This window comes from Paramisgurnus dabryanus, chromosome 3 (assembly GCF_030506205.2).
Source record: "Paramisgurnus dabryanus chromosome 3, PD_genome_1.1, whole genome shotgun sequence".
NCBI lineage: Eukaryota > Metazoa > Chordata > Actinopteri > Cypriniformes > Cobitidae > Paramisgurnus > Paramisgurnus dabryanus.
In genome coordinates this window covers 8145856-8290034 of record NC_133339.1, presented here as the reverse complement: position 1 = coordinate 8290034, position 144179 = coordinate 8145856, and the positions used below count along the sequence as shown (strand labels likewise).

Genomic DNA, 144179 nt, shown 5'->3' with positions numbered 1-144179 from the left:
GACGTCACGGTCACGTGTCGGAGCTGCGCTAAATTTGGCGCGGGCGTCGCGGGCGGACGTATTGAAACGGTTGAACGTCCGGATAACGTACGTGCGGTTGAACGTCCGGATATTAAATACCATCATCATCTTTACTTATTGAGTTCTTAATTCGAGATATAAAACCAAGTTTGAAAAGATGCAAAGAAACAAGTGCTTAATAAAACATTCATGCATTAAGAATGAATATCAAACTATGTAGGCCTACTATTTAAAAGGTTTAGTTTTCATTCACTTTTGAGGGCTGTAAAACCACTAGTAGACACTAGCAAATAATGAAAAATGTGTTTGTTTGTTTGTTTGTTTGTTTATATAGACTATAGATAAACTCTTCACTTTAATATGTTGCCTAATGTTGTGAAAACAAAATAGTGTGACAATAGTCAGTGAAAGCCAAAATCATAAACACATTTAGGACAGGAATTACAGAATTACTCCTGATGGCACATGGTGTATCTCCTCCTAGACCTGGATCAGCCCATAAGTGAGCTCCTGTCTATATGGTGCTACTTGATGGCTTCAGATACATGAGATCCATGTACATCAGAACAAGAGTTCTCAGTTGGATTAGGGTCTGGAGAATGTGAAGGCCAGTCAATGGCGTCAATGCCTTCATCGTCTAGAAACTGCCTACAGACTCTGGCCAAATGAGGTTGTGCATCAGGTATCAGGAGGTCTCTGCACTGCACCAGCATAACATCTGACAATAGATCTGACAGTAGATCTGAAGATTTAATCTCGATGTTTCATAGCACATAGAGGTCGTGAGACCCTCTGAGAATGGTCCTCCCTAAACCACTCTTGGTGTTGCCTGTCCAATGTATCTGTTTTCAATTGTATTTGCACCAAAATATGTATAAAATTTTACAATCACTTGTGCTTCCGTACCGGGGTTGATTGATATTCCTGAAGGTTATCTGACTTGGTGTAAAGCTGTGATGATTTTCTTAATTTTTTGAGCAGTATATGTATATATATAGAGGGTAGTACATGTAATCAGATCCCAAAAATCAAGAACTTGTATTTAAATTACATTACATTTTAAAATATATGTGTATTCTATTAATCTTCACATACTGTATATAAAGCATTGTAAAGTTTCATTGAGTCATTCCCATCATTGATGTTTTCTAACAAAATGTGCTTGCAACGTGGTGTTAACTGTGGTGAAATCTGATCTAAATACATATTTTATGGCTGATATAATGTTTGTTTATTTTTGCATACATGTCAAATGCACTTACAAACATGTCTTGTTTAAAATTGGCATATATTTTCTTGCTCTTTGTGCTGTGTCAAAATAGTACAATACTATCTTACTTAAATATGTGATATCAAATATACATAGGTCAAATGTAGATGTAATCAAATAGTACTCATATTACATAACACAAAATGTGTAATCTAACAGATTAGGTTACTGACTACAAATTTTGGCATGTAGTTTGTAATCAGTAACTGATTACAATTCTTATGTAATCTAACCAAAGCTGGATATATACAATATTTCTATATAAAGTGGAAGATGGTTAAGGTGGTAGTGAAATAGGTAGGTCTAAAACAGAAGAAACCTAAAAAGAAAAAAGGTTGTTTCGTATTTAATATTATTTAATATTGTGTAAATGTATTTAATATTATTCTGAAGATGTGATGAGTTGATTGGGATGAGGTTAGAAGTGCTTGAAAAGATGTAGTGTTTGGTGTGCCTTCAGGAACATATTTGGGGAACATTGACTGTGCCTTTTTGTTTTGTAAAATACAGTAAAAATGTGTACAAATAAGTATGACAATCATGATTTAAAAGGAGTGCAAAGTGAGTTTAACGTATAGTACAGTAATCAAATTTCTGTTGTGTAGGTCTACTGTAAAATGTTTGGGTAAGATTTGGTAGGCCTACTTTAAAGTATTTGTATGTCTGTTTATGACCCTTAAACCACAAAAGCTATAAACAAAATGATATTTCCCCTGAATCATTGAACCAAGTTAATAGGGGCCAAGCACCGAGGTGCAAGGACCCTGCTGTTCTTCAATGAGTAAGTACATCTTTGATGTCTTTCAGGTATGAAGTTTTTCCTCTATTTGGTAAATACACTTTAAATCTAGATATCTTATTGTTTTTAAATGATGATGATGTATGGTTTCAATTATTCTTTTTACTGTTTTTATTTTTATATTAATTTTATTGTGTAAGCCGAACAGCACATTGGTGAACATTGTTGTGTTTAATGGTGCTACAGAAATAAATTGACTTTGAATAGCCACAAGGTGGCGCTGTGATCCACCTTGTTTCGTCAGTGCCAAACAATGGATTATGTAAAGAAATTGGACAATAAATACTTTATAGACAACACATAACAGAGGCCATACACTGATTTTATGCAAGGCATTTTTTCATTTACATCATGTGACTTAATACGTGAAGAGAATCTGTAAGATTGTACTGTTTATGCCATGTGTTGCTATACTATTAAATAAATGTGCCTTTGGGTAAGATTTCTCAACTGATTATTTTAACTTATTTGTCATTAAAAGTGTAACAGCTTTTAACATATAATTATAATAAAAAAAATGACCCGGACGTACGTATCTTCACACGTACGTAGTATCACACGTTCATTGATCACGACGTCTGCTCACGGAAAAGTATGCGACCATCGGCACGACTGATTGCTTAGTTTGCAAAGCAGATGCATATATGAGGTGTGATTTGTGCAAGTTTTGCAACTCACTAAGCAAACAGACAAGCGAACAAACGTGTATACGCTCGCCTGCCGTCTGGCCAAAATCCCATAGTATTCAGGCGTCAGACGTAAGATATGAGACGTCAGACGTCACGGTCACGTGTCGGAGCTGCGCTAAATTTGGCGCGGGCGTCGCGGGCGGACGTATTGAAATTGATAATTTTTTACTTTGCGTCCGGATAACGTACGTGCGGTTGAACGTCCGGATAACGTACGTGCGGTTGAACGTCCGGATAACGTACGTGCGGTTGAACGTCCGGATAACGTACGTGCGGTTGAACGTCCGGATATTAAATACCATCATCATCTTTACTTATTGAGTTCTTAATTCGAGATATAAAACCAAGTTTGAAAAGATGCAAAGAAACAAGTGCTTAATAAAACATTCATGCATTAAGAATGAATATCAAACTATGTAGGCCTACTATTTAAAAGGTTTAGTTTTCATTCACTTTTGAGGGCTGTAAAACCACTAGACACTAGCAAATAATGAAAAATGTGTTTGTTTGTTTGTTTGTTTGTTTGTTTGTTTGTTTATATAGACTATAGATAAACTCTTCACTTTAATATGTTGCCTAATGTTGTGAAAACAAAATAGTGTGACAATAGTCAATGAAAGCCAAAATCATAAACACATTTAGGACAGGAATTACAGAATTAGTCCTGATGGCACATGGTGTATCTCCTCCTAGACCTGGATCAGCCCATAAGTGAGCTCCTGTCTATATGGTGCTACTTGATGGCTTCAGATACATGAGATCCCAGAGGTTCTCAGTTGGATTAGGGTCTGGAGAATGTGAAGGCCAGTCAATGGCATCAATGCCTTCATCGTCTAGAAACTGCCTACAGACTCTGGCCAAATGAGGTTGTGCATCATGTATCAGGAGGTCTCTGCACTGCACCAGCATAACATCTGACAATAGATCTGAAGATTTAATCTCGATGTTTCATAGCACGTAGAGGTCGTGAGACCCTCTGAGAATGGTCCTCCCTAAACCACTCTTGCTGTTGCCTGTCCAATGTATCTGTTTTCAATTGTATTTGCACCAAAATATGTATACAGTTACACTCACTCAGTTTTACAATCACTTGTGCTTCCGTACTGGGTTGATTGATATTCCTGAAGGTTATCTGACTTGGTGTAAAGCTGTGATGATTTTCTTAATTTTTTGAGCAGTATATGTATATATAGAGGGTAGTACATGTAATCAGATCCCAAAAATCAAGAACTTGTATTTAAATTACATTACATTTTAAAATATATGTGCATTCTATTAATCTTCACATACTGTATATAAAGCATTGTAAAGTTTCATTGAGTCATTCCCATCATTGATGTTTTCTAACAAAATGTGCTTGCAACGTGGTGTTAACTGTGGTGAAATCTGATCTAAATACATATTTTATGGCTGATATAATGTTTGTTTATTTTTGCATACATGTCAAATGCACTTACAAACATGTCTTGTTTAAAATTGGCATATATTTTCTTGCTCTTTGTGCTGTGTCAAAATAGTACAATACTATCTTACTTAAATATGTGATATCAAATATACATAGGTCAAATGTAGATGTAATCAAATAGTACTCATATTACATAACACAAAATGTGTAATCTAACAGATTAGGTTACTGACTACAAATTTTGGCATGTAGTTTGTAATCAGTAACTGATTACAATTCTTATGTAATCTACCCAAAGCTGGATATATACAATATTTCTATATAAAGTGGAAGATTGTTAAGGTGGTAGTGAAATAGGTAGGTCTAAAACAGAAGAAACCTAAAAAGAAAAAAGGTTGTTTCGTATTTAATATTATTTCATATTGTGTAAATGTATTTAATATTATTCTGAAGATGTGATGAGTTGATTGGGATGAGGTTAGAAGTGCTGGAAAATATGTAGTGTTTGGTGTGCCTTCAGGAACATATTTGGGGAACATTGACTGTGCCTTTTTGTTTTGTAAAATACAGTAAAAATGTGTACAAATAAGTATGACAATCATGATTTAAAAGGAGTGCAAAGTAGTGATGGGAAGTCCGACTCTTTTTTGTGAATCAGTTCTTTCGGACAGTTCGTTTCAAAGAACTGGTTCAAAAAACCGATTCACCAGTTCTTTAACGTACTTTACGTAATGACGTCATTCGCATCTAATTCTATCATCCAGGAGGGTAAAATACATAAAAAATGTTCAAGTAAAGTCGTGTATGGTTGATTTATTATTATTTAGTTGTCCAACTAAAGCACATTCAAAAACTTTAAACAGAAACAGGTTTTATGGTAAAATTAAATAAACTTAGTTTATGTCTGTCAATCATCTTAGTTCATGTAGGCTATAGTATTAGCACAGCAACTCACTGATGTCCGTACTGTTTGGCTCACGCATGCTCAGTATCCACAGTTCTTTTATTAGTTCTTCAGACGCGTCCGACAGAAACTGTTCTCAAATCAGTGAACTGGTGACTCCATAAATGCAGAAACCTGTTCCTGACTCGAGAGTCGCTGTATCGTGCTTTTCAGTAACACATGCGCAGTATTAACAGCTCATCAAGTCAGACGCGTCCGATAGAAACCGTTCTTGATTCAGTTATTCAGTTTATCGGTGACTCTGGAATACCAGTATGTTTGCTGCGCATGCTCAGTATCAACAAAATTCACCATGTCTCGGTTCAGTCAGTAATACTGTTGGGGAGAGCTTCTACGAGTTAAGATACGGATTACTCTCTCTTAATTAGAATCGGAATGACTGTCGGGCACATCTGAAAGTAAGTAAATTGTGGATCATTGCTGTCTCGAGACACAAACTTTTTAAACGATTCAGTCCGATTAGGTGTACTGATTCAAGTCGTTCACTGAAAAGAACCAGTTCAAAAGAACGATTCGTTCACGAACTGGACATCACTAGTGCAAAGTGAGTTTAACGTATAGTACAGTAATCAAATTTCTGTTGTGTAGGTCTACTGTAAAATGTTTGGGTAAGATTTGGTAGGCCTACTTTAAAGTATTTGTATGTCTGTTTATGACCCTTAAACCACAAAAGCTATAAACAAAATGATATTTCCCCTGAATCATTGAACCAAGTTAATAGGGGCCAAGCACCGAGGTGCAAGGACCCTGCTGTTCTTCAATGAGTAAGTACATCTTTGATGTCTTTCAGGTATGAAGTTTTTCCTCTATTTGGTAAATACACTTTAAATCTAGATATCTTATTGTTTTTAAATGATGATGATGTATGGTTTCAATTATTCTTTTTACTGTTTTTATTTTTATATTAATTTTATTGTGTAAGCCGAACAGCACATTGGTGAACATTGTTGTGTTTAATGGTGCTACAGAAATAAATTGACTTTGAATAGCCACAAGGTGGCGCTGTGATCCACCTTGTTTCGTCAGTGCCAAACAATGGATTATGTAAAGAAATTGGACAATAAATACTTTATAGACAACACATAACAGAGGCCATACACTGATTTTATGCAAGGCATTTTTTCATTTACATCATGTGACTTAATACGTGAAGAGAATCTGTAAGATTGTACTGTTTATGCCATGTGTTGCTATACTATTAAATAAATGTGCCTTTGGGTAAGATTTCTCAACTGATTATTTTAACTTATTTGTCATTAAAAGTGTAACAGCTTTTAACATATAATTATAATAAAAAAAATGACCCGGACGTACGTATCTTCACACGTACGTAGTATCACACGTTCATTGATCACGACGTCTGCTCACGGAAAAGTATGCGACCATCGGCACGACTGATTGCTTAGTTTGCAAAGCAGATGCATATATGAGGTGTGATTTGTGCAAGTTTTGCAACTCACTAAGCAAACAGACAAGCGAACAAACGTGTATACGCTCGCCTGCCGTCTGGCCAAAATCCCATAGTATTCAGGCGTCAGACGTAAGATATGAGACGTCAGACGTCACGGTCACGTGTCGGAGCTGCGCTAAATTTGGCGCGGGCGTCGCGGGCGGACGTATTGAAATTGATAATTTTTTACTTTGCGTCCGGATAACGTACGTGCGGTTGAACGTCCGGATAACGTACGTGCGGTTGAACGTCCGGATAACGTACGTGCGGTTGAACGTCCGGATAACGTACGTGCGGTTGAACGTCCGGATAACGTACGTGCGGTTGAACGTCCGGATATTAAATACCATCATCATCTTTACTTATTGAGTTCTTAATTCGAGATATAAAACCAAGTTTGAAAAGATGCAAAGAAACAAGTGCTTAATAAAACATTCATGCATTAAGAATGAATATCAAACTATGTAGGCCTACTATTTAAAAGGTTTAGTTTTCATTCACTTTTGAGGGCTGTAAAACCACTAGACACTAGCAAATAATGAAAAATGTGTTTGTTTGTTTGTTTGTTTGTTTGTTTGTTTGTTTGTTTGTTTGTTTGTTTGTTTATATAGACTATAGATAAACTCTTCACTTTAATATGTTGCCTAATGTTGTGAAAACAAAATAGTGTGACAATAGTCAATGAAAGCCAAAATCATAAACACATTTAGGACAGGAATTACAGAATTAGTCCTGATGGCACATGGTGTATCTCCTCCTAGACCTGGATCAGCCCATAAGTGAGCTCCTGTCTATATGGTGCTACTTGATGGCTTCAGATACATGAGATCCCAGAGGTTCTCAGTTGGATTAGGGTCTGGAGAATGTGAAGGCCAGTCAATGGCATCAATGCCTTCATCGTCTAGAAACTGCCTACAGACTCTGGCCAAATGAGGTTGTGCATCATGTATCAGGAGGTCTCTGCACTGCACCAGCATAACATCTGACAATAGATCTGAAGATTTAATCTCGATGTTTCATAGCACGTAGAGGTCGTGAGACCCTCTGAGAATGGTCCTCCCTAAACCACTCTTGCTGTTGCCTGTCCAATGTATCTGTTTTCAATTGTATTTGCACCAAAATATGTATACAGTTACACTCACTCAGTTTTACAATCACTTGTGCTTCCGTACTGGGTTGATTGATATTCCTGAAGGTTATCTGACTTGGTGTAAAGCTGTGATGATTTTCTTAATTTTTTGAGCAGTATATGTATATATAGAGGGTAGTACATGTAATCAGATCCCAAAAATCAAGAACTTGTATTTAAATTACATTACATTTTAAAATATATGTGCATTCTATTAATCTTCACATACTGTATATAAAGCATTGTAAAGTTTCATTGAGTCATTCCCATCATTGATGTTTTCTAACAAAATGTGCTTGCAACGTGGTGTTAACTGTGGTGAAATCTGATCTAAATACATATTTTATGGCTGATATAATGTTTGTTTATTTTTGCATACATGTCAAATGCACTTACAAACATGTCTTGTTTAAAATTGGCATATATTTTCTTGCTCTTTGTGCTGTGTCAAAATAGTACAATACTATCTTACTTAAATATGTGATATCAAATATACATAGGTCAAATGTAGATGTAATCAAATAGTACTCATATTACATAACACAAAATGTGTAATCTAACAGATTAGGTTACTGACTACAAATTTTGGCATGTAGTTTGTAATCAGTAACTGATTACAATTCTTATGTAATCTACCCAAAGCTGGATATATACAATATTTCTATATAAAGTGGAAGATGGTTAAGGTGGTAGTGAAATAGGTAGGTCTAAAACAGAAGAAACCTAAAAAGAAAAAAGGTTGTTTCGTATTTAATATTATTTCATATTGTGTAAATGTATTTAATATTATTCTGAAGATGTGATGAGTTGATTGGGATGAGGTTAGAAGTGCTGGAAAATATGTAGTGTTTGGTGTGCCTTCAGGAACATATTTGGGGAACATTGACTGTGCCTTTTTGTTTTGTAAAATACAGTAAAAATGTGTACAAATAAGTATGACAATCATGATTTAAAAGGAGTGCAAAGTGAGTTTAACGTATAGTACAGTAATCAAATTTCTGTTGTGTAGGTCTACTGTAAAATGTTTGGGTAAGATTTGGAAGGCCTACTTTAAAGTATTTGTATGTCTGTTTATGACCCTTAAACCACAAAAGCTATAAACAAAATGATATTTCCCCTGAATCATTGAACCAAGTTAATAAGGGCCAAGCACCGAGGTGCAAGGACCCTGTTGTTCTTCAATGAGTAAGTACATCTTTGATGTCTTTCAGGTATGAAGTTTTTCCTCTATTTGGTAAATACACTTTAAATCTAGATATCTTATTGTTTTTAAATGATGATGATGTATGGTTTCAATTATTCTTTTTACTGTTTTTATTTTTATATTAATTTTATTGTGTAAGCCGAACAGCACATTGGTGAACATTGTTGTGTTTAATGGTGCTACAGAAATAAATTGACTTTGAATAGCCACAAGGTGGCGCTGTGATCCACCTTGTTTCGTCAGTGCCAAACAATGGATTATGTAAAGAAATTGGACAATAAATTCTTTATAGACAACACATAACAGAGGCCATACACTGATTTTATGCAAGGCATTTTTTCATTTACATCATGTGACTTAATACGTGAAGAGAATCTGTACTGTTTATGCCATGTGTTGCTATACTATTAAATAAATGTGCCTTTGGGTAAGATATTTCTCAACTGATTATTTTAACTTATTTGTCATTAAAAGTGTAACAGCTTTTAACATATAATTATAATAAAAAAATTGGCCCGGACGTACGTATCTTCACACGTACGTAGTATCACACGTTCATAGATCACGACGTCTTCTCACGGAAAAGTACGCGACCATCGGCACGACTGATTGCTTAGTTTGCAAAGCAGATGCATAAGCCACACCTCATATGCATAAGCCACACCTCATAGAGGTTAACCACTTTTACCTCACGCCTGCATCCTGCCCTTACGATCGGGTGGGGGGGATGGGTTGAGGGGTTTAAACTTTTTCACATAGAATTGATAACCAGCGTGTCGAGACAAATAAACTAAGATTAACCCATGTATGATTCGTCAGGTTTTGTCAAATCAAACCTTACACTGCAACTTTTACTGTGTTCAACTCGCAAAAAAAGTCAGTTCACTGACTGACTAAATATTTACATTGATGAACAAGTGAAATGAAAAAGTTTTTTGAGCAATATAGAAAAATATTGCTACTTCAATTTAATAATTATTTTCTATTATATATTTAACTGCGTTTATAACTGAGCAAATTAAGTTTATAGATATTAATGACTCAGGAAGGTCCATATATAAAAAGAAAGGGAAAAACAAAAACAGAGAGAAAAACAGCATACAACATAAATAACAACAGCAACAGAATAACTGACATCTAAAATCCATATAAGCACTTTATCCAATGCCTGCAAAGTACAGAGGCTTCTCACAGAAAATACAAAAATTAAAATAAATTCCATAAAATAATAATATAACACATACCGTCATGTATCACGAAGATAAGCATCAAAATACAATGCAGGAAATTCATCTTCACGTGTATTTAGACAAAACATGCGTGTCAAAAGAACGATTTGAAATCCGTCAATACGACACAAGAAGTTGACTAACTTACTGTAAGCGGAAATGTCCCGAGTAGGTCATCACGTGTGATGCATTTTGTTGTTGTTTTACGTGCGAGTCACATGTCTTACAAGAATCAGGAACGGAGGTAATTAGAGAGATATTCAGACTGAACTTAGAAGACACACGGAAAGAACACACCGACTCAAATGATGGATGCAAAGCGGTTTGCTGAAAAATTTAATGAAACATCCGCTCAGTTACGCTGCAGAACACCGTGCATTCCTCATGGTAACCGCTTTAATACTTCATCTTCCGTCACACACCATGCATTTTTGTCTGCACAACTAAACCACATGAGGGCGCCATTACAACATAGAACAGTTGTTAAACCAATTTCTATCTGTTACATTTCTTCTGAATCATTCACATGAACAAGAAGCAATAGGTTTTTTTTTTTTTTTAAGTTGAAGAACTTAAAGTAAACTTTAAACTTTTTCAGGAAATCAGGAAAAATCTAAAGTGCTCAGAAAAAGCAGAAGAAATGTTAGAAAAATTGAAGGTGCTCTTATACAAAACGTCAAAAAAAGGGGGGGGGGGTGGATCCAAGCAACCTGCTGCCCAGTTTAATGTTTTTTTTTTATGTAATATAGCCATGTTTAACTAAAGGCTTTTTATAACACTTTTTTAATACGAAGAGTGCCTTGGGTCCCCTTTTTTAAAGTTTAAACTTTTCAGTTCAGTACGTAAAAAAAAACTTACGAGAGATTAAGTCACTTAAAAGCAATGTAAAAAACTAAGAACATGCCAAGACACAGGATGTGATTAAAGATTATGGTTATGCCACCAAAATTCAACTTTGAATTGTTCCTAAAATACATGTAGAAACATCAGGATTGTGCTTTGAAAAATTAATATAAACATGTTTTCTTTGCAGCATTCAAAATGTGAAAACTGGATCTTTTGGTTAGTTTGTTGTAATTATCTTCAGTTAGTTTTACATTAAACTAATTATTATTAATAAACTACATAAATGTTATGTATGTTATTACATTGATAAAGTAAAAAAAGAAACTGATTAACAATAACCCAGTCTTGATTTAAACTCTTAATTAATTTTACAGACCGAAAAACAAAAAATAACAGAAAATAAACTTTTTCTGGTCCTTTTACGCCATCTAGTGGCTTCCGCGAGAAACACCCTAAAAGAGTTAATTCAAGAGCCCAGATCCGATGGGTTTGAATTGACAAATGATTTGACTTTATTGATAAAAATAAGAACGTTCATTAAAATATAAAGTGCCAACCCTGAGCATTCAGTGTTTCTTATGAATGCATAGGCATAAAAATATTTTGGAATGTTTTTGAAATTATTTTAAAGGGGACATATACTGAAAATCTATCTTTTTCCCCCAGTGCTTCTATCAACCTAGAAAATGTAAAAAGATCAACCCAGTAACTTAGTTTGAAAAAATAGCTCATTGAAATTTGGCTCCCCTTGTGATGTCAGAAGAGGATAATACCGCCCCTTAATCTGCATTGTCCAACCACTGCACTGCCATTTAGTGCAGAGGTCAGCTCATCTGCATTCGGCACATTTTTGCTCACACCTCAAAAGTGGCAATTTTAACATGCTATAATAAATTATTTATATGGTATTTTGAGCTAAAACTGCACATATACTGTATACTCCAAGGACACCAAGATTTATTTGACATCTTAAAAAAGTCTTGTGAAATGTCCCCTTTAAGAGTTTAAATAGACACTATTTTCTGTAGAAATTAACTTCTGAAGTTATATGAAATAAGAAAAAAATGGCTTTGATTTAAAATATGAGACAACTACTTTAATAATAAATGTGTGCTTGTAAGCATGGTGCACCGTACACAAGTTAGACTACTGAGCTTTATGCTCTTATCTAAAGAAGTAAATAACCCACTAAGCGTCTTATAAAATTAAGGATGGTAACATTTTTGCCATTGAATTTTGCATGTTAAAATGTAAAAGCATATTTTAAAACCAGGAAACTGAAAACCTACTGCTTTTGACATGAAAAAGAGAGTCGTCATGTGCCATGGCCACAAAAAAAAACTATTTTGGGAAATTTGTGCAAGTGACACGAAAAAGCAATTCATGCTCAAGGTATGAAATAAAAGTTGATTTTTCCTATATTTTTAAATAATCTACGACTACTAGAAACCAACTAATGCAGCAACTGTAATGTTTCAATACACAGCAAGTTTATGTTTTGCTTTTTTGGTTCTTGAGAAAAGGATGCTATTCATGTTATTTCTTCTTAAAAAAATAAAAACCAAAATTAAAAACAACAAATATTTTAGTATAACAAAATTTATTTTTACATATTTACTGTATGTTTAGTGTTTATAAAATTAAAAATGGGTGCTGCTATTAACACAGCACCATGATTTCAATACCATAATAAAGTGTTAGTAAAATAAGCACAAAGCAACAAACTTCAAACAACAGAAAATGACACTGTACACAGTGCAGGCTTTTGGTTCATTTACATATAAAAAAATATTAAATTAAAAGAAAATACATTGAGAAGTGTTTGAAGGGAAAATAAAACAATGTGCAAATCATGAATTAATACTGATCTGATCTCACTTTGCAGGGACACCTGTCAGATCAGAATCGGTTGGTATATTTTATATGATTTGGAAGAAAATTGCATTTATAAAGAAAACAAGAGAAATTTATGAGGAAGTGAGATTTCAAGAAAGATCTGTTTTTAAAAGTCTCCTCCTTAACACAGACCTTACCAAAATCTGATGGGACTCCTGCTGAACCTGGGAACAATGATGAGGAAGAGGAGGAGACCTCCTGACCTGAATCACAAAGCATAATCAGTATTGTTAAATAAAATTTAGATATAATAAAACATTTTTTATATTTACTGGAAGTTGTTTAAATATTTGTTGTTTAAGGAGACATGCAAGCATATTGTAATGACACTAGCATACATGCTGTATATTTTAAAAATCTGACACCAAGCAAAAAACTCTATACTCCACAAACATTCACAGATAATGCTTCCTAAACAGATCCCATAGTGCATTACAATGGGATAAAATGTATAAAAAATGCTCCACTTGTGTGTGGATACATAGCTGCCTGAATTCATCTCTAAGAACAAAAAAAGGGGCTATAGTTAAATTTCATATTAAACAAAAATATGTCAACCTGTTGTAAATGTGTAGTGATAGTCATCATGGCTCCCTCTGGTGGCCTTCAGAGGCTTCATCCAGGACTCCATTAGCCTACTCATCCTCCCTTGCACTAGTTTGATCATCACCACACCTGTTTTCTGCCATTATCTGGACTATTTATACCATGCTCACAATAAATGCAGTGCGAAGTATTGTTATCATGGTCTGCGTTACCGAACGCAATCCTGTCTCTCTGTTCTTGACTCGTGCCTGTTTTTGTAAATTTTTTAAGTTCTGTAGGGCAGAATAAAACGTTTTTAATAAACAATTAAACTGTATTGCATGTATTAAACTATTGAACAATCCACCAAAAACAAAGACCTCAGAAGCATGACAAAAAAGTTTTAAGAGTAATTTGCTTTATTTCTTTTTATATTTTTAACATTTTATAGAAGTAAGGTGAGCAAGCTAAAAGTCACAAATACCATGCAATCTAAATGCACGCTAAATAGCACTTAAGAAGCTTAATTTTATAGCACCTATATATAGCACCATGCAGAACCATAAGCGGTGATATAGCATCACTTGGTTCTACACAGGTGGTACATAGTGTATGTGCTTTAGCTACTTTATAGCACAAAAAATGGTTTCGAGCCAGTGAACCACTTATAAAACAGTTTTTTTAGAGTGTATAGATCAATGTGACATAATAAAAGTAGCGAAAAACATTTTCACATTATCAAACTTCCTTCTACATATTTCTCCAGAGATGGACAGCAACTTCACATGGCACACTTCTATTACAGAAAAATTAAAAGAAAACAAATATACTGTACTGTATTAAGCATAGAAGTAATAAAGAAAACTTATTGGAGTGAAAAAAATTGAAAACAAATATTTTGTTTAGAAATCACAGATGTGGTGTTTAGCGCTACCTATATACAATACTGTGCAAAAGTCTTAGGCCACCATGCCAGAATTAGATTAGTTGTTTTTGCAATGTTATAGTGATCATATATAATTGTTTCAATTATATTTCACAGGAAATGTGTATATAGTATTTATAACTAGCCTGGTTAGCCAGACCTACATCAAGATGTAAGGTCTGGCAACTCTTCACACAAACGGCTCAATGCAAGGGGCGGGATATAAGGTTGTCCCTCAAAATGCCTCTGCACGCAAAAGGATAGCGCTATGACCAATCAGAGCAACGAAGAAGGTGACGTAGTTACCGTAACCAGTCGGCAAAACTCCAAACACATCTTTCTTGCTTAAAAAGGACTTCAGTAGGGTTATTTGCTCTTCTCTCAAAGAAAAACATAAGTCTAAGTCCTCCAGAGTCGCGGCCAAAGCCGCTTCAAAAGAAAGCTGTTCGCCAGCAGCAGCAGCATTCTTTGTTTTCAAGTAGGAACCGTTGCAGCTCTGTCGTCATCATGTTAAGCCCGCCCCACAGACGCTACACACGATGTGATTGGCCTGACCAAATTTTGGTTTTTGGAGCTGTTAAGTGTATTGTGAGTGCCTAGACTAAACCCTGGTAGCAAATATATTTTGCGGCCGCTAGGGTGCGTCTAGATTTCTAGGCTAATTAATAACTGTAAAAAATGTAAACTTAAGTGTCAAGTTTTTAGGGTAAACTTCCCTTCCACTTGAGCAATAACAGGAAACTGCAGAATCTCTTAAACCTAAATAAATTAAATCCTAATTGCTCATTTTAAAGAAATTAGTCATTTTACTTCATTCTGCTCAAAAACACATAGGGCTCTATCTTACACCCGGCGCAATGCAGCGCAATGCGCGACGCAAGTGTCTTTCGCTAGTTTCCACCCTAATTTTCACGTTTAGCGCCGCGTTGTTTAAATAGCAAATGCATTTGCGCCCCCTTTTGCGCCCATGGGCGTTCTGGTTTGAAAACGAGGTGTGTTCAGGCGCATTGTTGGCGCGTTGCTATTTTGAGGCAACTAAAATAGACTATGGGCTCTATCTTGCACCCAGCGCAATTGACTTTGTCCGTGACGCATGTATCATTCGTATTTTGCCCCGGCGCACAGCAGGTTTTTCCCGTCACAGAAGCACGTCGGCAAACTAAGGAATGAACTTGCGCTCCCTGGGTGGTTCAGCGCAAAAAAAGAGGCGTGTTCCGGGCAAACCATCCCTGATGCTATTTTGCAGTTTCAAAAAACAATTGCGCCACTGACCAGAAAAAAAAGTTTAAAGTCAGTGGCGCGTTGTTCATTATGCTATTTTAAGGGCGCATGCTTGACCATAATGTATAGCGTGCACAACGCACATACATTTTGCTTATCTAATCTACACAGATGCAACAGTTATTTTTGCAAATCATAAATTGTTACACTTAAAAATATTAATACACGAGATAAGGGGAATCATAGTGGTGAGCATTGTGGTGATAGTTTTTATTTATTGTGTGGCTGCGTAAAAAAATTCTCATGCAAATAACGATTAAAATATTTTCATAACTTTGTTGTGTGGCTGTATTACGTTTATTTTATGTAAATAATAATTAAAATGTTTTCATAAGAAACCTTAATGCAGAGACGTGCACAGGGGGGTTGCTCAAGTTCCCCTTCCGAGGTTGAAAAAAATAAATTGTATTTTTACTTCGTTTACACTATGCAGCGTTCCTTTGTTACTGTATTTTAATTAATTAGGAAATTTGTATTTTATTTTTAAATTGCTATCTTGTGATTCTGGCGTATTCGCGAATTAATGACTCGTTTGAGTCGATTCCTTACAAAGTGTTGCAAATAAACGAGTCTTTTGAGTCGATTCTTTACAAAGCGAATGGGCCAAACGTTTTAAATTGTTCGCGAATCAGTTTGAATGAATTGTTCAGATCGCTGCAAAAACGGAATCGTCCGAAGCTGTTTTACTCGTAACCTATGAAGAAATACGCATAATATAACCAGTGTTGGGTGACGTGGAAATGAATTTACCAATCTTTTAACTAAAAGCAAAACTTCACACATGTACCCGCCATTACATACACGCGACCTGTCCGTCGTCAGACACCGTTAAACGCGTGCAACCTCCAGAAGCATTGCAGCACAGATTGAAGAAAATCCATCGATGATTGACGTCTGATTCGCTGTATACTGTACTGTATATGATGTAAGTGATTCTCACAAAACACACGTGACATGACAACGTAAGAAAACATGAGTTTTGTCTAAAATCATATTTATGTAAGTGTAAACTGTCAATGTCCTCAGACCATCTGAGGAGATTTCTAACTTTATACATATGCAAAACTGTTGTAAGTTTACTTGTCTGATATTTCAGCTATAAGCTACATCAACATTGAGAATAGAGTTAATTTGTTAATTTGAAATGCTTGTCTATTCTGTGTTTGTATTCTTTTTTCTGTACTGTTTGTGTATGCTGCAGATTTACACATACTGTATAAGTGCCCTTCATAAGTATTCTTCTGTTTGTTGTGGAGTCAAGAAATGTCTAAACATTAAAAGATGAACATGAGACAAAAGTACAGAATCTGTCACATTATTTTTTTTTATGGTCACTGAGCTGTGTCCTGATTGTTTACAGATGAAAAGCATAAAATGTGTAGGATCAGTTTGATTCACTTATGTGCATTTGTGTACAACACACATAAGTCAGCATTTAATGCTGTTGTTCTTTGTTGTTAAAGCATGTATTGAAACATAAACAAAGGTTAATAAAATGTGACATTCTAAACTTCTGACATACTGATATTTATCTTACCAATTTCTGGTCTCCATTAGGCCTGGCAAACTCGATTCCTTTTAAGGATCCGGGTTATTGTGAGTCACTCACTAAAGTGATCCGGGTTGTGTGATTCACTTGAGTCATTTGAGTCAGTATTGCTTAATTGCCAAGGAAACTCAGTACAGACCCACTTGTAACCAGCTGATCCACGCGACTCGAGATTCTCAGAGCCGGAAACATTGCAGACTCGCAGACCATGGACATGAGACTCGCTCTACAGATCCACTAACCGGCTGATTCGCGTGGATCAGCCGGAGCCGGTTAGTGGATCTATAGAGCGACTGAAGTATCCTCAAAAGCAAATCCATAACAAAAGCCTTTCACTTCTGAAATAACATGCTTATAGGTTTTAGGTTTGGTGTGTATGGTCAACCATTTAAAAAAGAAGCCTAATAACAATAGCATAATAATATAGAGAAAATATAGAATAAAACTGTCCTGCTATTGTAGCCCTCAGAGCCGGAGAGACAGTTCGCGCAGATCAGCCGGTTACGGATCAGCCGGCGGATCAGCTGGTTACGGATCAGTCGGTTACGGATCAGCCGGTTATGAGTTGAGAGACTCTCGAGTCAGAGCAGATTCGCATGTCTCTCGAGTCCGCATGGTTTCCGGCTCTGGGTGAGAATCTCGGGTCAGTTCGCGGCTCGCGCGGATCCATGGGTCTCTCGAGTTTGCAATGTTTCCGGCTCTGAGTGAGAATCTCGGGTCAGTTCTCACGCAGATCAGCCGGTTACGAGTGGATTTGTAGTGCGAGCGAAGTCTCATCAATAATGTTGAAAGAGGTTTGTGTGTGTGGTGGCGCTGTTTATGGTTTTACATTGAATTGTAGAAGGACTCAACTGATCCGGGTTAATGACACTAGAGACTCGCGACTCATGAGTTAATTTAAAGATCCGGGTTAAAGATCCGAGTGAGTCACGACTCGAACAGGTCTAGTCTCCATAGCAAACAGAAAAATCTTGTCTTTACAGTTCTGATACTTATGGAGGGCACTGTATTGTGTGTGTGTGTGTGTGTTTGCGCTTGTATATCTAGATTTATTTTTTCATAAGTAACTAGTAACTCGCTACTTGAGTATTATTTTCATTGCATACTTTTTACTTCTACTTGAGTAATTATTTATTTAGTTACTTGTATTTTTACTTGAGTAAAGTTTTTGGCTACTCTTTCCACCTCTGTTAAAATCTTCATGAATCTAGGCTGAGTTTGCCACGTTTAAGCCTAAATAATCAGACAGATAGCAGCTAGCTACAGCTTGCAGACTAGTGTTGTTTTTGGCAGCCTGTTTTCATTTTAGTTTTAGTCTAGTCATTGTGTCAAGCTGTCATTTTAGTTTTTATTAGTTTTAGTCACGTCATACTCTTTTTAGTCTAGTCAAGTTTTAGTCGACTAAAATTCTTGCCATTTTAGTCTTATTTTAGTCAGACTTATCCATTACTATTTTAGTCTAGTTTTAGTCGACGAAAACTGATGACATTTTAGTCTAGTTTTAGTCAGTGAAATTGTATTTAGTCTCTTTTTAGTAATGCATTCTATTTAACCCATATAGTATAATGACCTAATAGTATTATAGACAAAACAATATTTTCTTTTAGCCAAATCCCATTTCAAACAAAAGTTATATTATTGTTACCTTATAGACCCAAGAATACATCCATTCCAGACATGGAAGATGCTCTGATTTGAATAGATATTTATTTTACTATCCTCTGAGTGAGTGACTTGACTGTTCGTAAGAGTCTACATAAAAGTCTACATAATCAAAACAAAAGTAGTCTAAGCAACACACACACACACACACACACACACACACACACACACACACACACACACACACACACACACACACACACACACAAGGTCAAATGGGTCACACACAACTATAGTATGTGTGAGAATAGAAATATGCTATTGTTAACATTTATAATTGTATTTTGAAAGCAGCACAAACTACAATCATACATATGTAATTATATATTATTATAGTTTATATTTCTGCATCTGTACGTTACCACCAGTGTACCTATTGGACTTTGGCTTAATCTAATGTGACAAAGCTGATCTTAAATGTCAGTATAAATCCAAGCAATTTTGGAGAATTACTAAATGTTTTTCTTGTAAGTAAATTAAAAGTCAGCTTTAAGAAAACATCAGATGTCTATTAAGAAAAGCAAAGTTGGTATGTATGGTTATGTTCTCAACAGTACGGGTGTTTGATTGATTTAATACTCAAGTATTCAGCGAAGTATGTTTTGTTTATTTAACCCTCATGTGTTGTTGGGGATGTTTTCATCCACTACATAGTTTTTTTTACTCTTAATTTGGCCGTAACTTTCTCTCTGTTTTAGCAAATTGAATGATTTTTGGTGACAAATCTTATATTTACATATATTTTAAGAAAATGCTTTGAAATTTTTTAAAAACTCAACGATATACCGTGGGCAAATTTACTACCCTTTCGTGTTGTTAGTGGATGAAAACATCCACTAAATTCAACGGCTGTAAAAATTTATCAGATGAATATTTTTTCCAAATTTTTTTTCATAAATCTGTTAATCAACCTCAGTACTGATCAAAACTACCAAATCTTCACAAAAATTCCATGATTTTAACCCTTTAATTGCCAAGTTTATAATAGTGTGTTACTGATTTGGGGAAAAAACACACACAAAATGACAGATTTTCAATATAAAAAGTGATTGTAAACTGGATTTTTGTTGACCTTTTTCAGAGTCTTGAACATGTCTAAGATTGGTAAAAACATTGGCTTTGAAAATTTTTTAGTTTTTGTTTAGCATCAGTTTTAATTTTTTTCTCCCTCATTTATTGTTATTGGCTGTTTTTGCCCCATTGACTTCCATTATAACCACATTTTTTGATTGCAGATCTATGACATCTTATTATCATGCATTTTTGAATGTTGTTGTTTTTTCCTTTTGCTAAGAGGTCAAATTTGTAATTTTTACAGTTTATCACCATGTGGCACTATTAACCCTTTAGTAGCCCTGTGCAAAAACAAAGCTTAATTTCTGACTTGTACATTGAGTTATATGGAGTATAACTCCATAATAAAAGCATATTATTGTGTGTGTGCGTGTGTGTGTGTGTGTGTGTGCGTGCGTGCGTGTGTGTGCGTGCGTGCGTGTGTGTGCGTGTGCGTGCATGTGTGTGCGCGTGTGTGTGTGTGTGTGTGTACCTGGTAATTATCACGTTGTGGGGACCAATTGTCCTCACAAAGATAGGAATACCAGTGTCTTTGTGACCTTGTGGGGACATTTTGATGTCCCCATGAGGAAACAAGTTTATAAATCAAACAAAATGATGTTTCCTGAAAATGTGAAGTAGGAGAAGGGTTTTTGTGATGGTTGGGGTTAGGGAAATTTTCTGTAAAAATCTTCTCTGCATCAGATTTATGAACATCATTTATTATGAACACAAAAACAACTTCAAATAAATTGAACAATGAAGCAAGAGTAGAGGATGGATGGAGAACTAAACAATCAAACTAACTTTTAGTGTGTATGTGTGTATGTGTGTGTGTGTGTTCAGTATTTCCAGCAGGACTTGCAGCATATCACTTGGTGCTCTCTGCAAGTGTGTCCACCACAACAGATGCAAGTGCTGACATGTTTGTTCTTTGCACCAATTGCATGTTCCCCTCTTCACTCCTGAGCTGCTGGTGTCTGTGGATTTGTGTCTGGAGAGACAGCTGCAGGAGACTGAATCTCTCTCACCAGTGCAGTAGCAACTGGTGTGCGAGGGTGATGCTCTCTCCTCAATATTGCTGCAGAGATTTTCCCAGGTCTTCTAGGAAAGACTTCTCCTAAACAGCTTTTCACCTCCCTCGTGCATGAGTTGCTGTCCCTCCAGACAAACTTGCAGAGAGCACCAAGTGATATGCTGCAAGTCCTGTTGGAATGACTAAACACTTATGTGTTCGTAATAATGATGTTCATAAATCTAATGTCTAATGCAGAGAAGATTTTTACAGAATATCTTTTTTTCATGCACATACACACACACATACGCACACACACGCACGCACACACACACACACACACACACACACACACACACACACACACACACACACATGCACACATACGCACACACACACACACACACACACACACACACACACACACACACACACACACAATATGCTTTTATTATGTAGTTATACTCCATAAAACACAATGTACAAGCCAGAAATTAAGCTTTGTTTTTGCACAGGGCTACTAAAGGGTTAATAGTGCCACATGGTGATCAACAGTAAAAATGACTAATTTGACCTCTTAGCAAAAGGAAAAAACAACAACATTCAAAAATGCATGATAAAAAGGTGTCATAGCTCTGCAATCAAAAAATGTGGTTATAATGGAAGTCAATGGGGCAAAAACAGCCAATAACAATAAATGAGGGAGAAATTTTTTTTAACTGATGCTGCACAAAAACTAAAAATGCTTCAAAGCCAATGTTTTTACCAATCTTTGGCATGCCCAAGACTGTGAAAAAGGTTTTAAAAAATCCAGTTTACAATCACATTTTATATTGAAAATCGGTCATTTTGTGTGTGTTTTTTCCCCAAATCAGTGACACCACTTATAAACTTGGCAATTAAAGAGTTAAAATCATTGAATTTTTGTGAAGATTTGGTAGTTTTGATCAGTACTGAGGTTGATTAACAGATTTATGTAAAAAAATTTGGAAAAAATATTCATCCGATACATTTTTATAGCCGTTGAATTTAGTGGATGTTTTCATCCACTAACAACACGAAAGGGTAGTAAATTTGAACAATGCACAAGGGTTAAATAATAAATAAGTGTAGTTATTAAGCATATACAAAACAACGAATGTCTTTAGCATAGATATATTTACAATGTTTCAAAACGCAACGCAGCACAATGTCATTTAAACAACTGTTACATGATATAAATTTGTACATTGTTATACTGGTGGTGTCAGCAATCAAAGCTATAGATTTCAACAGGCTTGTTGAACTGACCTGAAAGTGATGCACGGGATTTATTTTGGACTTTTCTTTTACATTTAGGGCCAGAATGCTGCATCTTTCCGGTCGGAATCGCCGCGTGGCTACAGCTTCTCTCATGCAGTGGAAGCATTTTGTGCAGCATTTAGTGGAAATGTGTTTATCTTCAACAGCGACTGCCATGAAGAGTCGTGTCCGTAAAAGGGAGAGGATCTTAGGTGCACGAGCAAGGCTTGTGGACCAACTCCGCTTCACCTCTGTAACCGCCCCCGTTTCTCCGCTTTCCGCATGTCTCGCGGTTGCCGCGTACACTGTTTGAAATGCCCATTAACGTGCAAATGGAGGCGTATGATATCAAAGCATCGCGAGAGCAGACTGCTCCGCATGTTTTCTACTCACTCTCGCGGTACTTTCATGTTTTGACTGATCTACGCAGCGCCAACAACACAGGCGATCACCTGCAGTCAGGTGGTGGGGGCGCGGAGATGCTGAGATGGGTAAAAGACGAAATAACGTTATAACATTTCGTCTCGTCTCGTTTTGGTAAACGAAAATGAAGAGACATTTTAGCTTAGTTTTTATTTTGTAAACCACTTTTAGTCTCGTTTTTATTCGTCAACAATATTGCATTATACATTTAATTATAGTCATCGTCACATGACCAGCATTTTCGTTACGTCTCGTCTCGTTTTCGTCACGTGAAAAAGGTTCGTTGACGACTATATTTCGTCATACTTTTCGTTGACGAAAGCAACACTATTGCAGACAAGCAGCCTAGGCTACAATTTTTTTGGTAGGCATTAGGCAAACATGTTTGCTGATTTTAAGACCATGTTATTCTCAGTCCTTCATATAGGCCTTGAGTTAAAAAAAATTTTTTAGGGGGGGGTGCCCTTTATATAGGTCAGAGCAACTGCCCCTAAAAATTCCTGTGCACGTCCCTGCCTTAATGTATATGAACTTGATTTGTAAGAGTACTTTGGGGTTGGACCTTGCTTGCGTTTCTTGGGTCCGATTTCAAAGCCCCCAAACCCTTTCAGCGGTGAGGGTGGACGCAGCGATGTCGGCCCTGTCCCAAATGGCGCACTTCATGTGGACTTTCGGTCTTGTGGCCTTAAATTGCGCGTGCTCGATTAGTCCACGAGTCGGTAGGGTGTCCCATCTGTCATTTTTACGCTTTGAAGTGTGCTCATCAGCGCCTCCTTTGCCCCCTTGATGCGGTCTTCGCGCACTTTGCCAACCCAGAAGTCCTTGCGAAAGGGCAATCAGACCAATCAGACGACGGAAGGGAGGAGTTCACGCTGACGGGCAACTTCTCTACCTATTTCCGGTGTGATGCTCGAGTCTGTCCCAAAATACGACTCCGGTGCACCCACGTGGACTCGCATCAAGGGTCCCTAAAGTCTGGACTACGTGATGTCATCAAAGTGTGGACTCCGAGGAGGACCACAAGTCCGGAGTGTGCCATTTGGGACAGGGCGGTCCTCTGCTGGCATCAAGTCCTGAGGCAGATCCACCTCCCGTTACACGGCGTGCCCGATTTATGCTGGCAAGCGTGGGATTCCCCCGTACAAGGACGTCGGTCTCCTCGGCTGTGAACCGCTCCTGGCGTGCGCCTGGTAAATCCGTCATAATAATAGCAACCCGCCATGGAACTTGCGCCCTTGCGTTTAAAGGGAATGTTGGCTAGCGTTCTGATTGGTTTATTTGACGTTACGCCCAAACCACACCTATGAATAATGAACCTACTTCAGACCAACCCCTTATTGATTTGCGCCCGGCGCAAGAGTTATTTCTCACGCCGGGAAAATAGCAACAGCGCCCAAGATCCGCCCACAAACTCACTTGCGCGTTGCGCTTCGCACTTGCGTTTCAGATCGTTAAAATATACACGGGAGGACAACGCGGGTTTGCTTATCACAAGGTACATGAATGCGCAGCAGCACAAAAATGCTTTTAAATATGAAAGATTAAAGGAGTGAATGTAAAAGATTATTATTGAGTCTCTTTGACATAAATGAGGACTAATTATGAGACGTTAGAAGGCACAAAGAGCTGCTTCACCTGTAGCCTGGTAAGTAAATAAATGCTTTGCTTTAAACAAATGCGTCTGTTTTTAAATGTTTTTTTTATGCTACCTCACGGATTTATTGTATATGATTACTCTGTACCTGTGGATATGGTGAGATGAGAAACATTTTTAAGTAATGCTTAAAAAAACCTCTTTGCTAAAAAAAACTCTGTCCAAAGTGCTGAAACGTGCGGAGAGCCGTTTGTAAATTCTTTATCTCCTGTTTGTTACAAATAAAGTATTTTTAGAGTACAAACCTTTTCTTACATACTTGTAAATAATTTTTTGATGATATTGGATAGCCATACATTTAAAGCAGTTACAAGCCTGCTTTTTACTTCCATGACTAAAAGAAAACGGGTTTTAAAGGTTTTAATAAAAAATAACAATTTCAATACAAGTGAAAAACAACACAATTATTTGACATTAATCTTAAACTGGGGATCTTCTTCCTCCGCTTAGTTTCTCAGTTTACAAAGTCCGTCATCTAAATAGGGATTAGACATAGCGCCAGAGCAACTGGCTTTTAAAGGGGATGAGAGCTGTGACTCTCATTGGTTTACTGCACGTTACGCCCAAAATACTCCCATTACAATAGGACCAACCCTTTTCGACCATGCGCTCGGCGCACAAACCATTTTTCCCGTCGTTAAATTAGCAAAAGTGGATTCGGACATGCCCATTTAGACGTTGCGCTGTGCGCTTTAGACAATGCGCTTAGATCGTTAAAATAGGGCCCATAGTGTTTAGTGCCAAGAGAGGTCAACACTTGTACATATTTCCTGTATTTTCTGTTTGTATCTTAATAAAATAGATGGAAAAATAAATATGGATGGACATTAAAACTTATAAAACAACAAGTCTGGTGGTGGTGGCCTAAGACTTTTGCAAAGTAATGTATATGAGGACATTCTAGTAAAGCTTGTGTTTATGTAAAAATATACTATCTGTTAAGTTTTCATTGTTCTCTTTAGCCAGTAAATTATAGATTTAATATAATAAATGGGCAGTCTTAAATAAATGCGCTGTCTTAAACACTTCTTGTCTCACTTTGTCTCATCTATCTTTTTCAGACTGCCATCAGGCCAAAACTATCAGTCAGACTAAACTTGATTTAGTTGAAGAAAGATGTCATCATCTTGACATCATTAATCAATGAGTAATTGTTCCTTTTTAAAACCAAATACTGTAAATAATGAAGGCTGTGTATAAAAATATGTATTTGAAATGTATTGTTTTGGCGTCTGTTTAAACCAACTTAATTTAGTTGAAAAGTTGAAAAAATATTTTTGGGGATGTTACCAATTGAACAAGTCTAGTGTACTGATCCAACTGTTTACTTTTTACATCATACTTAAAGTGTACTAAGCATACCAAAAATTGTTCCACTTTAGCACATGCTGTAGAAGTACACTAACAAGTGTACACTTTAAATTGTGTTCACTTATAAAAATACACTTAAAAACTTAAAATATACTGCCAAATTAGTATTCCCAAAAAAGCACTCTTCAAGTTACTACTTATTAGTCTAGCTGGCAGTATGTTAAAATATACCAAATCATTTGCGTATTCAAAAATGATACATCACTTTCATATTTTTGTACATTGTACACTTATAACTAATGAAGGTTAGTTCCAATCCTTGATTCTGATTGGTCAATAGCTGTGCTTTATTCACAATAAAACACGGTTATGACCGCTTTACCCAACAGTTCTATCACTGCCCCCTTAGCAACACCTTTCAAACAAAGGTTTGATGTTTTTATTTGAGCTTTTATGCATATTACACATTGGAACGTTGTTGTTTACGGTCAGGGACAATTTTTTTCTAATGGAAGGAATGCTTTTTTTTTACTTCATGAAAGTTGCACTAATACATTTTTTATTTTAATACTGTGTGGTAACTGTTTTATAAAAGCAATAAGGTACTCGTAACACAGTCTCACCCCATGTCGTCAATATTTGACGACACTTGACCATTTGTCAATATGTGACGCGGAGGGTATACCTTTCGCGTCATTTTTTGACGAACTGGGGACTTCAATACTATTACGTCCGTTGCATTCTCTTCTCCTATTTTCTTACCATTTTCGCGTCGGTTTAGGGTTAGATTACGCAAAATTAAACAGTGTACGCGAAATTAAACAGTTGTCACCTGGCGTTGGGGTTAGAAACAGTTGTCACCTGGCGTTGGGGTTAGAGTTAGGTTTGGGTAGGGATGTCATTATGTAAATCTAACCCTAAACCGACGCGAAAATGGTAAGAAAATAGGAGAAGAGAATGCAACGGACGTAATAGTATTGAAGTCCCCAGTTCGTCAAAAAATGACGCGAAAGGTATACCCTCCGCGTCACATATTGACGAATGGTCAAGTGTCGTCAAATATTGACGACATGGGGGTACTCGAGGCAAGTGCTGTATCGTAAAATAAGTAATGGCAGAAGGGGTTGTGGGAAACGCCCTTCAGCCGTTACTTATTTTACAAAACAGCACAGCCTTTTGTACCTTATTGCTTACATAATTAATCTTATGTAACAATATTGTACATGAAATATGTATTAAGGTGGCACTTAAATGGTTCAAAACACACACAAAAAATTACCATATTGCATTTAATCTAAAATAAAAGTGTGATATATTTGACAGTAATTACATTTAATATACATTTAGTTGTTTGAAAACATTACATTGAAATCATATTTAAATGTATTTCCAACAGACATTAAAGTGTATTTTGTTTCACATAAATTGCATGTTAGTACATTGAAAAGTACACTTTAAACGTATTGCACAATTATATATGTATATGATATTTGACTATATTTTAATAACCATATTATTAGTTCAGAACACTTAAATGCAAGTTAACCATAGTTCTAAGATCTCAGTAAAGCAAATTAAAACATACCAAAAAAATTTACACAAACAGATTCTGAATTTCTTATTTAACCATTGTTCACAAATTCTATATATATACGTTGGCAAAGTCGCAATCAATGGTTAGGTGTCTAATTGAGAATCATGTAGTTGATCGATAGAAATGCCAGCACTTCAGATCTAACCATTTTTTTTTTAAGTTTGGAATGTCATTAGACATGTTTGCAACCACGTCAAATGGCTTAATTCTTCACTTATCTTATTCTCAAATAGGTCTTATTTACAAGTAGAGTACTACCTTTAATTTATTCAATCCGAGACTAAAACCTTAATTTATGACTACCATGCATATATCCTACATACACTGTAACGTTTTACGTAGTTTAAAAGAAAAATGCAAACATAGATCTTATATTAAAAGTAGATTAGCATTATGAGGAGTTTTGTGATTTCCTATGTGTGAGATGCTAAATGGTTTTGCATGTATGACAAACTCTAGAGTTTGGATTATAAGCCATTAATCATACATATGTGTGATGTTTTAAGCCTGGATAGTTTTTAAACTTATACCAGGTAACAGTGTTATGTTGTTGCAATGGTGAAAATATGTGCATTAAATGTTCGTGCCTGGGAGTGGATGGATTTTAAGCTAAAGTAATCTGTGTTGCACAATTTTAGTTCCAAGGAGGTCATATAATGAATAAAGTAGTTTATTACTGTGAGATATGACCCCTTTAAGCATTATCATTTTATTTTTGCAAATTAATTTCAGAGGCCAGATTAAATTGGGAATTTTCTGTTATATTTGACTATGTTGTTTTAGTATAGTCTGAGTGTATAGCACTTGCATTTAAACTGTGAGCATAAGAAGTCCCAGTTTTGCTGGAGAAATTTCTGGATAAAGTATACGTTTTGTGTGATAAGTGCACTTTATAAAAATATATCAAAGTGAACTTTTTTCACAAGGGCATACATGGGCCTTTAGTTTGGCAAAATATACACTTTGATTTAACTACAGTTCTGAATGTTTATTTTAAAATACCCAGACGTCACAGGCGCACATTGAATCTTGAGATAGCCAAGGCGGAAAAGGATCCATCTATAACTTCGGTGGCACGAAGGCAGCTCCGGGAGAAAAATTTTTTGGACAGCCTTCATAGGCAGTGTTACGAAATTCAGTTAATACAGATTATGCTGAGAGACCTACGGTCAGGTCAGGTCAGGTGATATCCTACTTTTCCTCATTCCTGCGCAAAGGCACTTTTACAACATCCATTTCTAAAGATCTTCCTGTGCCTAGTTCTGGTTAAAAGGGGTCCACTTTTCAGCAAAATCCGCTGAGTTCTGTGTTAGAGAGAAGACATTTGAAACAAATCTTCTGCTTTTGCCGACATGTATTTATTTGGTCTCTCAGTGATTCTTTAATTAATGTAGCTTAGAAATCGTATTAAATATACCAACCAGAGATTCCGCTTGAGATTCTGATGTGACAGCTGTCCCTGAGGTGTGAAAGCAGACACAAATACCAAAGTCTCAGTCTCAGCACAAATACCAAAGACAGTATAATAAATGATAACTACTATTTAAAAGCTATTTTAAAAGTACTTTGAATTTATGACAACTTTATTCTCTCTAACAGGATTTTTAAATTACAAATGCAATAAAAGATTAAAGGGATAATTCAGCCAAAAATCATTTTCTCATCCTCATGTTGTTGTAAATCTGTATGAATTTATTTTTTCTGATGAACACAAAATAAGATATTTTGAGAAATTATGGTAAGTACACTGCTGATGGTACCCATTGAATTCCACAGTAAAAAACAAAATGAGTTAAAAATGTGTACCATCAATTGAGTGCTTACCGTCATATAACAAAATATCTTCTTCATCATTTATCACATTTCTTATATAATATTTGTTTTCCTACTATGGAAGTCAATGGTAACAATCAGCTGTGTGCTTACCATCATTTATCAAAATATCTTGACTTGTGTTCATCAAAATAAAAAGTAATTCATACAGGTTTAGAACAACATAAGGATGAGTAAATATAGAATTTTAATTTTTTGGTGAACTATGCCTTTTAAGAGCTGGTTCCACAGACCAGGGCTTAACTAAAGTCAGGTCTACTGTAAGCCTTAGTTAAATTAAAATGTTTAAAGCGTCATGAAACACTAACCAACACCTTTTTTAGATATTATCAGAGAGAGTTGTGTTTCACATCATAGAAGACAATGTTAGTATCTGTTAATTTGACATTAGGAGGAAACTAGTTACTGTAATTTTTAGCTTTTTTGTGATATTTGTATGGGCTGTAATGTGGCAAAGCACTGTACAGTAGTACATCATCATGTGTTGGTGTTTCATTATTATTTATGAGCAGTGATGGGAATAACGGCGTTATAAATAAACAGCAAACAGCGTTATTTTTTTCAGTAACAAGTAATCAAATAAATTTCTGTGTCCCGTTATAACACTGTTACCGTTACTGACATTAAAATGCTGTTCGTTACTAAAATTTATCTCACTGAAGTGATTTTCACCTGTGTAGGCTCACTCTCTCAGCCCATGGCCGGATTACCATACGGGCAACTGGGGCAGTTGCCACCAGGGGGCCCCCGACGACATGTCACGTAACATGCATTTTTTTTTTTTTTGCACAACGACATCAAATACAAAAAACACATTTTGTACATAAAACATATTTTGATGAAATGTGCATTTATGCCACTAAAATAAATTAAAACGTGCATGTCAACAGTCTAATGTTTACACACTCACTGTATAAGCGTGACAAATTGACCAATTAAATAGTGTGAATATTTTCTACCAGAAGACATGCCCTTTACGATTGGTACAATCGTAAGGGAGGGCGGGTTTAATGTCAATTCTTGACTAAATTAAGAAAAAAACGTAGCTAGACCACAAAACCAGAAAAAATGGATTGACGCACTCCTAGCGGATATATTAAGCGAAAACAAAAAAAGGAGAAAGACGCGAGAGGAGCAGCTCTTTTACAAAGTGCGCCTTATATCGACAGCTTTTTTAAAAAGGAGGTTGCTAGTTGCTCGTTAGACAAGGCACCTGTTGCTGATGTTAGCAATGAGGCTGATTGTGAGACCACCAGTCCCGCTTGCGAGCCCGAGCCGCCGGAGACGCTCTCGCCACCACCTGGAGCAAGCAGTGCTACACGCGACACGGTCCCAGAGGTTAGTGCAACCAGCTCAAGCACAACCCGTGGAAATATAAATGACCCGTCTTTGTGGGGCACGATGGACGAGCGACTTCGAACAGCGTTAATTGAAAGCGGGGTGTCTGCCTTTCAAAACCGAGCGGCCAAATATCCAGCGTCAACACGGGACGTTGCTGGCGGTAGGAAACGTTCACTAACTAATGATTTATTTTCTTGCCGCTTACAAAATGGAGAAATCGTTTCAAGGGATTGGCTAATTTACTCACCTAGTACTGGACATGTGTTCTGCTTTGCCTGCAAGGTTTTGTCTACAAAAACAAATGTATTTATAACAGGATTTAGCGATTGGAAACACTCTGATCGTATAACTGAACATGAGAAGAGCTTACAGCATAGAACCAACATGATTGCATTAGCACAGCGATGTAATGCAACTGGTACTGTTGATGCATCACTTGTGCGGCAAGTGGAGGGAGAGAGCAAGTATTGGAAAGAGGTGCTGGCTGAGGCGCGTTGTTGCCGTGATAAAGTTTTTAAGTGAGAGAGGCCTACCATTCCGTGGCGACGATGAGCTTCTAGGGTCAGCGCACAATGGAAACTATTTTGGGATTTTAGAGCTGATTTCTCAGTTTAATCCCTTTTTGGCTGATCACATAAAGAAATATGGTCAGAAGGGTAGAGGCAGTACCTCTTATTTGTCTTCTACAATATGCAAGGAATTCATTGTGCTAATGGGGGAGAAAATAAAGCGGGTCATTGCAGCCGAGCTGCAGCATGCCAAATATTTTTCAGTGATTGTTGATTCAACCCCAGACTTAGATCAGTTTGTCAGGTGACATGCATGAATCTTTTGATAGACGGCGTGAGGCAACTTCGTTGTGTGACAAAATGGAACGCTTGGAAACAGCCTTCATGGCCCATTTCTGGAATGCCATCCTACACAGGTTTAAGATGACAAGTGAGCTGTTGCAGTGACATTGATTTAAAGACTGCTGTGCAACTACTGGATTCTTTGCTGTCAATTGTGGCATCACTTCGGGATCAGTTTTCAGACTTTGAAAAGACTGCCATGGGTGTAAGAGATGTGTGCCAGACCTATCAGCACGACCTTCATAGGTTAAGGAAATGGAAAGCATTTGCAGATGAAACCAGGGAGCATGAAGTCACAATTGAGGGGAGCCACAAATTTCAAGTTGAGACTTTCAACGTGATTATTGATCAGTTACTCAGCTGTCTCAATCAACGACTGGATGCATACAGGCCTCTAAATGATTGCTTTGGAGTTCTGTTTGATGGCACCAGTGATATTCGTAAGCGTGCCAATACACTTTCCTCTGCTTACCCAAATGATTTGGATCAGAGCTTTGCAGACGAGCTCATTCAATTTAAATTCTTTGTAAGAGATGAGCAGGATAATTCACCCTCAAAACTTTTGCAGATTGTGTTAAGAAATGGCCTACAATCAACCTTTCCAAACGTGTTTGTTGCCCTAAGACTTTTTTTTGACTCTACCTGTAACTAAATGTGAGGGTGAACAATCGTTTTCGCAAATGGCAAGAATAAAAAATGAACTCAGAACAAGTATGTGTCAGAAACGCCTTAGTGTGCTTTTATTGATGGCTATTGAGTCTGAACTTGTCAGAGAACTGGACTTTGATGACATGGGGACTGAATTGTCAAGGAAGAAATCAAGAAAGAGGCCAATCTTCTAAGGTTAGAGGCATGTTTTGGGCATGTGTGTTGGGAGAAACATAACTGATGATGATTGGCTTAATTTCCATCGTAAGCCAACCAGAGGCAGAGTTCACAAACAAGCATGCACAGTCTGACTCCGAGTAGTGTAAAAAAGTCTGAGCAACTTGGTTACTTTGTTGCTAGATTTAGCAACTTTAGCGACTTTGTTTAAAAAAGCGACTAGGACAAATCTAGCTATCTTTTCTGGCGTGGTTGGAGACTTTTGCAGACTGACATGAAAGCAGTAGGTGCTGCTGCTGTTTCCCATCTCAAAGTTCGGGTTCTAGGTTCCAGACAATTGCACTTGGATGCGGTTCGCTTTCAGTCTTTCACTACGACGTCATGTCGTGACCGTCGAATTGTGAACTCGCTTAGAGAGACCAATTTACTTCGAGAAACTACTAAAACGCCAATGAACATGGCATGCAGGTATTTGCATCTACCGGCGGCACCCCACCGCGTGGGGATGAGCAGCAGGTGCCCATTACCAAATTAGCTTTTCTCATTTCGAAAGCCAGCAGTATCTGCTACTGAGAAGCTACCTGCTCTTATGGAGTACACCATTTGCCGAAGTTGGTTGGACAAGCAGTACCACAGTGGACACTCGCGGTTTCCACTTCTTTCACTTTTTTTTAGCATAAACAACACATTTAATGCAATCATTTTGTTTATACACTAATACAACAAAATTACACTTTTACTCACAGGGTGTAAAAATGGGTAAAATCAGAAGTGGTACGGTAAAGAGACATTCAGAGGGGAAGACAACCATTCTCTGATCTTCAACCAGACGTTTACCGTTAACTGAGGATGAAAACACATTTTTAACAGTGTAATGCACAGTAGAGTATCTTATAATGTAGATCTGCTTATGAGATGCACCCAGCACATGCTCTTTATCATGACCTTAAGAATATCAATATAAAGTCTCATTAACTCACCAGCTTTAAATATCAAGTCTGTCATCAGTGCCACAGAGTTCACGAGAACAAGACCGACTGATCCAAACAAGAACAAAACATTTTTGTTCCAAAATGCTGTAGAGCAGAGTGAAGCGTTTTTGTTAAAAAATATTATTGCCCTTATTTACTTTACAATACCAGTTTTCTATTGAAAACAGCAGAAATCTCAGAAATATGACAATAACTTCTTGTGATTTAAAGTTTAATTGTTGGTATAATTGTTTTATTAGCTTTTATAACATGTCCTATTTGGCACATAAAAAAAGTGACATTTGTGCTGGTTTTAGGCAAAGTTAGTAAAACTATGCTGAAGAATGTAAAGCTTTCTGCAAATGTCTGTAAAGTGATGCTGGTCTGATTATGGTAATCTTGTAAGTAGCTGTAAACAAATCTACATTTACATTTTACTTTGAAATGTGTAATGCTAATAGAAAAATATTAAAAGTATGTTCTGTAAAAAAATTACTTCTATAGACTGCCTGAAGCTTCATTTCACACAGGCACGTGACTGCTTCGTACTTTGATTCAAGGGTTTAAACTGCTTGAAACAGGATGTGCCTCTGTGGGTTGTTAATGTGTATTATTTTGCGTTGTTCCTTTTCTGTTGCATTGCAAAAGTTTATAGGTTGATAGAAATTGATAATTTATTTGGCTTTTGGGGTGAAGCGAGCCGAGCCTAATATATGATCCTAGATTTAGATTGCTAAAATGAATTATGACCGATAGCAACTTTTTTGTTATTTCACATCTTTCATATCATATCATGAAGTAGCCTATACTGGGATATCCCATTCGTGTCAGCATAGTGTAACATATTTTATTTGTTATGCCTAATTGTATCATTAATCAAGCATATATCGGTTCATATATCGGCAATGTGCACCCAGGCCCACCAATCAGCAGTCATTTCATATTTTATATATTGTTTTGAATAGTAGTGTAATAAGCTGGAATGTGTATGACTTTGTGTGCATGCACCTGCATTTCATCCTTTATTATTGTTTTTGTAATTTCAACACCCATAATAAATCGTTATTGTTTTGAGTTAGTATGAGTATGTAATGGATTGTTGTCATGTATTTAATATATGGATTAATTCATTTATTTATCTTTCCATAAATTCATAATTTTTTGCTTTTGAAATGGTTGGAAAACATTTTGGGACATCGAGCTCGTCGAGCTTTGATTTGAATCTTTTTCCAAAAAAAAAAATGTGCTAAAAGCTTTGGTGGTTTAAGAAAGCTTCGCTACGCCAACACTAGTATTCATTATAAAGTTAAAATTTTATTAGGCTGGAATAGAAATACTGAAACTTTGCTGTGATCACAGAACTAATGCAGATCTTATGCTTGAAAAACAACAAAAGAAGTATAAAAAAGAAAACTGATACTTTACTTGGATAATTGACTGGGACTTCAGAAAATATGTTCACCCACAACGCTTGAAGAAATCCAGCCATACAAACCAGTCCTACATAACCTGTCGACACAACCACAGCCTTATTTATTATTGAAAACAAAAGTAGGTATTTTATAATTGATGCACAATTAAAAAATGTTAAATAGAGATTTAATCAAATCAAGTTTTAATACAGTTAATAAAAATATTCATACCTTCTTTATTTCTCAGGAATTCAATGTAAGAGTAAACCATCCACACACTCAACAAACACATCAGTATCCATATCACTTTTTCTAGATAGAAAAACCCTAAAAAAGATAAGAAGCAAAGAGAGTCAAAACACTACCAAAAAAATCACACATAATATCACCTACATTATATTCAAAAAAGCATGCTGATAAATGCAGTTTAAATAGAGCAGATAGAATATAAACATACTGCGCCTTTTTGTGTTAGTCCAACACCCTTGTAAAAAAAACGAACCAGCGAACACTGGCAACACTGGAACAATAATCAATCCTAAAAAAAAGAGACAGTTACCCAGCCAACATTTGTATATAGGGCCCATATGGGTATGAATTGGGCTGAAAAATGGGCCCTATATAGGATTGTCCGCGGGTTCCATAATGGCCTCATGCTAATTGCCCACATGGATTTCATGCAGGACTGCACTTGCCACTAGGTGGGCCCCACCTGGGCAATATGCACAACACCCATATTGGGCCCAGATTTTAGTTTTATGTGGGTACTACATAGGGACAACACGGTCATGAAATATGGGTTGTAAGTGGGATTGTCCGCGGGTTCCATGTTTGCCCCTTGTCAATTACCCATGTAGGTTATCTGCAGGATTCCACTAGGTGTTTGGTGGGCCCCAATTGGGCAATTTGCATAATGCCTATGTTGGGCCCAGATTTGAGTTTTATGTGGGTACTACATAGGGACAACATGGTCATGAAATATGGGTTGTAAGTGGGATTGTCCGCGGGCTCCATGTTTGCCCCTTGTCAATCACCCATGTAGGTTATCTGCAGGATTCCACTGGGTGTTTGGTGGGCCCCAATTGGGCAATATGCATAATGCCCATGTTGGGCCCAGATATGATTTTTATGTGGGTACTACATAGGGACAACATGGTCATGAAATATGGGTTGTAAGTGGGATTGTCCGCGGGTTCCATGTTTGCCCCTTGTCAATTACCCATGTAGGTTATCTGCAGGATTCCACTAGGTGTTTGGTGGGCCCCAATTGGGCAATATGCATAATGCCTATGTTGGGCCCAGATTTGAGTTTTATGTGGGTACTACATAGGGACAACATGGTCATGAAATATGGGTTGTAAGTGGGATTGTCCGCGGGCTCCATGTTTGCCCCTTGTCAATCACCCATGTAGGTTATCTGCAGGATTCCACTGGGTGTTTGGTGGGCCCCAATTGGGCAATATGCATAATGCCCATGTTGGGCCCAGATATGATTTTTATGTGGGTACTACATAGGGACAACATGGTCATGAAATATGGGTTGTAAGTGGGATTGTCCGCGGGTTCCATATTTGCCCCTTGTCAATCACCCATGTAGGTTATCTGCAGGATTCCACTGGGTGTTTGGTGGGCCCCAATTGGGCAATATGCATAATGCCCATGTTGGGCCCAGATTTGAGTTTTATGTGGGTACTACATAGGGACAACATGGTCATGAAATATGGGTTGTAAGTGGGATTGTCCGCGGGTTCCATGTTTGCCCCTTTTCAATTACCCATGTAGGTTATCTGTAGGATTCCACTGGGTGTTTGGTGGGCCCCAATTGGGCAATATGCATAATGCCCATGTTGGGCCCAGATTTGAGTTTTATGTGGGTACTACATAGGGACAACATGGTCATGAAATATGGGTTGTAAGTGGGATTGTCCACGGGCTCCATGTTTGCCCCTTGTCAATTACCCATGTAGGTTACCTGCAAGATTTCACTGGGTGTTTGGTGGGCCCCAATTGGGCAACATGCATAATGCCCATGTTGAGCCCAGATTTGAGTTTTATGTGGGTACTACATAAGGACAACATGGTCATGAAATATGGGTTGTAAGTGGGATTGTCCGTGGGTTCCATGTTTGCCCCTTGTCAATTGCCCATGTAGGTTATATGCAGGATTTTAATGGGTTTTAAGGTAGTTCCCAAATGTACAACATAAGCAAAACCCATCTGGGACCCATATTACAGCTCTAAATGGGTGCTACATGAAGACTACCTGATCTAAAATCTGGGTTGCTGTTGGGATTGTATGTGTTTCTGCTACATCTACTTGAGTTTCAGCTTTGAAAAGCTGTGGGAGAGGTTGAACCAAAAATTTTAAATGTTAGTCTGAACTTGCATTAAACTACACAAGAAAAACTATTTGAGTCTGTCACCATATATACATTTGTTGCAAAATTGATCAAGCTTTCAGAATAGGAAGTTGTAAACCAAAGAATCATACAACCCCCTTGACAATATCTATGCAAAAAATACCCCAAAAGACACAATTCCCAACAAAAGGTACAAAAAAATTATAAATCTTAGGTCAGCAGCTAGTAAATACAATAACTAGTTAGGCTGTAATCAATTTGTTGCAGGTAAATACATTATTTTAGTAAACTGCATATTTAATAAGACATATCCAGTGTTATCCAGTTAACATATTGTAATGAGATGAGTGTGATGAAGCCCTGGATTAGCAGGGCAGAAGAAGCACACAGTGACACTGAAATCCTTTCAAATTCCATTTTTATTTAACTAACCATCATGCCACATTTGTTACAATGGCACAAAACTATTTTAGAACCTTTTAGGGTCTTGAGTGTTTTGAAAAGTATATCCTTCAATAAATACAGTAACAAGATAAAGTCTATTAACCTTTTGGAATTTCATAGCTTTCTAAATAAATTTCAAGTCAAGAATATTGAACAAACATAATGGTTCTAAAAGAATTTAGCAATAAAGAAATGAAAGAACAGAATTATTTAAGAACAGCCAAAAAACTCATAGTGCTTGTGAAAAAAGTATGTGAACTTTTAAGCCAACAAGACCTCGAAAAAGCAAATTGGAGTCAGGTTTTATCACACCTGGAGTCTCTTTAAGATAATGCATTTGGAGGTGTGGACTACAGCTACTTTGAAGTTTACTTTTGGAGTTTATTTTTTTATATGGGCCATGCCTCACCAAAAAGAGCTTTCAGAAAAGCTACAATCAAGAATTGTTGATTTACATGAAGCTGGAAAGGTTTAAGAGTTATGTCAAAGACTTTAGAAATTCACCAGTCTACAGACATACAATCTAAAAATGGAGATGCTTTTGGGACTGTTGCTACTCTACCAAGAGATGGACGCCCAGTCAAAATGACACCAAGAGCACCACGAAGAATGAGGTAAAGAAACAACCCAGAATGACATGCAAAGATTTGAAGGAATTATTGGAACTCTCTGTATGATTGTCTACAACACGTAAAACACTGAACAAGCAGTGTATCCATGGCAGGACACCAAAGAAAGTCACTACTTACAGTACTAAAAGGAACATTGCTATTCCCCTGAAATTTGCAAAATAACAAATTGACATTCCAACAGTGGTATTTATAATTAGTTACATTTATATAGCGCTTTTCCAGTGCTCAAAGCGCTTTACATATGAATGGGGGAATCTCCTCAACCACCACCAATGTGCAGCATCCACCTGGATGATGCGACGGCAGCCATATTGCGCCAGAACGCTCACCACACACCAGCTTATTAGTGGAGAGGAGACCGAGTGATATAGCCAATTAGTATGAGGGATGATTAGTAGGCCAATGGGCAAGTTTGGCCAGGATGCCGGGGCACACCCCTACTCTTTTTCGAAGGACATCCTGGGATTTTTAATGACCACAGAGAGTCAGGACCTCGGTTTAACGTCTCATCCGAAGGACGGTGCTTTTTTTGACAGTATAGTGTCCCCGTCACTATACTGGGGTGTTAGGACCTACACAGACCACAGGGTGAGCACCCCCTGCTGGTCTCACTAACACCTCTACCAGCAGCAACCTGGTTTTCCCAGGTGGTCTCCCATCCAAGTACTAACCAGGCTCAGCCCTGCTTAGCTTCAGTGGGCAAGCTGTCTTGGGCTACAGAGTGATATGGCTATTTGGCAAAATGTTTTGTGGACTAATGAAACAAAGATTGAACTATTTGGAAAAAACACACAGCACTACATCTGGCATAGAAAGGGCACGCGATATAATTGTGAAAACATCATCCCAACTGTAAAGTATGGTGGAGAAAACATGTTGATTTGGGCTTTTTTTGCTGCATCAGGGCCTAGCCAGCTTGCAATCATTGAGGGGAAGATAAATTCCCAAGTTTATCAGACAATTCTTCAGGATAATTCTGTAGAAGGATTGTCTGGGTGATGCAACAGGACAAAGATCCAAAACACCAGAGCAAGTCCACAAGAGAATGGCTTCAGAAAAACAAAATCCGCCTTTGGGAGTGGCCAAGTATAAGCCCAGACCTCAACCCAATAGAGATTTTATGGATTAACTTGAAGAAGGCCATACACATGATAAGTCCAAATATTGAAGCGTGAGCGCTCTTTTGCTGTTAACTGTCATATTAGCAGAAACTTTAAAAAGAGAGCGTTTACTCCGACCTTGTTTGAGGGTGAAAGGTGCACAAAGACGCAGGAGAGAGTGAGAGAGTGGAGTCCGGTTCTTCAAAGCAACTGTAAACTTCCCTCACCACAACGTAAGGCCTGCCTCTCCCCTCATTCGATTGGACAATGGAAAGATGGGAATGACGTCGGGCGCTTTTCCGCCCTCAGCGCTCCTTCAAAAGCTCGTGCTGCGACTGGCGGCAAAAACCACAAGGCGTTCGGCACCCATAAACAGTGTGCAAACACTCCCTGCCTAAAGAATATCATTCAAAAAAGGTGCCTGCAACTGCCATAAACACGTTTGATGTGGTTGGCCTCCAAGTGTGTTCAATATAGACATGAAAGATCAGAAGTTGTGTTATTTTTTAGACACATTATGTTAGATGGAGATCAGATCACATTTTATGAAAAATGTATTTTAAAAAAAAGTATGAAATTCCAAAAGATTTACATTCCTTTTCTAGCCTCCGTATATAGTATAAGGAGGTATGTACTTTGATAAGTTTATTGCAAATAAAATTTGAAAACAATTATATTTAAAGGGGCCATATCATGAAAACCTGGTAAACCATTCTCTGCAAGCATGTGAAAAAATAGGTAATTGAAATTTGGCTCCCCTTGTGATATCAGAAGAGGATCTTATTATAATAATAACACTCCTAAATCTGCACTATCCAAACATGGCACTGCCATTTAGTGCAGAGAGTGAGAAAAAATAATTGACAGCACAACTGAGTTTCAATCTCAACAAATCACCATCATTGTGATCTGTGTTTGCATTTTAAAGGACACGTTTAAAGGACGCAGTTTTGCCCGGACCTGCAAAGTGTCAATTTTAACATGCTATAACAAATTATCTATATGATATTTTGAGCTAGAGCTTCATATATGTACTCTGGAGACACAAAAGATTTATTTTACATCTTAAAAAACTCTTGTGAAATGGCGCCTTTAAAAGTAAATGAAAGTAAGATAATTACAAACACAGTTTTTCAATATTTTACTATGTTCTTCCCTCAACTTAGCCGAATAAATACATATCTCTCTTTTCTCAATGTGTACACTTAAACTTAACTTGCTATTTCGCAGAGTCTGCTCAATCTACTACGTTAGTACAGGCGTGTTGGTTATATTGACCGTAGTTTAAGCAAGAGGGGGAGTAGTCAGGAGTGATGATGTTACTGTGCCCAAGGTCGAAGTGCTACAAACTAAGTGCAATATAGTTATATTTTTTACCATACTTCCTCGTGTAACTACTCATGTAACAGTCTTTGAATAGGGAAAACATTAGGGGTGTGCAAAAAAATCGATTCACATTTGATTAATAGAATTCCAAAAATCGATTCATAAATTTTTTTGTAATGCTGTGTTACTAATGTCCTGAAATTAGTTTATCTCAGTATTCCCATAGATGACGCTGCGTCGTATTCACTCTGACGCCCGCACACTCTTGTCACAGTGTTTCCCACATATTGACTTTACTTGGGTGCGCTGCCCAGTTATATTAACAAGTGCCCAAGTATATCTGGCATCAAATTTAGTCTTTTATGTTTTTCTGTGATGATGACACTCTTTAATAATGACATTTTGTGTGCGTTCACGTGCTCTCTGTTTCTCAATGAATTGGGATGCGACGTGAACAAGCTCGTGTCACATTGTATCCTTCATGTTTCTGAACTTGAGCAGAGTTTTACCATTAGAGGACTTCACGGAGCACCCGCGGCCCGTATGGTTCCGGGTTTGTATTTGAAATGGTCAGCCCGGTCCGGGTCAGTCATAGTTAAATTACTTCGGGTCCCAAGTCTGATTAATATTGTGTGTAAAACCTAAGTCGATCGGAGAATGGCCGTGAGCGCTACCGCGCTAAAGCTTGCGTGCAGTTTCAGCGTGCCGACGGTTTCTATGGCGATAACAACTGGCTCTTTTCTATTATTATTAATAAACCATATCTTTTCCAAAATCTATTGCACTGAATGAGCAAAACTCAAGCTGACTCAAGATTTACAAAACCCAAAGCTGTAATGTAAAGTCCCCTGTCACTAACAGCAAGTAGACTTTTCAATCTGAAATAATGAGTGGATTTAGCTTTTTTAAATCTGCAAGAGAGAAATAGATAGAAAGAGCAGAAGCAGGAAAAGTGCCTATCTAATAGAAATAATAACCATTATAACACCAGTCACATTTATAATCTATAGACCTGCACTGTCTATCATTAATGTACTATATTATTGTATTTAATAGAGTTTGATAAAAAGGGGTCATCTAATTGCTTCATAACAGTTTTTATTTTTGCATAAAGACATAAAGTAACATCAAACTACATTTAGCTTGTTGTGTTTCTTTTCTTTAAAATTGTATATCTACTTCAATCAGTCACATAGGAAAAAGTAAACTACATTTACATAATGTGAATCGTTTGTTAAAATCAAGAATCGTTTTTAAATCGAAAATCGTTTGTTTTTAATCGAATCTTGAGCCCAAAAAAATCGGAATCGAATCGTGAAATTTTCTGAATCGTGCACCCCTAGAAAACATGGACGTGTTTGGTGGCTTTTAAATTCTTCCCTGTTTGGATCTTAATGAATGAATGGTGCTAGGCTAAATGCTAACATATTCACGCCACAATTCACAACAAATAAAGGCAGGGTGCATGAAAGCCAATGTTTACATTTGAAATCATCTAAACAAACACACGCTTACACTAATAGAATCTGGACCTTTTTTTGATAGACCCGCCCCACAAATACGCAACGCAGGAAACGATGTCAGTTAGTAGACATGCTGCTAATTGGCTACAAGTGTGTTTTGGTAGTCGGCCCGACTCCCTTTTCCAAAACTTTATTTTTCAGAAATTGTGCACCCCACCTTTAAGTGCACGCATTGAGAAAATAGAGGTATGTATTAATTCATCTAAGTTGAGGGAAGAACATGGTAAAATATTGAAAAAGGTTTTCCTTTAAGAAAAATAAAAGAACTATGACAGTTCAAATCAGCAACTGTAGTTATAACCTTTCTCAAACAGACATCCTTTTCTGCATTCTTGATGCTCTCTGTCCTCCTCTGTCCCTTGCCCCAGTGAACCAATTTGACAGTGCCTTCTCAGCTTCTTGCTGATTGACCTTGGACATCAGGGCGTTGTCCTTAAGAGCATCTGCAAAACCAAATACATTTTTAAGATAAAAATATTAAAAATGACACATTTGTTCTTTTTACAATGACAGTGTTTGGCATACAGTAGGTATTAAAGGATGGATACTCAAACCGAGCCCACGGGACCCGGTGGTACCCAACGGCCGGGTTCGAATAGACATTTAGAAATTATGTTCGGGTAAGGCATTGAAGATTTGAAATTTAAAACAGCTTATTATAATATGTAGGTAGCCAATGGGCCTGTTTAAAGCGATAGTTCATCTTAAAATGAAACACGCGCATTCACACATCATCTTCTTATTCATCTAATGTTTAATAGCGGGTTGCGAAACAACTTCATAGGTGCATACTGCTACCTACTGTTTCAGGTGCACGTGAGGGCGTATAACACTATACGGGGCTCTCGTTTCTCTGGGGATAGTGTTGTATTAGAGGTAAAAAATGATATAAATACTGTTCGGTTTCTCGCACAAACCGATCGTTTCGTGTCTTAGGACATGGATATGTCGTGTAGCAGGGTTTTATTTGGATTTGTCTGTGCATGTTTTTTTTCTCTTTCGGATTTTGTTACCATCCACTTATACAACTGACAGACTGAAACTGTTGGAGTTAAAAATCTACATTTGTGTTCTACTGAAGAAATAAAGTCACCTACCTCTTGGATGGCTTGGGGGTAAGCTGATATTAGGTGTGTTCATCTTGAAGTGGCATTGTATACACTGATTGATGTATGAAATCAAAGTACTGTAAGAAAAATTAGAGAGCCGATCAAACTAGGCATGCACCGATACCACTATTTCCGCTTCCGACACCAGGGGCCGGATTCACGAAAACATTCTTAAGACAAAAAATAAGAAAGTTCTTAAGATAAATTATAAGAAGTGCGTAAGAATGTTCCTAAGTGCAATTCTCAAACATTTCTTAAGAAGTTCTCAATTTTTTTCTTAAGAATATCTTAAATGTGTGTCTTAAGAATAAAATGACAAGCTTTAAATGAATTATACCCTGCTAATGAGGTAACAATAAATTTATCCATTAATCTTTTGACTACCTTGCGATCATTAACGCGATACAAACGAGTGATGCATTAAGACTACCACAGGATGTTATTCGCTGTTGTAACAGAGGTCAGCTAGTATTAAGGCGGTGCGGTGCGTAAATATAAATCGATAATGTCCCAATCGGTCCGTCATGCGGGCCGAGCGCTCTGAGTGTGCGTGCTTCACTCTCCGTGCCCAAGGCTTTCGTCTCCCGCGACCCGCGCGTCAAGAGACGGACGCGGAGGGTCAAGCGTGCGTGCCCGCAGTTTCGGAGCCCTCGACTCACATGACGGAGCGATTACCGGTCCGCCTCCCGCTTAGAGCGACTTTAAGCTGTTAAGTAATTTCATAATGAATAGGCTATTATGGAGGAAGTTACATGTTTGGTAATATTATCACTAATACTTATTTGTGTTGTATGACATATTACTGAGTAAGCTATTAAACTTCATTATATTCCTCTTTAAACTAATCTATGTGAAGTAAACTGATAAAATTGCCATTTCAGACTACAAAATACAACATGTCACATTTAAAACAATCACATTAACTTATAAACATCTTACATTTTGAGATTTAAGACTACTGTAAGGTTATCCTAACTTTAAGATGTTATTTAAGACAGTTTATTTTTCGAGAATTGGAATTCTTCTTAAGTTTTTTCTTAAGAACATACTTAAGGAAAAAAATAAGAACTTTCTTAAGAAGCTTTTTTGAGAATACAAAATATTCTTAACTTTTTTCTTAAGCTTGAATTTAAGATAAAAATGGCAGTTAAGAAGATTTTTCTTCTTAAGAATGTTTTGTGAATCCGGCCCCAGAATTCTGTTACAACACTGCTTATTCAATGTACAATAAACAGTTAATAATAATAATAATAATAATAACAATGTTACTAAATTCTGAACAAAAATGTAATTCAAAATAGTCTTGCATCGTGATGTGCATCGTACCGTGACCTTGTATCGGGATACGTATCGTATCAGGAAATTGTTGGCAATACACAGCCCTAATAAATACAATGCAATTTTTTATCTTCCACTTTTTATGGAGCAGCAAATCCCTAAAGAAGTGCTGCTTGGCACACTTGACTGCAACTACATATCTAGTGAGGTAAGAAAGCAGGCCATGATGCATTCTATTGCAGTAGGGAAACTTTATATTCAAGAAACGTTAGCAAAATATTAAATTCTAAATACTTACATGGTATTGAATAACAGCTACTACGGATCTGAAATAAAAATGACAAAATTATATGAGTTAACAGCTGGCAAATACTCTTAAAGTTCACTAACCAAGTCCATACTATACAGTATGTAGGCTACTATCTTTTTTTCATGTAAAGTTAAGCATAGAAGTGCAACAACAGTCTTGTTATAACGCTGCACCTAATTGCTTCCCTATATCCAAAATGACATTAAAACTTGTAACTTAATAGATATCAGTGATCAAACTGAGCAAACAAAATAGTGCTCTTTACAACAAAACATGCAGCCAAACGAAAACGTGATTTCCATAGGAGGGGACAGCCGTCAATATTATACTTGAGTTAAAATACAGTAATTCGTGTTATCTAATATTATCAAACTAATGTGTCACAAAAAGCACTCACATCTGAACAAACATTACTTTTTAGAGCGAATCAGACGCCAATCGTCGATGGATTTTCTTCCTGCTGTAATCATGGCTGTGATTCAAGTGAACATTTTAACTTACTTTGTCAGCTCGCGTGCGTTTATCCGGGTCTGACGCACAGGTCGCGCGAGCATTTTCTTCTTCGAATACATTTACCGCTTTTGTTTCAGTAGATTGATAGTTCACTTGCATCCACTTCATCTAACACTCCTATTGGCGTGTTTTTAAGTTTCACGACGTTACGAGAGAGAAGTGCTGCAGATGTTCAGATGATTCAGATTCAGATTCAAATTGATTCAAACCGTTCAATCAATACCTATTTTAGAATCGACCCGGTACAAAACAGTAATTCCTTTTGTGAAGAATCGACTCGTTCAAAAGAGTCATTCATTCCCAAATCAAATGCTTCGGCAAATTGTGAAAAAATAACAATAATCTGACGTTCGCATTTCGTACTGCATTAAAATAAAGTGCGTCGTGCAAAACTGAGTGCATGTCATTTTCATTAGAAGTATCATCGAGTTAGGAGTAAAAGTAAAAATACCCACTTTAACTGTTAAATATATCCTAAAGTGCTTCTTAAGTACATGTAACGTTAACAGAGTAAATGTAGTGTGTTAATACTCTGACAATTTAAAAACGCGACCGTACGCATTCACCTAACGTTAACGAGCTTCGCCACTGAATAACATCCAAGAAAATTTTAATGTTTGACTAACGTTACTTGAATATACTTTTTATCAACAGTTTAATGTCATATAATGTAATAAAACAGACCTACTCACCACACTTCGAGCTTGCAGCACTGCACTCCAGTGAAGACAGCAAGTAATTAAAATGTACCAGCTCCAACTGGCTCAGCAGAGCAATGCGCATGTCCTTTTTTCTTGGCGCCGTTTTTTTTTTAAATGAATACAACATATGTTGTATTCATTTAATACAACGTTTCTGAATAAATATACCCCAAAACACAATGTGCATATAGCTCTTACGAAAATTAAACATGGTTTTATTGTGGTAAAAGTGTAGTAACATATTTTTTTTGTGTATTGGTTACTATCAGCAAAACCATGGTTGTACTACACTTACCATGGTTTTACTATGGTTTTTTGGTTTTAACTATAGTAAAACCATGGTTAATTTTCTACATGAAAGTATAATAGCTCATTGAAAAAAGAGACAATAGCCTACCTAACGAAAATTAAGCATGTTTTTTGTGGTACAGTAAAATCCCTGCTGAAAAAAACAGCATCAAACCAGCATGGGAAATATGCTGGTCTATGCTGGTTTGATGCTGGTTTAGCTGGTGGTCACCAGCATACCAGCACCAAAACACAACATAAGCATATGGTTTTACTACAGTAACCATGTTTTGTTGTTGTTGTTTAAACTGTAGTAAACCATGTATTTAATTTTCATAAGAAACTGTAGAAACTGTAGCCCATAGATCCCAAATAAATAAAATCCAGTAGCCCTGTTCACATGACCTTAGCAAACTGAAGGTAGGAGCATCTGTTTGGAGAGCAGTGGCATCCTGCTTGCAATTCTGCCATTCACGTAGTGACGGCAGCGTGGTGACTTCTTTTTCGAGGGCGCACGATGCAAATCTCATCACAACGTATGTAGCCTAGTTCCTAGTGGCATGAGTTCAGTGTTAAGTTAGTGTCTTGCAAGTATTTTGTGAGCGCCTCTTTTATTACAAATCCTTTCGATGTGTGTCCAGCAGGCAGGGGTGTCGGACTGGGGGTAAAACCAGTACTGATTACCAGGGCCCCAAAGGAAGAGAGGGCCCTTGAAAGTCTGGAATATATTATGGGGGTGGGGCATGGGGGCCCATCAGGATTGCATAGGGCCCGAGATCTTGTGCAATGCCCCTGCCGGCGAGCAAGGTGCATGATGCACATGGTTCACATGACGCAACAAACACATATTTTGACATGATGAGCAACACATGACACCCCAAACACAAATTTTTGAATCCCTCACAAGAAAAGTCACCAGCCACCCCTGCACACCACACCATAGTTGGTCAATGCTCTTCTCATGGACTTAAACTCATGGACTCAGCATGATAGTAGTGTCAGCTTCAACTGTCATGCCCACAGAATGTTGGCTAAACATTGTAAACAACTTCAGTATTGAAGGTCTGGCCAGACTAGCACGATAGAGGCCTTTGGTGTATGGTGATAATTCACTTAGTATCTATCAAAACATAAAATGAGTTTTACATATGTACAAATCCTCTCAGTATAGCAAATATTGGAGACAATGTAAATAAAAGATTTTTGTGCAGTTTTGACTGTTTAATTTATTAAAATTACACTCAGACATCCCACCCTACAAAAACTGATTGGGAAGGAAGCTCACCAACAAGCCCCCACAAAAAACATACATTTAAAATAATTTTATCATCAATGTAAATTATATTTTATTTTGTGTTATGTTGTTTATTACTTTAATACGGTTGCTCTTTTAACAGCTTTAAAATATATGTACAATTATGAAGGACACCTTAAACTCCTTTGACCCTATAGCCTATTTATAAAAAAAGACACATATTTAAAAAAGATAAAAAGGAACAAATAAAGATAGGTTAAATGTTTTTGTTTTGTTCAAAAGCAGAGGGTTTACACAGAGATAAACTTTGATATACTTAAAAAATAAAGTAATTATTGTATTATTTTCCTGGGGTTTTTTTGGACACTCTGTCATTTACTGTACATTGTAAATAAACTACTACTGTACAGTGGTTTACTGAGCTGAAGAGAGAGGTTGATTGTAAGCCTGCCCACAGTGAAAACTGATTGGTCTAGATATCAGAATACAGTGAATACGGTCTGTCACTTTCTCACTTTTGCTAATTATGTCAGATCGCTTTAGACTTGCAGGAAAATTTTAACCTGAGCCTGAGCCTGAACCTAACTAATTTTTGTAATGTTTTATCATCATATTACAAATAACATTTTAAATGCACTAATACCCATGCAAGCTTTGGGTAAAAAATGCAAGGCTTCTGTTACATTGATGCCGCCGCCTTTACTTAGAAGTTACCCTGCAGTCCTTTGGGACTTCATAAACTATTAGGCTACATGTCTTGCTTTTAGCGTCACCATGGTTTGCGAAGTAAGACAGTCTGAAAACATAGGCATAAACCTTTCAGGATCCCTGTTTAAAAAAGGGCATGAAATGACAATTACATATGTGGGGAGTCTGTATGGGACTGATTTTGGTCCGATATGATTTGACAGAAAGGGTCCCATAAGTGTTTCCTTATTTAGAATCCATATACGGGAATGATTGTGTTTGCCCATGTTGTACCCATATGGTTTGGCCAAAAGGGCCCCATATGTGTTTCCTAATTCAAAACACATATGCATTTGACCTATGTGGGTCCCACTTCGGACCCATATAAGGAAATTATATGGGGATAATTGTGTTTGCCCATGTTGTACCCATATGGTTTGGCCAAAGGGGCCCCATATGTGTTTCCTTATTCAAAACACATATACAGGTGACCTATGTGGGTCCCACTTTGGACCCATATAAGGAACTTATATGGGGATAATTGTGTTTGCCCATGTTGGACCCATATGGTTTGGCCCAAAGGGTCCCATATGTGTTTCTTTATTCAAAACATATATACAGGTGACCTATGTGGGACCCACTTCTGACCCATATAAGGAGCCTATATGGGAATATTTGTGTTTGCCCATGTTGTACCCATATGGTTTGGCCAATAGGGTCCCATATGTGTTTCCTTATTCAAAACACATATACAGGTGACCTATGTGGGACCCACTTCGGGCCCATATAAGGAGCCTATATGGGAATAATTGTGTTTGCCCATGTTGTACCCATATGGTTTGTCCAAAAGGGTCCCATATGTGTTTTCTAATTCAAAACACATATGCAGGTGACCTATGTGGGTCCCACTTCGGACCCATATAAGGAACTTATATGGGGATAATTGTGTTTGCCCATGTTGTACCCATATGGTTTGGCCAATATGGTCCCATATGTGTTTCCTTATTCAAAACACATATACAGGTGACCTATGTGGGACCCACTTCTGACCCATATAAGGAACTTAAATGGGGATAATTGTGTTTGCCCATGTTGTACCCATATGGTTTGGCCAATATGGTCCCATATGTGTTTCCTTATTCAAAACACATATACAGGTGACCTATGTGGGACCCACTTCTGACCCATATAAGAAGCCTATATGGGGATAATTGTGTTTGCCCATGTTGTACCCATATGGTTTGGCCAAAAGGGCCCCATATGTGTTTCCTTATTCAAAACACATATAAGGTGACTTTTGTGGGTCCCACTTCGGGCCCATATAAGGAGCCTATATGGGAATAATTGTGTTTGCCCATGTTGTACCCATATGGTTTGGCCCAAAGGGTCCCATATCTGTTTCCTTATTCAAAACACATACACAGGTGACCTATGTGGGACCCACTTCTGACCCATATAAGGAACCTATATGGGAATAATTGTGTTTGACCATGTTGTACCCATATGGTTTGTCCAAAAGGGTCCCATATGTGTTTTCTAATTCAAAACACATATGCAGGTGACCTATGTGGGTCCCACTTCGGACCCATATAAGGAACTTATATGGGGATAATTGTGTTTGCCCATGTTGTACCCATATGGTTTGGCCAATATGGTCCCATATGTGTTTCCTTATTCAAAACACATATACAGGTGACCTATGTGGGACCCACTTCTGACCCATATAAGGAACTTATATGGGGATAATTGTGTTTGCCCATGTTGTACCCATATGGTTTGGCCAATATGGTCCCATATGTGTTTCCTTATTCAAAACACATATGCAGGTGACCTATGTGGTTCCCACTTCTGACCCATATAAGGAGCCTATATGGGGATAATTGTGTTTGCCCATGTTGTACCCATATGGTTTGGCCAAAAGGGCCCCATATGTGTTTCCTTATTCAAAACACATATACAGGTGACCTTTGTGGGTCCCACTTCGGGCCCATATAAGGAGCCTATATGGGAATAATTGTGGTTGCCCATGTTGTACCCATATGGTTTGGCCCAAAGGGTCCCATATCTGTTTCCTTATTCAAAACACATATACAGGTGACCTATGTGGGACCCACTTCTGACCCATATAAGGAACTTATATGGGGATAATTGTGTTTGCCCATGTTGTACCCATATGGTTTGTCCAAAAGGGTCCCATATGTGTTTTCTAATTCAAAACACATATGCAGGTGACCTATGTGGGTCCCACTTCGGACCCATATAAGGAACTTATATGGGGATAATTGTGTTTGCCCATGTTGTACCCATATGGTTTGGCCAATATGGTCCCATATGTGTTTCCTTATTCAAAACACATATACAGGTGACCTATGTGGGACCCACTTCTGACCCATATAAGGAACTTATATGGGGATAATTGTGTTTGCCCATGTTGTACCCATATGGTTTGGCCAATATGGTCCCATATGTGTTTCCTTATTCAAAACACATATACAGGTGACCTATGTGGGTCCCACTTCTGACCCATATAAGGAGCCTATATGGGGATAATTGTGTTTGCCCATGTTGTACCCATATGGTTTGGCCAAAAGGGCCCCATATGTGTTTCCTTATTCAAAACACATATACAGGTGACCTTTGTGGGTCCCACTTCGGGCCCATATAAGGAGCCTATGTGGGAATAATTGTGTTTGCCCATGTTGTACCCATATGGTTTTGCCCAAAGGGTCCCATATCTGTTTCCTTATTCAAAACACATACACAGGTGACCTATGTGGGACCCACTTCTGACCCATATAAGGAACCTATATGGGAATAATTGTGTTTGACCATGTTGTACCCATATGGTTTGGCCCAAAGGGCCCCATATCTGTTTCCTTATTCAAAACACATACACAGGTGACCTATGTGGGACCCACTTCTGACCCATATAAGGAACCTATATGGGAATAATTGTGTTTGACCATGTTGAAAATATATGGTTTGGCCAAAAGGGTCCCATATGTGTTTCCTTATTCGAAACACATATACAGGTGACCTATGTGGGTCCAACTTTGGACCCATATAAGGAACCTATATGGGAAAAATTGTGTTTGCCCATGTTGGACCCATATGGTTTGGCCCAAAGGGTCCCATATGTGTTTCCTTATTCAAAACACATAAACAGGTGACCTATGTGGGACCCACTTCTGACCCATATAAGGAGCCTATATGGGAAAATTTGTGTTTGCCCATGTTGTACCCATATGGTTTGGCCAATAGGGTCCCATATGTGTTTCCTTATTCAAAACACATATACAGGTGACCTATGTGGGACCCACTTCTGACCCATATAAGGAGCCTATATGGGGATAATTGTGTTTGCCCATGTTGTACGCATATGGTTTGGCCAAAAGGGTCCCATATGTGTTTCCTTATTCAAAACACATATACAGGTGACCTATGTGGGTCCCACTTTGGACCCATATAAGGAACCTATATGGGAAAAATTGTGTTTGCCCATGTTGGACCCATATGGTTTGGCCCAAAGGGTCCCATATGTGTTTCCTTATTCAAAACAGATATACAGGTGACCTATGTGGGACCCACTTTCAGCCCATATAAGGAGCCTATATGGGAATAATTGTGTTTGCCCATGTTGTACCCATATGGTTTGGCCAATAGGGTCCCATATGTGTTTCCTTATTCAAAGCACATATACAGGTGACCTATGTGGGACCCACTTCTGACCCATATAAGGAGCCTATATTGGAATATTTGTGTTTGCCCATGTTGCACCCATATGGTTTGGCCAAAAGGGTCCCATATGTGTTTCCTTATTCAAAACACATACAGAGGGACATATATGGGTCCCACTTCGGACCCATATAAGGAACTTATATGGGGATAATTGTGTTTGCCCAAGTTGTACCCATATGGTTTGGCCAGTATGGTCCCATATGTGTTTCCTTATTCAAAACACATATACAGGTGACCTATGTGGGACCCACTTCTGACCCATATAAGGAGCCTATATGGGGATAATTGTGTTTGCCCATGTTGTACCCATATGGTTTGTCCAAAAGGGTCCCATATGTGTTTCCTAATTCAAAACACATATGCAGGTGACCTATGTGGGTCCCACTTCGGGCCCATATAAGGAGCCTATATGGGAATAATTGTGTTTGCCCATGTTGGACCCATATGGTTTGGCCAAAAGGGTCCCATATGTGTTTTCTTATGCAAAACACATATACTTATGACTTATGTGGGTCCGACCTTGGACCTATATAAGAAACCTATATGGGAATAATTGTGTTTGCCCATGTTGGACCCATATGGTTTGACCAAAAGGGTCCCATTTGTGTTTCCTTATTCAAATCACATATACTTATAACCTATTTGGGTCCCACTTTGGACCCATATAAGGAGCCTATATGGGAATGATTGTGTTAGCCCATTTAAGACCCATATTGGTTGGCCAAGAGTGCCCCATATGTGTTTCCTATTATGAGCATGCCCTCATTTCCCATTAACATCCCAACTGGGACCCATATAGGGAGCCTATGTTTTTTAACCCATGTGGGGCCTACTACACTCACCCAAGTGAGTCCCATATAAGATGCCCATAATAGGACCATGCCCACTTGGTACCCATGTAGCCCAAGTAAAACCCATGTGGGGCCCACATATACATGTTGGCTGGGTATATAAGGGGACAACTAATTCACCATCCGCTAGAGCCTGAAATGTTATTGCTTACTTGTCCTGAAGTCAACACGGTAGATAAAAAGACAGAGTTGTGCTGAAGGCAGCGAATAAAAACACAACCAGGCAGCAAATCTCTTAATAGTTTCATTGCTCTTTAGTTGACACGATTCTCCAAAGGCTGCTGAGAGCAACTTCACACAACATTTAGCCAAATCTATCACAAAAATTAAAAACAAATATAAGAATTTCTTACATTAAAGTGTTAAGTTTTCTTGTGGTCAAACATAACATTATTATACTGGATAACAATTGCTCTTCTCAATAAATGTGATAGATGCTATTCAAGTTTTACAATCTAAAAGTTTTTGATTAGGTGAGAGAAACACAAGCAGAATATGAACACAACATATTCTGGGAAACAAAACATAAAAAACATGTTTAACTTTGTTATATTTTTTGGAGGCTACAGCTACATTTTAAGAAAGTGTATCAAAACTAAGTCTGACATTCACATTGTCCTACATTGTATTATTGAGGTCAGTTGAAAAGTTGGAAAGTGATTAACATCTTAAATAAGCATAATTAACATTCTGGCTGTTTTAAGGTTTTATAATGTTTGTGCATTTAAAAAAGATACACATTGAGGTGAGTTCACTCACGTATGACAAAGCTCAGACACAGCAGGATTAATGACACACAGATAAACACCACAGTGATTGTGTCGAAGTCTTTGAAATGTTCTGCTAACAGAGCTAGCACAAAATATCTCATTTAAAAAAACTAAATAACAAAGCACTACATCAACTTTAACAATGACACGTAAAGAGAAACAAATAATAAATGAATAGATTTTTAAAAGGTTGTTACTTTAAAATTATTTCAATTATGTAGACTAAATTGAATTTGTAACCAATAGTTTTGTTCTAATACAAAATGTCAACATAACAATATTTATAATTATGGATTTACAGTACCAACCTGAATACATCACTACCAAAACAGCAGGAAAATACTGATCAGCATGTGAAGACTCAATACGGTTAATAATTGTGTCTGTAAGAGAAGATCAAATCTTGTAAGTGCGAATAAAAGTACTGTAACGGTTATGACATATTATAGAATGAATTTACTGTAAAATAAATGAACATCTATTAGAAAATAACATTATGAGAAATCTAAAGATCCGAGTATTAATTTGTAAAAAAGACAAACCTGGAAAATCACTGATATGAGGTGTAACCCAAAACAACCTCAGAGGCCTCAAAATATAGAGCGTACAGCAAGAGACTGTCTCAAGCAAAGATCCTGATAAAATGTTAGAAATATTTAATATAACTTAATAATAAATGTCTGGCTGTCCTTTTAAGACAATAAGGCCTACATTTTAAGAAAAAAATGAATTAATTGTCAAATAGATTTAGAAAAATAAGTTTAAATTAACATTGAAATACCTTCAGCAGCATACCAGAGGACCGAAGCCAGTAACATCATAACATTTGGGCAAAAGTGAAGACAAACATGAAGCAGCAGCTTTATGCCTTGAGTAAAAACGAAAAGTATTTGCAAAACATTGTTTCAATAAACATTATGAAGCTTGGTCCCGGCTAAAAAGCATACCTTTATTCTTTAATGTACAGTATGTGAGAGGGCAGAACAGAAGAGCCGATTCACATGCAGCAATACAGAGAATCAACACCATTATATGTAGAGCTGAGAAACTTGCAACACACACGCACGCACGCACGCACGCACGCACACACACACACACAGTTTATCAGTTAATGGGGACTTTCCATAGACGCAATGCATTTTATACTGTCCAAACTGTTATATTCTATTCCCCTCACCTACCCCAATCCTTAACCCCAATGTCACAAAAACCTGTTGCCAGTCTTTAATCCATGAAAAACTACCATTTAGTATGTTTTTTTAGCGTTTAAGTTTATGAGGACACTTCCTGTGTCCTCATAAACCATGGTAATAGCATAGTTAACATGTCATTATACACTATTAATGTCCTCGTAAACCACATTTGCAAACCCCCCCACACACACAGTTACAACCAGTTTTAAAAAATATAAGTTTGATTACAGCTCTATTTAAAAGCTGCCAATTCTTAACCACTTATATAAGAAAATAATATATAAAAAGACAAACTGCAATATTGCACTGATCTAATTGTAAAGCAATGCAGGATACACATTTGTTTTTATTTTGCAAATTTAAATTAAATGCCCTTCATCAAGAAATTCAATCTATTTATTCAAATGTAGTTGTAAATGTAATTGTAAATGTAATAAATGCACTGTCAGTTTTCTGGGTTCTGTGAAATTTAGTTTATGTTGATGTCTTCATGATTTAAAAGCATGTCACACAGCAGGATACTTGATGATGCGTCTAATTTAAATAGCTTAAGTGAAAAAAATCCATAAAATGTTGTTATCAATTTTGAACTTCTAAAAAGTTGTCTAAAAAGACTGGCCTGAAAGAGTGTTTTTTCCGACTAAAACATTTTAAATGATTCTGTAGCTGTGTGCCAAATTGAAGGCTGCATAAAATGCCCCCTTAAAATGCATACTTCTTCCCCAAGTGGCAAGGATAGAATGAATGGATCATTATATACTGTAAATTTAGGTTGATTAAACTTACAATTGCAATTCATTTAAACAAAAGTTGCTATACATTATAAATATAAAGTTGAAATAATTTAAAAGGGGTGGTTTAATGGTATTTCATGCATTTTGACTTATTAACAAAGTTTTTGTTACCGAGTATTTCTGTGCCAAATGCACTTTGCCAGGGGTCGTAAAAGTTTCAGGGGTAGCAGGGGAGTTTTGCGTGTGTGTTAGTTTAACACTTGAAAGTCTCAAGAGTTGCATGTGGTAAGTAAGACTTCTGTGTTATGTTGGAAATCGGCGCATAAATGCATACAATGTAAATGTCCCGCACATGTAGTGAATCATAAGTTATCCAGGGTTGTATAAAGTGTTGCTTGCCTCGTGACTCACTTCTCCCGCAGCTCGTAACTTCCAAAGTTTTTTCATATGTTATCGGAAAGAATCGCTAGAGCTGATCTGTCTTAGAAATCTGATCAAACTAAAGACTATATGAAGATATGAAGGATGAAATACTACTCTATAGGTGCTCCAGATTGACATTAGATATGCAGAAACAGTGTGTGTTATGGGAGCTTTACTGTAAATAGCCATTTCTTCTACTATTGGAAAAAATCAATACAGCATATGTTTGTCTGGATTGTTTTCTATAACTCACCCAGTGTCTCCAGTATAACAGTTGTGTTTGCTGAAAGTTCTCCAGTAAACACTTGACAGATGTAAACTCCTTTATCTTCAGTTCTGACTCTCTTCAGTCTGAGAGAGAAGTTTCCTCTGTGGATTTCATCAGTGAAGAACTCAACTCTGTCTCTGTATCGATCATCTGATGATTCTGATAAAGTTTCATTGTATTGATAGAGAAGAACTGTGATGGGTTCACCTTTATCTGTTTTCTTCCATGAAACCTCTTCAATCTCTTCAGGTTTGATGGGAGACTTCACTGAGCAGCTCAGAGTGACGTCACCACCAACATATGCAGATATGGACTGATTAGATCCTGACACTATCAAATATTCTTAAAAAAAAAAACAGGTAAAGTATGACAACAGGTAAGTACTGATTCAATAGTACAAGCATTGTTTTATGAAATTCTATTTCAAATTAAACGCCATTCTAAAAAAATATCATCACTTACCAACATCTTTTATTTTAACCAAAGTTTTGTCAGCACCCTTGTTACTGTAAACTTTACATCTATAAACCCCCTTATCTTCTTCTCTTACATTCTTCAACAGGAGTGAGAAGTTTCCATGTTTAATGTCTTCAGTGAAGAAATGAGCTCTATCATGATAATCCTGATGTTGATCCTCTGGTCTAATATCTCCATTCAGAAACAGATGAACCAGAATGTCTGAATCTGTTCTTGTCCATTCCACCCTCACACTTTCCATTACTAAGAGTGTTTCAACATAGCAGGGCAGAACCACTGAACCTCCCAGAGGAACAACCAGAGGACCTGAACCACGAACATGAAACTCCAGAGTATCTGCACGTTTAAAATAATTAAATATAATTATTACTCATAAATAATTAATAAAAAGATTCAAACCCATTAGGATTAATAGTAGAAGTATTTATTCCTTCCCAAGGGACTTTTTAAAGAGACGTTGAGAAAGTTTTAATAAACAGTTACCATGTGAACCAGTTAGAATAAATTGTAATCTGTTACAAATATCTATTTGTTATGGATTAGATGGCGGACAGAAGTAGTGGAAGATAAAATTAAGTTTTACTCTTGAACAACAATGTCCAAAAAAGTGCAGATGGTAGTGGTAATACATAAATTTTGCGTCTGAAAAGGAAACTCCTACAAATGCATATGCAAAAAAGGTCAGTCGCTAATTGTCCACTGCGTGTCTTTAGTAAACTCCGACCAGGGACGTGCTTGGTGGGAGGGCGTAGGGTGCCCGTACACCTGCCCTTTTACCCCTGGATGACCAAAATGCCCTTTTTATCAAGGCATTTTTTGTGCTGACGCGCTCTTACTACAACACAGTGCATACGGAGGATCCCCCTCAAGCTGGCATTGAACCAAAACGGTATGCTTGTTAACGTTACTTATTATTATTTTACAAGATCGACGTGAGGAGAGCATGCACAGCTTTTGTTTATATTGCTGTGTGTATTAACCTCTAGAACGTTAGATGCAAGATCAGGGCTCTCAAACGAATTTCAGCCAGTTAACTAGTGTTGGCATAGTAAACCTTTCTTGAACCACCAAAGCTTTTAGCACATTTGTTTTGGAAAAAGATTCATTACTCTAGGCTTTTCAAAGCTCGATGAAGAACTTTGCTGGAGAAAGTGGGGGAAAGCGCTGTGTCCCAAAATGTTTTCCAACCATTTCCAAGGCAAAGAAATTGAATTAGTGGAAAGATGAATAAATTAATTCATCCATATATTAAATACATGACAACAATCCATTACATACTTATAGTTATACAGATACAACCTACAAGGACACATCCTGTTTCAAGCAGTTTAAACCATGAATCAAAGTACAAAGCAGTCACATGGGCGTGTGTGAAATGAAGCTTCGGATGTCATTGGTCACGTGATTTTGATAGAACAAATCAAGCATCGATACAACGCATCATTAAAAATCGTTTCATTTTTTTGACATACGTTTCCGAGCTTTGGTGTCACGGCTAACATCACTACAGTTCACACGCCACCTTGTATCTCTTACATTATAGGAAGCTGTCGATGGCAGTGTGAGTGCATGTACGCTCCGGAGCTGTTCACCTTCAGACTTGCATATTAGTGATTCATAGTAACTTAAAGTATATTTTTGGAGATACCTTAGTGCAGAGTTAAGTGCACCATGTCATCTTATTGTTAAGCGTGTTTTGTATAAAATCCTCACCTTTTAATGACACACGTGGAAAAAACTTGGCTAACAGCATTGCTAACTACAGTAGCATCACTACGGCAGCATGCAGAAATCAACGGATAATCTGCTTGTGAGCAACCTGCACGACTGGGGCATGACAGATGTTCCTGTGATTTCCCTCAGGGACACAGATTTTCCCGCTCTCCCTATAACTCCTTCCACAACTCCCTCCAAACCTCCTGCACCAAATAAATGAAACTGGAATGAGCTGGAAAACTATTCGAGACGGTGGAATCTGCAACTCTACGGTGTGGCTGAAAACAAAGACCAAAATGTCCGTCAAGAGGTTATACACATCTGCCAGTCCGGAACTCAAGTCCAAATTTCCTGATGTTATTGACTCAGTGCATCGTCTTGGCCAACTAAAGAAAGGTGCCACCAAGCCCAGAGGCGGTCTTACCATAGAGGCATAGGTAGGCGGCCGCCTGGGGCCCCCCACCAGCGGTCAAATTAGGGGGGCCCCAAACCAACCTAATAAATAGCCTACATAAATAAATAAAACCCTTATCATCATGAACACTTCAAAAGCATTGTAAATTGAATTAATATTCTTAAGAAATACGTTGAAACTTTGAAATAGTAGTTAAAATGTCCAGTTCATGTTCTTTCACTAAACACTTACACCCCCTTCTTTCACAATGAAATGGACTAGTCCATAACGGTGCGTGCTGCGGCGCGAAAGATAAACACAAAGTGACACGGGGACTGGGAAAGTACACGAACAGAGACTTAAAGACAAATATAAACGCGAAAATGGGGCTTTGGTAAGTCAACCGGCTAGTAATAGCCCTAAATTGATAAAAATTATTTTGTGGTGAAGTAAATAATGTTACTACAGCAAAAAACTAATGTAACCCTACAGGGCTCCAGACTGCGAGTAAATAGTCTCATTTTGCGAGTATTTTCCCTGCCTATGCGACTATTGTTTATTAAATGTCGCACTGGCTGGACTGTGAAATTTAAATACAATTATATTAATATAATGCGCAGGCGATTACGTCTGCGACGCATTCAGTCACTCTTCCTGTTGTTGCCCGCTCCCCCGCCTTTCTATCAGCTCAGGTGCATATCACCTCTCTAAATCCGTCTCTTTTGTCCACTTTCGACCGCGTCTGCCCTGATTGTTTTGAGGGGTGGTCTATGGAGACTGCGGGCGAGAGCCTCTGCTTTCGTTTTCGGGAGAAATGACGGGTTTAAAATGACGCAAACTAATATTATGTGATGTCAGAGTCCGGGGTTGTAATTAACGATGCTGCACAGTGTTTTTTTATGTGTATGTAAGAGCTGTCTCTGATATTTCAGCGCAGTTGATGAAATAATCTCCCCACAACCTCCACACGCTCGCAAAATGACACTAATAAAAGAGGCGGAGATCAGCTGCTTTCGTTTAATCAATGAAAGTCTAAAAATAGCGCGGTACACTGCGTATTCACGCTAGAAGTCAGAAAAAACGCAATACATTGTGCTCAGTAACTCAGATTACAAGTCCTGGCCAAATGATATCTTCAGAGTGCATGGAGACATTTTGTAGTGATTACAGCACAAGAATGTGATTTTACTCAAGCCTGTGTTAAAGTAACCTAAAGCTTTCACAACAAAGTAATAAAAAGTTGATTGTAAGTTTAATAGTTTACAGTAAGGCAAATATATGTTAAAATTAATAAGTATGGTAAAGTAAAAAAAATTAATGTATATAAAGAATACAATTATTTGTATTTGTAATTAATTTGTTAATGCATTAAACTTGTTTGGACGTTTCTCTCAAATGTTAGTCTGGAGCCCTGCTGATGTTATGTTGGGGATGTTTTCGTCCACTATGGGGTGCTGTTGAGTCTTAATTTGGCCACAACTTTTAGCATATGGAATGATTTTTGGTGAAAAATCTTATGTTGACACATATTTTGGGAAAATGCTTTGAACATTTTTCAAAAACTCAACAATACACTGTGGTAAAATTCACAACCCTTTTGTTATGTTTGTGAAGAAAACATCAAAGAAAACATAATTTTAAAATAAAGTGATTGTAGACTGTATTTTTTAAACCTTTTATCACAGTCTTGGGTATGTGAAAGATTAGTAACAACATTGGCTTTGATGCTTTGCTAGTTTTTGTGCAGCATCAGATTTCAATTATTTCTTCCTCATTTACTGTTCGTGGCTGTTTTTGCCCCATTGACTTATTCTCTATTGGTTTGTGTAGTGCTGCACTTTGTGTGACCTCTGCTTTCCATCTTCATTTTGGAGTAAAAATACCTTCGCCTAGGGCCCCCAATTTGCTAAATCCGCCACTGACCAAGCCTCAAGGGATAATTATACAGTTCGGTGCTCATATTTATCGTGACGCTGTCTGGAATGCTGCAAAGAGGTCTACTTTCCTGCATACTAACAAGCTACGTTTTGCCGAAGACCTGTCCCCTGCAGTCAGAGAGCGAAGGTTGCAGCTGTGGCCACTGGTGGCTAAAGCACGAGAACAAGGGAAAGCTGCTTACTTCGTTGGAAGTCGAGCCTTTGCCAACGGGACTGAACTGTTTCCAGATACATGAATGTGGTAAATGTCACACTTGCCAATATGTGCCTTAAGTCGAGTTAAGCTATAATTTCCGGAATGCTTTATTCACTGTGTGTATTTTTTCTATCTGTTCTGAGAAACTTTATATTTTTTTTAAACTTTTATAAAGGTTGTTGAGCTCTTTTATGATGCTCAACTGAATATGTTTACAAGACAACGATTATTACATCCTGTTCAACTATTCAATGCTAACGTTATAAAGGCTAGCATTTTATTCCATTAGTTGCTAATATCCAGTATGTGTTAAATTGTCAACTTGAGATCCTAGGTATCTCATTAGTTATTAGTGTTTCACTAAGATTTGCTATGTGCACCTTTTATTTAAGTAATCTGCAGCTCCTCACAATAGGATTAAAGTCTAATTTCTTCCAAACTTTACCTCTTATATTGTCCTATCAGTTGTTGTTAATACATCTTTATCCATCATTACCAGGGGAATAAGGAATAATCTGATTTCTGTTTCATTCAAGAGTCACACTCAGTTCCGGATGATGGTAGATTATGAAGATCCCAAATAGGGGGAATGATCTGTGGCAGGCTCGGGTTTGAAAACTGTGCTGGTTTTGCGACTCTAAAATATAATTTTCCAGGGACAATTCTTTTATCTGTTAGTGATAAATGGGTCATTTTATTTTTCAGGTACTAACCATTGAAAATTTTACTTTGATTGTTATTAATATATATGGCTATAATTCTAACCATGAGAACGACATAATGCTTGAAACCTTAGAGAAGCATACTAAATACTCAGAATAACTTTCCAAATTCAGGTATAATAATGGGGGGGGGGGGGTAAACATGAGTCACAATATTGACTGTTGGCCTCCACGTGTTTCCACTGCAGTAAATGATAATTTAATATTATTTATAAAAAAAATTCTACTTGATTGATGAATGGAGATTTGAATCATTTGAGTATTGATAAAATATCAGTTAATATAATCACAACCCCATTAATAGATCATAATGCAGTCTCCATCTTTATCCCTTTGCACTCTGCCCCCTCCACAAGAAGTACGAATTCTTACTGGAAACTGAACAGTTCGCTTCTACAATATGATAAAGTAAAGTCAGACATAAATAATCTAATAGTGAAATTCTGGAATAAAGCAAAGTCTGAGGATGCTTTTGGTAGCAATTGGGAACTATTACAATTTAAAACTGGCCAATATTTGAGGAATTATGGAAGTATCTTATCCAAAAATCGTAAATCGGAGGAAGAAAGAGTGGTCTTTAAAATAATTTCCTCGCACCGGAAGGACCCTGCGGATATATCAGAAGAGGAACGATTAATTTTAATTTCAGAACAACTTAAACTAAATGAGATCTTCTCCAATAAAGCAAAAGGTGCCTTCATAAGGTCAAGGAAAAGGTGGATTGAGGAAGGGGAGCAGAACTCTGCCTATTTTTTTTGGCTTAGAAAGATATCATGGGAAACTCAATTTAATACAGCAACTTAATATTAACGATACTGTTACTGATAATCCAAAGAGCATAGCTGTTTTCTGTGCAGACTTCTATAGAAATTTATATAAATCCAAATATTGCCATCAATCATCCACTACATTCCTGAACTCTCTTCACGTCATTCCAATCTCTCAAGATGATATGAAACTCTGCGATGACCCTATAACATTGCAATTGAACATTGTAAAACTAACAAATCTCCTGGTGTTGATGGACTCTCTGCAGAGTTTTACCAGTGTTTTACAGAAGATTTAGCTCCCTTCTTACTTGAAGTAATATTAGAAAGTGTTGAGAGAGGTTCTTTACCTTCTTGCTGACCCAAGGCTTAATTACGTTAATCCCCAAACCCAATAAGGATCCACTTTTTATAGATAATTGGCGACCTATTTCATTACAAAACACTGACTACAAAATGTTTGCCTCAATTATTACAAAAAGATTAAAAAATGTTTTAGACCCTATTATTGATGAAGTCCAATCAGGAATCATGAGAAAAAGACACATCTCAAACAATATTCAGCTTGTCTTAGATATAATTGATTATTCATCTTTATGTCCTGATGATAGTTATATCTATTTCCTGGACTTCTATAAAGCCTTCGACACTATAGAGCAGTGTTCTTCACTCCCAATCCTGGAGAGCCGGTGTCCTGCAGAGTTTAGCTCCAACCTTAATAAAACACACCTACCTGTGATCTTCTAGGCTGCGTCGGAAACCGCATACTGTATAGTAGGTACTGAATTAGATGAAGTACCTACTTACTTGGCGTTAAAACAGTAGGTACTGTATAGTATGAATCTTGGTAGTATGAATGAGATTCGGACGTACTACATCCGCCATGTTGTTACATCACGTGACATACGTCGTCATCACGTCGAGTCATTTCAGCGCGAAAACAGCCGCGTGCCTCTTCTTCTTCGTTGGATAACTCCTCGTCCGGGGCATCATGGGATAGTGAAGCGTCCATCGTATGCACACTGCAAAATCTAACCGGAAGTAGTAGGTCATCCGGGTACTTTTCGCATACTGTTTTTCGAATACTATGTTTTCGGACATACTACTCGCCTCGCCTACTGCTTTTCGCGTACTATATAGTATGTAGTAGGCGGTTTCGGACGCAGCACTAGTGATCATGAAGACATTGATTAGCTTGCTCAGGTGTGTTTGATTAAGGTTGGAGCTAAACTCTGCAGGACACCGGCTCTCCAGGGCTGGGAGTGAAGAACACTGCTATAGAGCATAATTTCATATTTCAAACTATTGAGAAATTTTTGTTTTGGTAATTTTTTTCTGCAAAGCTGTTAAAACAATGTACTGCAAAAGCAATAGCTCTATTACGCAAAAAAATGGGACATCACCTATATTTGAGCTGCCAAGAGGAATCCGACAGGGCTGCCCTGTCTCCCCCTACCTATTCATTTTATGTTCTCAACTTCTTTCCACCTATATTAAAAGTAGTACTTTAAAAGGAATTTCTATTGCAGAAAGAGAAGTTATCCTCACCCAACTAGCAGATGATACTACATTATTTTTAAAAGATGCCAGCCAAGTGCCAATCGCTATCAAAACAATATATATTATTTTCAGCAGCTTCTGGACTCTTTTTTTTCTCTTAAAGAAAACGACACCTTCTAGATCTGTGGCATATCAAACATATCACTTATCTAGGGATTACTATAATGAAAGATCAGGAGGAGAGATGCTCTGTAAATTTTAATTTGATTAGTGAGAAGACAAAGAAAAAGCTAAATCAATGGCTAAAGAGGAATTTGTCCTTGAGAGGACGACTATTGTTGACAAAGGCAGAAGATTTATCCCGTCTTACATATGCAGCTACCTACTTGTTTGTCAACAAAAAGCTCTGTAATTCTATTGATAAATCACTTTTCAATTTTATTTGGAAAAACAAGACGCATTGTGTAAAAAAATCTGTTATTATAGAGGGTTTTCACGGCGCGTCATCAGAGCGGAAGACGCCATATTGGAGGCACTCCGCATTACAACAGAGCAGACACTGATGTATATGCCGAACGTCGTCAAGGAAAATAGTTAATTATTGCCGTGTTTGAGATGGTACCAACAGTACATATTGAGAAAAACATTTGGATTATTATCGACTTCCAAAAGTTATTAAAAACCAGGGAAAGGAATGCAAGAAATTATCAGAGGAGCGGCGCTTGTGGTTGGTAAAGCTCAGGAAAAAGAGTAGTATTGTATTAGAAATATGATTGAAGTACATAAAGTATAAAACAATTATGCTTCTACTTGTTGTGCTTTATTTAAAGAGTATTTAATATGTACTTTAGTGTATGCACAAAATACTTAAACACAAATAAAATTTGCGCTGCAATGCTAATGCCAGTGTGCTTAATTGCTCATAGCAAATTTTCTATTGTAATGATAATTATATTTATAATAGTAAATGGTAAAAACAATTATTGCTTTTATTTTTTACTGTGCTTATTTTACAGTAAAGCACTTTGGTAGGACACTGGCTATTTTAAATTTGCTATATAAATAAAGCTTACATTGACATATGGGCTCTGCATGAAAACTAGGTAGTTCACTAACTTATATCGGGATATGCAACTGAAGGAAGAATCGCCGGGTCGTCACGGATCCTAGAAGAGGGAGCTCGTAGGGATCTGCACCGCTTATAAATTTTAATTTCTCGAAATATCGTGCCTTTTCTTGTGGTCCAAGTCCTTCCCTATATGCCTTTGCATCTTGGATGCGTTTTCTGTTGTTTAGACATGTCTACATTCACTTAAAGTATCCAAAGCGCATAATATTCCATTGTACTCCGTTCAGTTCTTTACACCGAGTGCCTCCACCATGGCCGCGCATCGGGGTTACCGCCCAGAACGTGACGTCGGTGAAAACCCTCTATGAACACATTTGAATGTGGTGGTTTTACAACCCTTAATTATACTTTTAAAATTAATTGGATAAAGCATTTACTAAAAAATCCCATCTACATGGAATTTTATACCTAACTACATCTTCTCTAAGGTTGGCGGTCTAGAATTCTTACTTTTATGTGATTATAAAATAGAAAAAATTCCCTTAATTTTATCTAAATTCCCTAAACAAATGCTCTTAGCATGGTCATTAATTTACAAGCATAATTTCTCCCCGCATAGGTGCTTCAGAGGTGGAAAGTAACGAATTACATGTACTCACGTTACTGTAATTGAGTAGTTTTTTTGTGTATTTTTACTTTTTTGAGTCGTTTTTAAAATCTGTACTTTTACTTTTACTTAAGTATGTTTTATTTAAAGTATTGTACTTCGCTACATTTTAAATCATATCCGTTACTGAGTAAAAAAATATTTTAAAAAGCAAAGTGATAAAGACGCGAAACGGATGTAAATGGGCGGGGCCCGGGGAACGCGCAAAAAGAACCATGGAGACGGACGAGACAGGCGCGCGCTAATGCAGACCCGCCTCAGTTCAAATCTTATGAAAGAAACCCCTGGTCATATTTAAGCGACCACTTTCCACTGACGCGAAGCGAGTGTTTCATTTCTATGAAAGGTAGGATTCATGCTCTTAAGTACGAAATTGCACGACGCGTTTTTAATACCATGCGCATTATCTTCCGAGGTCTAGCAGCTTCGCGTCAAGTCAAACACAACTTCAAAACGTCCTTGAGAATGCGCAGGTCATTAGACGTAGGAGAGAGAGAGAGCGAGAGAGAGAGCGAGAGAGAGAGAGAGAGAGAGAGAGAGAGAGAGAGAGAGAGAGGAATAAAGGTCATTAGGTCTCCAGGTCTATGGAAGGTTTTTTTGGTCTTTTTTAAATTAATTAATTAAATTATAAAATAATTAATTAAATTATAAAATAAAAAATAAAATCGCAAAATATGTCCCAAATTTGAAAATTAAATGCTAAAATAAAAATTAAAACATTATATTAAATGATTTCATTTTCATTTTTAACGTGATGAAGCATCATTCCGGCCAAATTAAAAAAGAAAATTAAATTGATGATTTGACATTTCATTTTCAATATAATCTTGAGTCAAGACTGACAATATTAAAATAAAAAGTCAAGCTGCACGTGCCTGTTTAGAAGGGTAACTTTGCAGTATCACATTTTATATTTCCTACTATTAGATTTCTATTAGATTTCCATATTAATAGATGAGAGTATTCAACTGAAACATATAAATATCCTCACAACATTATTATTTCTCAAAACTTTGACAAAAATTATTTTCAAATGAATCTGTAATCTAGGTCCACACATTATTCCGGATATGATTTGAATATTAGACGAGATAATATAACGGCAATGAACGTCTCATGTGCCATTAAATATCCAGATATAAATTAACATTACAGCATAATGAAATTAATAAAAAGACAAGGAAGCAGGATTGGCATGTAATTGTATTATTATTAGCGGAAAAAAAGCAATATTACTGAAATAATCACTGAGGTAATGCGCCAAACACGTTAAAATAAATAAGCAATAACAGTGGAAAAAACATTATTATCTCTCAAAACTTTATATGACAAAAATTATATTTAAAGGAAATATTCTTACAGTTATTCAAAGATGCACAACTTATTCCATATTACTCCCGTTTATGAGCACATTCATCTCTCTCGCTCTGTTATGTAATAGCTGATTGACAGGTGCGCAACTCCGTCTTTCAAACAGGTATAATTTCACTCATTTTGGAAAATTAGCCATGATTTAATGATTTTATTAATATTATGAAAAAAATTTTTTGTTGGGCAAATTTATTACGATTTGTATTACCCTAGTTTTACTACAAATAGGCTACGAGACATTTTTTTTTACCACGGAGGGCCGGTGGTATACGAAATTTCCCAGTAGATTTTTTGGTCCCACTCCGCCCCTGGCATAGGCTATATAAAACTTACCAACAGATATCACCAAGATGATCAAAAAACAATGCAGAAACTTAATCTTCACGAATTTTGACAACATCTTTTTGCTGTCACGTCAAAATTCTCAAAATGGCGACTGCAGTACTTGATAGCTTCCTTGAAGCAGCGTATGCTTGCGGTGAAGGCACATGACTGTGGTATCAAAGTTGCATGAAATAGCATTTTGAATTCGAATGACAACATTCATGCTCTTCATGTTTAATTCAACCTTCAGTTCCACTAATAAACATTATAAATTAATTATTTTATAGCAGGTAAAACTCACTAATATACCTGAATATGTAATATTGTGCCATGTAAAAAAATATAAATGTAAAGAAGTGAAAAGTGAGACTCTATTGGTATTTTAATAATCTAGGCTTATGTTTCCTGTTATTTTCACATACAGTATAAACAGCAACAGGTCTACAAAGACTTACCTTTGTGGTATTCGTACATTTTCATCAGGGTACCCCACCTGTGATAATGTAGACTGTTGTCAAATCAAGATCACTCCTCAGAGGCATCTCCCAACTCTTCCAGTAGACACGGTTGAAACAAGCATCCATGGGTACTGCATTGGTCAGTGTAAACGTTGCCTTATGGCCGTCATTGCATTAGAAGCTGTTGAGGTTCAGGTGTCCACGATCATATCCAGTGTTGCTGCTCATGGTATGAAATTGTTTGATAGCTTCAAGAGTGTTGACATCAATCTCTTTTTCATGGCCCATATAGTCAGTTTGGGATGAAAGATTGGAAATCTACAAAAGAAATACCGTGTTTGTTAGATGGGTGTTTTGATGATGAGTAAAAAACACAAAAAACACAAAAAACACAGGGGGAAATGGTTATGTTCTTACTTTCTACAATGTTTTGAATGTTTATTGTACAATTACTGTATAAAATGTTTGTCAAGTAGCATCCAATGTCATTTTACATGAAAAACAGAATGAAGATCACAAAGTTAACCTTACTGTGAAATACAGAACTTCAACTCTTAATGAAAAGATTCTTTTTTCTTTAGTTCAAAGTCAGCTACCTGTGCCTCAGTGTGCCAGATGGGTGTCCTTTCTGCGGTGGTTGAACATTCAGGATCAAATGTGTGAGTAGTCTACAGCGTAGCATAATAAAAAAAACATCATACAACTAACACTCTCTTAGTGATCCTCCTGGTTCTGCTTCTGTCTTTGGAGAAAAACTCAAAGTACAGAAAGTAGAGCTTCTAACAACTTTTGGTCAGCACTTAATGCTCTTACTGTAGCACAAGTGGTAAAAAAATAAGGAACATGATGTGAAACGTAATTTGAGCTGTTGGTCAGTAAATGCAGTGTTTGCTATTTTACTTGATAATGTCAGGATCCTGACATTATGGGGCGGTTTCCCGGACAGGGATTAGCTTAATCCAGGACTAGGCCTTAGTTTAATTAGGAAATATAACTAGTTTTAACAAACATGCCTTACTAAAAACATTACCTGTGTGCATTTTGTGGCAAAACAAAGGGCCCTGTTGTATTTTAAGATATGTCAGTGCAAGTTGTTTTCAGTTTGGACAGCTCTTAAAAATGTTTTAGTCTAGGACTAGTCTAATCCCTGTCCGGGAAACCGCCCCTTTGTGTTTAGTTTTGTTTCTAGTCCCAGGATCCTGACACCCTCATATAAGGTGTGTTCGACATCGCCTGTGGCTGGATGTAACCGATCGGCGAGATTAGCCGCTTGCAGGCGGGGAGGAGCTGAAAACGGAGACGTGAAGTCGGACGCGCTGTGCTTCCCGTAGTTTGCAGCATTTACGTCAGGCATGGCTGATCACGTGCCGTTTGCTTGCATAATCGCAATAAACATGATTTGTAAGATGTAAACTACATTAAAAGTGAATTATACTGTTTTGAATGTCCGTGTATGAGCATGAGTGGAACTGAAGAGGCTTACAGCATCTGTTTTTACAGGAATAAAGTTTAACATAAGCATATATTATTTAAATACCAATGTTATGGGGTCTACGTTTTTTCATTTCTATTTCCATTTTATTTTGATGAAGATGACACAATATAACATCGCGACTACATGAAAAGAGCTTTAACTGTTATAAAAATACAGATTTGTGAGCATTTGTGGAACTGAGGGCGTAAAAATATACACGAAACACACGTGATTGTTGTCATGTGGTGAATCCGACCAATGGTAAAACAGCTGTGTCGTCATTACAGCCCATGCAGCTCCTCTTCGCGAACTGCGCCGGCTAACTCAGGCGGCTGATCTCGAATCGCTCTCGCGGTACTTAAAAACCATATGACACAGTCACGTGCCTGCAGCGCCAGCTTAAGTCGGACAAAATTACTAACCGGAATGCACTGCTTCAAGTCAGCCACCGATCGGTCTGCGCAGCGCCGCATGAAGTCGAACACACCTATTAGTGTTCTGTGTTTGTGTGGAGAGTCACGTGACCTATGTGTTATGTGTGGCACGTGCTTTCCTGTCTTTAGTCAAAGGCTTAGTCCACACGGACACGGGTATATTTATAACCGGAGTTTTCCCTAAAAAAAAATCCCGTCCACACATGCTCGGTTTAAATTAAATATCCATCCACACGATAAAGCAAAAGCACGCTATCAAGCGCTGTCAAGAGCATGCCACACCAGCAGGCGGGGATATAACCCAAATCGTGTTCCGCAATATAGTGAGATAACTGAGCATCTATCTGTATACATGTTAGAAGCCCTGTTAGCACAGTTATTATTAGCAAGATACGTCCGCAATTGCACAGAATCATCAACAAAGCACTCAGCGGCGCACAATCTTGACGTCAAACACAGTGGATAACGGCGCACACTCTGACGTCGCAAGGCAAAACCCCCGGTTTTACTCTCTACACGACACCACTGTAACCAGGGTTTCTTAAAAAGCTCACCCTGGCCGTGGTTTTCAAATATGCTCGGTTTCAGTGTCCTGATACTGCGGTTTCGTGTGGACGAACGGCCGAACCGCGTGAAAAAACTCACGGTTATAAAAATACCCGTGTCCGTGTGGACTAGGCCTAACCTTACCGTCCTGTTTCCTAATTATGTATGATTAGTTTTCTCACCTGTTTGTTATTGTCCCCTAATTAGTTCCCCTATTTAAATGCCATTGTGTCTCTTGTCTTTGTGGTATCATTGTATGTGTTTGTATACGTCATCGTCAGGAGTCTTTTTAGTTTTGTCATGTTTGCTATTATTTCAGTCTTGCCTTGTTTACCCCCTCGAGGGATTTTTTGTTCTATAATAAAAGTCTTTTGCGTTGAGAGCTGTCTGCACTTGGGTTCATCCACCACCATCCCTGACAGATAATTTTACTATTATATTTTTCTAAAATATGTTGTTTCACTTCTGGATCTGGAGCGAGAAGATTATTTTCTAAAAGCATCCTTGTTTTCTCTCACTATGAGGGTTTCTCTCATTCAGATTGGGAAGCTATAATATATGTCTATAAACTGGTAATGTGACTGGGTGTGTTTGAGCAGAAGTGAATAACCTTAGCTTCTGGTTCCATAAACAGATGTAACTTTAAGGCTATGTAAGTATATAACCTGCTTCAGGGTTAGTTTGTTTCAGATAGTTGATGAAGCATGGCGAGCCCTTTTGAAAACAAACCAGTGGACGCGGAAGCACAAATACTCTTATCCACTGTGAAAGGGTTAAAAAACCACACATCGTTCTGTTTCCATATCTGAAACAGGGGCGAAAATTTCATCTAAATGTTGGGGGGGACAATAAACATAAAATTTTTCAAGAACAATTTTTGAAGGGGACACCAATAATACAGGCAAAATTGTAATTGCAAGGAAATGTGTACAGATAGAAAACGTTTCTCTTTCTCTATAACGGACGCAAATGTAATTTTAATATACATGCATGCAGAGGTGGAAAGAGTAATAAAATATTCCACTTAAGTAAATTAAAGTTAATAATATTTTACTTAAGTAAAAGTAAAGTTACTGGTCTGAAAATACTCATGTAAAAGTAAAAAGTCATTTTAATTTTACTCAGAGTAAAAAGTTACTTTTTTACAGCGGGGAGAGGTTTCTAGTATAGTTAAAAAAGGACAAGGAAATATAAATGTAGGAACATCTTTACAATAAAAGTGCAATAACAAAAAGTTAATAAAATAAAAAGCTTTTTTATAACTAAGAAACAGTTATGGAATTATTTAATGATTTTTACAGGTGAGTTGTGCACTTCTGAAGCAAAAATAATATGAGTTCAGCAGCTAGTAAATACAATCACTATAGTAAGGTTGTAATTGATGTATTGCTGGTAACATACATTATTTTATAAAATATATACCTAGTTTAAATGAGCATATCATGAGATGAGTGCCATAATACTTTTATCCTTTACACGTTTATTGTATAGCTTCCCCGACCTGTGTACCCGATGTCTTTCACTCTCTCTCTCTCTCTCTCTCTCTCTCTCTCTCTCTCTCTCTCTCGCTCGCTCTCTCTCTGCAATGTCTAATGACCTGCGCATTCCCGAGGACGTTCTTAAGTTGTTTGACTTACGCGAAGCTGCTAGACCTCGAAGGATTATGCGCATGTATTAAAAACGCGTCGTGCAAATTCGCGGTAACACGGTCGGCAATTCAAGAGCCTGAATGAAACAATCGCTTCGCGTCAATGGCCAGGGGTTTCTTTCATAGGGTCTGCATTTAGCCCGCGCCTGTCTCGTCCCTCTCCATGGCTCTTTTTGCGCGTTCCCCCGCCCATCAATCAATCATCCGTGGCGCTTCTTGCTTTTTTATTTATTTTTTACTAACGGATATGATTTAAAATGTAGTGAAGTAGCCTACTATACTTTAAACAAAACACACTTAAGTGAAAGTAAAGGTACACATTTTAAAACTACTCAAAAAAGTAAAATTACACACAAAAAAAACAATTACAGCAACGTGAGTAAATGTAATTTGTTACTTTCAGCTCTGCCTCACCTCTGCATGAATGCACAAAAATGTTTTCTTGTTCGTTTATCTGCTTCTGTTCTCATAAAACGAAATATGTTCATGTTTATATGTCCAAATAGACCAGTTTTAAAACATATGTGGATAAACTGATAAGTGGTGGGAAACGTTGGTTTGTAGGTATATAGCTGATTAACGTGTCGGCTCCGTACACTTCTCAACCACCCTACTGTGTGGCGCTGACAGTGGACCAAACCACTGTGAGGCAAGGGAGGGGGGAATCCAAATGTTTACAACTTTTTTGGTGTTGTTCCGTTTGCATTTATATTGTTTTACTTCTTACACATCTATTTTAAGTATTATAAATCATTAAATTACATTTAAATACACATATTTTAATGATATTTTGGGGGGGACAACCCTCAGATAGGTGGGGTCCTGTCCCCCCCGTCCCCCCCGGGATTTCCGCCTATGATCTGAAAATAATTATTTAATTTTCAATCCTTGCATATCAAAGATGACACATCACGGTTTAGCACTCAATAGCTATAGCTATTATTTTTCATTGTATTAACATGTAGATGCAAAGCATGTTGGAAAGGCAAATGTGTAGGGCAGTTTGTACAGTATTCCTTGCTCTCAAATGCTCCCTACTAGGGATGCGTGGTATATCAGTACATGTTAGGGTTAGTTAAATATTTTATTTCAAGCAGTACAATATCAGTATTTCGCTTAATTCGGTACTGCATATGCTGCAGTTCCAAAGTGTACCGCTCGGTGTCAGCGCTACCCAAAATGACACAAAATTGAACGTGACAAGAGGGCTGTCAAACAATTAATTGCGATTAATGGCATACAAAATAAACGTTTATTTTGCATAATTTGTGTGTGTAATTATTATGTATTTATAAATACACACACACACACACACACACACACACACACACACACACAAGCATGTATACATTTAAGAAAAGTGTTATTTATATATAATTAAAAAAAAATGTGTATATATAATATGAAATATATAAAAATATAAATAAATATATATTTACATGTAATTGCTTCCTAAATACATACATGAATTTGTGTGTATTTATATAGATAACAATTACATATAGTACACATATATTATGCAAACCAAAACTTTTATTTTGTATGCCATTTATCACGATTAAATACCTGTGGCGTAGCCACAAATGTTCAATGGGCCTGTATAAAAGAGGGTGGGCGAAGCATAGGCAACACAGAACAATTCTTTAAAGGGAAAGATAATTATTAAAATAATTTATAATACAACACTATAAACATTAAGAAAATGTCTGAACTCGGAAAACTTGGTTTTCAGATTAGTGTGGATAATCTTGAAATCTGCAGTCAATTGGTAAAGATGGAGCCCATTTTAAAATTTTATAAATTCGGTAAATTGAATTCCAGACGTGACCAGAGGGCATCAGCGCTGGGCATAACACAAGCTATACCACACAGAATTGCAATGACTCTCTCGTGGGAAAGTTTTTTAGACTGTGTTTCGCTTTGTGCCGCGTCATGGTTAGGAGCTTGGAGATGTCGCCACAATAACAGACCGATGTGCAACCATCATTCATGAAATGTTTATAACAACAACAGCAGCAAACATACCCTGCATACTTTTAAAGATGCAGCGTTTATTCGATCTTTATGAAGCATATTGTCATCACCAATGTAAACATGAAAGCTTTCTTTTTCGATCAGACGGCTTTGCGTTATTTCTGGGCTCACATTAAAGATTGCGACACACACACATCTCCACTTTAGTCAGAAGCAGTGACGGCCGGTGACTTATTTTTCGAGGACGCATGATGCTACACTTGTCACAACATCTATGTAGCCCGTCATGTGTGTGGCTCGTCATTTTAAAATATGTGTTCGGCGCGTCATGTAAACGTATGCGCATCACACACAAAATGTCAAAATAAGTGCCTGCTGCAGACGCTTCGAAGGGGTTTATAATAAAAGAGACATTCACGTTTGCCAGATACTTAATCTCATGTGTAATCAGAGTTTACTGTTAAGTTAGTGTCTTGCGAGTATTTTGCAAATGTGTCTCTTTCTTTTATCATAAATCCTTTCGACGTGCGTGCAGCAGGCATGTATTTTGACAAGACGCGTGATGCATATGGTTCATATGATGCAATGTACACATATTTTGCTATGCTATAGTCAGCGACAAAATCAATGTCTTTATCGCTTTATCAATGAAACGGAGCTGAAAAAAATTCAAGGTGTTACATACAACTTACTGAACTTCTTCATACAAACGGCCTGGCTGTGCCTGTCTGTACATTTTACCTCACTGCACTGCACTTCTGCTTATAGTTTCAGTCAGATGTGAACTGAACAACACAGATGCCTGTGACTGGGTGCAGATACTTTCGCTTCAGCTGCAGCAAGTGACCTGACTGGTAAGGCAGAAGAGGAGGCGTGCATTCCCCATTATAACTGCTGTATTACATCATCTGTCAAAGCAAGCATTTCTGCAGCTCACAACCAAACCACATGAGGGCGCCATTACAACATAAAACAACTGTTAAACCAATGTCTATTTTAAATTTGTGACATTTGTTCTGAATCATTCATATGAGCAATAAGTTGAAGCACTTAAAGTAAACTTTAAAGTTTACTATAAGCCATGTGTGTGAACTTGAAAAGTATAAATGTAGTTGTCTCAAAGGTATTTTTTAAATAAATTACCATCTACAATACAAATATCTAAAAGAAGAAACTGTAGTGAGCATATGCTTTTTAGCTGTTAATTAAAAGGGGTTCCTTCCCTGTAAGGGGTCCTCAGCCCCCAAAAGATTGAGAACACATGCACTAGAACATATATATAGGCATAAAAACAGTTTTTCTCATGCTATCTGCAGCTTAAAACATTTACACAGAATTACCATCTGTCCTATAAATCATTCCTCAATACTGAATGAGACAATAATTAAAAATACATATATTTAACACATTTATTTGTACAGCTGTATACATGTACAACACATAATGCAAATCTGTACATACATCTTCATGTATGCACGTCATTATTATTTTATAACTTTACTTATTATAATGTTATTTCTATGTTGTCATACAATGAAAATTAAGGCCTCACTTCTGTTTTGCCTTTAATCGTCATTTCTACAGCATTGTGACAATTTCAAAAATAAACTGACCTAAAATAAATTTGTCTTATTGCGCCATCTAGTCTGGAGTCTGGACTGTCTGGAGAAATCCCCTGAACGACTTTATTCAAGTAAGAGACCAAGTGGAGATGATATCTTGTCAGATTCGATGGGTGTGAACTGACAAATAATTTTGAGTTTATTAATAAAAATAGAAAAGAGCTTTATGAATATAGAAGGTGCCAAACCTGAGCATTCAGTGTTAATATGAATGCATCAAATACTTTAAGCATGTTGCTGAAATTATTTTAAGGGGTGGTTTCTTGGACAAGGAAAATCTTAAACCAGGACTAGGCCTTATAGTTTAATTATAAAACTAGCTTTAATAAACATGCTTTACTAAAAACATTACATTCTGAGGCAAAACAAAGGGCTCTGATGTATTTTAAGATATTATTTTCAGTTTGAACAACTCTTAAAAATAGTCTAATCCCTGTCCGGAAACACCCCTAAGAGTTTAAATGGACAGAAATAAACGTCTGAATGCTCAAGTAAAACCAATAAAGGTGTGATTTAAAATATAAGCTAACCACTTTTATAGTAAATGTGTTTATGTTTTTAACAAAAAATGGTGCACCTTACATTAGTTAACCGAGTAGACTACTGAGCAACATGCTCCTATATAAAAAAGTAAACAACTGACCGTGGACCTGTGTGTCACTCATCACATCTGACTGATGTTACTTTAACCAAACTATAAAACAACAATTGTTGGATTCTGTCATAATATATCTGCACTGGATCTGTATGTTTGCAAATAAAATCTCAATTTGAATCGGTAATGTTTGTATACATTTACAGAAGAGTGTGGTGCCTTTTGCAGTGGTTGTTGATTACAGATTGTCTTGTTAAATGTGTTTTATGTCACAGTCACATCATGGTTCCTTTATTTTATACCACCAACAGCTTAGCAAGATTATACCTTACACTTGGGGTCAAAGTTCAGTTTGAGTCTTGGGTTATGATAAGAAAATGTATATCCTACTTTATACGCTTGACTACTTCCATGCTTGCGGACCTAGATTAGATTTTGATTTTGTTAGTTGAAATGTTTTATTTTATAAAGTATGACTATTATTTTGTATTGTACACACATTTGGAGATACATTGTTACCTAAGTTTGAAAAAGTTACAGGTTTACATGAGTTTATAACAAATTTAATTTTAAAATGGCTGTTGTGTTTCACATTATAATCTCATGTGTTTCACGCAGAAATGTTTCAAAAACACACATTACTCACAGATTAAATTAGCAAAATCACATGCATGTCTGTGGTTACATGTGATATGATTTTGCTCATGTGAATCAGGGGCGTCGCTAGACCCCTTTTACTGGGGCACGTGCCCCAGTGTAAATCTTTTGTGCCCCTGTGTAAATCTCAAGTTTACATTTTAGCAGTTAACTAGTTTATTCCTTTACAAAGACAATCGCGGCAAAACGGATCTATATGCAATGTAGTTACCCAATTCACGTTTGAAAAAGCGACGCAACAGTCGCACTGACGCGTGCACGCCTCAATTCATGTCCGCGTCCGCGCACGGACATGAATGGGTGCGCGGACGCGTACATGAATTGAGGCGTGCACGCGACTGTTTTGCCGTGCGCAGCCGCATACAAAGTACACGCGATTGAGTTGGTTTATGAAAACATGGCGAGACTAAAGTAAGTTTCTAAATAATAAGGAAAATCTCATTGACGCATGGACATCAGAAATGTTTTGTGCAAAGCAGGAAAAGGGAAGGAAAAATGAGAGATGATGAATTTAAGGGAGTAAAGACACATAACATCCTACCCTGTCAGGGCTTAAACATTAGAGGGAAAATTTCAGGAAAACCTCTGTCAATAGTCTATAAAATTGCATTGTTCACATACAAAAACTGTGTTATACTGTTCTGTATTCTCAGATATGAAATTAATATTTAGTTCACTAGCTCTAGGTCATTACATAATCAGTTAGCAGTAACTAAGATAGATTTTTTAGTCATAAAATGAAAATATTCTTAAAAATAAAAAAAGAAGTTATTAATCATTGTTATGTAAAATGCAAATGTGCATAACATTTTTTTCTCTCCACCCATTATTTCCAAACATTTTATGCCTTAAGACATGTTAATTATGTTGTATATATGTATATATGAAGATGATACTTAAATATTTTTAAATAAATGTTTGTCTTTCCCAGTACTTGTTGCAATGTTGGAATAGTGGGTTAAGCAAAGGAAATTGTATCTTGCACACCGCAGGCTTTCAAGAAAAAGTAAAAAAAAAAAAAAATGGGGGGCCTGTGCCCCAGTAGAGCTTTATGTCTAGCAACGCCCCTGTGTGAAATGCATCTTTTTCTGTAAGGGTGTGTAACATAAATCCAAATGAGTTTCATTCTGGACGTCAGGGGCACCACTAGCAATTCTGGGCACTATGAAAGAATATGAGGTTGGGCACCCTACCACTCCCATTTCACACCAAAAATACAAGCCAACCTAGCTATCTAAAATCTTTGTGTGCTGAAATTTAATAATACATACCTATAACGTTTGCTATTGGGGAAGATCACCCAGTAACCAGGGGCGTTGCTAGACATAAAGCTCTACTGGGGCACAGGCCCCCCATTTTTTTTTTTTTTACTTTTTCTTGAAAGCCTGCGGTGTGCAAGATACAATTTCCTTTGCTTAACCCACTATTCCAACATTGCAACAAGTACTGGGAAAGACAAACATTTATTTAAAAATATTTAAGTATCATCTTCATACATATATACAACATAATTAACATGTTTAAAGGCATAAAATGTTTGGAAATAATGGCTGGAGAGAAAAAAATGTTATGCACATTTGCATTTTACATAACAATGATTAATAACTTCTTTTTTTATTTTTAAGAATATTTTCATTTTATGACTACTAAAAAATCTATCTTAGTTACTGCTAACTGATTATGTAATGACCTAGAGCTAGTGAACTAAATATTAATTTCATATCTGAAAATACAGAACAGTATAACACAGTTTTTGTATGTGAACAATGCAATTTTATAGACTATTGACAGAGGTTTTCCTGAAATTTTCCCTCTAATGTTTAAGCCCTGACAGGGTAAGATGTTATGTGTCTTTACTCCCTTAAATTCATCATCTCTCATTTTTCCTTCCCTTTTCCTGCTTTGCACAAAACATTTCTGATGTCCATCACATGCGTCAATGAGATTTTCATTATTATTTAGAAACTTACTTTAGTCTCGCCATGTTTTCATAAACCAACTCAATCGCGTGTACTTTGTATGCGGCTGCGCGCGGCAAAACAGTCACGTGCACGCCTCAATTCATGTCCGCGTCCGCGCACCCATTCATGTCAGTGCGCGGACGCGGACATGAATTGAAGCGTGTACGCGTCAGTGCGACTGTTGCGTCGCTTTTTCAAACTTGAATTGGATAACTACATTGCATATAGATCCGTTTTGCCGCGATTGTCTTTGTAAAGGAATAAACTAGTTAACTGCTAAATTGTAAACTTGAGATTTACACAGGGGCACAAAAGATTTACACTGGGGCACGTGCCCCAGTAAAAGGGGTCTAGCGACGCCCCTGCCAGTAACCCTAAAGGGGGTCGCACACCGGACGCGCAGCTCAGTGCCGCACAGCGTCTAAAAAAAATAAAACACATTGTTTTCTATGTTTTTCTATTGTTTTTTAGTGCCACTTAACAATTAACTAACCAGAATTTTAGAACAATATTTCAGTTTGTGTGCCTACATGTACTTAAATAGTAGCACAAAATGGTCTGGTGAAATTAAATCTTAATATGATTTTAAAGAAAGAAAGTGCTTTGTAACGGAGTTACAGAAAATTAACATCACTTTCTTACCATAAAAGTCAACATCATCAAACATGCGGTTCTCAAAATATAACATTAAAAAAACTCATATAGAAGTGTTTCTACACTTATTTCCTATAATATGACAAAAAAATTGCGACTGTGACTAGTTTTGATGTACTTCTAAGACATAAGTCATGAAACATATATTGTTAAAACAAGATTTAATTTTATAAATTGTTATCAAAAATATATAAAATAATGCCATAAATATATAAAATAAGTATCATCTATTCATTAGCAATAGTGTGTTTTGAAATGTTTTTGTTAGGAAATTTTATTATTATTACTGATAATGATAATGACAGAAAAAAGTGAAAGTATTTTCCTTTATTTTTATTAGTGCATTTTACTAATTTGCTCATCCACATGGCTGCAGAGTTTTGCTATTTAGAATCACTTGGATTCAATAAAATAATAAACGAGATGTACACTTGTACAAATTGATTTATTGCAGGCTCCCGATGGACAGAATTCCACAAAACCTGGCATGCACCCTGAAGATATCAGCATGACCATGCAGCACATTTACGGGTCTGATCGGGTTCAGGTAGGAATTTTTGGACCCGTGTAGACCTCTACCATGCACATCAAATATTGTGCAATTCAGAACATCTCAGTCGAAGATATAGAGATCATTTTGTGACTTGTCTGCAACTCTGTTGAATAGCTCCCATATTTGGATGAAATATTTCAAATGAAATATACTTAATGAAGTGTCCTACCATGGTGCTTTCTTTTGGGAATTATTTTTAGTGTTGGGCTTAATGCCATTGAGGGAGGGGGAAAAGAACTGTATTTTTGGTAACAGAGTTACGTTAATGGAGTTACAGAACAGCACATTTTAAAGTTTCCTAAAAACCTTAAGAAATATTTTTCTACATTTCTATGTCAAAACCATATCAAGGGAAATATGTATAAAATGTTGGTAATATCTTTAACAATTACTTTCAGATTAAAGAGCTGTTCAGGAGCACAAATCCATACTGCCTGACACTCAACTTGTCATTATCTTCAGAATGCTGTAACCTTTGATCTATACGGCACATAGAAACAAACTTTTACCTGTTTTGTAAACTTTAAGTTATTGGTAATCATACCAGATGTGTTTTGTTTAAAGTTTTATTTTTTACCCTATAACATGCGCCTGATCTTCCCCTATTGTTTTTGACCACTATAATCATTGTTTGGTCAGAAACTAACCATGTCTGCAGCTATAAGATTATATAATGTGCAAATGTAAATGTAACAGAAAAATAAAGTACAGTAATCAAATATTCAGATAAAATGCAACATTCTCAAACAAAACATAAAACATACATGATATGGTTTGTGAACCTTATCTACTAGATAATTGTGACCCTGCCTGTGAAAACCCAGCTATTTCTGATTTACTGTTTTCTACATAAAATCATTCTGCATAATGTAAAGAACATTCACTGAAAATATAAACTTGATGTCTTTAATATTGACTTATTAAGTTCATGTCAGCAATTGAAATCATAATGAAATAAATGTTTTAAATCAAACTGTGATGCTCTTTATCTTTATAATATCAATTAAATTACTACTATTACGGTTACTAATAAAAAATTATCTTTGGGGGGCCCAAAAGTGCGTGGGCCCTTAGAATCGTCCTAAACCCCCCCCCCCCCAATGGCGCCCCTGCCGGACGTATACAGATCCTTATGAGGTCAGCACCAGAATTGTCTGAAAACCTGCAGTGTATGCAGGAGTATACGGTCCATTACTCTGTCATTCTTTCATGCAATAGTTCTCTATTTTTTGAGACTGCATGCTGTTTGGGTTGCATTATGTGTAGGCTTGATGTTTCAGTCAGAACGAATGAGAAAAACAGAAAAAGGTAAACCTCACAAAAAATACATTTTAAATATTTAATTACTAGTATTTGGAGCATTTGGATCATTAGAGGTGTTTTGGGGATCCCGAGGTGAATACTAGCTTGCCTTGTCAGATAAAAGGCAAAAAACTTAAAATTAACATAACTTTGGCTTAACAACACTTGGCAAACAGTTTGAACTATTGTTAAAATAATTCAATTTAAGTCGGTCAATCGGGGATAGAAACTGGATCCAATGAGACAGACAAAATTTTGCAGTTCAATCAATAGTCAAAGTCTTTATTTTGTCAGAGGTTTATTTATACAAATAAAGAAATAAAGAAAACAACTAAAAACAGGTCATATGGACAGAGAGAGAAATGAAACCAGACGGTCAAGAAAAAATTATTTTAGGGATTTTATAAAAAGTAAGGGACCAGCAGGTCAAAGTGACCCAACTGGAAATGTATTAGGAGACAATCGAACACTATTATTTCACTTAATACAATACAATACAATAGGATTCAACTTAGTATGATTATTGATTGTTATTATTACCATTATGAGTGATATGATTATAAATGGTATAAAGTGTAAGTGAAACAGTTCTTTACTTTATGAAAATCACAATTTTTCTTCAATCTTTTGTGTAGATGTGTGTTTATGTAAGTCTACAAAAACAAAGTGAACAATTTTGTGTAAAAATTTGCATATGCTTTGTATGATCATAGTTTTATCCAGTTTTGTTTTTGCTTAGTAATTACAATGAAAAAAATATTTAATAAGCACAGTCTCTGGGTTAGTAAGAGCTCCAAGCACAATCACAATCAAATGTACCAATCCATGGGTTAGTGATAATTATAATAAACACTGGAAACTGAACAATATTTGTTAATATTCTCCTGTATCTTGATCCTGTTATTATTGCTTTTTAAAACTTTAATAAACAAATTAAAAAAAATTAAAAACTGACCACTGTGGCCTGATTCAGTAAGGAGGTTTAGTGAAATCTAAATGAGTATTTTAAATGAAGGAAAAGCCAATTTGATATATTTGGGTGTAGAGTCCAACTAAGTGACTTAAATGTCATTTCCTTGTAGAGGATCTTGTAGATGATGATGTTGCATTAATTTGTAGGGAGTTACATTTACGTTGGGAGAGGGTTTTGAGGCCCTGAATTGTTGCCATGGTGAATCGGATTGGAGCTTTATTGATAATGGCTTTTCATAATAGTTGTGCATGCGTTTAACTCTGAGTCAATTTACTCATAGTTGCTTGAACATACTCAGATCAGCTGTTCTGAAACCTTAGAGTTTCCCATCTCAGGGTAAATTAACTCAAGAGTTCAATATTCTCTATTACGGTTGGTTGAATCTTCTTTATAAAATGTTCCCATTATCATCACACTCTGTGCAACAATATTCATAGTTGTTTTTATAATCTGTGTAGCACCACAGGTAGTTTGTTCCATCATGGTAGCCACAGGGGTGATCTTGCCGGCATCTTTTCTCAGTCACGGTTGAGTTGCAGTCTTCTGAAATACAGCATTTGTCATTGTTTTTATCATCCGTGTAGCACCACCTATAATTTGAACCATATTTGGCACAAGCGTGGTTGTTGCGGCAGTACTTCCCATCTTTGGCCTTACTTTGCCTCAGTGGAGGGCTGCAGTAGTCCCAGCCAGAACTGGTCTTGCACCAGTAGTAGTCCTTTCCGTATGTGGCGCAGGGGTGATCATCCAAGCACTTCTTTCCTTTAGCCGTGATGAGTGAGTACCGGGGTGAGCACTTTATCAGCTTCTGGCCTGAGTAACATCTGTAGGAATTGAGTTTGTCCCGGTACAGGCAGGGAGAGGAACAGCAAGGTTTTGTTGTACCTCCTGCATCACAATCACAGCTGTCATCAGAGTTAGTGATGCTTGAACACTTTGATCCGTCTGCTGCAGTCATCTGCTTCTCTGGAACCATTAGGCATTCAACAGCATTCAACACCTCTGATACATCTCTCTTTCTGTACTCATCATTCACAGGTGTCTGTGGTTTAGCAGAAATTATTAGACAAGCACTTCCATCAGAGATCTTTAGATCTTCTACTTCAGTATAGTATGTGTTCATGCTGTCAAAGCCTAATTGTACTGCCAACTTCTGTATCTTGGATCTCCTCTCAGGGGTGCCATTGTCATTGTTGACATTGTCATTGTTGACTTTTCTTTTCACAGCATTATATGTGTTTTGTATGTCTGTGCTCATTTGGATTCCCATGTTCACAGGCAGATGAATTAATTTCTTAAATGACTTATAAACCACGCTTAACTTATTATTGTCACCAAAACAATCATCAGCAAAAACTGTAATTGACTGATCTGATCCTGAGACTTCACTATAGAGTTTACTGAGCTTGGCATTTAGGTCTGAGATACTCATAATGTTTATGTCAGGCTGTGATGGTTGGTTTTTCCCTATATAGCCAAAGGACAAAGATTTCTCCTCATCATTTAAGTGTAAATAACAGACCGCTGTCCAGATATGAGAGGGCACCGTCACCTTTTCAGGGTCTTCAGAGAATTGTGGTATTCGTACATTCCTATCAGGTACCGCACCTGTGACAATGTAGACTGTTGTCAAATTTCCATCATTCTTAATTTTTGTTTTTAGGAAAGTCTTCAGTTTTATCTCCCAACTCTTCCAGTAGATACGGTTGAAACAAGCATCCATTGGTACTGCATTGGTCAGCGTAAACGTTGCCTCACGGCCAAAGCAGTTGGGGTTCAGGTGTCCACGGTCATATCCAGTGCCAATGTAATGGCTGCTTGTGGCTTGAAATTGTTTAATATCTTTAGAAGTCCTGGGAATCTTAGTCTCACGGACCATATAGTCAGTTTGGGATGAAGGATTGGAAATCTGCAGAAGAAATACTGTGTTTGTTAGATGGGAGTTTGGATGATTTGCTTTGAGTAAAAACACATTTTCTAAATTTCATAGGGAAAATGATTAAGTTCTTACTGTCTACAATGCATTGCATGTTTATTGTACAATTACTGTATAAAATGTATGACAAAGTACAATACAATGTCATTTTAAATATATGCAATGAAAACCAAGTTAATTTAACTGTGAAATGCAAAGCTTTAACTGCTAATGAATGTATTTTGTCTTTAGTTCATAGTCAGTTACCTGTGGCTCAATGTACCAGATGTCTCTCCGTGTAACGGGGGTTAAACATGCACGATCAAATGTGTAGGCACTGTAGAGAGGAATCCTGTGAGGAACTGAGTACAGTGTAGCAAAAGAAAAGCCTTTTTTCTGCTGCATCTTCTGACAGATTTTCACTGCATTCTGATCCATTCCTCTTGGTTCTGTGCCGTTGTAGAAAAACTCTTTACACTCGTCAAAGCTTGTGACCACTTTTGCCTGAGCACTGAATGCTCCCATCACAACACAGGTGAACAGAAACAAAACAAACATGGTTTGATGTTGGTCTTGTGGAGAGCAGAGACACCAGAAGTTAAGCTGCTTTAAATACTCAGAAGACTCAGAGTCAGAGATGTGTTTGGATGGGATGAAAATTAACAAATGGGGAATGTGATGAGAATCTTTGATTTATAATTAAACAAATAGAGCTGTTGCTCAATAAATGCAGTGTTTGCAATTTTCACTTCAGTTTTCTTAAAAGATGTTTGTTCACTTCTGTGTCTGGAGTGAGAAGCAGATTTATTAAAAGCATCCTTGTTATCGCTCAGTGTTTCTCGCATTCAGATTGGGGGTGTTTTTCAAACAGCTGGTAATGTGTCATACCTGGGCAGTGTATGGGGTTGGCCTTTGACTCTCTTATCATTGACCCCCTATAAAGCACACAAATATAACTTAGGGGGCCCCCAGTTTTTATTAAAAGATAAAAAATACAACAAGAATTTAAAATTCTCATCCTGTGCTGCCACAAAACAAAATGGTCAATTATTTGTCCCAATTTTGCAATAAATATCTCAATTCCTGTCTGAAATAAATGTAAACTCTCAAGTGCGCCTCACGCTGTTTTCTAAGGAATTGTCATTCTCATGTTAGCAAGTACGTTTACACCCTTGGTTACCTGGCTTTTCTGGTAGCTTTCAGTAAATTAATTTGTTCTTGATAATGATTTATACAACTTAAAGTGAGAGATATTCACCATCAGATCTACACATTTTATTTTACCCTCAACAGTTATATGATAGTGAGGATGTTATTCTATTTAAAATTAAATGAAATAAATATGTGAAAAGATACTTTAATACTTTGAAAAATATGCAAAATATGCTGCTCCAAATTATTAAGCAGAATGCACTTTAACCAAATTTATATAATGGATTAAAATGATCCTAAAACAAATGTGCTGCATGGACACAAACCAAACATTGTCCAAAAGACAAACACAATGTGAAATAAATAATGAATTTAACTAAACCACACGAGAGCGCCATTACAACATAGATCAGCTCTAAAACAATTTTCTATATGTTACATTTGTTCTGAATCATTCGTATGAACAAGGTTTTTGTTTTAAAGTTGAAGCACTTAAAATAAACTTTTTCAGTCCTTTTTCAGAGAATTAAAAATAAAAAACTCAAGAGAGACTGAGAGTATGCCAAGACACGTGATGTGATTAAAGATCGGGGTCATTCCATTGTTTTTACATTATTATTGTGCTGTTTAAAAATGAATATAAACTTGTTTTCTTTGCAGCATTCAAGATACAAAACTGTATCCTTTTGTTAGTTGTAATTATTTTAAGTTAGTTCTACATTAAACTCTTTAAATTAAACTACATACATTTTATGTTATTACATTGATAGTCAAAAGAAGAAACTATTAAACAAGAACCCAGTCTTGATTCAAACTCAAATGAGATTAATTTTTACGGACAGATACATTTAAATAAATTTGTCTTGTTGCGCCATCTAGTGGCTAACGGGAGAAATCCCGTGAAAGAGTTTATTCAAAGAGCCCAAGTTGATATACTGCATGACATCTAAAACAGATCCAATAGGTGTGAATTGACAAATAATTTTGACTTTATTAATAAAAATAGAAAATAAGTTCATTAATATAGAAAGTGCCAATGAGCATTAAATGTTTCTGATGAATGCATATGCATCAGATGACTGTTGTAAAAGTGTTTTAAAGAGTTTAAATGGACACTGAAATTAACTTCTGAAGGTTCAAATAATGCATTTTACACTAGTTACACAAGTAGACTACTGAACATCTTGCTCTTATCTGAAGAAGTAAACAACTGACCTGTGAGTCACTGATGTTACTTCAAACCCAGAACATTTGATGAAATGGACCAAGATTCATTCAATCTAAATTAGCAGCATCCCAGCTTCTGACCAGAGTCCATAGGCTAAAATTACCTCACAAGACATATGATGTCCAGTAACCTATAGGAACATGAAACAAGCTCATAAAAGCCGATAAGCTCAACATCTGATTTTATGCTTCTGTCAACATTGTCAAACACCAGTCTGCTGTCACATTTGAAAATAATAGAGATTAAAGAGACGTGCCTGGTGGAAATTGACTGTGGTCAAATGGCAAAACCAGAAGAAGAGTTGAGGAAAATTTAATGAGACATTCAGAATCTGTTAACATAGAAGACTTAACAATGCACGATTTCATCTCATGATCCTTTATCGGTTTATCAATGTTTGATGCTACAACCTTTATGATACAAGTTTGCTACATACAAAACAATACTAGATACCTTCAAACTATGACCTGTCCTGGGCAGATTTGGGCATCACTGGTGTGTTATGTGTTGACCCGCAGAGGACCAGCAGAGGGACATCATCAGTTTTCTCACTATATGAAGGTAAAAAGAGTGATTATTTATATCTTCAAAGCTTTTGGTTAAACATATTAAAATCATTAGCAGAATCAACACTTGTTCGTTGATGCAATTCATTTTTCTCTGTGTTCTTCTGCCAAATGGTTATTATTTATAATGGAGAAAAGTCTATTTCTGTAATGCATTCACTTTTGGTTTCCTGTTCAAGATGTATTATGTATGGCTGTTCTTGTGTTGCTATAATTGCTTCTATTGTTTATCTCATTTGTAAGTCGCTTTGGACAAAACGTCTGCAAATGACTCAATGTAAATGTTCCAATGTAATCGTTTTGTGCATGATCTATATTTTTGATACCTTTTGCAACAGACAATTCAATACATATTAAAAAAATGTATTGGCTCCTATCTGATTTTTGTAAATGCACTATTTATATAACTTTATATTATTTAATGAAAATATGGTTTATTGTATAAGTTACAAAAGATAGCCATAGGTCCCTCAATTTACCATCAAGGATACAGTAACTAAAATGATCATCTGATTTCATGGAGGACACATTTAGGAAAAAGGGGGTGTATATCAAGGAGCAAAGCCAAATACAGTCAAAGTCAAGAGGTCTAAAACTGCTAAAACTTTTACACATTCTGAGACTAATTCATTGAGAAATGTCAAAGATATTGTTTTTATATTTTTTTATATAATTAATTGCTTTTTATAAATGACCTAAGAAAATAGGTCTAGTTTTAGACAACAAAAAAAATCCAATTTTAAGCTTAAAACAAGCAAATGATCTGCCAGTGGGGTAAGAAAAAAATCTTAAACAATCAATTCAAGAGAAAATTGATGACAAATTTGCTTACCTCTTTGGCAGATTTTTCCCCTTGGTTAAGCACAAATTCACTTAAATGTGATATTGTTTGTCTGAAGACTAGACTTATTTTCTTAGGTCATCAAGAAAATGCATCTGGGTTTAAGAATGTTTAGACATAAACAAGACAAAAGTACTAAGTAAAAAAAGTCATTTATTGCAGTGTATGTTCAATTGAATGTGTGCAGAGTTTTTGACGTGAAGACACCAAATGTAAGAGTGAAGCCATGAGGGGTTTACATATGAATGGCTCCCCTGACATGTACTGCTCTTCCTCTTCCTCTATCCATGTGTATTTCTTCCTCTCCCTAGACCATATACTGACCCTTACTTTACTGTCTTCATGTGTCCCAGTCTAACTGTCTCCAATGATCTGTGGTGACTCCACGGATGTTTCCCATAAATAAAACATGCTTTCTGCATATCTATAAATATCTGTGGATTTCCTGTTCAAGTGCATAACATACAAAAGCAACTGATAGAGCAGCCGTTCTCAGAACTAAATCCATCGAGTTTAAATGCAAACTGATTAGAAACTACAGTAATAGCAAAACGCATGGACGACATGAAACTTCCTTTTCCTGTTACAATCTCTCCAGCTATTATTTTGGGCCTGAATGCAACATATTTCTTAAATGTCAAAATAGGGCAAAAAAGAGTAAAGGAAAGAAAGGAGTAAAACAAAAAGACAGGCAGATTGAAGTAGAAAAGTTGCTACTGAAGGTCTAAAATCAGTTCACTTTACCAAATTACCTGTAAAATGTGCCCTGCCTTACAGATGCCGCTTCACTTCTAGTGTCTGAGCTCAGCATGTGACTTTTATAACTCTATACCTGCCCTGCAATTTGTGCACTTTTATGTAAGTCACTTTGATAAGACGCCATCTGGGAGCTTGAATAACCTCCACAGAGACATAATTGAACATTTGTAAGGTTTACATAACCAATTCCTTTTCCGACAGCTCTCCTCATCACACATTGATATTTTCTCTACTACAAAAGTTTCAATGACACCAAAGAATTCATATCCAAACTTTTGGTGCAATATTTGAGTTAACTTACAGTACACCAAACATGGAAAAAGACAATGTGTATCCAAAAACATTTACAACAATTACTATGAAACTGAATCAAAGCTGCTTTGATCTTTGTGTTTGAAAAGCAATGTTTCTAAAAAAAAAAACCATCCAAAATATATCCAAAAATAACTAAAACAATTAGAAATATTTATAAAAATAAATCAGTGTAAATCTCTGAATGTTTGTTTGACCACAGGTCAAACGCAAACTGAAATCAGTGCATGGTGCACCTTTTGTGAACCAAATGAACTGCAGCGATCTTTAAAGAGCAATGTTTCACTTGAGAATAAACTATACAGACTTTAGATTTACTAGGAAACTTCAGGTCTATAATGTGAAACTGGAATTCAGTGAAACAAACGTACACACCTTAATCTTTTAATCTTTTCACACACACCAGTAAAATCTGCCCTTGGAGTACTTGCACAAAGGAGATTTGCACACTGAGCTTTGGTAGCAAAGATTTTATGTTGAGAAAATCCATCAATAAATCTGGACCTCGCTGTGTAGCCTACATTGGGTAATAAAAGATTGTCTGAGGCACATTTTCAAAGGTGGGAGAATTATACAAAACGTTACACTACATGCTCACTTGAATGCGCAAGGCAAAAGGCACTTTTGCTTTATGGTATATACAGATGCATGCATGACTAGAGAGATAACCGTAGGACTGTCAATACAGTTAAAGAGAAACTGGTATGTGCGCGTGACGCAGAAGGTGCTTTGCTCCTGTTGCGCGCGCGGTGGAGTCAAACGCGTGCGCTCTTGGAGAGAGCAGAACCTCTCCAGCAGGATCCGGACAGATCGTGTTACCTTTTCAGAAAGAAAAATGTCATTTGAAAGGTGATTGAAAACAAATATCTGCTTAAATGTTTGGCTAAATGTGGATGATTAAGCCAAACTAAATTTGAGCGGTTCTCCAAAAGAATAATGCGCACGATGTGCGCACCACGGATAACTTACTAGTGCACTTACTTTTAAGGGAAATAGGAAATGAAGGTGATCTCTTGGCTCTTAATGTTGGATCTCAGACAAGCTGAATCTAATATTTACTGATCTGGACTTAACTGCTGAACCGGAGGAGAGTTTGGTCCACTGGTGGATGCGCACCGATGCATCGTACACAAGGTAGGGTTGTATAAACAAACTGCAAATATAATAACAGCTTAATTCTTTGTATGTGACTTTCATTGTGACTTACAATAATCATGCAAAGCACCAGAGGTAAAGAACGTTCAATGAAATTAACACTTTAAATGATAAAGAATTGCTCATTGGCTATTTGCATCGCTTTTGAATGCACAATAAGCACGTAGCATGCTTAAAATCGGCATGAAGACTTTATTGCAAGTTGTCATTTTGCTTTAAAGTGCACAAGCAATTGTACTGTTGCTATGGTTACCTTCAGAATAACTCTTCTTATGTGCGCAACCGGCTATTAACGCCACGTGATATTACGCCTCTGTAACTTACAATTAAACTTCTGTGCTTACCGAAACGAAACATATCTCTGTTGAACAACTCGTTTACCTGAGCGGACTGGGTGGGTGCATGACTCATTGAGGAGTGTCAGACCCCCTGATTCCCACCCTGTGCCATTCTGCACACTGGATGAGATCCCTGCTGGAATAAACCCCATTACGAACATCATTATGAACCATAAGCTATTAGGCTACATTAGAAAATTCATTTATTTAGTGCGTTTCAGGCCATATTTAAGTAAGATTTAATGATGTTTTATTTTTTCCCGTCCACCACATAACATCGCCAACAGAGACCAGCACATTACCATATAGACCCCCACTGACTTCCCATTAAATAACCATGCACATATCCCACTATATGATGGCCTATGTTGTTGTTTTTTCCAGCAGGGTTGTCCTTTGTCATTGTCTGGGCAAGCACTCATGGTTATTAAATAAACTGTCTGTGTATAGCTGACTGATATGAGCAGTGGAAATAGAAGATGGAAAAAGATTTGACGTGTCACTGACATTCGTCTCATTGTCGAGCTCTTGTTAATGAGCACTTGTGGCACAGAAGGAAAGTTAAATATTCACAGGTACACTGAAATACAGATGCTTCATACGAATAAGTGTCCAGTGGTCTGTTTGTACTCATAACAGTGGCATCGTTACCCTTGTTTCGGCTTACGGTTCAATGCATTTCTAAGGCACTGCTGTATTTGTGCAACACATTTTGACCCTCTGTACACTTTGCACGCCTCATATACAACAAGAGTGCCACTTAAAGTCAAGGTCATGCAAGATTATACATTATAAGAGTTCAAACAACTAAAATAATGTCTTTAACTGTTTTATTTAATAAACAGCTCTGGAAAAAATAGGAGACCACTCAAGCATTGCCTTTAATCATCATTTAAGGCAGGCATTTCATTTCAGTGCCTCAGGAATGGCACAAAGTGAAAGACCTTGACAAGACACATGAAAAAACAATTATTAAAAATTAGGGATATTCCATTAAATATATATTTTTTAACTATTATTAAACAAAAGTGAATGTTGGATTAACTTAAAAAAATACTTCAACCTCAAATACTGCAAAGAAAACCCATTAATATTTATTTATTTTAAATAAACACAATACACCATAAAAAGTGAAAGTTGGATCTATTTAAAAAAAAAGATTTTATTGGTAACAATTAATAAAGTTTTATAAACGGTCATTTTCTCACTTTAAGTGACAAATTTAAGGTGGTGTAAAAAACTTTTAGAAATTACTTCAATTGGCAACACTTATAAAAATGATGTTTTAACTTAAATATTCTTACTTAAAGTGAAAATTTTAAGTTGATAAATGTAACATTTTTCAGGTCTCACAGAAGTAATTTCAAAAATTATTTTAGAGTTTATAAAACTTTTTTTGAAGTGTTACCAAATAAAGTATTTTGTTAAGTAGATCCAACTTATTGTTTTAAAATAAATATTTTATTTTTGCAGTATTCGAGGTCTGAAAGAAATCTTTTTGGCTCTCGTGTTTATTTTCTGCAAATAAATGCAAATTAAAAACAAGATTTTTATTTGCAATTTAGAAAAAATGTTGTCAGTAGTTCACAGAATAAAGCAATAATAATAATAATAATAATAATAATAATAATAATTTTACTAAAACACACCTATTGTGGTCTCTTATTTTTTTCAAGAGTCGTAAATAGTGCAGATTATTTAATACAATACAGTACAAAATTACTGTATGAAAAAGTATTTATATATGAAGTTTATTATTTATTAAATTACATTTATTTTCCCCGTTTCACAGACAAAAAGTCCTAGACTAAAACACATATTTGAGCTGTCTCAACTAAAAATAACTTCATAAAATATGCCAGTGCCATTGATTTGTCTTATACCGAGCCCCTAAGGTGACATTGGAGTAAAAAAAATCTAAAGTTTATTTTCATGTGCTCACGTGAAACTTTCATGTGCAGAATTTTAGTTTTGCGTGCTCATGTGAAACTTTCGCGCGCGCATGTGAAACTATCGCTTCCGCAAGTGAAAGCAGAAGTTTCACGTGCGCACGCAATTGTTTCACGTGCGCACGCGATTGTTTCAAGTGCGCACACAAAAGTTTCACGTTCGCACACGAAGCAAAACGCGGTAGATTCACGTGTGCACGCAAAACTAAACTTTATTAAATGTTTGCTCCATGTCCCCTTAGGGGCATCTGTAGTCTTAAAATTTGTTACTGGTGTTTATCTTATGTTTGTATGTTTATACAAAATGCTTAATAAATGGCTTAATTTATCTAAGGCCTAGTCCTGGCTTTAGCTAAGCCTTGTCTGTGAAACCAGGCTATAATATATTTAGTTCATTTAGTCATGCAGTTGTGTTTTTAAATGCATGTTTAATAACTTTCCCAATTAACTTTTCTCTTGATGACACAGAAATTCATTGTTAAAGATGAACGTGCATCCAGTGATGGCAACCCAGGGTTCAATGTGGAACATGTCTACCTCAGACTACTCAAATCAAACCAAACAAATCCCCAACATCACCCTAGACTTAAGTGAAAGCTCGCCCTCCGAGGGCACTCAAGTCATGGCTGTGATATATCTCGTCGTGTTCGTCCTGGGTTTGACTGGAAACTCTTTGGCCATATTTGTGGTTCTGCGTTACACCAAAATGAAGACGGTCACCAACATGTACATCTTAAACTTGGCAGTAGCCGACGAGCTGTACATTCTCGGACTTCCTTTTCTCACCACACACAACGTGCTGTCCTACTGGCCATTCGGCAACTTCTTGTGTCATATTGTGATGTGGGCAGACTCCATCAGTCAGTTTACCAGCACATTCTGTCTGACAGTAATGAGCATTGATCGATACATGGCCGTGGTGCATCCCATCCGCAGCGCCAGGTGGAGGCGACCCAGCGTCGCCAAGGTGATAAATAGCATGGTGTGGGCACTGTCTTGTGTTTTGACGCTGCCGGTCATTATTTATTCTGACGTTCAGCCCGGCTTTAACACCTGCAACATGAGCTGGCCCGAACCGCACGACGTGTGGTCCACCGCTTTCATCCTCTACACCGCCATCCTGGGCTTCTTTTGCCCCTTGCTGGTCATCTGTCTGTGTTACCTGCTCATCGTGGTGAAGGTGAAGTCCGTCAGGGCGCGGGCTGGGCTCTCCAAACGACGCAGGTCGGAGAAGAAGGTGACGAGGATGGTGGTGATCATAGTGGTGGTTTTCGTCCTGTGCTGGTTGCCGTTTTTCATCCTCAACATCGTCAACCTGATCCAGACTCTCCCGGAGAACAGCATCATGACCGGCGTCTACTTCTTCTCCGTCATCTTGACCTACGTCAACAGCTGTGCCAATCCGCTCCTCTACGGATTCCTGTCGGATAACTTCAAACAGAGCTTCCAGAAGGTCCTCTGCATCCACAGTGTCGGCGGGGTCAGCAACAACCGTCCAGGTCACACAAACATCACCAGGAGCCGCCCGAACAACCCCTTCTTCACGCCAAGGAGCTCGGATTACAATGAACAAGCCCAGAGCTATCAAGTAAGAACACCTATAACATACTACTGTACACCGGGGGTCCCCAAACTCGGTCCTGGAGGGCCGGTGTCCAACTTAGTACTAAGTGTCCCCTCCTGGAAGTTCTAGTATGCTAAGTAAGATGTTTATTATGCTTATTAATTAGCGTGGTTTAATTAGGATTGGAGCTAAATTCTGCAGGACACCGGCCCTCCATGACCGAGCTTGGGTACCCCTACACTACGCCATTCAAATCAAAGCATGCCAAATATTTTTGAGTCAAAACACAACAGTGGTCCAAAATCACATGCACGCCTTTCAGTGGAAGTATATTAAAATGTAAATGCAAAATTAAACCCCCTATGGAAGGACATTAGGAGATGAAGCAAGGAAATATTATTACACATTTATGATGACAGTTGGCAGTAGACAAGTATTGTGTTTTGACCTATATATCTAATATAGGCCATAGACCCGGTGGCATAAACTGCTTAGACTAGCGTTACAAATCAGTCATATCATTTTTTCTTCAAGTCAGGCACATGAAAAGGTAAATTGAATCTAATTTGAATCAGGACAGTATAACCCTTACTAATGCTGACCGGTCAGACTATTTCTTAAGTCGCCTTTTTAACTAAGTGGCTATGTTTACCCAAAGAGCCACAGGTTTAGAAATCAAACAGGGCTGCATACAAAACAACACCTATTGAATCAAAGCATGAACATATAACACAGGGGCGTCATGCACCAATTATTTTTAAGGGGGCACAGTTGTGCATAAACAGACATCAAAAGAAATATTATAGAGGTATTTTTCCTGGCACTTACATTTCTAACAATCTGAGCACCCCTGCATTCATGTGAAGACTACCAAAATAAATGTGTTGACCAACTTATGTCAAATACATACAGTACTGTGCAAAAGTCTTAGGCCACCATGCCACAATTAGATTTTTGCAATGTTGTAGTGGTCATATATAATTGTTTCTCAGTCACTTTAATAGAAATACATCCAGAAAATACAGGAAATGTGTATATAGTATTTCATTTCATTTATTTATTTTATTTTCATGCTAATGCAACACAAGAAGCCACAAACAACAATCCAATAAACACAACAAAAATACATTCCATGACAAGAAGAACAGGAGTAGGATGAAGAAAAAAAAATCTTATATACTCCTACCCCATTCTTATTTTAAAGCATTTACAAATTAGATGGCCTGACCGACATGACAAATACCAACACCCAAAAAAATAACAAAATAGCCCTAACCAGTTTTAATCTACTTCCAATTTTGACCATTTTCCTTTTTTTATTTATCTTTCTTCGATTTATTATTATTAATTCTGCTAACACAGCACTAAACAAACAAAAACAATCTGACAACACACATCAAAATCACACACTTTAAGCTGTTCGGCCCAATTCACTTCAAAACTGTTGCTGTGCAACTGAAGAACATTGAGGTAAAAAAATATCAAAAACTGACCATAAATAATGAACAAATAACAGCCTGTAAAACCAGTATAAAAGTATAAGCTGAAGTGTTGTTAAGTTTTTAGGGTAAACTCCTCTTCCACTTGAGCAATAGCAGGAAACTGCAGGATCTCTTAAACCTAAATGAAATTAAATCCTCATTTCTGATTCAAAAACGCTCAAGATGTGTTTAGTGTTAAGAGGGGTCACACTAAACACAGACGATGCCTAAAGAAGACATTTAGTCCTGAAATTTTTTTGGACATATTTCCTCTATTTTCTTTTTGTATCTTAATAAAATAGATTGAAAAATAAATATGGATGACTTTAAAACTTCCAAAACAACAAGTCTGGTGGTGGTGGCCTAAGACTTTGCACAGTACTGTATGTCAATCAATTCAATCAGAGTAATAATGACTTGCAGAAGTTACATCTGAAATAGCATTTAGGTTTATGCTCAATTGTGCCATTAATGCATTTGCACAACACATGCGTAATGTTATAAAATTAATGTAATTTTAAATGCATAAAGTATATAAACAATTAAAGTGACATAAACAACATTCACATGATTGATTTTAATGCTCAACAATGCAAAAGCAATAATGCTGTAATATACACTTTTCGTTTCTTTACAAATAATTTGGTAACACTTTACGGTAACACTTTATTTTACGGTGTCTTTGTTACACATGCTACATGTAATTATTATAGTAATAACAGTTAATGTTGCATAATTACATAAAACTAACCCTAAACCAGACCCTAATCCTAACCCCAACCCTATAGTAAGTACATGTTGTTAATGATTATTACTTAGTACTTATATGTATAATTACACTGTAACAGTGATGCCGTAAAATAAAGCGTGACCCACTTTACAATAAGGTTCATTAGTTAACATTAGTTAAAGCATTAACTAACATGAACAAACCATGAGCAATGCATTTTTTACAGTATTTATTAATCTATGTTAATGTTAGTTAATCGAAAGAAAGCTTTTAATTGTGTGTTCATGTTAGTTCACAGTGCATTAACAAGATTTTAATAAATTAGTAATTGCTGAAATTTTCAATCACAAAAATTAATAAATGTTGTTGTTCCCCCATTCATATGTAAAGTGCTTTGAGTACTGAGAAAGGCGCTATATAAATGAAAGGAATTATTATTATTATTATTATTATTATTATAAGTGCAGTTCTTTATTAGTTCATGTTAACTAATGTAGGTAAATAATGTTAACTAATCAATGAACCTTATTGTAAAGTGTTACCAATTATTTTCTTTTTTTACCGTTAATTGCTATTATTAAAAACGTAAAAAAATATGTTTATATAAAATTAGGGAAAATAAGGGAATGCATTCGGCACTATATTTTTATCTAATTCTGTATGTGAACTCTGCCATTGTATAGACGGTTTTAGCAGTAATTACATAACAAATGGCTGTCGTGGAACAAACGTAACTTCCGTAATCAACCTTTTAGAGTTTATTTCTGATTAACAAGCAAAATAAACAATGAGTAGATTACCTTAGTTCAAATCATAGCTAAAGCATATCGAAACACTGAGCTAACTTTACTGTGTAAAATGTGTAGCAGTTTCCATAGCAGTGATCCATGATCGCCGTCTCCCCTTATCTTTAGGAAACCAAAACATTTGTTATATTCGACGATGAGTTATTTGTTCCAGAGTTCAGTTTAGCCACTTGTCAGACCATAAATCAAATACAGACCAGATATTAAGTTCTGTCCAGACACGTAACCATGACAACACACGTGTGTCTGATGAAACGTCAATAGAAATAAAAATCTACTCGTATAACGTAAAGACTGTGACATTTTTAATCATACTTTTTATTACACATCGAGGGTTAACTAAACGACATTTTAATTCTTCAGATAACAAAATGCAGCAGCAAGGAGCTTGCGACCGCACTAAAATCCTGTTGCCGCCTGCGACTGCGCTGTTGCATCTGAATGAAGCAAAATCAAAATGGCGAAAATCTCTGAAAAGCAACGAGGATGCAGCACAGAAGTGATACTGGGTGCATATTAAAGGGATAGTTCACCAAAAAATGAAAATTTTGTCATTATTTACTCACCCTCATGTTGTTACAAACCTGTATAAATTTCTTTATTCTGATTAACATGATGGAAGATATATTGAGGAATGTTTGCAACCAAACCGATTATGAGCCCCATTCACTTCCATAGTATGAAAAAATATACTATGGAAGTGAATGGGGCTCATAAAATGTTTGGTTACAAACATTCCTCAAAATACACTATATTGGCAAAAGTTTTGGGACACCCCTTCGAATCATAGACTAGGCTTTATTCCCAGCTGCACTACTCCCTGAACTTCAGCCAGCTCCTTGTTTCCTGTCTGCCATTATTGGACAAACTGATTGTGTTATTGTTTTTGTGACTACTAAAGTCAGGCACACCTGGATTAATCAGTTTGTTTGTGACTACTGAGGTCAGGCACACCTGGATTAATCAGTTTGTCCAATAATGGCAGACAGGAAACAAGGAGCTGGCTGAAGTTCAGGAAGTAGTGCAGCTGGGCATAAAGCCTGTTCATGTGTTCAAATCACTTCCAGTGAAATGAACTCTTAATGCTTCATCATACTAAGACATTTGTTCAATTTCATGTTCCCAACTTTATGGGAACAGTTTGGGGATGGCCCCTTTCTGTATCAACATGACTGTGCACAAGTGCACAAAGCAAGGTCCATAAAGACTTGGATGAGCGAGTTTGGTGTGAAGGAACTTGGATGACCTGCACAGACTCCTGACCTCAACCCAACACAACATATTTGGGATGAATTAGAGCGTAGACGATGAGGCTGTTTACACTTGGTATTAAGATGACACACAGTGTACAGCGCTATCTTTAGGCTTTCATTAATAAAACTAAAGCGGCTGATCTCCGCATAGTTTCATTTTGCGCACGTGAGAAAGTTGCGCAATCTTATTTAATCAATTGCGCTGAAATATCATAGAAAGCTTTAACGTATACATGTACAAAACACCGTGCAGCATGTTTACTTAAAAAACAAGCAGTGGACTCCGACATATATTAGTTTGCGTCCATATAAACTTATCATTACTCCCGCTAGTGTTTAAACGAAAGCAGAGAGACTCGCAGAGAGACAAGTAATAGATTAATGGATGCTTCTTTGATTTGAAGGTTGCATGGCTCAAAAAAACCTGAGATCAGATATAACACATAACCTAACCTAGCTTAGCATAGCATAACCAGACAGTGCGGTGCGGATCAGTCCAGGAGTTGTCTGCTGTCTGGGTAACCTGACCTCACCTGAACCGACAACATAACATAACAACACAACAGCATTTCTATTACATAACCACTGTTGTATTTAGACCCTAATACACAATTGAACTTTATTTATATATATTTATGCATTTGACAAACGCTTTTATCCAAAGTGACTAACAGTGCATAACAAAGTACAAACTTTTTTACCAATAAGTGTGTTTCTTGGGTTTGAACCCATGTATCTAAATTGCTTTTGTAGAATTTGTTAATCATTTGCTATGAATGAAACACTTCATTCCTTCCATTGTTTTTGTTTATGAAATCCTACAACTTCTTTTTTCCAGTCAGTGGGTTTGAAGACTGGGCGCTGTGACAAAACGGAAAACCACCGACCTGGACCACAAGTGACCAGTCAGTCAATTTAAGATCTGCCTGCGCTTGACCATCAGTGAGGTGAAATCTGAGGGGTGGATGTTGTTTTGTGTGAACGTGTTTCATTGTTGAGGTTTGTTGTCTGAAGACAAACGGCAACACACACAACATACACGGATTATAGCATGAAGTTCATACGTGACATTTGGACCCATCGAGAGGTTGGTTGCTGTTACAAGAAACATTTGGATGGAACATTGAAAACCGGTGGTGGTTTTGAATTGATTTTTTTAAATCTATTTGTGGATTTCCACATTTCCCTTTGGACAAATTAAATAGACATTACTCTTAACTTACATGTTATATTGGATGCAATTATGCATGAGAAAGCAAACAAATAGCATCATTAGCATAATGAATAAACAAATCTATTTAAACCGATCATATGAATAAGCATAAAAGCAAAATACAGTACCGCCCAGATCATCTTCAAAGAGGAGATGCACAGACATCACGCCTACTTATATTAGGATTGATGGTTGGCTAGATTTGTATTGTCCCATCTTGCATAGTTTTTGTTTCATTCCTAGTAAGCAGTGCATTCAGTTTCATATCCAAACATGTTTATCTTTATGTTTATTTATCATAAAAACATTTCCAATAATAGTCATATGTCAATATTCACATTAGTTGGTTTATATGTGTTGTATGTTGTACTTCTGCTCACCTGTATATTGTTTTAGAGATGTTGTAAAGTTAGGTGCTTTAAATAGAGATCAAAGTTAAGTGATGTAAGAGATATATTAACAGCACCTTACCACAAAACCTAAGATTTTAAAAGAAATCTCAGGCTTTATTAGTCTATCCCTTTTTTGAGACATTAATGTCTCGTGTTTGTGTTCTGATGTATTAAGAAATGTCAGTTTTTCACATGTTTAATGCTTTGTATAATTCACTCAGTAAATGTGTAAATAGTAGAGAGCTGCTATGTTGTTACAACTGTTTTATTTAATGTTATTCATGAATCAAATTAACATCACAATTGCCATATTTGCAGTTTGCTGACAGGGTCAACCGGTCGGCGTACTTTGTTCAGTTTACATTTACAGTTACAATACACATTAATTTATAGTGACCAGTTTAGTCATTTCAGCTAATTTTCAACTCTAGCTCACGGGAAGGCACAACTACAAACACAGGGAACAGAAATGAGAAAACTTCAAATACAAGGACGTTATAAAGTTACAATGATGACGGTCACCCAGCCTAGAGGTCTTCTCGGAAAATGTATCCTAATCACTTTTTACCCAAACCCACAGTGAACTTTTTTTTCAAAAGAAGGACCCGACACAAGACAAACCCAAGAAAATGAGACCCGAGTGCGACATGACCTAGTGGCATTTTTTTAAATAATTCAGGTCGTCTTGGTTCAATTCGGCAAAATTACATTAATTTTAAATTACCCAAGACCCGATGCCGCTATTATTACACCCGACCCATGTCTGAGAAACATTTTAGACCTGAACCTGCTCGGGTCTCGGGCCGGACCTCTGGTTTTCAGATCAAAGTGTTCCCGTGAAGACCTCTAGACCCAGCAAGCAATTTTGCATTTAAAAGATGACTAATAGACGTCCGAACTGGGTGTGCCTTATATGTCTTGAAAAGTGAAGCCGCTAGCTCTTTGATCACCCCCTGGTGGCTGGCTGCAGTACAAGTCATAAACCCCGGCCTCTCCATGCAAACTAAAGGGACACGGCTCTAAAAAAAAAAAAAAGTACACTTCCTATAAAATTTTCCGAAAGATGGTTTTGGTTCTTTAAAGGAACACGCCCGCATTTTGGGAATTTAGCTTATTCACCGTATCCCCCCGAGTTAGATAAGTCCATACATACCTTTCTCATCTCCGTGTGTGCTGTAACTATACTATACAAATCACAACACATAAAAAGGAAAATGTTTGTGTTATTTTGTCACTTATTGGGAGCAGTATGCTAGCTGGAGCCATTAACTTCCACTTTTGTGCTAAGCTTAGCTAGTGGGGACTGCGTCAAACAGAGTTACAGCACGCACAGAGATGAGAAAGGTATGTATGGACTTATCTAACTCTGGGGGATACGGTGAATAAGCTGAATTCCCAAAATGTGGGCGTGTTCCTTTAAGCTAGTTTTTTTTCACGCTGATATATGTTCAATTGTTAATTTTTTGTGATAAGTTTCATTTTAGCTACTAATTTAATGCTATAGAAAAAGGGCATGTCGTTATGATTGGCGTGGTTGAATTGGGCACGCAAGCGTTTGGGTGGAATTTTGATACCGCTGCTCCGCCTCTGGCTCCACGGACGATTACTTCTGCGCATGCCTTGGCTCCAAACTGATGTTTTTACGTAACATGGCGGTGCCACGGTCAACATTTTTGGCTTCAATTCATTACAATGGAAGGAGGCGACGTTGCGTCATCCATCTTTTTTTACAGTCTATGGTCCAAACACACTATAAAAAATTGCAGCATTGTTGTCAAATCAACATATATTTTTAACAGTTAATCAATTTAAACTTGTTTTTATAAGTTACATCAACTTATCAAGTCAAACTTAAAGGCGGGGTGCATGATCTCTGAAAGCCAATGTTGATATTTGAAATCACCGAAACAAACACACCCTACCCCAATAGAATCTGGACCTTCTTTTGATAGACCCGCCCCACACATATGCAACCCAGGCAACAATGTCGGTTAGAAGACACGCCCCGTACTGCTGATTGGCTTCCAGTGGCCTTTTCAAAAATCATGCACCCCACCTTTAAAATATTAGGTTAAATTGACTTGCAAAACCAAGTTGTTTTAACTAGCTGCATTTTCACAGAGCAGATATCTATGCTAAAACAAACTGCCAGTGAAAAATGGTATAGATGTCTAACAATAGCCCCCAAATAAATGAAATGAAACCAAACTTTACTCTATATCATTCATCTCGCAAGTTATTGCTGCAAAAATGGCAAGTCACCAAATTTAAACTTATTTTGGCTAGAAGTGGGTTCATAACCAGACTTTATCGTATAGTAAAACTAGACAGTAAAATATCAGCTTGCTGGGTCAACACAGATATCACATCAGCAATCTTTATAAGATCAAAATCTTTCAGTATTTATAACATAAACTTCAGCACTGAGATAACATAAAAAAATACCAGGAGATCTACAGAGAAAACGAACATTTTACGACATCATAAACTTTCTAATGAAAAGGGTGCCGTGTCCCATAAAGCTCAGTCTTAAATCACAAGCTTTAGAAAGACCTTCAAAATCCAATGTTAAGGCTCTCCTTAACTTCGCTAATTAGAAAATGTGACACCTAAAGAAATCCGAGTCCCATGAGAGATTAGATGTTCTGCTGCTATTCTGCATCATCCAATCAGCAGAAAGATTCATTGTATGCTGCTGAAAAAAGCCATACAAGACCATTCGAGAGCTTTCAGAAACACTACACACAGGTGATTCAAAGCCATAAATATAGCAACGACCCCACAAGAGGGTTCAACGACCGAGTTGCATTTCTATTAAACCGTTACGGTTGCACTTTGTGCTCTATAACATTACTACAGGCATCCATTAGCACACACGGGCTAGCACGTAAACACATTCCTGTGAGACTATAGATGCTACTGTCTTTATAATAATTTTTTTTAATATGTGACCCAGTCTTTGAAAACTCATCTAAAGTCATTTTTATGGGATTTACTGTTGCTATAAACATATACTTCATATCTTTAATATTGCCCGTTATACACTGTGCAATTTTAAATAGTCCTTTAGGATTGTTGCTTGTGTGATCAAGATTGTAGTTAAGTCCATGTAACACTGTATGATCTCAGTTTCCATCAATGTCAGTATGAGTTTAAAGACTTAAAAAAATCGGACGCACGCAAACGCGTCCGTAGTTTTACGTCTGAGATTGGCGACGGCTGAAACGAAGGCTAGCAAACCGAAACAACATCTAGCGTTAATTTTAATCATGGCTTGTCTTGAACATAAAAAGAGAAAAAAAAAACGAAGGAGATGAGTACCTGGCATTTATATTTCCACCTGGGGTTTTTTTCCCGACATTTTCTGAGTTGGTTTGTTTTCTTCGCACTAATTGGTAATCTGATTCTGTGCTTCTATTGGTTCCATTGTCGCTTCGGATTAGGGTTAGATTACATAAAATGACATCCTTACCCAAACCCAACTCTAACCCTTACGCCAGGCAACAATGGTTTAAAATCAGAAAATATAAAAAAATGAATCAGAAAAAATAGTATAAACCGATACTTAAAGTGACATCCTAACGCAAACACCAAATCTAATCCTAAACCTAAGCGACAATGGTTTGAAAATAGGAAAAAGCAGTTGAGTAACCAATACATGACAATGACACAAAAACAGACATTTGTGATACGATCACACTGTAATAAATACTTTGCTGCCTTAAAAATTTTTGTTAAATCAACTCAGATTTACAAGTCATGTCAACAGAGATGAGTTGTCACAACTTATAAAATATTGTTGAGAAAAGTCAACTCATTTTTATAAGTTACAACAACTCAACTGTAGTTATAACAACTCATCTCTAGTCAAGATAAATAATAGTAAGTTGAAATAACTTGTAAATCAGAGTTGATTCAACAAAAAACTTTAAGGCAGCAAAGTATTTTTTACAGTGCATGTAAAACATGGAAATTCGTGACAGTATCACGAAAAAGAATAAAAAAATTACATAACAATAGGTACATAATTTAAAAAAGTAAGTTACCTGGTTGGGTTATAATTGTGAGTTAATTAAACTTAAAAATATTAGCTGACCTATTAGTTTAACTAATATTTTTAAGTTGATTGACAATTTAAAGGCAACCAGGTAACTTACTTTAAGTTGATTTAACAAATCTTTTTTTACAGTGAGATTATGAGAATTGTTGGAATTTGCTGAATCATAATACACATACGACATTCACTGCTGCTATGTTTATTTCACTTTCAACAGGTTTTGGGCATTAATGCATCAGGTCACGTGTGCTTGAGTTTGTTTTGGCTTCAGTCACATGTTTGCAGATGGACCTGCCAGCTTTACCAAACTTGTTAATATTAGTAAAACAAGTTTTTCATCCACAGCCTCGACAAACCAGTTATAAACACTTTAGACGTTTCGTCAACAGAAAGCCTTACTTTCTATCTCTACTTTCTTTCGCCTTCTTTACCCTTATGTTTACGCTGTTTACTGACAACCTAGTGCTCGGGGTCTACCTGCAGGTTTCTGTTGTGCACCTGTCTTTCATCTAAGCGTTTGTATACAGCAGGTTTGGACACACAATGTCAAACCAGAGGACAGCACGCACTACGATATCAAATCTATCGGTGCTAAATATTAACGTTTGGCATGTTTGCACAGAGTATGTAAAATATTTCCAGCTATGGGAGCTAATAGTCCTTGAATTGTCTGGCTAAGGACAGTTACTTGTTATGTACATTTCACAAAACGCTCAGCTGGTAAAGCATTGCATTAGAAGTGCAAAGGTCATGGGTTCGATCCCAACACACATACTGATAAAATCAGCTTGATATTACGGGAATTCGTACATATTTTTTTCACACGCTGTTAATTATGCAAAACATATGACTATCATAAAAAACTAAACGAAACTCCACCCCTTACCCCAATGTCAAAAGGGTCAAGGCAAATCATAAAAAACAAATAAAATCAAATGGAAATAATTTCAAAATGTACATTTTCATAATCTGTCCTACGTGTTAATGTTGTTGTGTCCTGCTGTGGTGACTTCGTTGTGACATCATTGCGGTGTTCCTGTGCTGAGCAAAGCAAAACGTTTTGAGTAAATACACAACAGCCCGAGCAGTGTTTACAGTAAGAGACTGAACAAAGAAATCATAAACACAAACAGCGACAGTGAGGCTGACTTAAACATCGTGAGCCAATGCAGCTTTATTATGAATCATTAACCTTTAATGGGCTGTCCCACCTGAAGGTATTTCCAGTGAAAGGAGAGCCGTAGTGTTTGTGGTAACGTAGACGAGGGAACGCCCCGCTCGAAAAGATTGTTTTCTGTCACCTGAACCCTCTCCCATGCACAGAAACAGTGCAAACAGCATTTAAATTGTCAGGTTTAGCGAGGTGTTAAACTTTTTTGATAAGGGTTAATGACAAAATGCAATTTCAGTTAGGCTACCATTAAACAAATAAGACGTTTTATATGTCCTTTATTTAATTTCGAAACAGGGATGGGATTATTTTGGGAAGTTGTTAGCAAATTGCATTTGTCTGAATTGAAAACCCAGCGGACGCATCTTAGACCCCGTGGCTCTCAGCTGGCCTTTCGCTAAATCGCATTAGGCATCTGGTCGTTGGGTGCCAGGTTCATGGTGAACTTCACAAAAATCAATCTTAAATACAGGTTCATGCACAATCTCTCAGAGGAAAGGTACAAATGCTATTACTGGGAACATATCCTTTCAAAAAGTACACCACTGCACCTAAACAGTTCATTTTAGTACCTCAAAGGTACATATTGTTAAAACTTTCTGTAGAAATTGCAGTATTACTGGTAGCTGTTTGCCGGTAACTTACTGTAGATTTAAGTTTATGTTATTTACCGGCAACAGTTTGTTTAAAGTTAAATGAACACAAACATTAACATAAAGTCTTAATTACAAATTAAAACTAAAATAACAGCTTCATGCAAAGCATTCTGGGAACCAGAAATCTTTGATGAGGACATATATTTAAATCTACAGTAAATTACTGGCAAACAGCTGCATAACTACAGCAAAGGTTTTTACAGTGTTGTTGTTACCAAATAAGTAAATAACTTGGTACATTTTAAGGACTATTTGAAAAAAATGCTATCTTTGAGAGTCTGGATGAAAGATTTTAAGACATGAGGTTCATATACATTTTCCATTTGTTTTCCATTACAAAATACATTACTAAACAAATTTAACGTTATCCAGTCCAGGATGTGTGACCAAACATCTCACCATATTTCATATATTTTGACTCTACTGCATTAATTTACAAAACATGTTTACGATTCAAATGTCCCTTTGAAGAGGAACTCCATTAAGCAAGGCACATTATAAAGATGGTTTATGGTCTGTGTTTATCAAAACTGTTCTCAGAAAACGTTTTTCGATTTTCCAAGCAGAGCTTAAACCTATTAATAGCAAAATTGCAAATACTCTAACTTGAATGAGCAGCAGTTTGGTGGTCAGGTGGCACAGCTCATTCTGGAAACAAATGACCTCCAATTATACATTTATACTACAATTATACCCTATAGGAAGAGATTAAATGTTGCAATGTAAATATAAAAACATAAAATTGTTATAAATAAATGTAAATAATTGACACAAAATAGCCATACATGTAAATAATTACAATTAATGGCATAACTTCACAGTACACATAAAGAAAAGGCGAATGTGATATACAATGATAAAGTCACCAGTTGATACGTCTTTTTTCAACTAAACAGTATTTTTATTTTTTAAATAAAATTGTATTAAATGTAATAAGTTTGTCTGTTTTTCTCATTTTCTATTGTAGCTGATTGTACAAAGCTGTAAGCAGAAAAATGTGTTGTATGTAAACAACTATTCTGTGTAACCTACACAAGAACAAATAATATCTGTTTGATGTTGTGTTGTTATTGCTTATAAAAATGCCTTGAAAGATTACATTTTATTATTTAATCATTTGATCAAGCAATTATGTGGTCGACACAAGTAAATCCCAGTAACACTGACATCTTGTGGTTGAGTGTGGTATTACCATATGTTGAAAATGTGATGTTTTATAAATTTAATTGCAATTATTCTCATTCATACTTTAACTGTAATGTAGTGTTATTGGAAGTATAATGAATTGTCCTGTTTTGTGTATCATATAGTGTTAACCACTCATATTTACATTTCTTGTCCAAAAGTGAACTGAATGGTAAAAATAAAACTTCTTGTCAGAGATTCTGGAGACCAGAATGCTACAGAAGTGTTTTAAAGAGAAAAACCATCATTATGAATTCTTTTAAATATAGTTTATTTTGGAGATTGGCATAATCTGATAAAGATGTTTCTGTAAGTGGTAAACCATTGTGTTAGCAGCGCAAAAGGTCATGGGTTGAAACCCAGGAAACACATACTGATAAAATACAAATGATACCTTGTAATGCAATATAAGTCATTTTGGATAAAAGCGTCTAACTAAATGTGGAATGTACATTTTAAAATATAATAAATTACTATGTCAAGTGCATAAATGATGTCATTCTTCAGTATTTTCAGAAAGAAGACATTAACCCTAAAGAAGACATGTTTAATCCAATACATAATTATTAACTCATTAGTACACTATATGTGACCATGGATCTTAAAAACAGTGATAAGAGTCAAATTTGTGAAATTGAAATGTATACATCATCGAAAAGTTGAAGAAATGTGCTTTTCATTGATGTATGGTCAAGATACAACTTTTTGAAAATCTGGAATATAAAGTAGGGATGCTCCGATCAGGATTTTTGCAGCCGATACCGATTACCGATTTGTGATCTTCATGATCGGCCGATACCGATTCCGATTTTTTTTTTTTAAGCTGATATGCAAGCTCTTTGATGACTTTAACTGTTTAACATTTTTCTAGATAAAGTAAAACCATAGATGTTGCCTTTGTAATATTACTTGCAGAAATTAGGTATATTACTGGTTTAATGGAGACGCATTGGTATGAATTATAACAGTTATTTAGTCAAGAGCAGAGAGTAATTTTATTGAGGGATGAATTGGGTTACTGTAGCTTTAAGACGTGAGAGAGAGAGAGATCGTTCTGTTCACGTGCACTGATGACAGGCTGCTGTGTGTGCGCGGCACGGCGGCGGCTGAACGCAGACAAGAGCAGCTGTGAGGAAAATGAAAGTTTAAACGCTCAAAACTTTAAAACGAATGCAAGTAATAAACTTTTGACATGAGGATGCAATTGTCCGCGATAGATATGTGTTGTTTGATGGGGATGTGAAGACGCGTCACGCTGTTGACCGGAGCGCATCCTCAGAAAATACGCATACCTCTGTAAAGGCAGAGAGAGAAATACAAATCTGCACGTCACACATATGCAACAGGTTGTAAAAATTCTCGCAATTTCCGCGGTTTATTTAAATACCCTCTCCACCATAGACTCAGAGTACAATGTTTCAGTACCAAGATAAAAGATATTTATTTGGGTCCATCTACCTTTCATTAGAGACCAGAGCTTAGTGGAAGCACACCGCCCGGTTGAAAGTGACACAAATGTTTAAACAGTTGCTGTGAATTAAAAACACCTCCGAGTTGAAAGTTAAAAATATCGAACGCTTCCGGTGGTCGGACTTTACCTATTTATTGTCGTATTTAGTAAAAACATACTACAACCTTGCGGTGAGAAGTGGTTATTGCATGACACACATTTAAAAGTACTGTGTGGGCTGAAAACAGATTCTTCGACCCAGAAATTCGACGCGCATGCCCGCGATGTCAGCATTGCTATAACTATGGATAAACTATGGTTTTTGAAAACCATGATTGTCAAAACCATGGTTATTTTGTACTTACTATGGTTTTACTACAGTAACTATGTTTTTTTTTTGTTTTAACTGTAGTAAAACCATGGTTAATTTTTGTAAGGGATTGTACCAGTGCGACTTAAGGTTTTGTGGTCCAGTCCAGGGCCACAGTTGTTGTTTTATTCAACCATAAAGGCCGCTATCACAATATCTGTCTTTGTCAGTCACTTACATCTGCCACAAAATCAGACCAGACATTTTTAAATTAATAATCGCTATTATAATGCCTCCATTTTAATAAATGATACATGTGCTACTTTAGCGTGTCAGCAGAACTTTTTTAAGAGTCATTATTTCACTTTTGTAGGTGTGTGGTGCACTTTACTATGATACAATTTCTTTATGATTTTTATGTTGTTGTTTATGGTATTATTGCAAATTCACTACGTAATGACAAACTTCTGATCTTATTTTTTTCTTCTTTTAAGGGCCATTACCAAGTAAGATGAGCCATGTCTAAGTTACTTATATGACACTTTGTGTCCAGTTGTTTACTGATAATGAAACTATATACAAATATACAGTTTCATTAGATTATAATCTATTAATAAAGACAATAATATTTGCAATAATACTATGGTGTGGTTTCCCGAACAAGGCTGCCCTAATTTTAAATTTTATATGTTAAAGTGCCATTGTTTTCGCTCAAGATGCACACCAGTAATGCTTTTTGAAAGGTATGTTAGAAAAACTATTTAAACATCTTAAAGTCCCCATGAAACGGAAGTAGCGATTGCCTTATTTTCGTATATCCGAGTGAAACTGGCTTCTGAAATGAAATAAGTCAAGACTGAATTTGTTTTTGTCCATCGAGATCTGATTGGATCATTTGAAGTTGGGTCGTGTTGCTAATTGCTAATCGCAGCGATCTTCTCCCAGACCCCTCCCACCTGCCATACCATAAGACCGGAAGTAAAGAGAGATCGTTTTGAGGAGGGGAGGAGATTTGCGTTTTTGGATTAAAGATTGTGAGGGCACATACATTTAAAAAAAAATAATGAAGCTCACAGAAAAATCATTTGTAAAAAAAAATACCACAATATTCCAAAACAAATTATAGTGTTTCATTTTATTTACATGGGACTTTTGTCACAGGTCGGGGTGGACCACGACTACCTTATACCCTGCATCTAGCTCCTGCACCACCTCGAGGAGTTCCCAGAGTACCCAAAGACCAGACAAACAAGTAATTAAAAGTACAAAACTCGTCTTTATTTAGTTAAAAGTACTTGTTCTGAAGTAAAAATCCCTTCCATTGACCTCTCCTCTTCAGGACCCTGACAGCTCACTTCTCGAGCCAAGGTGCATCAGATGAAGTAAGGATAGGGCCGGGAGGCCTTCTCTTGAAGCCGCTCAACACAAGAGCCAACAACTCACTTGAGGACACTTCATACAGGCAGATAAAGGTAGGTGGGCGTGTATGTCTCTCCTTCAAGCCAATAGAACAACAAGAGAGGGAGGCAGCTTCATATCTATGATAGGTCGACTCCGAGCCAGGCAGTGTTAAATATGAGGGTAGAATTCCTCTTCCAAGCCATCCAGTCAACAAGGTTGACTCCAAATCCGACAAAGGCAGGTATGACGCTCCTTCCCAACAAACAGAACAGCAAGAGAGGGACAACTCATGTTTCCACTGGATCAACTCCAAGCCAAACAAAGGTAAATATGTAGAAGGTCGTCCAGTCAGTTCCAGCAGAGGTAGGTATGACGCTCTTTCCCAATTGAAAGATCAGCACAAAGGGGACAACTCACGTTTTCAGTGGATCGACTCCAAGCCAAGCAGAAGTGAGTAGGTAGAAGGCCATCCGATCAGTCCCAAAAGAGGTAGGTATGACGCTCTTTCCCAACAGAGAGAACAGCAAGAAGGGGACAACTCACGTTTTCACTGGATCGACTCCAAGCCAAACGGAGGTAAGTACGTAGAAGGCCGTCCAGTCTGTTCAAACAGAGGTAGGTATGATGCGCTTTCCCAACAGAGAGATCAGCAAGAGGGGGACTACTCACGTTGTTCAGTTGATCGACTCCAAACCCAACAAAGGTAAGTATATCGCAGGCCGTCCAGTCAGTTTCAACAGAGGTAAGTATGACGCTCTTTCCCAACAGAGAGAACAGCAAGAAAGGGACAACTCACATTTTCAGTGGCTCAACTTCAAGCTAGACGATGGGAAGCATATAGGAAGCCGTACAGACAGCAAGAAGAGAGGCAATTCACATCTGTGGCAGATCAGCCCTAGGCCGGGTAATGGTAAGGATTCCTATGAGAACACTCCTCCCAGGTAGGCAAAGGTGAGTAAGCAACTATGGCTCTCCTTTCAGACGAATAAGCACAGCAAGAAGTGGAGAGTTTATGCCTGTGGTAGATCAACTTTAGACCAGAGAATGGTAAGGATACAGGTAATGACACTGCTTCTTTCGGCCAGACAGAGGTAAGTAGACGAGGATGGCTCTCCTTCCAACCGAATCAACACAGCAAAGAGGGGATAGCTTATGTCTGTAGTGGATCAACTTTAGACCAGACAATGGTAAGGATACAGGTAATGACACTTCTTTTTTCAGCCAGACAGAGGTGAGAAGACAAGGATGGCTCTCCTTCCAACCGAATCGGCACAGAAAAGAGGGGACAGCTTATGTCTCTAGTGGATCAACTTTAGATCTGGTGATAGTGAGGATGCAGATAATAACACTTCTTTCAGGCAGGCAGAGGTGAGTAAGCGAGTGTGGCTCTCTTTCAAGACAAATAGACACAGCAATTAGGGTACAGGTTACGTCTGTAATGAATCAACGTTTAGATCAGGTGATAATAATAATGCAGGTAATGACACCTCTTTCAGGCAGACAAAGGTGGGTAAGCGAGTTTTGCTCTCCTTTCCAACGTATAGACACAGCAAAGGGGAGACAGCTTATGCCTGTAATAGATCAACTTTAGCTCAGGTGATAGTGAAGATGCCAGTAACAACACTTTTTCCAGGCAGGCAGAGGTAAGTAGGCAAGGATGGCTCTGCTTCCAAACAAATACACACAGCAAAGAGGGGACAGCTTATGTCTATAATAAATCAACTCTAGATCAGATGATAGTGAGGATGCAGATAACAACACTTCTTTCAGGCAGGCAGAGGTGGGTAAGTGAGTGTGGCTCTCCTTCCAAACGAATAGACACAGCAAAGAGGGGACAGCTTACGTATGTAATAAATCAAATTTAAATCAGATGATAGTGAGGATGCAGATAATACCACTTCTTTTAGGCAGGCAGAGGTGGGTAAGCGAATGTGGCTCTCCTTCCAAACAAATAGACACAGCAAAGAGGGGACAGCTTACGTCTGTAATAAATCAACTCTAGATCAGATGATAGTGAGGATGCAGATAATAACACTTCTTTCAGGCAGGCAGAGGTGGGTAAGCGAGTGTGGCTCTCCTTCCAAACGAATAGACACAGCACAAAGGGGTCAGCTTACGTCTATAATAAATCAACTTAAGATCAGATGATAGTGAGGATGCAGACAATAACACTTCTTTCAGGCAGGCAGAGGTGGGTAAGCGAGTGTGGCTCTCCTTCCAAATGAATAAGCACAGCAAGAAGGGGACAGTTTACGCCTGTGGTAGATCAACTTTAGACCAGAGAATGGTAATGATACAGGTAATGACACTTCTTTCAGGCAGACAGAGGTGAGTAGACGAGGATGGCTCTCCTTCCAACTGAATCGACACAGCAAAGAGGGGACAGCTTACGCCTGTGGTAGATCAACTTTAGACCAGATAATGGAAAGGATACAGGTAATTACACTTGTTCTTTCGGGCGGGCAAAGGTGAGTGGACAAGTATGGCTCTCCTTCCAAATGAATAGACATGGCAAAAGGGCGACAGCTTGTGCCTGTAATAGATCAACTTTAGACCAGGTAATGGTAAGAATACAGGTAACAACACTTCTTCTTTCAGGCAGACAAAGGTGAGTGAACGAATATAACTCTCCGTCCAGACGAATGGACACAGCAAGAAGGGGTCAACTCACGTTCTCGATGGATCAACTCTCAATCCTGATGGTGACAGGTATGCGGGTAAAATGCTCTTTCCAGACTGGATTCTCAACCGATAGACTTCAACTCCGGGGATGGTGGGTACTCAGGTAAGTCACTCTTTTTCTGCCAAGTAAGGACACCAGTAAAAGGGGGTGGACACGAATGGCCCGTCCAGCTCTGTAACATACACTCCAACACTGATTAATTAGACCCGCTGCCCTTCCAGTTAAACGGCACTTCCAGTCAAAGGCACAAACACCAGCAACGCTTGTGCTCTCCACTCTCAGGTATCCAGCAAACCACTTCACAGAATTTCACACATGGAAATATCCACAACATCAAACACTGCAATCCATATACCCCGACCGGATCCCATATCCTGGGCGTCGGAGCGACTCATGGGCAGCTATAAGTGGAGTAAGCACAAACAGAGCTATTATATTCACAAGCTGGAGGCTCCGTCTTCCACACTTTTCCCCTCAATCACAACATGAGATGGTCAACCATAGACATAACTGGGCTGAAGGAATAGAGCATCAAAAGGGTTAATCTCCACGTACACAATCCCGGTCTGAAACAGGCTAGCAGGTGGATTGCCCGCAACAGCGGAATTGGGAAGAGGGGAGGGAAAAACAATGGTGATTTCACTGGCTTCAAGGGAAAATCAGTACCACATAATGCTGGTTAAAGGCAAATCATCATCACACCAGTTATAGAAAACAAGAGCAATACTTCCAGCTTCGGAGAGGTAGTAGTTCAAAGACTTAGCTCATCCCAGAGGGTACGTATCTGTCCGTTCTTCGTCTCCCATAAATCCTTTATTGCAGAAGTAACTCTTCTTCCTATTTCCAGCCGGTAGTACTCTGTGTCCGCTACACTTCCGCCCCTTCCAAACTCTCTCTCTCACCCTCACGCCAACCACTTTCGTATCTTTCCAACAGAAACAAAAAAAATTTGCTACTCCTTCTCAAAGAGTCCTTTTATAAGCTGTCCTCCGACTGTGTGTCCCAATCACTGATCGCTGCTCTCTTCTCACACACCTGAGGCTCATTTCCTCATTAGATTTCTCATCAGGGCAGCCAGAACAGATCGGGTGTTACACCAAAATCGTCCCAGCTGGAAATATCCTCCTCCAAAGTAGTTCTGCCTGTCTTTGGTCACCCCGTGACACTTTCATGTACCTAAGGCCTAGTCTTGGATTAATCTAAAACCTGTCTGGGAAACTGCCCCTATATATTCTACATTACATACACTACATATATACATTCTACATATATACACACTATATTTAATTATTTACTTTTTTAATTAGTCGTTTTTCTTTGTCTTGTGAAGCTGCTTTGAAGCATTGAAACATTGTAAAAAAAGCTCAATACAAAAAGTATAACATGACTTAAAGGGATAGTTTGGCTAAAAATGAAAAATTTGTCATTATTTACCCACCCTTATGTTGTTTTGAACCTGTATGAGTTTCTTCATTCTGTTAAATACAAAAGAAGATATTTTGATAAATGATTTTAATCACACAGCTGATTGTAACCATTGACTTCCATAGTATTTGTTTTTCCTACTGAACTGTACATGAACTGTGTGCTTACCACCATTTATCAAAATATCTTCTTTTGTATTTAACAAAATAAAAAACTCAAACAGGTTTAAAACAACATGAGGGTGAGTAGTTGATGACAGGATTTTCATTTGACAGAATGACAGGATTTTAGATGTTCAGAAGATCAGAACATCTAAAAATGTTCTTGATTTGTGCTTCTTGAATTCATGAGTAGGATTACCAAAATCTAAATCTGGTTTACTTCCAATAAGCGACATTCACTACAAAGCACATCGGTCCACGTTAGACTATTTCACGTCAACTAATTTGAGGATGCAAAAATATTCAAACAACTTTGTGTGTTGCTCCAGACAAATGGCACGACAAGGCGCAAGAAAACCAAACTAAATATGCGTCTTTAAGTCACGCTTTTTCCAATGTCCAACAAACTAAAGTTTTGTCCAGTCCACCTTACTCAAATCTGCTAAAATAAATAGTTAATGTAAGCACCATAAAGCATTAATTTTCGATGTGTGTTACGACCCTTCTTTTTACTCTTTAATGTCTAGAACATTATTGAAGGGGAACACTTTAAAACAGTTCGGACATGTTACCAGTAATCACTATAAAATGTTGAAAATTAACAGGAGACACACAAAAATGAGAATTCAAAAATAAATGTAATTTAATGTATGTAAGGGAATAAATTGGATACAAAAAGTAAGAATTTATAAATAGCCAAAATGAAGACTAACAGAGGGAGTTTCATTATCAGAAGGATTATGGATGTTTACTGTAGCCTGGTCCAACCAGACTCTCGTACATTCATTTCATTTGTACAGAGAGTCTGGCCACGCTCCATTGGAAAGCGTTACTTCCGTTAAGGAGGGTCCATTGTTGAGGTTTAAAACTATTGGATCTGCCCAGAGTCACTCAGGATCTGCCAAAGCCAATCGCTAACGTGAGGTCGTGACGTATATCATGCACCGAAACCGTCCGGAAACAACAAGTCAGAATAATCAGACAAACAAAACTTAGCAAACCTGGTTCTTGCTCTGGCTTTAACTTCTGTATATTTGGCAGTTTTGCAACAACGGACCGAATAGCTTTTCTCCCGTCTTTCTCCGCTGCCATTACTGAACTACAACTCAAACTGACGCGCGACCTCAACGTCATCGTTCTTAGCCACCCCCATCTGTTTGCTGATTGGTCCTGCAGATTTTTGCAGGAGAAAACGAAACTCTATAGAGAAATCCCAGACGTACTGCTGAAGGGAAATGAAAATTAAGCGGAAGCACGTAGGAGGGCGGAGCCAGGCTATGTTTACTGTACTTTGATGGGTGTATTGGCATATTTATAAAGTGTCTCAGACCGTTTACTATGCTGTCAGTCAACCATTGATGTTATGCAATGAGCACATCAAAAATTTCCATTAAATGATCCCAGTTCATCTCATTAAAGCACAGCAATTAAACATATCAAGGATTACATAAAAAATGTTAACTTCACTAATTGACCAGCTGGTTGGTTGGCATCCCGACCCAACCCATCCACAGGAAGGGTATATATGGTATGGACACAATCTCCTCCCATTTTGGCTTCTTTTCATCCCTTCTTCTAGATTTCACACACACCCATTTATCCTTTTTAAAGTCACTGATTCCTCTGATCTCCAGAGAGATACAACATCCAACCACAACACATCTCGCTGAACCATCAGTCTGGTAGGTAACTTTTCAACAATGCCAGAAATCAGAAGATAGAGTAAATATAGATTTGCATTTATTTTTAACAATTCTGTATTTTGCTTTATGATGAGAAAAATACATGTAAGGGAAAATAATTTAAGGGCAATGTGATGTCACTCTGCACTGTGTCTTCTTATGTATTAATGTGTGTACTTCTGTAACAAGAATAAGCTTTAAAATGTGAAACTATAGGCCTCATATCTGTTTAAGTTGCACTTTTACTTGTATATACTGTATATCTTTTGCTTGTCGCTTAAGTGGTACCCTAAAAATCTACAGTATACCTGTTGGGCCCCTTATCAACTTACGACATAAAAAATGACATTATATATATATATATATATATATATATATATATATATATATATATCTTTACAATTGATGTTAAAGGGTACAGCGAGCAGGGTACAAGTTTAGTTATTGCACATGTTTTCTGACAAAATGTCACTGACAAAAAAATTATGTAAATTAAGCTATTCTTACATTTGACAAAAAAAAACAAAAATCTAAATGTCATGTTTTGGTACACAATGGACCTTTTCCTAATTGTAATTGTAAATAAGGTGAAAACTGGAATTCAAACAATCTCTGCGTGTTCGGAAATACCTAGATTTGACTTTCAAATTGAAGAGGGAAGTCTTCAAGCTTGGTTTTTACAAGCGACTCCATGTCTTCAGTTCCTGGTCTTAATGAAGCTGTGGTTTCCATGACCAAAAGGAAAAAACCACGCAAGGCACTTTACAAACACAAAGTTTCCATGGCAAAATGAAATTTGGCTGCACCGTGGTGATTTGAATACATCTTGACAACATTTTTTAACATTTGCATTGGTCTCCAAGCACTCATTCATTTGGAAATGTGTGCCGGATACTTTTAAGAGTAGATGAGAAACACATAAAAACAGTGAATCTAAAGCCAACTAGAAGATATAATAAGTAAATCAATTATTTGAGCTAAATCACAGACATGATTTCTGTGTGTTTTTGACATGTATTAACAATCAGTTGTACTGTTTTCTTTATTTAAATAAGAATATGGATAACCACGAAGACGATGACATGGATGGCTTGGAAGAGGTGGAATATTTGGAAGATGATGATGATGTAGAAACTACAGAGGCTTCACCACCATACCCTGGTTATCCAGTAGATTATGGAGGTACAGAAGTGAGATTTCAACAAGAAATCCATCCAGAAATTCAAATTCAACCAGAAATCCAGGCACCTCCATATGCGACTGTAAATGTGGCATACACAGCATCTTCAGAGCCTGGACTCAAAGCAGGAGTTAACAATCCATACTTTCAACCAGGTAAGGTTATTGATGACCTGAGTCGCTCCAAAGTGAACAGGTTTTCTTGTTGGCAGGTGGATGTTTTAAAAAATAACTGATTTAAAGAGCTAAATTACCTACTTAATATGTTGTATATTGTATATGTCTGGTTTTAATATTAACTACTTAATTAATTATATAAAATGAAATAATTCTGCATCATTCCGCTGCACACAAAACCCAAACCTATGTACCTTAAATGAACTTTGTTAAACCTGAACACTGATGGATAATGTTTGCATGTGTTATTTTTGTTAGGGCCAAGTGAAACAATAGTCATGATTCCTAACAATCTGAATCGAGTGTTGGTGTTTGTTGGGACACAGCAAAACAACAGTAATGTGTTTAGATATTCTGAATCCGGTGTTTGTGTTTGTTGGGTAAAGTAAAACGCCAGTCATGTGTTTAAGACAAGGTTAAAACACTTCCTGTTTCCAGATATTCTAAATCCAGTGTTGGTGTAGGAAGAGTAAAGCAGTTTCTGTTTCCAGATTTTGTGAATCCGGTGTTTGTTGAGGCAGAGTAAAATAGTTCCTGTTTCCAGATATTCTGAATCTGACATTGGTCTTTGTTGAGGAAGAGTAAATCTGTTTCTGTTTCCAGACATTCTGAATCCGGTGTTTGTTGGAGCAGAGTAAAACAGTTCATGTATTCAGATATTCTGAATCCAGTGTTGGTGTTTGTTGGGGTAGAGTAAAACAGTTAATGTTTCACGATTTTGGGAATCAAGTGTTGCTGTTTGTTGGGGCAGAGTAAAACAGTTCATGTTTTCAGATATTCTGAAACCAGCGTTGGTGTTTGTAGGGGCAGAGTAAAACAGTTCATGTTTCCAGATATTCTGAAACCAGCGTTGGTGTTTGTAGGGGCAGAGTAAAACAGTTAATTTTTCCAGATATTCTGAATCCGGTGTTGGGGTTTGTTGGGGCAGAGTAAAACAGTTAATGTTTCACGATTTTGGGAATCAAGTGTTGCTGTTTGTTGGGGCAGAGTAAAACAGTTCATGTTTTCAGATATTCTGAAACCAGTGTTGGTGTTTGTTGGGGCAGAATAAAACAGTTCATGTTTTCAGATATTCTGAAACCAGCGTTGGTGTTTGTAGGGGCAGAGTAAAACAGTTCATGTTTCCAGATATTCTGAAACCAGCGTTGGTGTTTGTTGGGGCAGAGTAAAACAGTTCATGTTTTCAGATATTCTGAAACCAGCGTTGGTGTTTGTAGGGGGAGAGTAAAACAGTTAATTTTTCCAGATATTCTGAATCCGGTGTTGGGGTTTGTTGGGGCAGAGTAAAACAGTTAATGTTTCCAGATATTCTGAATCCGGTGTTGGGGTTTGTTGAGTAAGAGTAAAACAATTTCTGTTTTCAGATATTCTTAATCCAGTGTTGGTGTTTGTTACGTACAGAGACAGAGTAGTCACAGTTGAAAACATCTTGAATCCACTGTTGGTGTTTTTTCAGGTAGAGTCAAACTACAGACATATTTTTAGACATTCTGAATCTTGTGTTGGGACTAGGGTTGTAACGGTATACCGGTATGGTGGTATATCATGATATTAACCCTCTGGGGTCTAAGGGGTTTTTAGGGCCCTGGGGAAGTTTTGACCTGCACTGACATTTGTGCTTTTTTCAGTTGCTTGAAAACATATTAATGGCAAAAGTCTCATAACACTGTGTTCATCACAAACTGGGCTACAATATCATATAATCAACATGTATGTACATGTTTGTATTTTTGAGAGAAAAATGTTTATGCGTGGTTTTTGAAAAAGCTAAATTTTTAAGTCACTGATATAACTCCACAAAACTCATTCTAAACATGTTTTCCCAAGACTTTCCAAACAGGATCTAGTAGTCTAGAGTTTATTCTTCAAAATGATGTGAAAATCATATGGCCTACTCAATCACATAAAGCAATGCATTGATTTACAATTTCTAAGACACTTTTGCTTGGTAAAGGCTGTATGCGTGGAGGCGGGAAAGCTCCTGAATAATCAGAGATTGACAGCTGAGAGACAAAAGAGTTGAATAATGAGCCACTAATGAGCCTTGTGGGGATGTTCAACAGGAATGTAACCCTCAGTAAAACCATGATAAGGTTTACTTTTCAATACAATGTAAACACACACACACACACACACACACTATATATATATATATATATATTTCTATTGAAATATTTTCTATTAATATCACAATTATAAGTTACCTTTTAAAAACCATAGTAGCCTAATCATGGTAAAGGTACTGTTTGGCCATCATAAAGTGAACACAGGGTTTGTGTTTGGTTGGCCAGCGAGAGGTTTACTTTTGTGCAGTAAAAAGCTCAAAAGAACAACTGCCTATCGTTGTCTGGACTCCTATTTGTGTTTTTGTAATCATTATAGTAGAAACACAACCAGGGACACGCGTGATAAACTTATCAATGTTTGTTTACAGGCGCCGCCATTACCTCACGTGTTGATCATGAAAGCAGTGAATGTGTGCACATGCGAGTGATCCTGTGTTTAATAAACTTGCTGTGCGGAGATATGCGCTTAGACGCAACTAAATAAGGATTGTACTGTTTGCAATCGCGTATTTTATAAGAATACCAAAAAGCGCGTCGAGTTTCCTGACTCGCGTGTTTGTGTATGTGCGTTCCCGTTGCCTCAGCTGTTTGACGGAAGACAAAGAAAACACTCGCGTCTGGAGATACTGACACACATCCGCAAGTAAAGAAGGATTTATATGTCGGACATCGATCCCGTCACACTGACGAAGCACACACACTCGCGTCTGTCTGGAGATTTAGGCGCGAGTAAACAAGTATGTGATGTGTGTAATCGCATCTTTTATAATGATACCACAAAGCGCTTCAAATATGAGGCATTGTGTGTTTGTGTGTGCGTTTGGACGTCGATCGAGTCACACTCGCGTCTGGAGATAACTTTAGTTACAGTCACGAGTAAACAAGTATATGTCATGTTTCCAGCACTCGGATTAAAACTCATTCACAGCAGTGAATGGCTGCAGAGACGGAATGGAATGTCCATTGACTGTGGGGTTGCCTAATGAATATGGATGATCTCTGCTCTTTTCTTCAATGGAGCGGGGCGTGGCTCATTATAGATAATGAAGCAACAGAAGAAAGACGGTACATCTCTCTCTTCTAATACAGTTAACAACGAATTACAATATTTGTTTTCGATTTCACTTACATCTTCCAAAAGCAGACATTCCAAGCATTATGTAGACATTTATCTTTTGTTTATATGACAAATATTCGTTAAGTTAGAGTTAATTTTTCTGACGTGTTTCTGAAAGGACTTCACTGAGGGAGAGAGAACAAAACGCGCATCATGTTTATTTTCTTAATTTTGCGAAAAGCACAACATGCTGTTTTTATTGGGAGTGGACAGAAAAAAACTAGACAATTTAACGTTTTAAATGATGTATAAATCATATCTGTATGTCAAAAATCAGCAGAGTTATCTAAGTCTCTTTGGGGAGTGATCGAAAAATAAAGAGTTTGCGGCGCCCGCGCCGCAGCCGACCCCAGAGTGTTAACACACACGATTATCATACCGTAAACATTTGCTTATTCCCGGTTTTGGAAACAAAAAATTATAATAAAGGAGATCTCCCCTGTGCTGATGTTTAAATGCAACTTCATTCCACTTGACTGCTAGACTCCACTCGTTTATGTACAGCAGAAAAAAATGTCACAGCCAGAGACTACAAATTCTAACCTCTATCCCCCGCCGGAAAAAAGTTAAAATCTGCAGTATGGAAATACTTTGGGTATCCGAAAAACAACCGCGGGGTTGTACTTAAAGATGGATATCCAGTTTGCAAGAAATGTGGACGAAGAGTGGCTGCAAAAGGAGGAAATACGTCAAACATGTGCTACCATATTCGAGAACACGTCCCTCTGTGCAGATAAAGGTGTGTTTTGTTTATAATTTAAAGCACTATTATTTCCACGATGCAGAGGGAATCCCTAAATCCATTCATAAAAATCAGCCATAAATTGGAACCGGATTTGTGTTTAATTTTCCCCCGCTCTGTTTTCAGACACTGCGCCTCTGAAGGGAACTGTCTTAAGAAAAGACCTGATGGCAATTTCTTTCCGTCTAATCTTAGAAAAATGCCTGATAAAGCACTGTTTATAAACGCACATGACTGCTTTGTTTACATGTTAACCTCTCACGCACTCTCTCTCTCGCGTTCTCTCTCTTGCGCGCACATGCGTTCTCTCAAAACAATAAAGCCCATTTAAGTGATTTATATTAAAAGTCAATTTTAAGTTGATTATACATAGGCCATATCTTAAGATAAATAACGTATTCCTTATTTTGTTCAAATGTTTATTTTTTTCCCAAAAAGTTTGATATAAAAACCAAAACCCATATCTGTTTTCATTCATTTAAGGGTCATTGTAGCTGATGATAATAATAATAATAATAATAATAATAAAAAGTATTGTTTTTAATACTGTATACCTCGAAACCGTGAAACCGTGATAGTTTCTGAGACGAGTACCATAACGTGAAAATCTCATACCGTTACAACCCTAGTTGGGACAGAGCAAAACGTTCCTGTTTCAAGACATTTTGTATCCAGTGTTGGTGTTTGTTTGGGTAGAGTAAAACAGCATTCATGTTTCCATATATTTTGAATCCAGTGCTGTTTTGTTTGGGTGGAGTAATACAGCAGTCATGTTTTCTAACAATTTGAATCCAGTGTTGGTGTTTGTTGGGGTAGGGTAAAACATTCATGTATCCACATATTCTGAATCCAGTGTTGGCGTTTGTTGGGGCAGAGTAAAACAGTCATGTTTGAAGATATTTTGAATCCAGTTAGTGTTTGTTCGGGAAGAGTAAAACAGCAGTCATGTTACATGTTTGAATACATTTTGAATCAGTGTTGGTGTTTGTTGATGAATGTTTAAATCTTTTTCTAAAGGTCCAAACCCTGGGATGTATCCTCAGGTTGGTGGTAAGTTATGATTTCTAGTCTCAATCTCAAACAGTTATTTTATTATCCAGTCTCCACAAACCTACTTTTACTATTTTGTCAATTCCAAAGGTTAGTGTAATAAAGACAATTTCACTTTTTTACTTTCCCTTTTTCTAACAATCTGAATCCAGAGTGGGTGTTTGTTGAGGAAGAGTAAAACAGTTCATGTTTCCAGATATTCTGAATCCGACATTTGTGTTTATTGAGGAAGAGTAAAATAGTTCCTGTTTTCAGATATGCTGAATCCGACATTGGTGTTTGTTGAGGAAGAGTAAAGCAGTTTCTGTTTCCAGATATTCTCAATCTGGTATTTGTTGAGGCAGAGTAAACTGTTTCTGCTTCCAGAAATTCTGAATCCAGCGTTGGTGTTTGTTAAGGCAAAGTAAAACACTTTGTGTTTCCAGATATTGTAAATCGGGTGTTTGTTGGGGAAGAGTAAAACAGTTCATGTGTTCAGATACTCTGAATCCAGTGTTGGTGTTTGTTGGGGCAGAGTAAAACAGTTCATGTTTCCAAATATTCTGAATCCAGTGTTGGGGTTAGTTAAGGCAGAGTAAAAGAGTTAATGTGTCCAGATATTCTGAATCGGAGGATTGTTGAGGCAGAGTAAAATAGTTCATGTTTCCAGATATTTGAAATCCGCTATTGGTGTTTGTTAACGTAGAGTAAAACACTTTGTGTATCCAGATATTGTGAATCCGGTGTTTGTTGAGGCAGAGTAAAACAGTTCATGTTTCCAGATATTGTGAATCTGGTGTTGATGTTTGTTGAGTAAGAGTAAAACAATTTTTGTTTTCAGATATTCTTTATCCTTTGATTGTGTTTGTTGGAATAGAGTAAAACATTCATTTTTCAGATATTCTGAATTCATTGTTTGTTTTGGTGCAGTAAAACAGCAGTTGTGTTTCCTAACAATCTGAATCCAGTTTTGGTATTTGTTACGTATACAGCAGTCATGGTTGAAAACATTTTGAATCAACTACAGCCATATTTCCAGACATTCTGAATCTGGTGTTGGGACAGAGGGTAACGTTTGTGTTTCCATACATTCTAAATCCAGTGTTGGTGTTTGTTGTGTATAGTTAAACAGCAGTCATGTTTGAAGACATTTTGAATCCAGTTTTAGTGTTTGTTCGGGTAGAGTAAAACAGCTGTCATGTTTGCAGACCTTTTGAATTCAGTGTTGATGTTTGTTGATGAATGTTTAAATCTTTTTCTAAAGGTCCAAACCCTGGAATGTATCCTCAGGCTGGCGGTAAGTTATAATTTTTAGTCTCAATCGCAAACAGTTATTTTATTATCCAATCTCCACAAACACACATTTACTACTTTGTCAATTCCAAAGGTTAGTGTAATAAAGACAATTTCACTTTTTAGTTACAAATTAAACAGATTAAAACAGTTAATGTTTCCAGATATTCTGAATTCGCTGTTGGTGTTTGTTAAGGCAGAGTAAAGCACTTTGTGTATCCAGATATTCTGAATCCGGTGTTTGTTGAGGCAGAGTAAACCGTTCATGTTTCCAGATATTCTGAATCCGGTGTTGGTGTTTGTTGGGGCAGAGTAAAACAGTTCATGTTTCCAGATATTCTGAATCCGTTGTTGGGGTTTGTTAAGGCAGAGAAAAACATTAATGTCTCCAGATATTCTGAATCCCGTGTTGGGGTTTGTTGGGGCAGAGTAAAACAGTTCATGTTTCCAGATATTCTGAATCCGTTGTTGGGGTTTGTTAAGGCAGAGTAAACCATTCATGTTTCCAGATATTCTGAATCCGGTGTTGGTGTTTGTTGGGGCAGAGTAAAACAGTTCATGTTTCCAGATATTCTGAATCCGTTGTTGGGGTTTGTTAAGGCAGAGAAAAACATTAATGTCTCCAGATATTCTGAATCCCGTGTTGGGGTTTGTTAAGACAGAGTAAACCATTCATGTTTCCAGATATTCTGAATCCGGTGTTTGTTGGGGCAGAGTAAAACAGTTCCTGTTTTCAGATATTCTGAATCTGGTTTTGGGATTTGTTTAGGCTGAGTAAACTGTTCATGTTTCCAGATATTCTGAATCCGGTGTTTGTTGGGGCAGAGTAAAACAGTTCCTGTTTTCAGATATTCTGAATCTGGTTTTGGGATTTGTTTAGGCTGAGTAAACTGTTCATGTTTCCAGATATTCTGAATCCGGTGTTTGTTGGGGCAGAGTAAAACTGTTCATGTTTCCAGATATTCTGAATCTGGTGTTGGTGTTTGTTGAGGCAGAGTAAACCGTTCATGTTTCCAGATATTCTGAATCCGGTGGTGGTGTTTGTTGGGGCAGAGTAAAACAGTTCATGTTTCCAGATATTCTGAATCCGTTGTTGGGGTTTGTTAAGGCAGAGAAAAACATTATTATCTCCAGATATTCTGAATCCAGTGTTGGTGTTTGTTGGGGCAGAGTAAAACAGTTCCTGTTTCCAGATATTCTGAATCCAGTGTTGGGGTTTGTTAAGGCAGAGTAAAACAGTTCATGTTTCCAGATATTCTGAATCTGGTGTTGGTGTTTGTTAAGGCAGAGTAAAACAGTTCATGTTTCCAGATATTCTGAATCCATAATGGTGTTTGTTGGGGCAGAGTAAAACAGTTCATGATTCCAGAAATTCTGAATCCAGTGGGTGTTTGTTGGGGCAGAGTAAAACAGTTCATGTTTCCAGAAATTCTGAATCCAGTGGGTGTTTGTTGGGGCAGAGTAAAACAGTTCATGTTTCCAGATACTCTCAATCCAGTGTTGGTGTTTGTTGGGGCAGAGTAAAACAGTTCATGTTTCCAGATATTCTGAACCCATTGTTGGTGTTTGTTGAGGCAGAGTAAACAGTTTATGTTTCCAGATATTCTGAATCCAGTGTGGGTGTTTGTTGGGGCACAGTAAAACAGTTCATGTTTCCAGATACTCTCAATCCAGTGTTGGTGTTTGTTGGGGCAGAGTAAAACAGTTCATGTTTCCAGATATTCTGAATCCATAATGGTGTTTGTTGGGGCAGAGTAAAACAGTTCATGTTTCCAGAAATTCTGAATCCAGTGGGTGTTTGTTGGGGCAGAGTAAAACAGTTCATGTTTCCAGAAATTCTGAATCCAGTGGGTGTTTGTTGGGGCAGAGTAAAACAGTTCATGTTTCCAGATACTCTCAATCCAGTGTTGGTGTTTGTTGGGGCAGAGTAAAACAGTTCATGTTTCCAGATATTCTGAAGCCATTGTTGGTGTTTGTTGAGGCAGAGTAAACAGTTTATGTTTCCAGATATTCTGAATCCAGTGTGGGTGTTTGTTGGGGCAGAGTAAAACAGTTCATGTTTCCAGATATTCTGAAACCAGTGTTGGTGTTTGTTGGGGCAGAGAAAGACACTTTGTGTTTCCAGATATTCTAAATCCGTTGTTGGGGTTTGTTAAGGCAGAGAAAACATTAAAGTCTCCAGATATTCTGAATCCAGTGTTGGTGTTTGTTGGGGCAGAGTAAGACAGTTCCTGTTTTCAGATATTCTGAATCTGGTTTTGGGATTTGTTTAGGCTGAGTAAACTGTTCATGTTTCCAGATATTCTGAATCCGGTGTTTGTTGAGGCAGAGTAAACCGTTCATGTTTCCAGATATTCTGAATCCAGTGGTGGTGTTTGTTGGGGCAGAGTAAAACAGTTCATGTTTCCAGATATTCTGAATCCGTTGTTGGGGTTTGTTAAGGCAGAGAAAAACATTAATATCTCCAGATATTCTGAATCTAGTGTTGGTGTTTGTTGGGGCAGAGTAAAACAGTTCCTGTTTCCAGATATTCTGAATCCGGTGTTGGGGTTTGTTAAGGCAGAGTAAACCATTCATGTTTCCAGATATTCTGAATCTGGTGTTTGTTGAGGCAGAGTAAACCGTTCATGTTTCCAGATATTCTGAATCCGGTGTTGGTGTTTGTTGGGGCAGAGTAAAACAGTTCATGCGTCCAGATATTCTGAATCCGGAGTTGGTGTTTGCTAAGGCAGAGTAAAACACTTTGTGTTTCCAGATACTCTGAATCCGTTGTTGGGGTTTGTTAAGTCAGAGTAAAACATTCATGTCTCCAGATATTCTGTATTCAGTTTTGGTGTTTGTTGGGGTAGGGTAAAACAGTTAATGTTTCCAGATATTCTGAATCCTGTGTTGGTGTTTGTTGGGGCACAGTAAAACAGTTCCTGTTTCCAGATATTCTGAATCCAGTGTCAGGGTTTGTTGGGGCAAAGTAAAACAGTTCCTGTTTCCAGATATTCTGAATCCAGTGTCAGGGTTTGTTGGGGTTAAAACATCAGTCATGTTTGAAGACATTTTTAAATCCAGTTTTAGTGTTTGTTCGGGTAGAGTAAAACAGCAGTCATGTTTGCAGACATTTTGAAATCACTGTTGATGTTTGTTGATAAATGTTTAAATCTTTTTCTAAAGGTCCAAACCCTGGGATGTATCCTCAGGCTGGGGGTAAGTTATAATTTTTAGTCTCAATCGCAAACAGTTATTTTATTATTCAATTTCCACAAACATACATTTACTACTAATTCCAAAGGTTAGTGTAATAAAGACAATTTCACTTTTTAGGTCCTAGTCCTATTATGTACCCTCCAGGCATGGGTAAGTAACAAATTTCAACTGCCAATCTCAAACAGTTCAATAGAAAACTCCAAAAGCAATTTAAAACTTAATTGTTGAACAAACCTATTATTGCAATAGCAGTCATCTTATTAAACCTTTTCTACAGGTCAAAACCCAGGGATGTACCCTCAAGCTTCAAGTGAGTTACAACTACTGTATCAATCTCAAACTGTAATAGGCAAGCTATAAAAACAAAGGGTTAATCCCCACCACATTACATTTACATTTAGGATACATTTAGCAGATTTATAATGGCTCTTCTAATAATGTGATATGCCAAAAGAAAATGAAAATCAGCATTGTGAAGATTGCAGACTTGGCCTATGGTTCAATAGTATCCAAGCAGTGATGTGTGTATGTGTGTGTATGTGTGTTCATTACAGCTGTAACAACCTCAGGGAGGCTGCCTTGTCTGCGTGATCTACCCGGTCAGACCATGTGCCCTCATTGTAAGCATCAAGTGATCACCATCACAGATTACTACTCTGGACTCATGGCTTGGCTGGCATGCGGTTGTCTTGCACTCATCGGGTAAAATTTAACCTCCTTACTCATTTTAAACAAACACTATCTGAGATTATGAGCGGCTTCTCATACAGGATTTAGATTAAGACAGAACTAGACTGGGACTAGACTTAAGCCCTGTCTGGAAAACCACCCCTATCTGTGATATGATCCATGAAATAAAAAGTGTATGGCTTATCTATTTATTTTCATGTCTCTTGTGCAGATGTTGGCCCTGCTGTATAGTGCCATTCTGGATGGATTCTTGTAAAGATGTGGAGCATCGCTGCCCTAACTGCAACAAGGTCCTCTCTTACTACAAGCGCCTGTGATCTGCAATACCACATGGTCTTTATGCTAGTTTGATGTCTTTAATTTCAACATGATCTAATGGGAATTAGACATAGGAATGTTTCAGTTTAACTTCACATATACAGCAAATGTACATTACATTATTTATCATTTAACTTTTAAACTTATTAAAGTTACAGACAGCATTGTGCTTGTAATAAAACTACAGTCCTGATTTTAAACGCGATGGGTGTCAAGCTGTGAAACTTTAAAAAGGGATATAACATTTCATGTACATGAACTATATCAAAGCTATACAAGTCTAAACATTTGACTTCTTTTACGATAAAGAACATTTACCAACCATTTAAAGCTTAACATCTGTAAACATATATCTTGTGCCTTACAGGGAGATTGTAATGGAGATTGTATTTTCTTAGTTAACAAGTAAATGAACTTGGCTTTTGTTGGGCAGCCTCATCCACGTTTCATTATATTGCTCTTCTTTAGTTAAATTTCACTTCTGAGAATCAATCTTGTATAATAAGCTCTTCTTAAGTGATTGTTTCAAGGTTAACCATTGTGATTATCATTAAAATCCATCATATTAGATGTATTGAAGAAATCATGCTTAATATAGAGGAGCAGAAGCTATAACTGAGGCTATAACTGCTTTTCTTCCTGACCTATATCTTTAATTATATTTAGTTTCTTGTTATGTAGCACATTTTCTTTCCTAAATGTGACTTAAGGGCACTGTTTTTGACTGGAGACAGTCTCTATTTAATAACCCTAAATGTAAAGTCTTGCTCAAGAACAAGATAATATAGAAAGACCAAGTGGCTTTCCAGAGAATAAGGAGACATTGCACTATGTATATGTAAAATAGTTTTAATAAAATGTAAAGTTGAAAATTCTAATGGATTGGTTTTTCTTTCAGTTAACGATTTCTAAATCTCATTCTCACATATTCATCATATTAAAACCACAAATTTGAAATGCAAGCAAGAGAGAGAAAGATGAAGCTCTATATCTCGAGCGAGTCTTTTTGGATATATCTTCCGTATAGATGTACTCTTAATCACATCAGTTGCTATTTTAGACTGATAACAGAAAGAAAATAAATACGTAAATGAGACCAACCTCAATGGGCTTTATTTGGCTGTAATAAAACACAGCGTGTGAGTACAGAGAGGAGGAAAGAAGCAAAACAGATGTAAAGCACAAGCAGAATGCAAATAAATGAATATGCTAATTAGCGCATGGCGTCATCTGACTACATTAGTGACTATTTAAACAGACTTTAGCTACTTTCCATTGAAACTGATGGGAACACGGGTACAAACATTCCTGATGATTTATAGTAGTGGCCATCAAAGCATTGCATTACACATTACAAACTTAAATCATGCCAGATCTTGAAACAATATTTAAACTTTCTTCTTTGAAACAAAAAATTATTTTAAAAATGTGGACGCTGTTTTTACACGGAAAAAAATTATTCATTCAATTTACTCAACTTTTTTCATCTAAGTGGCGTCAATTTATTTAAGCTACATAAAAAAAATAGAAAAACAAAACAAAAAACGTTTGTTTAAATGTAGCTTAAATAAATTGATTGCGACCACTTACCTTAAAAAAAATGAGTAAATTGAATGAATAATTTTTTTCAGTGCATACAATAAAATGTCACCCACTTTCATTCTGCCATTTATTTGGGAAAAAAGTAATATGGGTTTCATATAATGTACAAGACCTGCACGTTTATTTTACTGAGATATGCTCTTAAGGTTTGTGTAAGATTTAAGAATAGTTTGAAAGCACATTTACCAGTGATCGACCAGATATATACAGTTTACATAAAAACTTTTATTACATTGTTGTATTCCTAATTAAGAAATGCTGCAAGTGTTGGCATGCAGTCTATCCAAGTACCACAAGATGGCGCACTAAGCTAGTTCAAAAGTCCCCATGTTATTGAGAATTTTACATTATACCTTTAAAATTATGTAAAAATGAAGTTATTTTCACTATGTTAACTGTAGAGAAGGGTGATATATTTAGATAAATGGAGTATAAAAATTTTGCTGCCTTAAATATTTAAGTTTAATCAAACTGGCCGTGACTACACTGTAACTTATAAAATAGCAACTCATAAAAACAAGATGAAAAAGCTGTACTTAACTAAAAAGTATAGTAAAAAATGTAGTTAAAATTACTACTTGTAAATTTGATTATGTGTAATTTTTTTTTACATTGAATATATTAAAACCCACACACTATAAAAAAGTTAAAGTTGGATTACTACTTAAAAAAAAAAAATACTTTAAATGGTAACACCTAAAAATTTACGTTTTTTACTTTTTTACTTTAAGTGAAAATGTTAAGGTAGATTTCAACTTGAGATAATTTTAGCCTTTTCTAATTGCATTTTTAAATTTAAAAAACATTTTTTAGGTGTTACTAATTGAAGTAATGTTTTAAGTTAATCCAACTTTTTCTTTTTACAGTGCACATGCAAATAGGTTTAATATGACTTCAATTGGACTAAAAAACTATATTTTGATATTGCAGATAAAACAGCTGAAAGCCAAAAAGGAAATCAATATTTCCACAGTCATAACAGCTCAATGTAAATTATAATACATTGAGACGCTACATCCAGTAACAGCATGACTTTCTGTAATGCTGCTTTGAAACAACCTATACAAATAAAACCTCAGATGACTTTTGCTAGTGTTATAAATCTCCAGCAGTAAATTGATTTCTTGCAAACATCCAAACTCAACCTAAAGTGTGCCAGAATATTACAGCCTTATCGTTCTTGGTCGGGACGATAACAATTTCAAAAGTGTTTCTGTAGGACTGTATAAATGCCAATCTCAGCACCATCAGCTTTGAATGACTACCGACTACACGTACAGGTGAAAGTGTCAGCCAATCCCGAGATATTTGTACGCATAAATTATGTAAATAAAGTACAGTCTTTATTATTCACCCTGCTCTTGTCTATTACATTCAGCGCAGTCTGAGAGAAATTTTTATCACCCATAAAATCTTTATGATCTAAAGAGTGAAAGAGGAATGGCTGGTGGAGCACGCGTGTGTACGAGCCTTGAGGAGAATGGAGCTCCGCTGCCCGCAATACTAATTAATCAAATTGTGTCAGCCTGAGAGGTGTAGAAAGGCAGAACAATGAGGTGAGAGAGAGATTAGTGTGCCACCGGCCTCAGATTGCTAAACTACATGAACCCAGTGAACCGAACTCACGCTGAAGGGACGGGCCGGGGCAGAGACGAACCGCAGGTAGATTACGAGCCATGAAGGTCCTCCGGCTGTAAGGTTTGGTTACCCAAGGGAAAGCCGTGACAAAGAGTACAAATCAGTACTTTACAGCACAATCATATAGTGCTCCTGTATAGCTCAGTGGCAGAGCACTGTGTTAGCAACGCATGCAATAGGTCATGGGTTTGAACCCAGGGAACACACGTGCTGATATGAAATGTAATGCACTGTAAGTCACTTTGGATAGAAGCGTCTGCCAATGCATAAATGTAAATATGTAAGGAATAAATATGTATGAGGTGTGTAAAACACTTTGATTGACAAACGTGATCATTATTGATGATCTGTGGACATTTGTGGCACATTGCAAAGCGTTTACAGCAAAAGGAGATATAATGGAAAGCAAAAAGAGTCTTGAATGAGATATACTGATAACAATCTCAGTTCTCTCCTCTTGGACACCAATATGTGCAACCAAATCCAGAGATATGTTGAGCATGTAATATTTCTCATTATTGTCATAAACAATGGCTGTGCAAAGTACCTCAATAGGGGAAATGTGCATGTTGTGATATGCATAGCGATAGTTTGCAATAAATGGGCGATGCAATTTGAATACTTCAAAAAGTAACGTTTGGTCAATTTAAGGTCGATGCAGCTTATATTGTAATGTTAGTTGGGATATGCATGCGTGTGTAACTGAGCATGATAGTTGTAATATAATTTTTTGTTTGTTTGTTTACATTGTTAAAATATCTGATTTGTTTCATGCAACAGTAAAACATGCTTTCCTTTCCCTGATATATGAAACATATAAAGAGTTCAGATGCAATAGCCGCCAGTGGCGGTTGGTGAGTGCTCTTCCGAGGGGCGCAAAATTCAAAATAAGTGTTCGGAGTGTCATGTGTGTTGCTCGTGTTTTCAAAATGTGTTTGTTGTGTGCATCACGTGTTTTGTCAAAATTAGTGCCTGCTGCGCACACGTCAAAACCGTTTATGATAAAAGAGACGCACACGTTCACAAAATACACGCAAGACACTCCCTTCACAGTAAACTCTGAATACGCAAGACATTATGCAAGTATCTGTCAAACGCGAGCGTCTCTTTTATCATAAACCCTTTAGACGCGCCTGCAGCAGGCACTTATTTTGACAAAACATGTGATGCACATAGGTTCACTCGAATGCGCTGAATACATATTTTGAAATTACGAACCACACATATGATTGGCTACATACATGTTGTGACGAATTTCGCATCGTGTGCCCTCGGAAAAAGAAGTCACCGGCCGCCACAGCTAGCCGCTTAAAGCCACCTTCGTCAAAAATGAGATAATGATATTGACTGAATGCTTTTGGCATGCATTATATAAATACCTTCACTTCAAATATGCTAAATCCCGGCCTTGTGCCCTTCAGAAATACCACTTTGTTAACTCCCCACCGATTTGTTGGCAGAATTCGCTAACATAAGCCATTTAAATAACTAACTATCCTTTTTATTGGCAATAAAATGACTGAACTAAACATAAGAGCCTGAAAAAAAAAATGCTAATTTACAAGAAAACATGTCAGACAAACTTTGGCTGGATTTACATTACAGATCTTGATGCCCAAATCTGATTTGTTTACTATATCCAATTTTTTGACTACCTGTTTACATCATCTTTTAAAAGCGACTGGTATCCGATATCAGCATTTACACTAAACACCTGGCGAAACTATTCAAATAGGCATATGTGGCTTACTTCTTAAACCACGGAGGAAGTAAAACGTTTCGATATGCAATGGACACAGAAAAATGTATTATACAATATTATAGAGCTCTATTTCTGTAATAAGACATAAATCTTCAACATTACGCCACTAAGTAGAGCCGTCCCGCCGAAGGTGGCTGCTAAGAAGAGTCATGTGATCATGGGTGGTGTCCACCTGAGTTGACGTCATTTGCCAGTATTTTAATTTTAATAAAGCAGGATTGGTCTTGATGGATCCGATTTATATCCACATATGAATGAGGCCTGAAACCAATATAACGTCTGGATGCTTTAAAATGTTTAATGAAAATTATAAGTATTCAGTGTCGTAGGTACACCTCTAACGTTTATAACAAACCAAACCTTTTGAAAATCGGTAGAAAATTGAGCAAGTTAACGTTATTTAAAAGTACATGCATCATTAAAACACAATGATACAAGTGAGGGAGCTGCCTGAGGTAAGATGGCCGCCAGGTCCGGACGTCGACCTCCAGCAGCGCGGGCGAGACATCTAGCCTTTATTATACATATCCATGTCGGAATCTATCATCTGAACTCTTCGTATTATGTTGGTTATATTTTAAACAAATTTTAGAAAAAGAAATATTACATTGCATATCAAATATGGCATTATTTAGCATGCTATCACATATCGCGCAGCTCTATCATGATAAAATAGTCTAGGTCATGTCTCTATATTCCATTAACCAAAAGAGAAAAATCTCAAAATTCTCTAAATTTTAAAAACATAACTGAGAAATCTATTAAGTTACTAATGACAGAACAACACATGCATTGAAATGTCCTGTGGGCATGGCCGCAGGTTTCTACGAATCCATGCGTCTGCTGCATGGGTCTGTAGAGAGAAGCTGGAGGCTCGGCAGGGACTTCATGGAAAGACTGATAACCTGTCAACGGAAACCTGTTTGTGTCCTGATTCAGAAAATGAATCAAAGTTAAAGCCAGAGGGGGAGAAATACACAAAGCAATCCAGAACTCCATATTGGTCTGAGAAACCATTCTACCTGCTAATGCATTCACTATTCCTATTGCTTATACTTGATTTAAAGAAAAATTTGGATCATAAATATTAAACTTCAGCACATCATTTGTCCCACACCGATTGTGCTACAGTAATGAATGATACATCAAATCATGGTTGACTATAAAGTCCCATAGACTTCCAATGCAACGCCCTACAGTAATTTACTGAAAAGTATAAAGTATAACTACTGACAACAACATCAGTTTTTGTGCAAAATGGGAAGGCAATAGTTGCCATTTACATTTAATACAGGAGCACCACTTTGCAGAGACCTTTGTTATTAAACATTACACATCATTTATTATTTTATAAATAAATAAATAGTGTGTATTATACATAAAAAAGCATTAAAAATGTATTATTTTTGGTCAATTATTTATATTTTGACACAAAAATTTATATGAGACTAATGAAGTTCCTCTGTTGTGTGACCATGTTGAATTGCAATTCGGTAAGTCTCCTCCTGTCATTTCCAATTCAACACCCAAGGCCATTCCAATTTATAATCCAGCTCATTAAATGAAAGAAAGCCAATCCTTTTGTTTATTCTTATATCTTGTCTAATTCGCCACAACGCCTCACAATTTTCGCAGAGGACAGGTGAAGCAGAAAATGTCAAGGAAATGAAAGGGACCTGCTACCTCCCTTTTCACTTTTAATAAATATCACGTCTTCTCTTCCTACGCCACCTCTGCTTTCTTTGATGATAAACCGGACTAGGAAAACAAGGGTCTTTTAAAACGTACGCCTTTCATGCCTGCCTCCTGTCAGATATAATCACTTTATAATCAAGGCTTATCATTCAGGCCTCAAAGGGTCGCATTGCCGGGGTCTTGCCTGTGGACAGAGGGACCGGGGAATCAAAGACGACCCCCGGAGGACATGAAACACAGAGATTCACAATATCTTCACAGGTGGGAAACCATGACCTTTAGCGCGCTCCCTTCATAAAGGAGGCTCAGGGGCAACACTGAGGTCTACTGGATCTGTAAAGATCACCTGCACAAACACCCACAGGTCTTTACGTGTTTAATAGAGCTTGTGAGATAATGTTATGCACGACTGAAATGACTCTCTGAATTTAACCATCTGTGCTGATATTACACAGCATCATGCAAGGGATAACATACTTTAAATAAATTCAGATCAGGTGATCAGGTCTTGTTTTAACCCTGAAGGGATTTATTTGAGATAGCAATGGCTGGCTGTACATTATCATGCTTATTAAATGGCCACTTGCCACATTAGTAAATATATAAAAACTAAATATCGATTTGATGTTATCAGCTTATGCCTGGGACATACTGGACGATATTTACATCTTAAACGGTTTTAAATCCATGGGTGACACAGAAGTAAGGACTAATTTTTAACAACATAATCCACTGGATGATTCAACAAAATTGCGAGATCACAAACGTGAGGACTGTACCAATGATTTCATAGTGACGCAATATCTCACAAAAACAAATCTTGTGGTAGTTATTGCATAAGACATTATAAAAGCATTTATACTGTTGCCATGCCACAGTTGTCCAAGTCGAAATTCGTTCTCAATTTATGTCATGTTTTTACACACAAACTATAAAAGCTTTAAAAGTATGCAACATCCGGTTGAAGCTTGCATGCTTTCATTGGCTATTGCAGCTGTCATGTCGGAGGCAAACCAATCAGGAGAGATTTGGGCTCGGAGAAGCTCCAACATGATCGGGAGCAGCAAATAATCGCAATTAGGGGTGCTTAACGATTAATCGCGATTAATCGATAGCAGAATAAAAGTTTTTGTTTACATCATATATTTGTGTGAACTGTATATAATAACTTTGTATAAATAAATGCACACACATGCATGTATATATTTAAGAAATGTTTACATGTGTATATACATTTGTATATTTATTTATAATTTATATTATATATAAATAAATATAAATACCTAATATATAAATATATTTTTTTCTTATAATTATACATGCATGTGTGCATATTTATATATACATAATTATTATACACAGTTCACACACATATATGATGTAAACAAAAACTTTTATTCTGCTATTGATTAATCGTGATTAATCGTTAAGCACCCCTAATCGCAATCACACCACATACCGGAGGTTTTTTGGACAAAAAACCCGGCAGCGATAAAGCACCAATCGGATAACGCCCCCTTTCAATCGCCGAGGGGGCGATATTTAAGAAAAAACATTTGTATAAAAAAAGAGTTTCTGAAAAATCTTATGTTAATCTGAAATACAGCGATTAATTTACCAAATTTCTGAAAAAACTCAAGCCAAAACGTTATTTACTCATTTTAAACTCTGTGTATGTTTTGATAATTGTTCTGAATCTGATCTCTAAAAAAATTCCTTCACAAAAATGCAATTATTTCAGCTTATTGCTAAAAAAATTTTTATTTTTACAGAAAAATACCCAAATTTAAGCTTTTACAAACAGAGAAAAATATATAGATACAGGGCTCGGAATTGCGACTGTTTTGGTCGCATATGCGACCGAAATTTAATCTGTGCGACTTTAAAATATATTTGGGAGAATTTTTGTGACTGCCTATTTTGTTGTGGTGTGACTTGATTTAGTGCTGTTCCAGGTTCAGTGTTCTCTCCAACAGTACATAGCCAATCAAATTTCACCATTAAGTTCTTGCGTTTAATGAAGAGTGCAGATTGGATAATATGAACGTCAATCATTCCTTGTTGCCGTGTAAGTTGGTACGTAAAGCGCGACATTGTGAAAAGACGAACCGCGAGCATGAAGAGAACGAGCCGACTACAGCCAATCTTACCACTGTATTAATTCATAACACCGGTCCAGATTTAAATGCAACTTCACCACCGGAAAGTAAGGCTTAACGTTAAACCTTTCGAAGAGAGTGGCTTAAAGATTATGAGTGGCTCTGCTATGAAAATGACTCAATGTTACTGTGTTTACTGTAAATCCTTTAAAACGGAGGTTGCAGGTAAAACGACGTTGGTAGCAGAATCCACACATTTTAAGCGCGAGACCTTGCTTAAACATGGCGAAAGTGCCAAAAACACAAGAATTGTCGTGACAAATGTGTTCATTATTGATGGAGACACCAGACGTTTCTCAAAACCAAGTACGCCGAACTCGGACTTGTGTCCTTCGTAGTTCGAACTTGCAAGTTCAGACTCGGAAGAACGAACTCCTGACGCGAAATGCATTCTGGGAAACTTCACTGTCATAAGTCCACACAAGTCTCCTCTGATGCATCCTCGATAAAATGGGCGGATCAAGAACACATCCGGGGATTTTATGTGAACTTGGGCTTGATGCGAACTTTGAAATGGAACAGTACTTGGGCAGCGACTGAGGCGTTTCACATGTCCACAAGAACACAAGTACAGACAAGAACGCATATTGAGAAACGGCTATCGACCTGTCTATCAAATAGTGTTCGATGATGAATGTGCGCATCCTGCTTGAGGGACATTCGACAAACAGTGGTCCATGTTGAGGTGGAACACGACAATGCTGATGGTATGTTTTTAAAAACATTGCCTATTTAGTAGTAATAGCATCCTGGTAATGCAATTATCAAAACCAATATATATTAGCCTTCTATATTATGGTCACTTTTGTAATGTCACAATTAATCAGTGTTTTACGTGTTTGCTAGATTTTCTATTGTAATCATAATTATTTTACCTGTAATTGTTAAATTATTATTGCTGCTATATTATTTAAACAGCATTTGGGTATTATTTTAGGAATCTATGGGGCAAAAAAGACCAAATTTCAAATCCTGGCCATAGGATGTGTAAAGCCCAGTTGTGGTGTTTAATTTTTAATAAAATAAATCTATTAACTTATACATTGTAGTTGTGGTGCTTCATAATTTTTGGATGAGAGCGCCTACATTTTTGCTGGTGCTCCTAACTCTTTAAAGTTGGGAGCATCAGTGCTACCAAATAAAAAAGTTAATTTTTAGCCCTGAGATAGGATGAAAAATGTTTTCCCCGTTTTGTTTGTTTGTTTATTGTTTGTTTGAAAGCAGAGGGTCTGTTCTTTCATTTGATATATTTATATGTTAAATATTTTTAGAAGAAAATTTTCCTGGAAGGCATTTTGTGAAACTTTTGTAAAAATCACAAAAAAATGCTGGCAGGCAACCTTTCAAAAAATGACTGGCAGGGAATGAGTTAAAACAGTCTGAGACAATACCATCTCATTATTGAGATATGGCGGACAGCGAACAACTAATAGCTGAGGACGGAAACTATGGTAATGCAGGACTTTCAGTCAGTGGCCGTGGGCGGGGCTTTATCAGTGTGACATCACAAGATAATCAAAACTGCATGTCTAATAATGAGACTGCTTTGGTTTAACAGGGATTAAAAAAGACGATTTGGCTGGATTTTATCCATTGTATGGTGGTTGTATTTACACACTACCAACACAAATTTATGTCCAAACACCTTGGAAAAGTGGATTTTGCATAATAGGGGCCTTTAATACCAGCATCTAAAGCTATAGTAATGGGGAGAACCAGTTAATCGGCACACAAGTAAATTCATACAATTCATAAATTGGAGACTGACTTTGGACTGTGGGAGGAAACCGGAGTACCCGGAGTAAAGCCACGCTGACAAATATGGGCTCGAACCAGGGACCTTCGTGCAGTGAGGTTAGCTGTGCAAGAAACTTTAACATTAAATAGTTAATTAATAAGTCATTTACGCTCAATTCAATAGGCGTTCTCTAAAATATGACTACTCAAATCAACTGAAGGGTTATAAAATCAGATGTGAGGTCTGAAAATAAACAAAGCTGTTTCTATAACCTTACAGTTATGACCTCTTGTAATGCATCACTCGAAACCGAACAGTCTGATGCCAACAGCAAACAAAGGAAGAGATTCAAGCAGAGCTCAATGTAACAGGTTGCTAGAAATGGGATAATATAGAAAATGAAATAATATTTCCTTTGGAGATCTAGTATGGATATATGATTGCTTTGAAAATCAGGGTAAATACATTAAGATTTTGAGCCCCACATTTGCATCCCAAGCTTTCTCAATCGTCTGTCAATTTCTATGTAAAGGTTTCTCAATGGCCTCCGTTCAGGTTCATAAAATGTCAGCTTGACTTTATCGTGTCTGTTTTGCAGATCCATGCATCTCGTATTAAGTAGTTTTAGTCTGGGGTGTTTATTTACAACATGTTTATTTAGTCACAGCTTGCAAAGATCAAGGCCGCAGGGAGACAGAGACAGAATACATTAACGAATCATTAATATCTCACTAACTAACTGAACCGAACCGGTCCGGGCGATGTGGAGAGATGAATGCTTTAATAAACACTTCTGAAGGTTCAGGCAATGAGATTTAATAAAGAGAAACAAAAGCTGTCCAAGCTTTTATGGGGGTTTTGATGCAGTTGAAAGACAAGCATTAATGAGCGAATGCAGATGAGAAAGCGTTTGAAGTACAAAGCCGGTGGGTTATGTCAAAGAGACACCACACGCTGTGTTAACTAAATGGATTCTGTAATTTCTCTCTTCATATTCATATGCTTTAATGTTTTGAAATTGATATGAAAAAGAGGAAGAACCCCAGGAAATCCCTGAACATGCATCAACTCAAGCATGAGGATGCTGCTGAGGAATAAATGTTTGGCTGATGTGACTCCGACAGAACTACCCAAGCAAAAATTGTGATCTAAATTGTTATATCAAGCCAAAAACAATTAAATATGACTGAATCATAGTACATTGCTGTACTGTAGGTTGTAGTAATTGCTTTTTTCAGTCTGGTACTCAATTAAGTTAGCAAGTGCACATTTTCATTTAACACAGTAGATGCCAAACTATCAAAATCCCCCATTGTTGTAAAACTAAAGCTGCACTTTGGGATATCAATTAAAATAAATTCGTTTATATTTTATTTTAAACACGTACAGTAATAGCAAGTTAGCACAGCTGTTTATTTAAACTTTCATAGAGCCAACTGAGGAAATATTTACCTCAGTATTTATCTTTTGTTCTCCATGTATGTCTGAGTAAAATGGTGTTTACCTGAATTAACCGTCGATCTTTATTTCATGAATGTCTCGTTGGTCTCCTCCTGTAGAAACAGCGGTGTATTTGAAGTTAACTGACTGAACTGATCACGTGCGCGTGCCCGTTTCGTTAACGAACGCGACCACTAGCGCATTTTTATTTAGCTGTCGGTACGCTCGCGCGGGGCTTGTGGGATAGACCTTTTGCGAGTAGACCCCAGAGTTACGTCACTGCAAGCTGCGCGCGCAATGTGGTGGCAGAAAAACAGTGAAAATGAATTAGACACGAGTGAAACGAACAATTTAACTCACTAGAATGTCTTGTTGTGCTGTTGAGTGACAGAATAGGAATGCCAAAAAAGATGACATTCATTTTTATAGTATTCCGTTGTTGAAGACACCATTTGAAGATAAAAGTAGGTGTTTATGGTTGCAATAAGCTCTGAAACGGACAGACCGGAGTGAAATCTGGAAATCTTTTAATAATTAGAATAGAAAATAGAGAAGATGGCCGGTGTTCTGTCGAAGTCTGTTCCCTCTATGTGTGTCTTACAGCGTTTTCATCATGTTACGTTTATAATTTATTTAGAAGGATTAAAGATTTGAATGAGTTCATAACATCAAAAATATCAACATTTATTTATTTATTTTTTAAATAATTTTTCGTTTTCTATTACTTCTTTTTATTTTATATCTTAGCCTATGTCTTCTTCCTGTTTGTTCTAAAATTATGATGTTTCCATACTTAATAAATATAGCACATGATGTAAAGTAAAGTGTTATTAATATATAAACAGGCCTATACAAATTAATTTGTATGTAAACATAATAGTTTTATAATAGTTTTAGGGCAAACATATAGGCTATAAATATAAGGAAGAAATAATAGAAAACAGGAAAATAATGAAATATTTAATAAGTGATATTATATAGAATACGTGATAGTATTACTCTTAGCCTATAATGTACTTTAGCGATTCATACTGTAAAAATAATTGATTTACCAATAAAGAACATACATGCACACATATCAGCCAAGCCATTTAAACTTTTAATTTAACTATAAAATAAACATAACGTGGTGAAAATGCTATAAAAAACTTTACACTAAAGAGAAACATAGGGGAAGCAGACTTCGGCAGAACACAGTATCCATAAAAAATCACAGTTTAACGCTAAAACACTTCACACCGCTATTGCAAAGCTGTTACTTTCTGCCACCAGTTGGGTTCCGCCCACAAAAAAAGTCATCTCTGTTTCCAAACATGCAAAAGGTCTATAGACTGCTGAACGAACCAAACAGTGAGGGTGTAAAAAAGTTGTGATGTCATACTAAAGGTACATTCACATTATAAACTTTGTCGCTGTGTTTCACTCGTTTCTTTCAAAAGAGGCGTTTCTAAATCTGGTTGTCATAAACCTATGAGTAACGTCCACTCCAGTAACTGACGAAAGACAGATGACGTGAATTCCACTGCTTTGTTCTCACTGGTAGTCGCAAAAGTCATTCAAAATTTGCATGAAGTTAAACATTTCTCACATTTGTCGCACGACTGCATGTGCCCTATCTAGTTGCCAACGGTCACTATCGCTCTGAATGCAGCTTCTACAATTCTTCTTTTGCAAAGCTTTTTAATGTAATGTTTGGTATTAAACATTTATCAGGTACAATGTGCACAAAAAAATCTAATTCATTTTAAAGGTGTCTCTGTGTCGACGAGAGAGAACAGGAACATTGTGATACTTTTAAAGTCCTCTAAAATGGATATCTGATGTTATCTGTCATCTCAGAAAGTAAGTACCATTTTTTTAAACCCAGATTTTTTAATGATATGATTTTATGGTCAATATCATAGACTGTAAAAAATATGGACGCAGTGTCCATGACGTCACCCATAGGATTGTGAAGAGCTTTTTTGAAACCCATCTTGGCCGTGCATCACTCGCAGATAACTAAAAATGGGTAAAGTGGCGGGATGTGGGTGAAGCTGAGGTTGGCTGCTTGCTGAAACCACGCCCACCTAGCTCAATGGTAGTGACAGTTCACCTGTCACTCAAGTGACCACACCCTTATTTATGCAGGCTTAATATATTTTAAACGGATGAGTTACAGCCTCAAAAAACCCTCACAGTTGTCATGAAGGGAATTAGCTAGACCAAAATCAATTTTTGTACCAGGCTATAAACATATTATTTTCTGCTGTAAAGTTGGGCATTTTAATATGGAGGTCTATGGGAATTAACTCCTTTTTGGATCCAGCCTCTAGTGGCCAGTCGATGAATTGCAGTTTAAGTCACTTCCGCATTGGCAGGGACTGACAGAGGTTTCCGCTGACTCGATGGATAACATGACCATGCTTCTCCTTAACTAGTTAAATAAACTTCATTTTAAAATGTTCAAATAGCGGCTTATATATCGGCCACTGCGATATATCAGTGGTTCATATTATTGCCGTTGTGTTACAGAAAACAACAAATTTTCTGTAGAGTAGCTTTAAAAGAAAGAGTAGCTATGTTGCTTGCTTCAAAATGATTACCAATTCGAATAACCAACTAGGGTTACAAAAAACTAAACTACAAGAGTATAATGCGAGCAAGATGTCACTCTGGGATGCCGGCAGGTTCAGACATGTGTGTGCTTTACAGAGATTACTCAGAGATATCGAGTGAGAAAGTCTTCACTTGTTTTCTAACATGTTTGCGATGGTCTTCACACTACTTTAACACAATGGAAAGGTGTGACAGCAGTCAATGTTTTTCACCGTCTGGTTGACTTTGCCTCCATTTTGCTCTTAGATGTTTGATTTTACTACAGGAAATCTCATTTTCCTTATCAAATCTCATCAGCACAGACCTTCGACTTATAAAGGTGACAGCGAGCGAGAAGCGGCAGAGAAATAAAATGTATGTGTAAACTCTTTCACCCTTTTACCAGAATCAAACATCTAATTAAACAGTTATGTTATGTGCACCGGCTGCTATTAATGTATGTGATTCATTATTAATACAGTATGTCAGTCTGATGGATAATGCTGTTAAAGACAAAATCTCTTTCTCGCTCTTTCTGAAATGAACTTGTGCCATGTTGTCGAAGCTTTGTTACAGATGATATCATCATGTGTTTAAGACTACATATGAACATGAATAAATAATATCATGTCAGTAATTGTTTGTACAGATCATGTATGTGCTATAAGAGGTGTGGTGTGTACTGTAGAGCAGCATAATACATACATCGCCTAAGGACTGTATGAGCGAGCATGAGGAAAGACCTGTCAATCTGTCTCTCTCTCTCTGTAATCAATGCACATCATGAGCTATATTTTATTAAACATCTCGCGTTCGCTCTATCATTTCACACTTATGCACTGAGCTCCAGGAAAATGACTCCTCGTGGAGAAAATCAGATGTTTCCCTTTCACATCACAGAAGTAACTGATCAGTTATTCAAAGTATACAGGTGTAACAGAAACGAACTCAGTGAACCACAGCAGTGGTTAATGTGTGCTTTACATCAAAGTTGTATCATCACTGCTGTATTTCATGCGCAGTGTTTTAAAAGATTATTCAAACAAAATCATCATGACGGAAATTTTCAGATTGCCTCATCACTTTGGGAACATTTAAGGCAGTTTAAAGGTGCTGTTTTTCGTGATCCCATTTTTCAAACTTTAGTTAGTGTGTAATGTTGCTGTTTGAGCATAAATAATACCTGCAAAATTAAAAATGTCAAAGTTCTATGCCAAGCAATAATTTCTTAATAATTTCACTTTTTAAGGACTACAGAGAACGGCCGGTTTGGACTAAAGCCCTTTACTTCCCAGGTAGATGATGACAATTTTCTGAATTTTTGACTAAACTCCGCCTACAGGAATACGCCAGAAATGTGCTTCCACGGAGAAGAGGAAGAGTGCGTTAGTAGAGTGTTTTTGTTGCCATGTCATCGAGACCCTGTTATTTTCATCCCGAGTCAAATCCCCTTTTTTGGCCTTTGCTAAGGACTGCTTCATCCATTTGGCATGACCTTTCCAGACAACGTGCGCTAAGCTGCTGTCATCGAATCACAACACACTAAACAAGCTACACAAGCTATGGCATGATGGCCTCAGTCTGCTCTTGGGCGGCCGAGAACTTTAAATGAGGTTCTCGGCCGCGTCGTCGAAATGGCTGGTCTAAGAAACCGAAGCATTCAGAAGATGATTCTTGTCGACATCCTTCATGCCCGCAAGACACAGCCAGACTTGACGTTCCTGGACCACCAAGGGTGGACATCACACATCCGACGGCTTGTGTGGTGACCTTGGTCGCACGTGGCGCCAGGTCAGTGACTGCACAAGTGTCTGTAAGACAGCCGAATTGTGACCTCTCTTGTGCAGGTCCCTCAGTGCCTTATGCGGCTTTCACATAGGATGCGGTGTGCGCTGCGCTTTGAAACCCATTCATTGTAATGGCTTGCGCCGCGCGAGGGCGGTTTTTTGTTGCGCAGAGCAAAGCGCAAGTGCAATGGAGCGCAGCTTGCGCTCACGCCGTGGTCAAAGTTCAAAATAGTTT

At 37.1% G+C, this 144179-nt stretch overlaps 7 protein-coding genes and 1 long non-coding RNA gene across 12 annotated transcripts in view; 2 read left to right on the top strand and 6 right to left on the bottom strand.

The window, feature by feature from the left end:
• LOC135734274 (uncharacterized) overlaps positions 1-10316 on the bottom strand; it is a 25766-nt gene extending 15450 nt beyond the window's left edge. The window contains exon 1 of the mRNA XM_065253198.2: positions 10176-10316. Coding sequence (XP_065109270.1) covers positions 10176-10224 — 49 coding nt within the window. The 5' untranslated portion in view covers positions 10225-10316. The remainder of the gene's footprint in view (positions 1-10175) is intronic.
• Positions 10317-27872: 17556 nt separating this feature from the next.
• Positions 27873-35278, bottom strand: LOC135733852 (uncharacterized). The gene is made up of 8 exons (XM_065252632.2): positions 34866-35278; positions 34640-34735; positions 34422-34505; positions 33006-33101; positions 32770-32868; positions 30597-30638; positions 28597-28634; positions 27873-28479 (listed from the first exon to the last, which is right to left on the bottom strand). Exons 1-8 carry the CDS (start codon positions 34993-34995, stop codon positions 28432-28434), a joined length of 633 nt encoding a protein of 210 aa, XP_065108704.1. The 5' UTR covers positions 34996-35278; the 3' UTR covers positions 27873-28431.
• A 1861-nt stretch (positions 35279-37139) lies between these two features.
• Positions 37140-45767, bottom strand: LOC135734273 (uncharacterized). 2 transcript variants are annotated; one of them, XR_012336312.1, is made up of 5 exons: positions 45696-45753; positions 44479-44506; positions 44229-44284; positions 42891-42979; positions 37140-42236 (listed from the first exon to the last, which is right to left on the bottom strand). It is a non-coding gene; the product is annotated as an uncharacterized lncRNA (long non-coding RNA). The 2 variants fall into 2 exon arrangements; XR_010527235.2 differs by lacking the exon at positions 44229-44284 and having other exon boundaries at positions 37141-42236; positions 45696-45767.
• Positions 45768-52664: 6897 nt separating this feature from the next.
• LOC135768451 (uncharacterized) lies at positions 52665-54385 on the bottom strand. The gene is made up of 6 exons (XM_065277676.2): positions 54241-54385; positions 54075-54161; positions 53836-53928; positions 53602-53676; positions 53283-53375; positions 52665-52837 (listed from the first exon to the last, which is right to left on the bottom strand). The coding sequence occupies exons 1-6, from the start codon at positions 54320-54322 to the stop codon at positions 52665-52667; spliced, it is 603 nt and encodes a 200-aa protein (XP_065133748.2). The 5' UTR covers positions 54323-54385.
• Positions 54386-55424: 1039 nt separating this feature from the next.
• LOC135733851 (butyrophilin subfamily 2 member A2-like) lies at positions 55425-68245 on the bottom strand. The gene is made up of 4 exons (XM_065252631.1): positions 68106-68245; positions 67507-67827; positions 56374-56724; positions 55425-56253 (listed from the first exon to the last, which is right to left on the bottom strand). The coding sequence occupies exons 2-4, from the start codon at positions 67529-67531 to the stop codon at positions 55886-55888; spliced, it is 744 nt and encodes a 247-aa protein (XP_065108703.1). The 5' UTR covers positions 67532-67827; positions 68106-68245; the 3' UTR covers positions 55425-55885.
• A 12950-nt stretch (positions 68246-81195) lies between these two features.
• Positions 81196-84481, bottom strand: LOC135768407 (uncharacterized). Its single transcript, XM_065277640.2, has 2 exons — positions 84085-84481; positions 81196-83811 (listed from the first exon to the last, which is right to left on the bottom strand). The coding sequence occupies exons 1-2, from the start codon at positions 84373-84375 to the stop codon at positions 82291-82293; spliced, it is 1812 nt and encodes a 603-aa protein (XP_065133712.2). The 5' UTR covers positions 84376-84481; the 3' UTR covers positions 81196-82290.
• Positions 84482-89338: 4857 nt separating this feature from the next.
• sstr5 (somatostatin receptor 5) lies at positions 89339-100637 on the top strand. 3 transcript variants are annotated; one of them, XM_065252629.2, is made up of 4 exons: positions 89339-89524; positions 89664-89809; positions 92586-93705; positions 98790-100637. In XM_065252629.2, exons 2-4 carry the CDS (start codon positions 89784-89786, stop codon positions 98868-98870), a joined length of 1227 nt encoding a protein of 408 aa, XP_065108701.1. In that variant the 5' UTR covers positions 89339-89524; positions 89664-89783; the 3' UTR covers positions 98871-100637. The 3 variants fall into 3 exon arrangements, with proteins under 3 accessions (XP_065108701.1, XP_065108700.1, XP_065108699.1); XM_065252628.2 differs by having other exon boundaries at positions 89339-89809; XM_065252627.2 differs by lacking the exons at positions 89339-89524; positions 89664-89809 and adding an exon at positions 90608-90743.
• A 14987-nt stretch (positions 100638-115624) lies between these two features.
• On the top strand, positions 115625-128357 carry LOC135733848 (uncharacterized). Of its 2 annotated transcripts, XM_065252625.2 has the most exons (9): positions 115625-115737; positions 116793-117072; positions 122036-122068; positions 123312-123344; positions 126506-126538; positions 126656-126688; positions 126816-126848; positions 127093-127240; positions 127440-128357. In XM_065252625.2, exons 2-9 carry the CDS (start codon positions 116796-116798, stop codon positions 127543-127545), a joined length of 696 nt encoding a protein of 231 aa, XP_065108697.2. In that variant the 5' UTR covers positions 115625-115737; positions 116793-116795; the 3' UTR covers positions 127546-128357. The 2 variants fall into 2 exon arrangements, with proteins under 2 accessions (XP_065108697.2, XP_073670241.1); XM_073814140.1 differs by lacking the exon at positions 122036-122068.
• Positions 128358-144179: the final 15822 nt, after the last annotated feature.

Excerpts from the sequence above, each read along its gene's own strand:
- LOC135733852 (XM_065252632.2), bottom strand. The coding sequence starts at position 34,995 with ATGGGCCCTATATACAAATGTTGGCTGGGTAACTGTCTCTTTTTTTTA. Across the intron at positions 34,736-34,865 it reads GACTAACACAAAAAGGCGCA|GGTTTTTCTATCTAGAAAAA; the intron begins GTATGTTTATAT and ends TATCTTTTTTAG. Across the intron at positions 34,506-34,639 it reads ATTCCTGAGAAATAAAGAAG|GTTATGTAGGACTGGTTTGT; the intron begins GTATGAATATTT and ends TTGTGTCGACAG.
- LOC135768451 (XM_065277676.2), bottom strand. The coding sequence starts at position 54,322 with ATGGTGTTGATTCTCTGTATTGCTGCATGTGAATCGGCTCTTCTGTTC. Across the intron at positions 53,929-54,074 it reads CCTCTGGTATGCTGCTGAAG|GATCTTTGCTTGAGACAGTC; the intron begins GTATTTCAATGT and ends ACATTTTATCAG. Across the intron at positions 53,376-53,601 it reads TTTGGTAGTGATGTATTCAG|CTCTGTTAGCAGAACATTTC; the intron begins GTTGGTACTGTA and ends ATTTTGTGCTAG.
- LOC135733851 (XM_065252631.1), bottom strand. The coding sequence starts at position 67,531 with ATGAAAATGTACGAATACCACAAAG. Across the intron at positions 56,725-67,506 it reads AATGTACGAATACCACAAAG|ATACTCTGGAGTTTCATGTT; the intron begins GTAAGTCTTTGT and ends TTAAACGTGCAG. Across the intron at positions 56,254-56,373 it reads GGTTAAAATAAAAGATGTTG|AATATTTGATAGTGTCAGGA; the intron begins GTAAGTGATGAT and ends TTTTTTTTTAAG.
- LOC135768407 (XM_065277640.2), bottom strand. The coding sequence starts at position 84,375 with ATGTTTGTTTTGTTTCTGTTCACCTGTGTTGTGATGGGAGCATTCAGT. Across the intron at positions 83,812-84,084 it reads TCTGGTACATTGAGCCACAG|ATTTCCAATCCTTCATCCCA; the intron begins GTAACTGACTAT and ends TTTCTTCTGCAG.
- sstr5 (XM_065252627.2), top strand. The coding sequence starts at position 90,703 with ATGAGCACTTGTGGCACAGAAGGAAAGTTAAATATTCACAG. Across the intron at positions 90,744-92,585 it reads GGAAAGTTAAATATTCACAG|AAATTCATTGTTAAAGATGA; the intron begins GTACACTGAAAT and ends TTGATGACACAG. Across the intron at positions 93,706-98,789 it reads AACAAGCCCAGAGCTATCAA|TCAGTGGGTTTGAAGACTGG; the intron begins GTAAGAACACCT and ends TCTTTTTTCCAG.
- LOC135733848 (XM_065252625.2), top strand. The coding sequence starts at position 116,796 with ATGGATAACCACGAAGACGATGACATGGATGGCTTGGAAGAGGTGGAA. Across the intron at positions 123,345-126,505 it reads AATGTATCCTCAGGCTGGCG|GTCCAAACCCTGGGATGTAT; the intron begins GTAAGTTATAAT and ends CTTTTTCTAAAG. Across the intron at positions 127,241-127,439 it reads GGTTGTCTTGCACTCATCGG|ATGTTGGCCCTGCTGTATAG; the intron begins GTAAAATTTAAC and ends TCTCTTGTGCAG.